Here is a 131,023-nt window from a genome sequence, read left to right on the forward strand (position 1 = left end):
TTCTGCACAACACAACTGATGGTCCCAACCCCATTTATAAGGCAAGAAATCCCACTTATTAAACCTGACAGGGCACACCTGTGAAGTGAAAACCATTTCAGGTGACTACCTCTTGAAGCTCATCAAGAGAATGCCAAGAGTGTGCAAAGCAGTCATCAAAGCAAAAGGTGGCTACTTTGAAGAACCTAGAATATAAGACATATTTTCAGTTGTTTCACACTTTTTTGTTAAGTGTATAATTCCACATGTGTTAATTCATAGTTTTGATGCCTTCAGTGTGAATGTACAATTTTCAAAGTCATGAAAATACAGAAAAATCCTTAAATGAGAAGGTGTGTCCAAACTTTTGGTCTGTACTGTATATATATATATATATATATATATATATATATATATATATATATATATATATATATATATATACACAAATGCTATAATTTTCCCATCTGGCCACATTTGCTGAGACTGTTAGCAGTACAAAGACATCCGGCTCCTGCGCATAGCTTCACTTATTAAGTAAGCAGGGCTTAATTCAGGCTCCTCTGTCATAATTACTACATTCTGCCATTCACCAGTCTGGTTAGATTTTTTTATTGTGTCCACTACACTAAGAGCGTAAAGACAATCATCAAAGGTAGCAGCCATTGTCAGTGGCCTGCCGTCCCACGTCCTCCTGTCTTCCTGATCGTGAAATGCATGTCGCACCGCCTGTATCATTTTAATAGTCCCTATCAGGTATGGGGAGGGAATGTCGCTAAAAGCCTTTTCCGGCAAGAGGGAGTTGCTGACAGGTGTGGAGTCTTTTAAGAGCAATTCTCGCTCATCGCTATTGTTTTGCTGTCCAAACAGATCTGTCCCCTTTACAATTAGTCTTCCAAATGATCCAACCACTATGACGTCTTGTTTAAACTCCCCAGGGACATTAAAGTTGAGAGTAACCGTACAGCACACTTCACCTTCAAGAACCATCTGAAATGTGCAGAAGTCGTCGCTGGTTATCTGTCGGATTCCTTTTATGTGGTCTGTCTGCTTTACAAAGGTTTTCAGAAGTCCATGGACCTTCACCGCTTTCTGGTTGGTTAGGAAAGTCAAGAGGTCGATTATGTAGCTACCAACTGAATGTAGCCCACCACCACCCATGAGGTCATCACAGCTCCAGTTGTATTTCTTTCCCAGTAGACTTCCACTGTGGACCTGGACCTCACACACTTGAAGTTCTCCCACATATCCTTCTTGAATCAGTTGCTTCATCTTCCCAAAAGCAGGCAGAAATCGTAAGACATTTCCCATGATGCTCATAAGCTTGGGATAATAGTGAGCAGCTGACATCATTCTAAAAGCGTCAAGGGGTGTTGCTGTCCTGTCACAGATGACGTTCTTACCGATGCCTGCAGGACAATTAGAAAATCATTAGACATATTCATTAGTATATCATGTCTTACAGACAAAAGTACAAAATAATTGGTATATCTGTGGCAAATAAATACTTAGAGTAAGTGCACTCTGCGTCTGTGCACTACATTTAACGTATACAATTGAAAAACTCCATGCATGTATACTTTAACCGTTCCACAGGCGATGGTACCCCATCCAACCCCTACCAATATTTGCAGTCTATGGTATGAGACTATGCTTTACAGTTGGATGTAGTCAACAACGTGTCCCTAGGAGACGTCATTAACTGCATCACTACGTAGAGACCGACAGAGGACCAGGGAGGGTCAGAATGGAAAGGACTGCGGATTGGTGAGGTGAATATGGTTGCTTTTTTTTGGCACATTCAAAACTTTTGTAAAAAAAAAACAAACATTACTCCACAGACAACCCTTTAAGACAAATTTCACCTTTTATTTACCTAATATAAAGTATTTTATCCATTGCACTTTTACTATCCTTTCTGAATGTGGATAAATTACCAGTATAGAGAGTTCACTAATATATATTCATAGTTTTCCCCACACGTTTATGAACTGGAGAAAATATTATAATAGCTTTGTTGCTATAATATATACTGTGCACGGGACAGCTTTGTAATCGGAGCCAATTACGTGTGTTAGATCGAGAAGTCCAACAGAAAACAGTTTTTACACATTCAAAGCCATCTCTCTTAGAAATATCCTTAGGATAGGAAATAAAAACCAAATTGTTGGGGTCCGACGCTTAGCAACTGTTTTTTGGCTTTGGGTGCTAGGTGTCGGAATCCCAATGATTTGATAATGATGAACAATGCCAAGGAAAAGGGATAACCCTTGTAATTATATATTTTCCACTGCATTTGGCTCTGTCCCAATTTTACTATGTAGTAAATTTGATTTTGTTATGGTATCTGTGTAGTTAATTTGGTTCTGTTACCCTATCTATGTAAAAAGTTTTATAATGTTGCCGTGTCTTTTTAATAAACTTAGTTCTGTTACCGTATACGAGTGTAATACGCTCTGTTCTGTTACTGCATCTGTAAGTAACAGGAAATCAATTAGAACACCGGCACCAGTGCATACCATATATATCCTCCGTTAAACAGGACTAAGCACCTATCCTCTAAGACTGGGTGCTAAACTTCTATGTAAAAATACAAGTGTCCATATAGTGCAAAAAATTAGAAGGCACTCACTGGTCTGAATAAAAGTTGCTTCTTTGTTTCATGAATAAAAACACAAGCTGGGAGGTATACGTGTTACACCTGTATTGACGACGGTATACGGTCATTACACCTGTATTGACTATATGGGCATCTGTACGTAAGCTTGAGGCTGTTACCGTATCTGTGTAGTAAGTTTGGTTCCATTACTGTATCTATGTAGTAAGTTTGATTCATTACTGTAGCTGTGCAATAAGTTTGGTTCCTTTACCGTATCTATTTAGTAAGCCTGCTTCTTTTACCAAATCTATGTAGTAAGTTTGCTTCTGTTGTCTATGTAAGAAGCTTGGTTTGCGTTATCTATGTTGTAATCTTAGTTCTGTTATCTATGTAGTAAGCTTCGTTCTGACACCATATCTATGCAGTAAGCTGGGTTCTGTTCCCGCATCTTTGTAGTAAACTTAGTTTTGTTCCCATATTTATGTAGCACGATTGGTTTTGCTCCCATATCTATGCAGTACAATTGGTTCTGTTACCGTATCTATGTAGTAAGCTCAATACAATTTGCCAGCCCCTGCTTGGATTTTATATGGAAATTTTCTTTGTCAGATTCAGTACAAAGCTGTCAGAATAAGAAATGCCCCATATTATTTAAGACACTGTATGAATGACACATCACACAAAAATAAAGTCATATGTGCAAGGTAATACTGGAGACAACAGCAACTTGTCACTAATTTCTGAGAATATTTCTGAAAGAAAAGTCTCCCACACAAGCTGCCATGTCTGAGAATGCATCTGGAGGTAGTAGGCCTGTACTCATAGAGAAAGGTGTGTCTCCATGATGTGTAGACATGTAGTAGTTATTCCAGGTGTGTATACACAGTCTGTCATAAAGATCAAAGAAGTGTCATAAAAATGCCAATCCATAATGGGTTATGACTATACCGACTCATATGATTACTATTAGTCCAAGACACAGACATTGCAGGGGTCAGAAACCTGCTGCACTCCAGTTCAGATAGCTGTTAGTGCATGTTGGGGGATGTACCTTCATATCCACTGGAGTGCTGCAGGATGCTGACTACTGTTAACTAAGAATCAGTGAATACATTTGCAGAATCCTGGACTAGCGGCCACGTCAGAATTACAGAGCTGCAAGACGGAAGTCCTTCAGACCACCTCCTACCTGCTGGAATCCCAGGCACCTCTTCTGATTTACATGGCCGTCTTGATATCATCATTGGCAATGCCGAATGCATATGCCATCACACAGGGCCTAACAATCAGAAGAGGAGTTCCAGTATGTATGAGGAGTACGCATGGCTTCCGTCCAGTACCCAAAGAATACTGATGTAAATGCTGGACCAGGGTCCTCCGAATCAATTCGCTCATCTTTACTGTTAACTAATGAATTACCATTCACAAACATTCAGTGTCCAACTGCAGCAGCGATATGGGCCTGGAGACATTATTGTAACCCAGCAAGCCATTTTTGCACTGCTCCCTATTGCTATAACTACTTCCAATACAAGTTTGCAAAAATGTAATATATATAGGAAGACACTAAGCATTGTTAATGACACATGATCCATAGTAGCCCCGTTATAGATGTTTAATAAGGGTTTTAGGTTACGCCTGTGATTGATAATTGTGCAGTCACAGACATTCACAGTGACTTACTAGTTCATTTTTTGTACATTTTAGGGAGCGTTTAAAATAAGGGGAAAAGGTGAAGCGTGGGAATCCTGGGTTACGTGCGACGACATTTATTAGAAGACAATATAAACTATTAATACAAACAGACCGAGGGCTGGCAGGGAATCAGATCATGTGAATACAGTTTAATCTTTCTCAGAGAGGACGCAAAGTGCTTCTCTATCACTGTCGCTAACTGGAATCCCACGTATAGGCCTTTCAAAGATACCAAATTGTTTACTCATTGCCTCCTTCTATCCTGGGAAATTGAATGGCTGCACTGAAATGGTTTTTATAGCCGTGGGAATGGTATAAGTTTATTAAAAGGAATTAATAGGAAGAGGAAAAATATTTTCTTGTTTGTTCACATTATTTTTAAATCAAATTTTATTATTATTTTGAACGTTATTTTTCCATGGTGATTTTAGCAAAATTGTAATTTTTTTTTTTTTTTTTAAATAATTTTCTCATCCATATTAGGAAAATTTAAGAAAAACCTACTGAAATCTACATAGAAAACATTCTTTTTTTTTTTTTCAAAAATGCCACTGAACAAAAAGAGGAGGTAATCGCCACAAAGGAAATCTACTTGACCAGACCTTTAGATTCTCACAGACTAGGAGTCTAGTAAAGTAGACTTAGTGTATGGTAATTACCTCTCTCATTGTTTAGTGGCATTTTGTGGCCACAGCATTATAGCCTGTGGCTGTGTACACATGCAGAATTCGTGCTGCGGTGTTTAACCCCAGCAGTCCGCTGCTGCTGAGTTCTCTTTTTACTGTGTTGCAGAGAAACAGCTATTTCACATGCAAGATTAAAGAAGGCCCCTCATTTCATCCAAAAAATGTAATTAAATACTTTGTAAAAATCCCCGAGCTCCCCTGATTCTGACGCTCTTTTCCGTTTTGCACTGTGTCACTTCATTGATGAGATATTCACATTTGTTTCTTCTGGAGCACACAATGAGAAATCTCTTCTTGAAGATCAACTGGGCGTTTCTCCAGATTTTCTCTGGGGTTGAACATTTTTACCCCACCTTCCCTGATGCTGTAAATCAAAGCTCAGCAGCTGATCTAGCAGTCTCAGACAGTGCTGATCTTTGATAGCATCTGGGAGGAAGAGGTGAAAGCGCACACACCCAAAAAGAAACTCCCAGCTGGTCTACAAGCAGAGATTTCACATTGTGCGCTCAAGAAGAAACAAATGTGAATAATCACTGCAATGGAGTGACGCAGCCTAAAACACAAAGAGCGACAATATCAGTGGAGTTTTTTTTTTAAGATTTATATTATTCCTACACCCACAGATTGCCTCATTTTTTCAAGGTACAGTTCTAGTTGCCTTAAAGTAACATGGTCTGTCCCAGTGTTGGATTCTCCTTACCACAGCATACATAGTCATCTTACATAGTAATCTATACACATTAAAACTTTTCTTCACGGAATGCAGATCTGAATCTAGAAAAAAAATGTCCAGGAAAGATCCATATAAACATTCACATAGCGTTATTTTCCAGCTTTTGCTCTTCGTGTACATTTTCTTAACATGGTTCTGACATCCAAATAATGGAATGAAGCTAAAGTGCTATCCAAACAGAGCTGCAGAGCAGACATCAGTCTTGCTTCCATCACCAGTTATACAGGCTCGTTTCTCCGATGATTTACTCTGCAATCCTTCTCAGCAGACTCCTATCATGAAATCATCTCACTACCTGTATGTCTAAATATACACTGTACATTTTTAAATAACTATCCCATACATTCCAGGCACTATATTGTATTTCCTGTAACAAACTAAAAAATAAAAAATCTATTAAAGCAGTGGTCACATATTGCGGCCATGTTGCATTTGTTTGTTATTTTTGAAAATTGCAGCTGATCGTGACATGTGAACACAGTCTTAATCTCGATCATAAAATTCCATTGGCTAGTAATCATGTTAATGACAGCTAGAAGAAATACACCTAATACCACTGTAACAAATGACCCCATTGCCCGGGCAGGAATAGGCATCTGATAAGTCCTTAAAAGAGAAGTGAATGGTGCTGGCAAGCAGACTTCAGCCTGTCTACATGTTCTGTAGAAATGGATCAAGAAGACTCACGTGGTTTTTTTTTATTTTATACAAGTTACATTTGGGCATCTCTGGCTCCTTAGCCTAAAAGTTTAGGAGGAAAATAATACTGTTTAGTCATGTTTGTAACCATACTAGCCGTCCTGAATTATAACCAATCCAGACGGTAAATTGGAGACAATTACATTTTCCATTCATGTCATTGCCAACTCATTCAATCAGTACAGCAGAGAAAAAATGAATCCTGGTTTAATAGATGGTCATTCAAAGAGGATTTGTCACCTGATTTCACAGCACAAACTGCATGCCTTATTCATTATATCAATTTCACCTGACAAGACCAGTGTACTTACTTTGAAAATCCATGTCAAAATTGCTGTATTATTCTATAGGAAAATTTTAACTTAATCTCTGCCCACCAAACTTGATTGACAAGCTCCTTGGTGTCCCACTTTGCTGTTGCTGAATCTCCACACACCTAGCCTGCCTGAAAGCAGCTGTGTCCCCTTTGCCTACTGGTGTTGAATCTTCCCTCACTTATCTGATTGACTGCACCCCAATGTCCCTCTTTCCTGCTGCAGTAGAATCTTCACCCAACTAGCCTGATTGACAAACTACTCAGTGTCCCTGCTCCCTGCAGCTCAGTACAAGCTGCACCTTTTCATCAATCTAAGTAGGCAAGGATTGAAAATAATGGGACTAATGAGTTCTCTATATCATTAGCTAAACTTATAAAATTCTCATGTTAATATCAGGGTTATACAGACCTTCTGATATGGATTTTAAAAGTAGGTATATCGACCTTATTGGGTATATGTGATCGATTTAATAATGTACGCAGTTAGTGTGATGCTGGTAACTACTTACGGATAAGCTGTGAGGCTGGGTAGTCAAGAGGTCCGAGGTCAAAAGCTAAGAGAGTATGTCATAGACAGAGGGCTGAGACAAAGGCGTAGTCAGGAAACAGTCCGAGGTCAATATTCCAAGGAGGTAGCGGATCATGACAAAAGCGCTAGACAAACGAATGGTCAAGACAAATCCTAGGTCGAGCAGCAAAGATCAGACTACCAGACAAGGAACACAGAGCACACACCTCATGAGCAAAGCTACCATTGGCAGCAATCAGAGGCAGTTAGCTGGTTAAGTAGCCAGGTAATTACTCTGGACAAGAGACACATGGATGAAGCCCCGGCACACCCTGGTCCTGAATGGACAGCTAGACTGTCACTCCAGACACTAACAGCTCAGCACGCCCCAGCATTCGATTGGACGGCTGAGCTGTCCATCACCATACTGACAGCTCACCACGCCCCATTTCTAGATTGGACGGCAGAACTGTCATTTGCTGCATCCACTCAAAAGGAATCTTGACAGTATTGTAAAACCTGCTGACAGATCCGCTGTAAAGTGTGTACTTAAACATTAATCAGGACACAAATCTCTTATACTATAAATGGTTACCTAATAAACTGCTAGGTACGGACCTCCTGGAAAAGAGAAAACAGCAGCCACAAATTCTTCTGCATTCAATTAGTTTGATTGATTTGCAAAGTTGATGCAGCAATCAATGCACTGGATATTGGTGTTTCAAGAGATATTCAGAACCATTAGCCGTCCACACTGTCTACTGATGCTCACTACATATCAAAAGGTGTTTGCCATTACTATAATATTGATAACCTATCCTTGGGATAGGTTATCAGTTTCAGATGAGTGGGAGTCTGACACCCACCACCGATCAGCTATTTACACCCATCTGCTGGAGCTGCTAACAGCTGATCTGGAGAGGGCTGGGTGTCAGACCTCCTCTGATCTGATATTGGTGACCTAAAGTTAGGTCATCAATATCAAACTAGTGGAAAACCCTTTTAATATGATATCTTATACCTTGTATTTCTATCCTGTTACTACCAATTCATCAGTCTAATTACAGAGATGAGGATTCAGTACTTGTTTCTGTTCATTTTTTAGATGAATTCATTTTCCTTACTTATTAGTACAAATACTCTAAATCAATACATGGTGATTGCTGTATATGATAGATATGTACGGAAATAGTCATTACCCCGCACTACAGGAATAATTACTCCACACCTCAATGAATCAGCTTGTAGTTCATTAGTTTGAGAATACTGGACCATTACGTGGACTAAAAAACAACTTGGTTTAGTAATTGTTCTGTGTCCTAAAAATTTATTATTTTTTAAGCATTATGCCATTTTTTAGGCGGTGTAAAAATATCTTCTTAAAGGGATTTTCTAGGAATAGGAGAAATAAGGGATAGGTGCTTGTAAGCCAGTGCAGTAGGAAGATCTGTCCCTTACCAGTGGACATTCTGATCTAGTACTGGCGATACCAGGGATGCTGAGGTATGAAGAGGCTGCTCACACTGCTGTCCACCATGTCTTTCTGATGTAATAGTGGAAATACTAGGAGAACTCAGGTAAGAAGATGCCACTCAAACTGCTGTCCACCCTGTCTTTCTGATCTAATATTAGAGATACTAGGCATGCTCAGATAATAAAAAGTCACTCACACTGCTGTCCACTCTGTCTTTGTGATCTAATATTAGAGATACTAGGCATGCTGAGATAATAAAAAGTCACTCACACTGCTGTCCACCCTGTCTTTGTGATCTAACACTGGAAATATAGTACCAGGAGTACTGAGGTAAGAGGCCACTCATACTGCTATACACCCTGTCTATCTGATCTAATGCAATGCTAGAGAAACCAGGAGTGAAGAGGTAAGATGAGGCTGCTTACACTGCTAATACTGGAGATACCAGGAGTGTTGAGGCAATACATGGCCAGTCGCGCTGCTGTCCACCCTGTCTTTCTGAATGCTCAGCTTGTGACCTGTAGATAAATTACCAATACATAGTATAAGTTAACTCCATGTCACAGCATTGGAACTTGCCATGTACTTGCAACTGTACTGTTAGGCTGCGTGCCCACTATGCGTTTTTCAAGCGTTTTTGCCGCGGAATTTCTGCAGCGAAAAGCGCTTGGTAATACGTGCCCCATGGTCCCCAATGATAATCCACATGTGCTATGCACATGCTGCGGAAATTTCCGCTGCGGATTATCATTGCGGAAAAATACGCAGCATGTCCATTAATTTTACAGACACGCAGTGTAATCGCCGCCATTGACTGGCATTGGACCGCGTGACATCCGCATCACTACATCTGCACATGCAGATATCACACGGTTCAATGTGCGGATGGTACCCAGGCCTGGAGAAGAAGAGACTCTCATCCAGTACCGGGTACCATGGTACCTGTAAAAAAAGAATTTAAAATAAAAAATAAAGATTATACTTACCTTCCGACGTCCTCCCGGTGTTTTCTCCGCTGCGTCCGGTCTGTTGTATGGGTCGCGGTGTTGTGAAGGACCTGCCATGACGTCATTGAGTCATGTGACCTGACACATGACTCAATTACGTCACCGCAGGTCCTTCACAACACCGCGAGCCGCCCAAGACACCGGACGGAGCGGAGAAAACACCGGGAGGACATCGGAAGGTAAGTATAATCTTTATTTTTACCATTCTTACTCTTTTTTTTTTAACTACCCTGGTCACACTATATAAATCCATACCGGTTGCATGGATTTATATAGTGTGAACTAGTTGTCAAGCACTTTTCCAACTGATGCTAAAATCGCTTGGAAAAGCGCTTGATAACCCGCATGCAGAAATGCATGCAAAAAAGCTTGACAAACGCTTCTACCCGGCAGGAAAAATGCATGTAAAATCTGCATGCGTTTTTCCTGCCAGGGAGAAGCGGAAAAAATATGCAGCATTTCTGCATCGTGGGCACATAGCTTTAAAGGGGTTGTCCGGTCTTAGGCTTCAAGTCTGCAGTCACTCTATGTGACTGCAGATTCGTGAATCCTCATATCACATGAACTGTGCACTGTGAGTATTCTCCGCTGATGGCGCTTTGAGCGTGCAGTCATTTGACTGCAAATATGCAATATCCAGTGAGGAAAATAAATATTTAATACACTGCCTATTTTGCAAGTTTTCCCACCTACAAAGAATGCTGAGGTCTGAATTTTTTTATCGTAGGTACACTTCAACTGTGGGAGACAGAATCTTAAAATAAAAAACAGAAAATCACATTGTATGATTTTTAAATAATTAAATTGCATTTTATTGCATGAAATAAGTATTTGATCACCTACCAACCAGCAAGAATTCTGACTTTCACAGACCTGGCATTTCTTTGAGAAGCCCTCCTACTCTGCACTCATTACCTGAGTCAATCACACTCCAACCTCTCCACCCTGGCCAAGACCAAAGAGCTGTCTTAGGACACCAGGGACAAACTTGTAGACCTGCACAAGGCTGGGATAGGTTACAGGACATTAGGCAAGCAGCTTGATGAGAAGGCAACAACTGTTGGCACAATTATAAGAAAATGGAAGAAACATAATATGACTGTCAATCTTCCTCGGTCTGGGGCTTCAAGCAAGATCTCGGCTCGAGGGGTAAGGATGATTCTAAGAAAGGTCATGAATCAGCCCAGAACTACATGGGAGGACCTGGTCAATGACTAGACTAGACCTGGGACCAGTAACACACTATGCCGTCATGGATTAAAATCCAACAGGGCACACAAGGTTCACCTGCTCACACCAGCACATGTCCAGGCCCATTTGAAGCTCACCAATGACAATCTCGAAGATGAAGGAGAGGCATGGGAGAAGGTCATGTGGTCAGATGAGACCAAAATAGAACTTTTTGGTATCAACTCCACTCGACCTGAAGATGGGTCATCCAGCATGACAATGACGCAAAACACAAAGCCAGGGCAACTAAGGAGTGGCTCCTTAAAAAGCATTTCAAGGTCCTTGAGTGGCCTAGCCAGTCTCCAGACCTGAACCTAATAGAAAATCTTTGGCACTGAAACTCAGTGTTGCCCAGCGACAGCCCCTAAACCTGAAAGATCTGGAGAAGATCTGTATGGAGGAGTGGGTCAAAATCCCTGCAGCAGTTTGTGCAAACTTGGTAAAAAAAAATACAGGAAATGTCTGCAGGTGGAGTGTACCTATGATATAAATTACTGACCTCTTCATTCTTTGTAGTTGGGAAAACTTGCAAAATCGGCAGTGTATCAAATACTTATTTTCCCCACTGTACACACTTCTTGCCACAATCTGACTAAACATGTCAGACCTCACTCAATACACTTGCATTAAGCAAAGTCGTGCGGGTCTAGTCGGCATGTGACCGCATGTATGCAAATCACATACTAGCAGTCACATGCCCGCCGCACCTGGTGCCGGCACCAGAGAATCCTCACTGTGGGCGCGATGTGAGGATTCATAAGCCTGCAGTCACGAAGAGTGAATGCAGACTTGTAGCTTAAGGTCACACAACTCCTTTAACAGTACAGGTGTAAGTGCACCCCTTTAAGTGAATTTCATTTATAAATAACTTATCTACTTTTTTCTATTCCTTGAGACCCCTTTTTAAAGGGATATTATAAACATGGACATTTATGACATAGTCACATAATCCACCATAATATCTGATAGATGTAGGTAGGTCTAGCCTTTGGGACTCACACCTATGTGGAGGATGAGGGTCCTCTGACCCACCTGGTGAGGAAGTAGATGGCAACTGTAACCAGGCGGAAAAGTGATGAACTGTTTCCAAAACTCTAATAGGAGTGTGCTGAAATAATTACACGTGTGCGGCCAAATCTACCTTCTTTCTTTGCTAATTTTAATGCTCTTCATAAGGGGGCATGGCTCATTGGATTCTCTGGGGGCGTGTCTTTAGGCTGCAGTGCATAATTAACCAGTGAGCCACACCCACTTGTAAAGAAAGTAAAAACTAGTGCTACATAAGAAGGTGAATCTCTGGAACTGTATGGCGGATTCATAAAAAAACATAAAACCGAATCATCACGGGAGAATGGGAAATAAAATAAGAGCAAAAACTTTGACCTAGTGATAGGTCCTTTAAAGTACCTCAAGTATTACCATGTATAACAAGCTGATCTGCCAAAGCCATATCCTTCTGATAGCATTTGTTTCAATCATAAACAGTCATGTAGAAAACCATTATTTTTTAGTAACAAAGAGCACTCCACATTCTTCCGGCCTTGATTATTCTCAGGATGTGGCTTTGTTCACAACCTAACAAACCATTTCCACTTTCTCTGCAGGCTACTTTACAACAATTTGTCCTTATTAGTAAGGAAAATATACTTTCTCTCATGTGTTGTGGAAAAGCAGATACTCCTGTCTAGAAGAATGAAATCTGCAAACTCTAGGCAGGAGAAATGGAAGAAATCTGTCGCTCCATCAATTTATATGATCCTCCAGACCTACTACTACTATATAGGTCACAGGACAAAGTCAGAGATGAGCACTATAAATTCCCATAGCAGGAAAAGGCAGCATAAATGGAATAGTAACGGCATTAGCTCATTAAAAGGACATTTACATGAATGCGCTTTATGAAACAATTAGTTAACAAGATGCAGGACTTATTTACAACACAAGAACAAGGGCCTCCGACTCCAAGCATGCTACACATGCAAACACCCTTAAAGAAGAGCTCCCATCATTAATATATTGCAGTCATCACATTATATAGCACTGTGTACTTACAATTGCTCATTTTGCCCTTCTACCCAGCTAATTCTTCTCTTTTCTTTGTAGAAACAGGAAGTCTCTTGCCCCTGTAGAAATTATTCCCCTCTTCAACTCCTGACTCAGCTGTTCCCCCTCCCCATTGCCATTGACTTTTGCAGTGACTTATGACTCATACAGGGATAATTGACCTCCTGTTTCTACATAGAGCTTAGAAGGATTCAGCTAGTCAGTTTTTAATCATGTGATGTCATAGACCTAATGGAAAAGGGAATAATTAATTGGGTGGAAAGGCAAAATGAGCAATTGTAAGTACACAGTGCTATATAATATGATGACTGCAATATATTAAGAGGAAAAAAAATGTTGGTGCAGTGCTTCTTTAACCTATCATGTTATTAAAAGACAAAATACAAGGGTTTTGCCTGATCAGTTTAGGCTGTTTTCTTGCTGCAACAAAAAATTCCCATATTGATCTGTCTTGTTCAGTTGACAGCAGTCTCTGCCAACTCCCCTTCACCCATACAGATGCACGCTCAGCTTGGTTGAGCATGCAAAAGTTTTTGGTAGGGAGAGGGAACAAAAACATTGGCAGACACATCTGGGGACAGCCTATCCCCAGGAAGAACTAAAGGATTAGTGTTGAAACTTAACCATCATTTGACAGGAGGGAGTTTGGAGACCATCAAATGCATTAAATCATCTTCTGGTCCCTCAAAAATTGGTGAGTTGGGGCAATTTTTTTAAAGGGATCTTAACACCTGATTAATTAAACATCATCTTCAACCCTCTTAACTTTGTTACATTAGTTCTTTGCTAAGTAACACCCTTTTATAATTATTGTACTCATTTATTTATATATTTATTTACTTTATTTTACTCACTTATATAGCGCCATTAATTCCACAACGCTTTACAGACATTACCGGCACTGTCCCCATTGGGGCTCACAATCTAAATTCCCTATCTGTATGTCATTGGAGTGTGGAAGGAAACTAGAGAACCCAAAGGAAACCCACGCAAACACAGGGAGAACATACAAATTCCTTGCAGATATATATATATATACAGTATATATATATATATATATATATATATATATATATATATATATATATATACTAGCTATTGAACCAGTTCTACGCCCGGGTGGCGAGCATTCTTATTGGTATATGGTCTCCCATGCTGGTATGTGCTGCCCCCCTCCTGGTATTTGTGCTGCCCCCACCATCCTATACTGGTATGCATAGCACCCCTCATCCTCATCCTGGTATGCATGGCACCCCTCACCCCCAATCCTGGTATGCATGGCACCCCTCATCCCCCAATCCTGGTATGCATGGCACCCCTCAACCCCAATCTTGGCATGCATGGTACCCCTCACCGCAATCCTGGTATGCGTGGCACCCCTCACTCCAATCCTGGTATGCGTGGTACCTTGCAGATATATATATATATATATATATACTAGCTATTGAACCCGTTCTACACCCGGGTGGCGAGCATTTTTATTGGTATATGGTCTCCCATGCTGGTATGTGCTGCCCCCCTCCTGGTATTTGTGCTGCCCCCACCATCCTATACTGGTATGCATAGCACCCCTCATCCTCATCCTGGTATGCATGGCACCCCTCACCCCCAATCCTGGTATGCATGGCACCCCTCATCCTCATCCTGGTATGCATGGCACCCCTCACCCCCAATCCTGGTATGTGTGGCACTGATCACCCCCAATTCTGGTATGCGTGGCACCCCTCATCCCCCCAATCCTGGTATGCGTGGCACCCCTCACCCCCAATTCTGGTATGCTTGGCACCCCTCACCCCCAATCCTGGTATGCATGGCACCCCTCATCCCTATCCTGGTATGAATGGCTCCCTCACCCCCAATCCTGGTATGCATGGCACCCCTCACCCCCAATCCCGGTATGCATGGCATCCCTCATCCCCAATCCTGGTATGCATGGCACCCCTCACCCCCAATCCTGGTATGCATGGCACCCCTCACCCCTAATCCTGGTATGCATGGCACTCCTCACCCCCAATCCTGGTATGCATGGCACCCCTCACCCCCCAATCCTGGTATGCATGGCACCCCTCACCCCCCAATCCTGGTATGCATGGCACCCCTCAACCCCAATCTTGATATGCATGGTACCCCTCACCCCAATCCTGGTATGCGTGGTACCCCTCGCCCCAATCCTGGTATGCGTGGTACCCCTCACCCCAATCCTGGTATGTGTGGTGCCCCTCACCCCAATCCTGGTATGTGTGGTACCCCTCACCCCAATCCTGGTATGTGTGGTACCCCTCACCCCAATCCTGGCATGTGTGGTACCCCTCACCCCAATCCTGGTATGCGTGGTACCCCTCACCCCAAACCTGGTATGCGTGGTACCCCTCACCCCAAACCTGGTATGCATGGTACCCCATCCCTATCCTGGTATGTATGGTATTCCTCATCCTGGTATGCATGGCCCCCCTCATCCGAATCCCAGTGTGCGTGGCACCCCTCATCCCCCCAATCCCGGTATGCGTGGCACCCCTCATCCCCCCAATCCCGGTATGCGTGGCAATCCTCATCCCCCCAATCCCGGTATGCGTGGCACCCCTCATCCCCCCAATCCCATTATGCGTGGCACCCCTCATCCCCCCAATCCTGGTATGCGTGGCACCGCTCATCCCCCCAATATCGGTATGCGTGGCACCCCTCATCCCCCCAATCCCGGTATACGTGGCACCTCTCATCCCCCCAATTCCGGTATGCGTGGCACCCCTCATCCCCCCAATCCCGGTATGAGTGGCACCCGTCATCCCCCCAATCCTGTTATGTGTGGGACCCCTCACCCCAATCCTGGTATGTGTGGTACCCCTCACCCCAATCCTGGTATGTGTAGCCCCCGCATCCCTTTCACGCTGTACACACATCTAAAAAAAATAAACACTTAGGCTGTGTACCCACGAAGCGTTTTTAATGCGTTTCCGCAGCGTTTTTGCAGCTGCGGAAACGCATTAAAAACGCATGGTAGAAGGGCAGCAATGTTCCCAAATGATAATCCGCATGTGCTGTGCCCATGCTGCGCTCAAAAATCCGCAGCATGTCCATTAATTTTGCGGAAACGCGGCGTTTTCGCCGCCATTGACTTGCATCAGAACGCGCCAATTCCGCAAGACTGCATTTGTACTTGCGTAATTAGCGCGTTTTAATGTGCGGATGGTACCCAGGTCTAGAGGAGAGGAGACTCTCCTCCGGACCCAGGTACCATTAAAAAATCTGTAAAAAAAGAATAAAATAAAAAATAAACGTATATTTACCTTCTGGCGGCCCGCGCTGCGCTCCTCCTTGCTTCCCGGCACTTCGCGGTGGATTGAAGGACCTGCGCTGACGTCAGAGTCATGTGACGGGTCACGCGACGCTGACGTCGGCAGGTCTTTCAATCAACCGCTGTCGGCAAGGGAGAACGGAGTGAGCAGGACACCGGGGGCCATCGGAGGGTAAGTATACATTTATTTTTTTATTTTTAACCACTCTCTCGGGTCACACTATATAAATCCATGCCGTTTGCATGGATTTATATAGTGTGACCTAGTTGTCACAAGCACTTTCCAAGTGATGCTAATCACTTGGAAAGAGCTTGTCAATCCACATGCGGATATGTCAGTGAATAACGCTTCACATCCGCATGTGCCTGGCAGGAAAACGCATGTACAATCCACATGTACAATCCGCATGTACAATCCGCATGTACAATCCGCATGCGTTTTTTCTGCCAGGGAGATGCAGAAACGCTCAGGAAAAAATCCTGAGCATTTCTGCATCGTGGGCACATAGCCTTACTCTTACCTTTCTTCTCTGTGCTCCAGCGCTGCTGCGTCCTGTTCTGCCGGAGGCCGGGGAGGAGCGCTGCGCCAGAGCACCACGCTGTCCGGCGCCATTTTGCTGAAGACACTGAAAATGTGTCTTCAGTAAAATGGCGCCGGATAGCGCTATGCGCATGCGCCGATCCGACGCCTCACTCCTGCCTTGGTCTCCGGCGAAGAGAGAGGCGCCGCGGCAACGCTCCTCCCGGTCAGGTAAGTATTGTAAGCATGGCGCCGGAGATCGCAGTATGCGTTCAGTGCCTACGCATACCGCGATCTCCGGCGCCATACACTCCTCTTACCATGCGTTCTTCTGTCTAGAGCCAGACTGCGTGTCACGCATGTGCAGTCTATAAAGGCTTCAGACAGAGGGATGCATCCCCGGTTATATTATAGATATATATATACAGTGTTTAAGAGCATGTTGCAAAAATGAGTACACCCCAATGAAAGTATTGGAAGGAAAGCTAAAGTATGGATTACAAACAGAGTTTTTAGATTTAGCAATGTAGCAGAGTTGAGAAAGCTAACCTGCCCACACCAGGCTCGCTATATACAATGTCTATAAACAGTGAGGTGCTTATCACAGAAGTGGGCGTGTCAGACTACCAGCACTGCTGTGTCCCAGCAATAATAAGCTCCTGGTGCTAAAACAATCATTGCAAATAAACAGCAGATTGATAAGAGAAGCATTGCTCAAATCTGTGTTTTAACCCCTACAGCATGCTGTCTCCAGATTACATAGCGGAAACCTGCTGACAGATTCCATTTAACAAAGAAAACCCCTTCCTATTTCATGCTGTCAGCAATAGCACCACATGGAAGAGAAATGTCATACGACCCGAGAAAGAAAATAAATTATTTACACAAGAAAGGTGAAGGCCGCAAAAAGATCAGCAAAGCTTTACCCAAGGCTATGTACACACGTTTTGTTTTTCAGCATTTTTTGCTGCAGATGTTTATGCAAATTTTCAGCTGCGTTTTGCAGTACCAGAATTCTCTGTTCACACATCATGGATTTCTTTGTTACATTGTGTGCCTTGGTTGTTTTTTTGGAAAACAGAGCATGTCACTTCTTTCAGCGTTTTTTCACCCATAGGAAGTAATGGGTGGTGAAAAAAACACATAAAAAACGCACCAAAATTTGCATCAGCGTTTTTGATGGCAAAATAGAATGGGGTTCTTTTTTTTCACAGAACTTTATGTACATGCATAAATAGAGACAGAAGAACAGTGAAAAAAACACTGAAAAAACGCACAAAAAACGCATAAAAAAATGCAGCAAAAACCTGCGTTTTTGACGCAGCTGATTTTCTGCCAGAGATCAGTTTTGCTGCAGATTTGTGACGTAAAAAAAAACATGTTTGAACATAGTCTTACAGTCAAAATACTGTAGCATAAATTATACAAAAAATTAACAAAAATGGAACTGCAATCATCTCACAGGGATTTCCAGGCAGACCATGTATCATTTCCTTTATACGTCACATATACTTGCTACTTTGAGTCGGTATATCACGTAAAATCCCAGTAAAATACATTTCAGTTTGTGGGTGTAATGTGAAAATATGTGGAAAAGCTCAAGAGTTACTGTATGAATACTTTTCATGGCACTGTTTATATATGTAGCTGGGCAGTAGAAGCAGGATTTGGCTATTTAAAAAATGTCTATTAAGAAAAATTCTTGCCACATCAGTGTTAATTTGCATTGCCACTTGGACAAACAATATTCTTTATAATATAGTGTGTAAGGTTGCAGTCGGACCTCCAGGATGAGAGGTATGTGTCACCAAGGTAGCTAGCCTCGGTGATGAAGGCCCCGGAGAAGCAGGCTCAAACACGGATAGTGCTCAGAGTTTTTTTTTAATACATCCAAATTTTGGGTCTGGGTTTTAGGAATGGCCAGAAGGGCTGGGTGGGACTGGCCGTTCCCACACCTACAGTTCTAGGCCTTGGAGCAGCCTATTTTAGGCAGTTCAGCTGCCTCATTCACGGTCTGTGTGTGGAAGGAGGGAAAGGCCTGTGTGATACTGGCAGTCTGTTTTTAGAGACTGACCAGAAAGTACTGGACTTAAAACGGGTGAGTCTGTAATCCAGAAACTGTGCCTGTTTCTTTTTAATTTTATGCCAAGGAAAAGCTGTTTTCTTTTCTGTGGAGATTTATAGACTTTAAAGAAATCTACCAGTTTTGCATCAAGCTACTTCGTGCCTGTACCTACCTCAACCGCAGCCACAGTGAGCGGTCCCTACAAATGTTTTTGAAAACTTTCTATAGAAATTTTGCCTGTTATATTTGCTTGTACACTAATCCATGTTGTGATATGCAAATTTGCAAAATGTTGCTCTTCCACATTGAGAAAAAATATCTATAAACTTGCAAATATAAGATTAGTAGAGCAATTACTCCATGTAAAAGAACATTGCTGACAGAGTCACTGTATAGGGACTAGTGTTGAGCGATACCTTCCGATATCAGGAAATATCGTATCGGATTGGATCGGGCCGATACCCAAAAAGTATCGGATATCGCCGATTCCGATACCGGAAACCAATGCAAGTCAATGGGACACAAATATCGGAATGAAAATAAACCCTTTCTTTCCTTGTAGGTTAATTCTACATGAAGTAAAACAACTAAGAATAATGTAGAATGACATGAAAAGCCGGCAATTCATCAGCGGCATACACCGGTACCCGACAATTTACAACAGAAAGAATAGAGCTTCACACATAGATTAGATAGATAGAAACATGTCAGTCACATATATATGAAGTACAGTGACAGTGTTGCTTACTGTACTTGTCATTTAGTGTAAAGGATTTATTAAAAAAAATATTAGTGTTTTCGTGCACCGTCTCTTTAAAAAAGCCGGCCGGCAATTCAGCAGCGGTACCCGACAATTTATAACAGACAGAATTGAGCTTCACACATAGATTAGATAGATAGAAACATGTCAGCCACATATATAAGAAGTACAGTGACAGTGTTGCTTACTGTACTTGTCATTTAGTGTAAAGGATTTATTTAAAAAAATAATAGTGTTTTCATGCACCGTCTCTTTAAGAAAGCCGGCCGGCAATTCAGCATCTGTACCCGACAATTTAGAATAGAAAGAATAGAGAATCACACATAGATTAGATAGATAGAAACATGTCAGTCACATATATATGAAGTACAGTGACAGTGTTGCTTACTCTACTTGTCATTTAGTGTTAAAATAAAGGATTTATTTAAAAAAAAATTGGCGTGGGGTTCCCCTTAATTTTAGGCTCTAGCGGAGGTTAAGCAGACAGCTGGGGCAAATGTTTGAAGCCTGGGAAGGGGGTAATACCCACGGAGCTTCCAAGGCTACTAATATCAGCCCCCAGCTGAATACCTAGCCTTTACTAGCTATTAAAATGGGGGAACCCCCCCAAAAAAATGACGTGGGGTCCCCTCTAATTTAATAGCTAGCAAAGGCTAGGCAGACAGCTGGGGGCTGATATTAATAGCCCAGGAAGGGAGCCATGAATATTGGCCCCCTCCCAGGCTAGAAACACCAGCCGTCAGCCGCCCCAGAAATGGCGCATCCATAGGATGCGCCAATTCTGGCACTTAGCCTCGCTCTTCCACGCTGCCCTGGTGCGGTGGCAGGGGGTAATAGGGTTGGGGTTGATGTCAGCTTATAATGCCAGCTGACATCAAGCCCAGGTTAGTAATGGAGAGGCGTCTATAAGACACCCCCATTACTAACCCCATAGTCAAAGTTAAAAGAAAACACAAACACCCAGAATAAAGTCCTTTAATTGAAATAAAGACACAATTCTTTATTGTTCTAAATTAAACCATACTTACCATCACGCCCATTCCAGCTGAAGCCAACGATCTCCTGCAATAAAAGTAAAATAATAAAGCAACCTCATCCTTACCTTTCCATGGTTCCCAGGACAGCTTCAGCTCTGCTACATCGAGATGACAGGCTGGACCGCAGCAGAACGCTGCCATCCAGCCTGTCATCCCGCAGACACTGAGAAGCGCAGGCATGCTTGCGCTCCTCAGTGTCTCTCTGTGACGTCATCCAGATGAGCCGAGTTCATGTCCAATGAACTCAGCTCACCTCATGCACGTCACTGACAGCGTGGGAAAATTCTCCTGCACTCAGCGCTTCAGCGTGAGAATTCTCCCACGCTGTTAGTGACATACATGAGGTGAGGTCATGTCCAATGAACTCAGCTCACCTCATGCACGTCACTGACAGCGTGGGAAAATTCTCACGCTGAAGTGCTGAGTGCAGGAGAATTTTCCCACGCTGTCAGTGACGTACATGAGGTGAGCTGAGTTCATTGGACATGACCTCGGCTCATCTGGATGACGTCACAGCCAGACACTGAGGAGTGGAAGCATGCCTGCGCTTCTCAGTGTCTGCGGGATGACAGGCTGGATGGCAGCGTTCTGCTGCGGTCCAGCCTGTCATCTCGATGTAGCAGAGCTGAAGCTGTCGTGGGAGCCATGGAAAGGTAAGGATGATGTTGCTTTATTATTTTACTTTTATTGCAGGAGATCGTTGGCTTCAGCTGGAATGGGCGTGATGGTAAGTATGGTTTAATTTAGAACAATAAAGAATTGTGTCTTTATTTCAATTAAAGGACTTTTTTCTGGGTGTTGTGTTTTTTTAAATACTTTACTAGAAATTCATGGTGGTCATGTCTAATATTGGCGTGACCCCATGAATTTCGGGCTTAGGGCCAGCTGATAATGCCAAGCTGGCCTTAACCCCTTTATTACCCAGTGAGCCACCGCACCAGGGCCCTGGATGAGTTGGGTACAGCGCCAGAAGATGGCGCTTCTATGAACGCGCCATTTTCTGGGGCGGCTGCGGACTGCAATTTGCAGCGGGGGTGGCCCAGAAAGCTTGGGTCTCCCTGCGCTGCGGATTCCAGCCCCCAGTTGCCTAGTTGTATCTGGCTGGGTACAAAAATAGGGCGAAGCCCCACGCATTTTTTTTTTTAATTATTTCATGAAATTCATGGAATAATTAAGAAAAAAAGGGCTTCCCTATATTGTTGTGTCCAACCAGGTACAAATAGGCAGCTGGTGGTTGGGGGCAGCCCATTCCTGCCTGCTGTACCTGGCTGGACACAAATATAGTGCGAAGCCCCACGTCAATTTTTTTTTAATTATTTCATGAAATAATTTTTTTAAAAAAGGGCTTCCCTATATTGTTGTGTCCGGCCAGGTACAAATAGGCAGCTGGTGGTTGGGGGCAGCCTGTTCCTGCCTGCTGTACCTGGCTGGACACAAATATAGGGCGAAGCCCCACATCAATTTTTTTTTAAATAAATCCTTTATTTTAACACTAAATGACATTTGAGGAGTTAATAAAGATGCAGTCCCTAAATCATTATTTATTTTTTAATTAATTTTTCCCAAAACTTTTGACGTGGGCTTCGCCATATTTTTGTATGCCAGCCAGGTACAGCATCCAGCTTCTATGAACGCGCCATTTTCCGGGGTGGCTGCGGACTGCAATTTTCAGCGGGGGGGGGGGGGGGCAGAAAGCTTGGGCCTCCCTGCGCTGCAGATTCCATCCCCCAGCTGCCTAGTTGTACCTGGCTGGACACAAAAATAGGGAGAAGCTTCACGTATTTTTTTTTTTTAATTATTTCATGAAATAATAAAAAAAAATTGATGTGGGGCTTCGCCCTATATTTGTGTCCAGTCAGGTACAGCAGGCAGGAACGGGCTGCCCCCAACCACCAGCTGCCTATTTGTACCTAGCCGGACACAACAATATAGGGAAGCCCTTTTTTTCTTAATTATTCCATGAATTTCATGAATTTTAAAAAAAAAAACGTGGAGCTTCGCCCTATTTTTGTGTCCAGCCAGGTACAACTAGGCAGCTGGGGGCTGGAATCTGCAGCGCAGGGAGGCCCAAGCTTTCTGGGCCCCACCCGCTGCAAATTGCAGTCCGCAGCCGCCCCGGAAAATGGCGCGTTCATAGAAGCGCCATCTTCTGGCGCTGTACCCAACTCATCCAGGGCCCTGGTGCGGTGGCTCACTGGGTAATAAAGGGGTTAAGGCCAGCTTGGCATTATCAGCTGGCCCTAAGCCCGAAATTCATGGGGTCACGCCAATATTAGACATGACCACCATGAATTTCTAGTAAAGTATTTAAAAAAAACACAAACACCCAGAAAAAAGTGCTTTAATTGAAATAAACACACAATTCTTTATTGTTCTAAATTAAACCATACTTACCATCACGCCCATTCCAGCTGAAGCCAACGATCTCCTGCAATAAAAGAAAAATAATAAAGCAACCTCATCCTTACCTTTCCATGGCTCCCACGACGGCTCCAGCTCTGCTACATCGAGATGACAGGCTGGACCGCAGCAGAACGCTGCCATCCAGCCTGTCATCCCGCAGACACTGAGAAGCGCAGGCATACTTCCACTCCTCAGTGTCTGGCTGTGACGGCATCCAGATGAGCCGACAATGAACTCGGCTCACCTCATGTACGTCACTGACAGCGTGGGAGAATTCTCCTGCACTCAGCGCTTCAGCGTGAGAATTTTCCCACGCTGTCAGTGACGTGCATGAGGTGAGGTCATGTCCAATGAACTCGGCGCACCTCATGCACGTCACTGACAGCGTGGGAAAATTCTCACGCTGAAGCGCTGAGTGCAGGAGAATTTTCCCACGCTGTCAGTGACGTGCATGAGGTGAGCTGAGTTCATTGGACATGACCTCGGCTCATCTGGATGCCGTCACAGCGAGACACTGAGGAGCGCAAGCATGCCTGCGCTTCTCAGTGTCTGCGGGATGACAGGCTGGATGGCAGCGTTCTGCTGCGGTCCAGCCTGTCATCTCGATGTAGCAGAGCTGAAGCTGTCCTGGGAACCATGGAAAGGTAAGGATGAGGTTGCTTTATTATTTTACTTTTATTGCAGGAGATCGTTGGCTTCAGCTGGAATGGGCGTGACGGTAAGTATGGTTTAATTTAGAACAATAAAGAATTGTGTCTTTATTTCAATTAAAGGACTTTTTTCTGGGTGTTTGTGTTTTTTTTAAATACTTTACTAGAAATTCATGGTGGTCATGTCTAATATTGGCGTGACCCCATGAATTTCGGGCTTAGGGCCAGCTGATAATGCCAAGCTGGCCTTAACCCCTTTATTACCCAGTGAGCCACCGCACCAGGGCCCTGGATGAGTTGGGTACAGCGCCAGAAGATGGCGCTTCTATGAACGCGCCATTTTCCGGGGCGGCTGCGGACTGCAATTTGCAGCGGGTGGGGCCCAGAAAGCTTGGGCCTCCCTGCGCTGCGGATTCCAGCCCCCAGCTGCCTATTTGTACCTGGTTGGACACAACAATATAGGGAAGCCCTTTTTTTCTTAATTATTCCATGAATTTCATGAAATAATTAAAAAAAAAAAAACGTGGAGCTTCTCCCTATTTTTGTGTCCAGCCAGGTACAACTAGGCAGCTGGGGGATGGAATCTGCAGCGCAGGGAGGCCCAAGCTTTCTGCCCCCCGCTGAAAATTGCAGTCCGCAACCGCCCCGGAAAATGGCGCGTTCATAGAAGCTGGATGCTGCACCTGGCTGGCATACAAAAATATGGCGAAGCCCACGTCAAAAGTTTTGGGAAAAATTAATTAAAAAATAAATAATAATTTAGGGACTGCATCTTTATTAACTCCTCAAATGTCATTTAGTGTTAAAATAATGGATTTATTTTAAAAAAAAATTGCGTGGGATCCCCCATAATTTTAGTCTCTAGCGGAGGTTAAGCAGACGGCTGGGGCAGATGTTTGAAGCCTGGGAAGGGGGTAAAACCCACGGAGCTTCCCAGGCTACTAATATCAGCCCCCAGCTGAATACCTAGCCTTTACTAGCTATTAAAATGGGGGACCCCCCCAAAAAAAATGACGTGGGGTCCCCCCTATTTTAATAGCTAGCAAAGGCTAGGCAGACAGCTGGGGGCTGATATTAATAGCCCAGGAAGGGTGCCATGAATATTGGCCCCCTCCCAGGCTAGAAACACCAGTCGTCAGCCGCCCCAGAAATGGCGCATCCATAGGATGCGCCAACTCTGGCACTTAGCCTCGCTCTTCCACGCTGCCCTGGTGCGGTGGCAGGGGGTAATAGTGGTGGGGTTCATGTCAGCGCCAGCTGCCATGAAGCCCAGGTTAGTAATGATGGGCGTCTATAAGACACCCCCATTACTAACCTACAAAGTGTTAAAAAGAAAAAACACACTACACCCAGAAAAAAATAATTTATTTGAAATAAAACACACAATTTTATTTAATTCTTAGTTTACTAAAAATAATAGTTACCTGTCCACGTTCCTGCGCTGATCTCCCATGCACAGCTGTCACATCTGGAGATGGTGACAGCTGTGCATGGCTGCTGTAAGCTCACGCTGCCGGGAACACGTCCGCTCCCGGCAGCGGGAGCCACTGACTGAGGTCACCGGAGTGCATTCAGGCAGCGCAGCTCCTGAGACCTCCTTTACGGCACTGCTGTACCGTGGGAATTTCTCACGATACAGCAGGGCCGTAAAGGAGCTAACCGGAGCAGCGCTGCCTGAACTCCGGTGAACCCTTACGGCCCCGTCATTCTAGCGGCGGCAGCGGTTCAGAGCGGTCACATTCTATGTGGCTGCTCTGAACTGGAGATCTTCGTGGGACACTCGTGGACTGCTACGGAGGGGTAAGGATAAGGTTGTGGTTTATTATTTTATATTTTATTACAGGAGATCGATGGCTTCGGGGAATTAGGTGTCTTGGTGAGTATAGGTGTAGTTTTTTATTTTTTACTTTATTTTAGGTGGCGATCGGCGGGGACAGGTAATGTATGAACTAATTTATTGTAGGTAACCACTGGCCACCAATGACATGTATTTAACATTTATTGGGGACACAGTAGGGCAATTTAAATAGCAGGATCAGGCTGATGGGAACTACTGCTCCCATCGAGCTGATCCTGCTGGCAGGAGTGGACGGGGGACAGACATAGGCCGATGGGAGTAGTAGTGTCACATCGGCCTATGTCTGCCTGCACGCACACACACCGCACACATCGCACAGACACCGCGCACACCCGCACAAACATCGCGCACACACCCCGCACACACACCCCGCACACACACTAATCATGACAGGCTGATGGTCTGGGAGGTGAGGCTGACCTGTGCGGCCGTGGGAAAGTTCATGTGAGTTCATGCAGTCAAGCATGAACTCACATGAACCCTCTGAGGGCAACGCGGCGACTTCAAATGAACAGCTGATCGGCATCAGCTGATACCTCAGCTGTTCATTTGAAATAACCGGCGGGAAAGCGCAGCACAGAACGGGAAAGCCGGCGGTGAAGTCTTTTCACTGCCGGCTTCCCCGCCCGGGTCCTTCGCTCCCCGCTCCTTGGAGCTGCGCTCCCCGCCCGGTCCTAACTTACGATCGGGATGGGAGGTGGCGAGGGGAGCGGAGGATCGGGGTGGGAGGCTGCGGGGAAGCAGTATGGGGCTGTGTGATTGTTTAAAAGCCGGCGGCTTTTTACCGCCCGCCGGCTTTTAAACAATCAGGAGAATTCTCCCCCGCTGGGATGGCATTCTGATGACAGGCTGGATCGCGCTGCCATCCAACTTGTCATCCTTCACAGACACTGCAGAGCGCAGGCATTATGGGAACTTCCGATTCCGGTATCTGATATTGTAAAAGTATCTGAATTAAGTATCGGAATTCCGATACCGCGAATATCGGCCGATACCCGATATTACAGTATCGGAATGCTCAACACTAATAGGGACCCATGTTTTTAAAAGATGGTATAACACCCAGTTGTCAATAAAATTTCTAGGAAGGATAATAGAGGAACTATTCAGCAAAGAGCTCTAAGAAAAGACTCTACAGAATTTTTAAAACACAGAAGTTCTGAGAGCTAACTGGTCCTGTAGGTTTACGAAATAGGCTTAGATTCTACCACATTAGCACAACTTGTAGAAATACCTCCTGCCGCCAACCGCTATCCCTTCAGCCATATGCTCGCTACAGGTCTATGTGTCTGTAATCCACCGCCTATTTATACTTTGACATACGACCCTTTTAATTTGTTTAGCCCTAATCTCCTGGATATAAATAGAGGTAGATAAATTAGGAATGGCAACGGAGATCCATCCCTGGGACCAACAGATCTGCCTATCACTGACAATATGCTTTATAACGGATCCTTCGGCATTGCTACTGCAGCTTATCTTTTCCTCAATAACTTGCAGATATAAACCTTCAAAAAGGCTTTAGATATGAGAATTTTTAATGATGCCTTTGGGGTTTTGTAAAGGTTGCGATCCCGCTGGGATATTTCCCGCTGATTGCTCTACCTGGTGAATGGCACTTTCATGTTACAGTAGTCTTGCTTTTGACCTTGGCTGTGAGTTAAGGACACATTACACTGATTAAACTATTTGGAGAACGCCGAATGTCTGTCCTGGCAAGCACACAAGTAATTCCAATTATTTCCTTTGTGTAAACGATGGGCTAAAAAGTAAATGCTCAGTGCGTTACGTGTGTTGGATGGCACAGCACAATATTCCTTTGTGTTCCCAACGTTCTGCTAATCAATTTTACATGCGCTTTAAATAGATCCTTGGTACCTGGTACCATAGTCACCACGCTTCAGCTGCAATTACTAAGGTTGAACAAAGGCCAAGGTCATGACATTTTCCGTTACAACTGAGATACCCAACCTTTTCTGATCCAAGGGTCACATGTTCAGATTTAGCTAATCCCAAGAACTGAAATAAACTTGAAGGGGTATTACCATCTGAGAACTTACAAAATATTGAGTATAAGTCATAAATATTTGATAGGTCCAATTGTAGGACTTCCACTTATCTAGAAAATGGAGGTCACCGTTTCCCCCTTTTTCGCACACCAAAAAAGAAGAGACCGTGCATGAGGAACTCTCCATAGCAGTTTATGAATTGCTGAAACAGTTGAGGGTGTCACTGCTCCCATTAACCAATGTGAAGATGGCCATGCACAAGTGTGGCTACCTCATCTTCTTCTTCCTGGAGTGCCACCTAGTGGTCAGGAGCACCCCATTCTGTCAATATATAGGGGTCTTAAGAGTTAGCCACTCAGGGCACCATTAGTATTTACCTAGAAAAAATAGAAAGGTCCTCCAGCAATGGCAAAGAATTAAAAAATTGTGTCATTATTATATAAAGATTAAAATATTGATGCACTGGTCACCATGGGACATCCAAAAAACACACAAAGACAGACACGTTTTTGCTAAAGGCCTTAATTATGGTATGGTCTTTGTGTTTTTTGGATGTCCCATGGTGACCAGTGCATCAATATTTTAATCTTTATATAATAAAGACAATTTTTTTAATTCTTTGCCATCGCTGGAGGACCTTTCTATTTTTTCTACATATCTTCAAGTCCAAGACTAGGATGGCTCCGTGCGAGGCTCTACCTGTGATTCTGGTGATCTCCAAATTGGTGAGCTGACATTTCCTTGCCCATTCCCCTATGTTAAGTATTAGTATTTAACCGTCCCGGGTCCCTCATTATGCATTATTCCTTCTCTCTCTAATATAGAAAATACATGTGAGCTGCCAATGACAAGTATTGTTTAATACCAGATGGCGGAGGGCTGCACAGAATGGTATAACAGGCCGTGTCACCTGACCGCAGGTTGTGCACCACTTCTTTAAGGCATAGCTATAAAGGTTTTTTATCTGAATGCTAAAAGTGTTCATTTGAGAGCAGCAGGGGATTTTACAGGCATGCTTTTTGTTATGCATATGTCCCAGGTATCCCGGGCTCTGCTTCCTTCCTCTGGGTCCACTGCCCTGTGCTGTGCTCCACATCAGGTTTTGCAAGTTGCCCGGAGTTCCTCAATGATATAATATCCCTAGTCCTATTTAAGGCCCACTGAGACACACATGCAAGTGTTGTGCATTTTTTTTAACATGTAAAAAAAGCTTGGAAACTGATAGTACAAATAGACACACAGACCAAAAATGGATGAAAATCGGATTAGCACTCTGATACAAAATGGCATACTTTTTTTTCGCATGCAAAACAATATGAATGTCTGAATGAGTCCTAAAGCTTGCCATTAAAGATGCCTCTAGACGTAGTGAAATTTACACCGATTTACTGGCAAATCCACAGCTAATCTGCGGAAAACTCAGCATGCTACGAAAAGCGATTTATGCTTTGAAGGTCCCATTGTGCTAATGCATTCCTCAATTGACGGCATAATTTAATAGTTTCCCAGGAGATAGCACCAAAGGCTGAATTAACACTTCAATTTTTTTTCGTCCGCAAAAAACCCCCCAGATCATCCGGTTTTGTTCCGTGTGTCTGTTTCTACCATCCATGTGTCATCAGCCAGAGAGAAAATGCTTCATTTATACATTCAGTCACTACATTTGACTAAAGAGTTTAATCTATCGGCCTGTGCTGCAAATCCACAAAGCAGGAGGCCACTGCTGATAGCTTGCAATGAATATTCATGCAAGTCATCGCCTTCGCTCTATGTGAGCACTGATGACGCAAGTACTGATGGCTGATCTGGAGGCTTTTCCTTTCAAGATGACAGCATTGCACAGAAAGGTTCAATATTGAGACAGACAATTATGAGGATAGCATGTGAGGCTCTGATATAAAGCCCCTATGTGTACATACAATTTGGATTATTTTACTATATTTTAGAAATAAGTGCAAAAACCTACACGCTGGTCACACACAAAAATCTCTATTCTGCATACTCACAAAGTACAGCACAAAATATATGGGAGTGATACACGGAGAGATGTAGTAAGGAGAAGATTGCTCATGTTGTGTCTGACTATATGGGAACCTTCACAAACAATGATGAAACCCTCAGTGTCATCATAACCACAGAATAACATTCTGTTCAATCAATATTACAGGAAGATATCACTACATGCTGCAACATAGAGATAAAAGCAGAAGCAGCTAGTGCACGAGTGTTACAAAGAAACAAAAACGAAGTCTCTGTCACCCCCAAAATGCAAATTAAATTAAATAAACATTTATATAGGGGACTGAACCCTTATACAAATCATACCAGATGTATACGTTTTAGTGGCAAAGAAATTGACTTTTATTTCACATGCAAATAAGGACACTTTGGTGCACCCTTGACATGACCAAAGGCACAGTGCAATGATATGCTCTCCAATTTGTGTATTAAGAACTTTCCCTGATCTTGATTAATCGTGCTCGCTTTCCCAGAGCAACACTGCCTGAACTCTACCACTGGAGCTACTGTAACCCCCAACTTCCACATTACCCTGTAGACTGTACGTCTGCAAGGTGTCGTCTCCCCTCTGTACCAGCCTGTCACTGTTAGTTTATTCATAGCAATGTATATATGTATTTTGTATGTAAAATCTTTTCACATGTACAGCACCATGAAATGAATTGTACTGTAAAAATAATTAATAACTCAATCTGCGATCCTACACACGCGCACTGATACTGGGGGAGCCTAGCAATGCACTGTGTGATGAGTGGCGCGCTCTGATCCCTGCAATTGCCACAGCACCAGGGCAATCGGGAAGAGCGAAGGTGAAGTGCCTGAAATGGCGCATCTCATGTAATGCTCCACTTCTGGGGCGGCTGCGGGCTGCTATTTTTAGGCTGAGAAGGGCCCAATAACCATTGACTTTCCCAGTGTGATAATATAAGCCCACAGCTGTCGGCTTTACCTTTGCTGGATTCATTAAATAGGGTGAACCCCATGTGTTTTTTTCCATTTATTTATTAGGTTAAACAAAGCTAAAAAACTGTAGAATAAACTCCACATGAAAGGCACTACAGGGTGCAAGTTTATAATATATAGAGGGGGTTGTGAAATTATATCTACAGAATATCTAGCTATTCTATGTATTATCTATCTATTCTGAGAGTTCAGCCTGTTAACTTCGTGTGCTCGGCTGATGAAATTTCGTGGTTCCTTTGGTCCGTGTCTCGTCCGATTTTTTTCTCGCACCCATTGACTTGCATTGGCCAATATACGCGGCCATATGTAGCATACTGCAATTTTTTCCTGAGCACAATTCCAGCTGAGGAAAATCTCGCAGAATAACACTGAATAACACTGGTGCGAGTGCAATGCGATTTTTTTTTCTCACATTGCATGCACCGATTTTATACGCAGATGAGAGCGAACCTTTATTCTGTATATACACTGCACAGTACCACTTCTCCTGTCCTGTATACTGGGTGTAATCCTCAGTATCTTTATTATTCTTTATACAGTGCAGATAAAAGTTTGGACACACCTTCTCATTTAAAGATTTTTCTGTATTTTCATGACTATGAAAATTGTACATTCACACTGAAGGCATCAAAACTATGAATTAACACATGTGGAATTATATACTTAACAAAAAAGTGTGAAACAACTGAAAATATGTCTTATATTCTAGGTTCTTCAAAGTAGCCACCTTTTGCTTTGATGACTGCTTTGCACACTCTTGGCATTCTCTTGATGAGCTTCAAGAGGTAGTCACCAGAAATGGTTTTCACTTCACAAGTGTGCCCTGTCAGGTTTAATAAGTGGGATTTCTTGCCTTATAAATGGGGTTGGGACCATCAGTTGTTTTGTGCAGAAGTCTGGTGGATACACAGCTGATAGTCCTACTGAATAGACTGTTAGAATTTGTATTATGGCAAGAAAAAAGCAGCTAAGTAAAGAAAAACGAGTGGCCATCATTACTTTAAGAAATGAAGGTCAGTCAGTCCGAAAAATTGGGCAAACTTTGAAAGTATCCCCGAGTGAAGTTGCAAAAACCATTAAGCGCTACAAAGAAACTGGCTCACATGAGGACCGCCCCAGGAAAGGAAGACCAAGAGTCATCTCTGCTTCTGAGGATAAGTTTATCTGAGTCACCAGCCTCAGAAATCGCAGGTTAACGGCAGCTCAGATTAAAGAGCAGGTCAATGCCACAAAGAGTTCTAGCAGCAGACACATCTCTACAACAACTGTTCAGAGGAGACTTTGTGCAGCAGGCCTTCATGGTAAAATAGCTGCTTGGAAACCACTGCTAAGGACAGGCAACAAGCAGAAGAGACTTGTTTGGGCTAAAGAACACAAGGAATGGACATTAGACCAGTGGAAATCTGTGCTTTGGTCTGATGAGTCCAAATTTGAGATCTTTGTTTCCAACCACCGAGTCTTTGTGCGACTCAGAAAAGGTGAACGGATGGACTCTACATGCCTGGTTCCTACCGTGAAGCATGGAGGAGGAGGTGTGATGGTGTGGGGGTGCTTTTCTGGTGACACTGTTGGGGATTTATTCAAAATTGAAGGCATACTGAACCAGCATGGCTACCACAGCATCTTGCAGCGGCATGCTATTCCATCCGGTTTGAGTTTAGTTGGATCATCATTTATTTTTCAACAGGACAATGACCCCAAACACACCTCCAGGCTGTGTAAGGGCTATTTGACCAAGAAGGAGAGTGATGGGGTGCTACACCAGATGACCTGGCCTCCACAGTCACCAGACCTGAACCCAATCGAGATGGTTTGGGGTGAGCTGGACCGCAGAGTGAAGGCAAAAGGGCCAACAAGTGCTAAGCATCTCTGGGAACTCCTTCAAGATTGTTGGAAGACCATTTCCGGTGACTACCTCTTGAAGCTCATCAAGAGAATGCCAAGAGTGTGCAAAGCAGTCATCAAAGCAAAAGGTGGCTACTTTGAAGAACCTAGAATATAAGACATATTTTCAGTTGTTTCACACTTTTTTGCTAAGTATATAATTCCACATGTGTTAATTCATAGTTTTGATGCCTTCAGTGTGAATGTACAATTTTCATAGTCATGAAAATACAGAAAAATCTTAAAATGAGAAGGTGTGTCCAAACTTTTGGTCTGTACTGTATATACTGCACAATAACACTTCTCTCCTGTATACTGGGTGTAATTCTCAGTATCTGTATTATTCTGTATATATACTGCACAGTACCACTTCTCTCCTGTATACTGGGTGTAATTCTCAGTATCTGTATTATTCTGTGTATATACTGCTCAATAACACTTCTCTCCTGTATACTGCGTGTAATTCTCAGTATCTGTATTATTCTCTATATATATATACTGCACAATAACACTTCTCATGTCCTGTATACTGGGTGTAATTCTCAGTATCTGTATTATTCTGTATATATATACTGCACAGTACCACTTCTCTCCTGTATACTGGATGTAATTCTCAGTATCTGTATTATTCTGTATATACACTGCACAGTACCACTTCTCTTGTCCTGTATACTGGGTGCAATTCTCAGTATCTGTATTATTCTGTATATATGCACTGCAGAGTACCACTTCTCCTGTCCTGTATATTGGGTGTAATTCTCAGCATCTCTATTATTCTCTATATATACTGCACAGTACCACTTCTCATGTCCTGTGTATTGGGTGTAATTCTCAGCATCTCTATTATTCTCTATATATACTGCACAGTACCACTTCTCCTGTCCTGTACACTGGGTGTAATCCTCAGTATCTGTATATATACAATGGACAATACCACTTCTCATGTCCTGTATGTCACGGGGATACCTCAACAAAGAGGGGCCAGAAAACTGAGGTGTCTGGTTTCACAAACTCATGCACTGGTTAGAAGTACTTCATCATCGTATTAAACAGTGAAGGGTTTTTTCCTTGCTAGCAATGCAAGCGTAAATCTGTTCAGTTGAAGCTCCTGGAGCTTTCCTACCTGGATTGTCGCAGCTGTTCAGTGTTGACCACTCCTCTCTGCTATATATGCTCGCCTATCGCACTTAGGGATTGCCCGGTTCTGGAGTTGGAGGTGTAGTTCGTGGTTGGATTTGGCGTTTGGAGATTGTTCAGGAGATTGTTGTTTGGAGTTTTGTCTGTGTGCACACCCTCATCCACTCCTATTTGGTTTCTCCTTCCTTAAACTCCCCCTCCCACTCTGTTGTATGGTGTGTGAATTTTGTATGGTTGGTATTTTCATTCATCCCTGTCCGTCTTCCCTTGTCAGGTGTTCCTATACACTTCAGCTTTCCACTAACCTGGGTGGGGGAAGGGATCGATAATGGGTCACATAGGAGCATAACAAGACACGTGAACCCGGCGTCTCCACCCTGAGGAGTACCACTACTTCTATCCTTTATGCTGAGTGTAATACTCTGCAAGTTCTCTTACTATTATTATTACTATTTTGGACATCTCAAGGGCGTGGTTTTATCAAGGGGCCTGGGTTTTATAAAGGGGTGTGGCAAAAGTCCAGAAATAATTTGGACTGTCCATGAATTTTGGTCCAGGAAAAATTGAATAGCAGGTTGGTAACCCTGGTGCTGGTGTCAGCGCACAAGTGCAGTATTGTGGATTTAGTGGTCAGTCAAGATTAGGGAAAGTACTCAAATTGCAAATTGTAGAGCCCAATAGTCCAAGTGGCCACATTTACATGTGAAATAAAAGTCAATTTTCTGCCACTAGAACATTAATATGTATAGAGCTGGTATGATTTTTTTTATAGGGGCCAAGTTCCCTATATACAATTTTAACTAGTTTCATTTTCATTTTAGGGGTGATAGACTCCCTCAAATTCTTCCAAGGTTCCCTGCAGTCCCTCAACAGGCCATCTACATCGTCTGATCTCTCATGGTAGCTGCCCCCTATAGCAGATAATCGCTCTAAGGGCAATACCAAGATTTATATGCAATTTCCTAATTAGTTTAAAGGGGCTTTCACAACTTTTAAAAATTATTGTCCAGAGTGGAGTGAAAATTTTTTTTTCTTATGCTGACGTCCCAGACAAGCAGTGCTCCTCTGTACTCACTACTGTGTCACCCGCTGGTCTTGGGGCATCTAAATGGGGTGTCACATGACCACTCCAGCGGCTTCTTCCGTCATGACAGAGTGTCAAAGCTGCAGACGATATGCTGGCATTGTCATTTTTAAGAACAATTTAGGACGGCAAAACGAGAAGAACACTTTGTCTTATGTGGATTACTGACCCCGACAGTAGGAAGACAGTCATCCTTAAAGGGCATCATAACGTTAGCAAAAATGATCTGCGGTTTCTTTGATAACTACACTACAGTATTAGCGGCATTCAAGCGACCACAGCCCCCTCACCGTCTAGTAGCATCTACTATAGCAGCCTGCATCCTGGCCAACACTTTATGATGGATTTGGTGAATCTTGCGAGATACGGTAGAAACTTTTGTTTAACTTTACTCCACATATTGGTTGCCTTTATTTATAAAAAAAATGGCTCACAGAGTGGTGTCACATTTAAGCCATGTTTCACCAAGGCACACCAATATTCATCTACACCCAATCCCTTGTTGGATGAGGCGCAAAACATATTTAAACGCATAATGTGTTAAAAGGCATGCACGCCAGGTTTTATTGGTGAAAATTAAGCCACAATTGTGAAGCATTTATCCCAAGCTCCCCGACATTCCATCAGCCAATGCTACAACCAAAGTTTCCAAATAGTAGACTATAATGTATTAATCAAACTGATGATCAAACTGACTGCAAGTCATGCGGTAGTAGGGAGGAAGCTCCTAAGCTTTAAAGAAGTAATGGCAACATCAGTTTTAACATGTAAATGCCTGCCACAACTGATGCAATGTATAACACACCCTTCTGGGTCTCTGTGGTTATTACGCTATCACAGAAATGGGGAAAGAAATCAGATGACATCTAATATGGGTGTTCATAGCGCTAATACTGCATATTGTTATTTTAAGACAAAATACACACCCTATGACATGGGTAAGGCTAAGTTCACACTCTTGTTTGGAGCGCCAGCAGGATACAGACTTGTCCAACAAGGGCCGCAATGGTACCAGGTAGGTTTCCAGTTGGGTGTTCGTCATTTTAACAGAAAAAAACAGCACAGCATTTCTTCTGGTTGAAATAATAGAACCCCAATAGAGGCTCCAACACAAGTGTAATGCTAGCCTGAAAATGTAGCATCTTTCTCCATGTTTTACCCTTAGGCTGTGGTCAGACGGCCATATATTCTCTCATGCGAGAGAATCGGGCTGATAATAATAATGACACTCGGATCAAACTCTGTCAGAGTCTGATCCAAGTGTCATCTGCGTGTGATCCGATTCTCTTGGATGAAAGAATTGGAGCACTGGTGTGGAGAAGACGGAGAATGTAATTTGTCCATCTTCTCGATTCTCTGTGTCCACGGATGTTGGACTGCACTCGGAACATCGGCATGAGAAAAAAGCGCTAGTCGGCACTGACCCATAGAATAACACTGGTCTGAGTGCTATACAATAAAACATTAGATAGCACTCGGCCGTGTTATGCGATCGTGTGAGCAAGCCCTTATAGTGAATCAAAAGTTATGCAGGCTTGTAAAATGTAGATATAGAAAAATATTAGGGCAATAAAATCTATCTATGTGATATGGAAAATATCCTTTTATCTGAGAATACTGTGGTCTATCCAGGGCTGTTTTAACCATAGGGTACATGGTGGACCTGCAGTGGGACCCTGGCAGCTTTCATCTGTGTTTACATCCCCTTAAAAATGCCCAACGCCGGTTTCATCCATCCACGTCTCGCTGCCCGCGCATACGAGGATGTCAAGTTTAGGTCCGTGCATCGCGCTCTGTAATTGGGCAGCAAAACATGGATGTGTGAAACTAGCCTGGGTCAGAAATTATTTCAGATTTCATAGAAAAAAAAGAAAAGATTCCTACAGCATTACAATGTACAGGCACATCAACAGAAGGACCCTATAGGATCTATTGAGTACCACTGCGATCCATTGTAAGATGCATCTTTACTATAGCTTGTTTTATTAGTTTTTGGGGTAGTTAATGTAGCTGTATATCCATACTGCAGACTATCCATCAGGCAGACATCCAGCCTCATCCAGGATATTCCATATTTCAGTTTTCTTTCATTGTTTCCTTACTTTTGGAATTATTTACCCATGTAAGCCCAAAGAGAACATACAGACTCCATGCAGATAGAGATATAAAAACTGTAACCAAAAATGTTTAAAAAATATTTTTAGAAAAAAAGGGGGGACAACAAGCACAAATAAGGTCTTATCCGGTAGAAAAGTGAAAGGTGAAAGAACAGATAACTGCTCCCCTTTTGGGCTTGTACAAGCCACAACTGAGGAATCAAGGCAAGGACAGCTACTACAGCAGCCTCAGGACAGGAAACCTGCCGTGTATAGCAAGTGCTTGGAGGATAGGAGTGGTGATCTGCGCTGCCGATGAGGTATTCCCAATAATGAGCCACAGGACGTGGTATAAAAACGGCAATGCGGTTTATTCTCAATGCGTTTTGAAGTTGGATTAACTTCTTGATCAGGAAAATCACAATAATAATACAGATCTTGACAGACAAAACTTAAATAGTTAAAAAAGAGTGCTTTTTTTAAAAATCTTCAACTATTTAATTTTTGTTTAACATAAAAAAACTGAATAAAACAGTAGGTCATTTTCTGATGGCATTCCCTTTAAGTCCTTCAGGCTGGTGCTTACACATCAGTATCATTCCTTACTCCCTCCACTAGCTCTCCCTGGACACTTATCGCTGTGAAACAAATCATCTCCACCCTTCCCTCCCATCTCAGGAGACATGCTTAATATAAACTAATCCTGTAGATCTGAACTGTGTTCTGGTATCGCTACATATACAGACGACTAAACATTTGCATCACTCTTTTGAAATCTGTGACCTTCCCATGGCTGGGAACTACTAGTCCTAGCATACGGTGAAAGCATTTCCTAACATGTCCTTGACACCTCACTCAAATAAGGTCACTTTTGTTCCACAGCTTCAAAAAACATCCAGTCCCATTGATGGGCCATAAAATGGCCGTACTTTGTAGAATAGTCACCAGAAACGGTAGCATATTTGTTTCAGCTTTCAGCAGAATCATCAGCGCTCAGATCCTGTGGGACGTACAGGGCTCCTCAGGCGCGGAATGAATGATCTGCAATAGATCGTTCAGTGGGAATAAGCCACCATTGCTCTTGTGCAGCATAAAAGATCATTTCACCAGACGTACGAGTGTTTTGCTTGTTTGCTGGGTGATTGGCAGCCTGTTTACACTCCAAAATTATTATGAAAAGTATGTTCCTAGGAAAGCTTGTTAACGAAAATCTTGCAGTGTAAAAATGTCCTTTGAGAGATATATTTAAAGGAGTTGTTCAGGACTATTTGATTTTTTTTTACTATGGGCCTAAGAATTAACAGGCAGGTAGTTCCTAAATACTTGTTTGTTCTGCCCAGCGCAGATTTCTGAGATCACATAGTGGTCACAGACCGATCACGCCGGCAATTCTGCTGCTTCACGTCAACAGAGCAGCTCTTCCTCTTCCAGGCTGCTCTGTGGATGGTGCGTTACTGCTGACGTCATGCTATTTAACAGTCAGCTCCCTGCAGTTAGGCAGCAGGGAGCAAGCTGTCAATCAGCATGACATCGGTGGTAACGCCATGTCAAAAGAGCAGAGCGGAAGAGGAGCCGCTGCTCTGTCGACATGACGTCAGGGGAAGCCACAGTTAGTTAGTTCTTAGGCCCATAGAAGAAAAATCACATAGTCTCGGACAGCTCCTTTAACATCCTTGGTATTGTCATATCTGATAACAAATGCTTTTTAAACGGCTTGTACCACAGCCAGGGGAAACCCGGAATTACATGTTCTATTGTTCTCTAGGAACAGACATCATACTCAAGTGTGACCGTTTTGTTTCAGACAACTATCAAGTAAGTTTCCACTTTCATACTCAATGACCATGTTCATTAAGCTGGGTTAAATTAACATTTTTTTTATAGTGCGATCTTGTTATCATACAACATTATCACAACAAGCATTAAAACCAAGTGACATCAAAACTCAAAGTTAAAAAACCTTCCCGATACAGATTCATAATTCAGGGTTGGACGTGCCATGTGTGCAACCTGTGCAAGTACACAGGTTCCCAGAAGGTAGATATGCCCACTGCCACCTCAAAATCAGCTGCCTCTAGTCTGTTAGATTACATGCAATAATGAGTTCTTAGCTCACAATCACTAGAGGGCTTGAACAGACAATTTATGCTGACAGATTCCCTTTAACAATATAGAGATGAAGTAGAAGAAGCTATTGGTGCTATAGTATCATTTTTGGTTATTACCACACAGTAATTTTTACTTTTGTTGGAAATCTGTGTGTTACTCACCTGTCCCGGCTCAGGAGCTGGGCTTTGTTTCCTTCCCATATGGCCAGTTTCCTTTGTACTAGTCCTTGCTGAGTTACAGTGATAATCCGGCAAACACTTCTGACATCATCACCCAAGGTCTTTAAAGGCTGGTCTAGGTAGCCATGAGCTGTCTGAGTATTGAGATACCATTGCTCTCAGCAACCATGTGCTGGTTAGGAATTGCTTCACCTTTCACTTGGCTCAAGCTCCAGCCAGGTACATGATTACCTCCTGCATCCTCTGACTTAAATTCAACTGCCAGCATTTATTTCCAAACTCTGTCCAGCTTACCTAGGTGCAGTCTATAATTATCTCTATAATCAGATTTAAAGATTACCAACTTCTAGTAATTGTTCTCAGTGCTGTTCACACCTGAGTCTTTGCAATCAAAGTAACTCATCACTGCAAGCAAGTAACTGTTTTGTTCATTCATCAAGGGTGTCCTGTAGTTAACCATCTGTCAGCTGCAAGCATATACCTCTGCTATTAATCATCTGTTTGCTGCAAGCATATGTCTGCACCATTAACTATGTGTCTGCTTCAAGTGTACAACTCTGCCATTAACTATCTATCTGCTACATGTTCCTGTTGTATATGACCCTGCTTTGATCTGCACACCTGGCTCTTTTTCATCTGGTGTTTCCTACTCCACTTCTTTGTCTTCGCTCCTGCATATTCTGGTGTCCTGGTCCTTGCAGATCTACGTGCTGACTATCTGGACCTGCATTGCTCCATTATCGCCCCCTGTCCATGCTGACACCCTGGCCTATTGCTTAGAGAATCCCCCTCACCATGTGGACCTATAACACTTTCTCATGTACATATTATGTAAACAGGTTACTAAAGGTAAATGTGTCACTTCTCATGGTTTGTATTCCTATGTTGTGTTTTCAAGCTTCTTAAAACAGATGTGCACCACACTCCTTTGGGCATTTGCCTTGTGTTTTTACTTTAAGGTGAATTTCACAAAAGTATATTGCAGCATCTTTGGGAAAGACTTTCCTAATTTCAGTAAGTTGAATAATAATGGTGACCTCATTAAGATGTCTGCTTCTTATCTCATTTGCACTTTAGACGTTTTGCCTCAGGAGGTGTTACAGAAAACATACAGAAAGCTAGAAATCCTTTGGGCTTTGCTCCTTGAAGGTTTTAATGGCATGGCAGCTCTATTTTTCTCTATTACCTACTCTGAAGTTCAGCTCTCTCCATTGTCCTTGAGGTTATCTACATTAGGAAAATAGCGAGTAGACTTAGAAATGGCAGTAATAATTCATGAAAATCCACCTTGCGGCAAATCATTTTATTCTATAAGACAATTGCCTTCCATTCATAAGGTTGGCAATATGTAGATCAACTTATTGAATAACTTATTTGTTTGCATTGGCACTGACTCCATGCTCAGCACATATTGCTGAATGATGTTTCTATTAGTCGTTAACATAAAGTATGTTATTACAATACACATGTGCTGGAGGATCCCGGGAGACCCCAATTTGTAAGCCCGTGAGTATAACATGTACCTGACAGCTACCATAGTAACATTACAACTAACAGGTAAAAAATATTGCAGTTTCTTTAATGCAAATTGCTTAAAGGGTGTATCCAGGACTATTTTTTGTACTTATTTTTTATCTACCACGGGTCCCAAAAACTAACAGGCGGTGGCACAGTGTGGTAATCGACCGTTCCTGACAGTGATCCAGCTGCTCCTCGTCAACAGAGCATCTCTTCCTCTTCTGGGCTGCTCTGTTGACGTGGTATGACTGCCGATGTCATGCCGATTGACACTTAGGAACCCGCTGAATCGCCGCCAGGAGCAGACTGTGACCGCTCTGTACCGGCGGAGATCGACGCCGGGCACAACAGGCACGTAGTTAGCAATTACCTCCCTATTAGTTCTTAGGCCCATAGTAAAAAAAAAAATAGTCGTGGATAACCCCTTTAAGGAAATTTATGAATAATATCTAGCTATATTATGCACTACATGCAGATATATCAAACAACTTACATTAGGGCTGAGCAAATCCTACGTGTCGGATACCAATGCACCTAACTTTTCAGGTTGTTTGCTACTGACTGCTGTGCCCCCGAGGTCAAAAACGCTCCAGGACTGCTCATAAAAGCCAATAATATGTTATCTACTTCTGGTTGGTAATCATAAAAAGATAACACTGTACGTTCTGCACTCTGTGAGCATTACCAGCTGTCATACAAAAAAATCGGATTCATTTTTGAGCTTATACATGGCTTGATGCTTTGGAGGGGCCTCTGTAAAACATAATGCAGTGATGATTTTGCTTCTGAATAATCACAGGTGAAGCTGATGATCCACTGGGAGTATATGGATAGTGCGGATCACTGCCGGATCCCCACTGATCCCTAGAATAGAGCGCTGGAGTGCCTAGTTTGCATGGAGCTCAGCTCCCGCATGTGCACAACCGCTCCATTCATTGTCTATTGGACTAACCGGTGATATCCGAGCGCTGCACTTCAGGGCTCCATTCTTGGGATCAGCGATTACCAAGTTATTACGTAATCTGTGGATAGATGATACTCTGAATATATGGTACAAGCCATTTACAGTTAATGTGTTACTTGCTTGTAGCAGCCTAGTTAGAAGATATAGAAACCACATCTGGACAATTCCGAGTGCACTGATTGATTTCACTATACGTTCTTATCTTAAACATAACCAAGCAGAAATTGGAAAGTTACACTCAAAAAGTATATTAGGGAAAGCAGGAAATACTCATGTAACCTTGACTTTTATCCAATGTCTTTCTCCTAAATTGTTTTATGAATCCAGCAGGAGGTAAATTCATAAAATGCTCATCGCAATATCAGGATTCTGATGTGGATCTTCAAACTAAGTACACCAGCCTCATCAGGTCTAAGCGATCTATTTAATAAATGTATGCCATTTGTATTGTTAAAGAAGACCTGTCAGCATGATTTTGGATTGTAAAGTAAAGGATACCATTTAAGATATCCTTGTTCTTGTTCTTCAATAATCACTGTTGAAGTAGGGCTGGAAGTTGGACTTGGTCTTCTCCTGCCAGTGTGGGTATTCGCCAGTCCCTATGCCTACCTTTTGGTCTTTGACTGAGTGGTCAATTCTTTTTCAGTGACCTGCATCTTCTGGCCAAAATCTCACATCATTGTAACGGGTGGTGAATGAGCAGATCAATTTCTCAGCTCAATGACGTCGTGTGGAAGTTTCTGCTCTTGTGTCCTCACTGGTGGTGACAGCAGCTGGGTGAGATTTCTTCAAAAAAGGTATCAATTTAATGTGCATTAAATCGTCATTATAGCCAAGTCTTTACAATCCAAAATTCTGCTGACAGCTCCTCTTCAAATCTGGTGACAGATTCATTTTTTGAAGACAGTCAAATACTAGAACTGCTACAGAGTGATTGCTGCTCGAAGAACATGATTTGTACGCTCCTTCATAGCAAACAACATTATTGACTATACATCATCGCAGATCCCGGTTCGTTAATGGATACTGAAGGGCGCACAGAGCAATATATGGCCACTTATTGAAGACTTGCCTTTTCTGCAGTGTCACACCACAGCCAATTATACTGACATAAAAACATGGCCTGTGAGCCAAAAACAGATGCTGCTGGAATTAGATTAGATAAATGATGGTCTCGCAGTTACAACCATGCAAAGCAGAAACTCTTCCTGAATCTAAGAATATTTTTTCTATTGCTCCACACTGGATTATCAACGCAGAGAAGTAGGAGAAAACCAGAACAAGAGGTCCGTGCCTCAAGCGATACGTTTATAGATCTAAGAAAAGATAAGAGAGGAAGGGAGTCCCACAAAGGGGAGGCTCACATACTCATCTCAAAAAAAAACCTAGAACCCAACCAGGGGTAACAACAATTGAGGTAGACTGCTGAGCCAGGGGTTCTGGTATAGACTAATCTTTGGACTGGTCGACAGTAGAACTAGAAGGGTATATACTCTACTGAGCATGTGCCGGTTGTCAATTCTGATGTATGCTCAGTAGGCTCTTCCTGCTCACTGTGCAGATTTAGTGCGCTCTAACGAGAAGAGACAAGCCGGCAAGGGAGAGCACTGTCAGTGCACATTGTAAAGGAGACAACACGGCAAGCTGGGAAAGCAGTGACAAGTGCCAAAAACAGACTGGAGGGCAAGACCGGTCTCTGCTCTCCCTGCTCGCCAAATTCTCACTTTTTAAATTCGCACTTACAGTACGTTCCTGATGAAAAGTGACGAGCAGGCAAGAGAGCGCACTGTCAAGGAGAGAAAAAAGAGAGCAGATACCAGGCCCGCCTCAAAAACAGACTGTGGAATGGGGCTGGTCTCAGATCTTCATGATCGTTGTGTTCACTCTTTTACAATGTGTATTGATAGCACGCTCTCTGGCTCGTTTGTCACTTCTTATTAGAGCCAGCAAGGGAGTGCATTGTCACTGAGCACTGAAAAGAAATACTGCACAGTGAGCAGAGAGCATAGGTCAGAATTGACAACTGACACATGTCCAGTAGAGCAGGTACTAGCCCAGCTGCCAGAGTGACCGCAGCATGCACTGGGGATTCTCAAATGTCATCATGCCGGAAGTTGATAAAAGCCCCAACACAGTTAGATAGGGAAAAGAGGGAATGGTTGGGAATTTTTAATTAGAGTACATTAGCAAAGCTATTTGATTATTACATTAAATAGTAATTTACGATTAAAGTCAACATTAGTTTCGGACCACCCCTTTAAGGATGCTGTCACCTCTTCATAAGGAAGACATGAAACTGGACATCTCTCATTGAGCTTAAAGAGTTTTTTATTTAATAAAAGTAAAAATCTATACATAGCTTATGTGTTTTTGGGTCACGGTAACCCTTATAAGAAGATGACTGCACTCTTAAAGGAGTTGTCTGGTGAAAACAAGTTATCATCTATCAACTGGATAGAATGATAACTTATTGGTGGAGGTCCACCAGTTGGCACCCGCACCGATCGGTAGAATATGGCACTTTTATCCGCATTAAAATGGAGCAGCAGTGCATATGCTCAACCGCCGCTCCATTGCTTCCCTATAGGGGCAGCTCAGTGCTGTGCTTGATCCCTGACAGGGATGAAAGTTTGTCATTTTGTCAATCTTCGTGGGTCCCAGCACTCGGCCTGCCACTAATTAATTATCACAGTAAGTCAAAGTAAATTATCACAACTTGTTTTTTACCGAACAACCCCTTTAAAGTTTTTTTTAGTATATATCATTATCAAAAACCTGAATATTTTTCAATTTACCCAATTTGCTAAAATGATACACGCGACAATGTGACCTCCGAGTAATGATCCTGGAGACTAGATTCATAGGATTTACTTGTTTATTATGATTTGGTTTTATATTATGGTATTTATTTCTGATCTATTTTGCATGCGTTTTTTGCAATGTACTTTTTATTTTTCTCAGCATATGCCTCTGATATTATGGTAAAAGTGGTAACAATTACAACAGTCATTCCGGAGGAAAGTACTGGTTCTCCTTAACAATAATCATTTTATTTCTATAGCGCCAACATATTCTGCAGCACTTTACATTTTAGATTTCCTTAAAGAGATCAGCTGGTCAGCAAAGCTCCATGGGAGAAAAGTATGCAAATCAACTCTCTCTGCAGATATAAATGAACTATATTGCAATTATAAAGATGGTCGCTGTACGGTAGTTTCACTAATTAGCATAACATTCCTTCTCAATGCTTTTTGATTCTTTGGGATGTTGAAGAATGGCGTACATCTCAGAAGGAACTTTTTGGCCACCAATATTATCCAGGAGACACAACTTGGCACCAAGTATTTCATTGTTCTGTATGTGCAGTATAGAAAGAAGCTGCTCATGTAATGACACAACATGCACATGGTTTCAACACTAAAACACGTCATATGAAGTTATGCCAATAAACCAATTTTCTTTCCACCAAAGATTGTGCTGTGGCCAAATATCGGACAATAAGAGGGTTGTACTTGGAAAATGAGGCTCTGTCCAATAGAACCCACTATAAGCCTGCCATGCAGCTGCAGAAGTAGGGCACGCACGCAGCAATCAGCACAGTCTGGCACACATTTATTTGGACTTGTGCCCATTTTGAAAGGCACAGCATTGTTCTCCGATACCATGCAGTTAAAAAATTAGGAATCCTCTTGCTGTTCTCATTCGTATAGCTTATACTGCCTATGATTCGGACGTAGATGATGACCCAACCCTCCCTAGTGACATGTACAAGATCAAAGAAAGGTAAATAGGGCACAAAAGATATGATTGGCTTTAAATAATGTCATCAAGCTAAAATGACTCAGAAACATATTCTATAGGTAGCTAAAAAATTCCAGTACACCCCCCGCCAGATACGGCCAATGAGTGTTAGTCCACCTAGTTTAGTTACAGCGCACTCCACACTTGGTCAGAAAACTCAGTATATCAGTTTACATTTGAAACAAATGAACATATATATATATATATATATATATATATATATATATATATATATAAAAAAATAAGCTCAGTAGCAAATTTTAATTTCCAACATAAATCACTAATCTTAGTTAAGAAGCCCATTGCTCGAAAAGACCACCGTCAATTTAATTTTGGATGGTTGTAACCAAAAGGTTTTGCTGTACTGTACAGTAAAGTCTACAAACGTGAATTTTCTATTTCATAAATAGATATGGAGTTACAAAATGGATCCATTTTTCTACTTCAAAGGGGAATTTAACGTGGTTGCCTTTTCTTTCTTCCAACCAGGCTTGGACTGGCCCACAGGGGAACAGGAGAATCCTCCGGTAGGCCCCTGTGAAGAAGTGCTAATGAGTACTGCTATTACACTTGATTCACAATTTGCAGAAAAAGGTATAATCTAATCATTCATTAAAAAAGCTAGCCAAATTAATATTACATAGAAGTAATTTTGTGTACTAGGGACAGGTTATTTTTTCATGTAGCTGAATAGTGGGCCCAAAGAATCAATGTTACTGGTAGGCCTTTGTCAACCCAGTCCGACACTCCTTCCAACCCATACATTTATCCAAACATGCATACTATAGTCATGGCCGAAAGTGTTGGCACGCTTGAAATTGTCCCAGAAAATGAAGAATTTCTTCCAGAAAATTATTGCAATTACACATGTTTTGTTATACACGTTTATTTCCTTTGTGTGTATTGCAACAACACAAAAAAAAACCAGAGGAGGAAAAAAAGTAAATTGGGCATAATTTCACACAAAAAAAAAATGGGCCGGACAAAATTGTTGGCACCTTTCCAAAATTGTGGGTAAACAATTTTGTTTCAAGCATGTGATGCTCACTTAAACTCACCTGTGGCAAGTAACAGGTGTGGGCAATATGAAACTCACACCTGAAACCAGATTAAAAGGGGAGAAGTTGACTCAATATTTGATTGTGTGTCTGTGTCTGCCACACTAAGCATTGAGAACAGAAAGAGGAGAAGAAAACTGTCTGAGAACTTGAGAACCAAAATTGTTGAAAAATATCAACAAGGTTACAAGTCCATCTATAGAGATCTTGATGTTCCTTTGTTCACGGTGCGCAACATAATCAAGAAGTTTACAACCCATGGCACTGTAGCTAATCTCCCTGGATGTGGACGGCAGAGAAAAATTGATGAAGGTCTGCAACGCACGATAGTCCCGATAGTGGATAAGCAGCCCCAATCAAGTTCCAAAGAAATTCAAGCTGTCCTGCAGGATCAGGGTGCATCAGTGTCAGTGCAAACTATCCATCGACATTTGAAACTCTATGGCAGGAGACCAAGAGAACCCCACTGCTAACACAGAGACATAAAAAACCTAGACTGCAGTTTTCCAAAATGTATGTGAGCCAAAATCCTTCTGGGAAAGAGTCTTGTGGACAAATGAGACCAAGATTGAACTGTTTGTAAGGCAATGGAAGGAGGCCAACAAAGAAAAGAACACAGTATCTACAGTCAAATATGGTGGTGGTTCAAATATGTTTTGGGATTGTTTTGCTGTCTCTGGCACTGGGGACCTTTACTATGTGCAAGGCATCATGAAATCTGAAGATTATCAAAGGATTTTGGGTCGCAATGTAGTGACCAGTGTCAGAAAGCTGGGTTTGCGTTCTAGGTCATGGCTCTTCCAGCAGGACAATGACCCCAAACATCCTTCAAAAAGCACCCAGAAATGGATGGAAACAAAGTGCTGGAGAGTTCTGAAGTCGCCAGCAATGAGTCCGGATCTAAATCCCATTGAACCCCTGTGGAGAGATCTTAAAATTGCTGTTGGGAGAAGGCACCTTCAAATATGAGAAATCTGGAGCACTTTGCAAATGAAGAGTGGTCCAAAATTCCAGCTGAGAGCTGTAAGAAGCTTGCTGATGGTTATAGAAAGTGATTGATTGCAGTTATTTATCCCAAAGGGTGTGCAACCAAGTATTAAGTTGAGGGTGCCAACAATTATGTCCATAACACCAAATTACCCAGAGGGTAAATAGAACCCATCATAAGGGATGTTAAAAAATGACTTTTATTGATTTTAAATTCAAAAGTGTTCAGTACAGTATTAGTTACAATTATTGCTAGAATGATCCTGTATTACATTGTCTCCAACTCCCTAAATAGATTCAATTTTCAAAGCAACAGCTCTTCCTACTAATCCAACCTATACGTCATGGCTGATTCAAGATTAGATATCTGTGTTGTTGCTATATATCAGAATCATTCAGCAGCTAAAAAACATTCATAGCCTCCCCAATAAGTTTCACCTTAACAGGCTTCCTCAGGGGGACTGCAGCGGTGACGTATAGGTTGGAATAATAAGAAGAGCTGTTGCTTTGAAAATTTAATCTATTTAGAGAGTTGGAGACAATATAATACAGGATCATTCTAGCAATAATTTTAACTAACACTACACTGACCACTTTTAAATGTAAAATCAATAAAAGTCACATTTTAACATCCCTTATGATGGGATCTATTTACCCTCTGGGTAATTTGGTGCTATGCATTTCCATCCTTACAGGAGTGTATGCACTTTTTTGTTGCTCAACAATTATGTCCAGCCCATTTTTGGGGTTTTATGATAAATTTGTCCAATTTGCCTTTTTTACTCTGTTTTTTTCTGTTGTTCCAATACACACGAAGAAAATAAACATGTGTATAACAAAACGTGTCATAGCAATAATTTTCTGGGAGAAATACTTCATTTTCTGTAACAAATTCAAGGGTGCCAACACTTTTGGCCATGACTGTATATAAATGTACATCCATAAATTTATTCAAATTAAACATTTTTCATCAGCCTATAGGAATCTTAAAGAGGTTGTCCACTACTTTTACACTGATGGCCTATCTTTAGGATAGGACATCAATGTCTGATGTTTGAGGTCTGATCGCAGGATACTGCACAACCACCTCCTATTAAAATCATTAGGAGACGGATGTGTAGTACCTTGCTGCAGCCACTACAAGTAGACGGAGCAGCTCGGCAAGCAAGTACTTTCGGAGCAGCCGCAGACATCTATAACAGCTGATCGGTGGGGGTGCTGGGTGTCGGACCCTGGCCGATCAGACATTGATGACCTATCCTAAGGGTAGGCCATCAATGTAAAAGTAGTGGACAACCTCTTTAAGCAAATGCTGAGGGCCTTAGAATTACCATGTATAATAATATATATATATATATATATATATATATATACCGTATGTACTCGAGTACAAACCAACTTTTTCAGACCATTTTTTAGGCTGAAAAAGCCCCCCTCGGCTGGTATATACTTTATTGTATATACATTCCGGTGGTGGATAGTGGTGTGGGGGAAGTTGCGGCGGCTGAGGAGCGGGCACAAGCAGTAGCCACTGCTGCAGCTACCATGAGTGCCCGCTGCTAAAGGAAAATGAATATTCACCCTTCTCCACGCCCATGAGAGTGGAGTGAATATTCATTTCTTTAATAGAGTGCGCACAGTGTCAGAAGCGCCGCAACTACCGCTGCAGCTCAGTGATCCTCTGTGCCCGCTGTTAAAGAGGGCGTGGAGAAGGGTGAATATGCATTCTCTTTAGTAGCGGGCACGGAGGATAGCTGAGCCACAGCGGGAGCTGCGGTGCTGCTGACACTGTGCGCACACTATTAAAGAACAGGGCTATTCACTTCTCTCCACGCACATAGTCCTAGCGTGGAGAGGAATGAATACCCCGGCAGCTCACCTTGGGGTCTGAGGGCACATGGAGTGATGTCATGTGCTACTAAGATGCGGAGGTGAGCTGCTGGCAGAACAGGACGCAGTGCTGGAGCAGAGGTGAGGCAGGTGAGTAGAAGTATTTATTTTCTTTAATGCGTGCAGTGATGGGGGCCATGCATAACAGGATAGCGGGGCCATGCATACCAGGATTGGGATGAGGGGTGCCATGCATACAAGGATTAGGATGAGGGTGCCATGCATACCAGGATTAGGATGAGGGGGCCATGCATATCAGGATTGGGGATGGTGGTGCCATGCATACCAGGATTGGGGATGAGGGGGGCCATGCATACCAAGATTGGGGAAGAGGTGGCCATGCATACAATGACTGGGGATGAGGGGTGCCATGCATACCTGGATTAGGATGAGGGGGCCATGCATACCAGAATTGGGGATGAGGGGTGCCATGCATACCAGGATTGGGGATGAGGGGGGCCATGCATACCAAGATTGGGGAAGAGGTGGCCATGCATACCAGGATTGGGGATGAGGTGTCCATAAATACCACGATTGGGGATGAAGGGGCCAGGCATAACAGGATTGGGGATGAGGGGGCCATGCATACTAGTATTGGGGATGAGGGGTGCCATGCATAACAGGATTGGTGATGAGGGGGCCATGCATTCCAGGATTGGTGATGAGGGGGCAATACTTACCAGGATGGGGAAATTTACCATCAGCTGCTGAATTTCCCACCCTAGGCTTATACTCAAGTCAATAAGTTTTCCCAGTTTCCAGTTTTTGTGGTAAAATTAGGTGCCTCGGCTTATATTTGGGTCGGCTTATACTCGAGTATATACGGTGTACGTATATGTGTATATATATATATATATATATATATATATATATATATATATATATATATTTTTTTTTTTATTTTTTTTTTTGCTGTATTTAGAATATGCGACAAATAATAAGAAAAGAGAAATAAGTCGAGTTCAGACATATTTAGCATGCTTTAGATACAAAGATCTGTGACATCTCTTCCAATCTATTGCCACCTAATCTGAGAGAAGCATAATGTAGAGACATAGACCCTGATTTCAGCGATGTGTCACTTTCTGCTTGGAGTAGATCTGATAAAATCACGATTTTATCAGCAGATTATCACTAGAGGACTAGTAAACCTGCTGCCAGTCCTCCATATTCATGAGCTTTGCACAACTGCGCCGCCACCACTTATTGGCAACTTTCTGCCTAAGCACAGTGTACACAGAAAGCTGCCAATCAGTGGTGTGGAAGGGGTTATAAAGAGCTCAGTATTCTGGTAGATCTGCACCAGATACATCAAAACTGTAGCAAGCACCCCACTAAGTGATACATTGCTGGAGCCTGGGTCAGATGGGGTGGCAAAAACCTGGTGACAGATTCCCTTTAAAGCAATAGAGCAGAACCAGTGCCAACACGCGATCCTGAAGGTGGTAAGTAATAATTAGAAGCCTCCTGTTGCTATATGTCTTATAAAATAATTTGGCTAGAAATCATCCATCAGTTCTGCTAACAAGGGGAAGAACTCAGGAGCTCGTTGCATCACCCCTTTACTTGCATCATCATTTCATTTACAGGAATCAATAAGACAAACTGAACTATGCACAGCATATATTTTTACATGTTTTCATTGAACTAGGGCCTAATCCTGGGTCCTTGGAGACAAGGTAAATGTAGTGTTTTATGTCATAAGTTAATTTTTAAAAGGGATCTGTCACCAAATTTCACAATACAAACTGCATACATGATTAGACAGATATCTTAGACCAGATGAAGCTAATGTAATTACTTTGAAAATCCATATCAGAATGGCTGCCTAATCCTTTTTGAAAGTTTTTCTAGCTTATATTAAAATGAACCTTGGCTGAACTCATAAAATACTAATTTTAATAAGATGTAATAAGGTTTATCCTGTCTTTTTAATAACGGATTTTCAATGTAATTACACCAGTTTTACCAGGTCTAAAAGATTTATTCAGTAGTGTATGAAATTTGTATTGTGAAATCTGGTAACATCCCCTTTGCTGTAAGTATGAGAGATAGTCTCATGGAGGGGCGGACATATCATTGGTGCAACCTGTGCAGCTGCACAGGGGCCCAAGAGGTAAGGGGGCCCGTTGCCACCTCCAAAGCAGGTGGAATTGTGCATTATGATGAGCTACTGGGCTGCAAAGGGCCCATATATTGTTCTTGCATGGGGATCCTCTTCTGTCTGTGTCCATTTATGGTCTCAGGTATATCTTCTATTTTTCTGGGCCCATGCCATGCTATACAATCCCATTCTGAACTGGCAAAGTAAGCGTTTGCCAGTCTGTCACATAGTGTCTCAGATGAGGAATAGTGATGAGCGAGCGTGCTCGTTTTAACCCTTTCGTTGAGCACGCTCGGGTGCTTTCCGAGTATCATCGGCGTGATCGTATATTAAGTTCGAGTCCCTGTGTCTGCATGATTTATGGCTGTTACACAGCCTCAACACCTGCAGAGATTGCCTGTTTGTTAGGGAATCCTCACATGTGTTGAGGCTGTCTAACAGTCATAAATCATGCAGACGCAGGGACTCGAACTTAATATACGATCACGCTGAAGATACTCGGAAAGCACCCGAGCATGCTCGGCGAAAGGGTTAAAACGAGCACGCTCGCACATCACTAATGAGGAATAAATATGAGACCACGAAAACAAGAAGCCAAATGTTCACTACATTATACCTTTCCTAGGTTCAAGCCTGATCATATTCAGCCATTTAGCAATGCCCCCAAAAAAATCACAGGAGACCATGCACCCCTCACCCATTATCAACAATGGCCTATTGACTGACAAGCCCAGAGATGAAGCAGCATATCAGGCCCACCCAACATCTCCTCTTTTGCTTCTGAATGGGGGGTATGTAGGACCATCACTAACCGTGCGAGCTGCTCTGTCCACTTACACTATACAGGTGTCAGCACAGTATTGGAGACTCCGGCATGTTTCATTTTGGTACTGGTAGTCACCAAAATAAAGCTGGTGTTGTAGAATCGCCTAAATCCATGACACTGATCCCAATGAGGTGTCTGTCACACCAAACTGTTACTTTAATCGGGACCTGTCAGCTGATATATGCGCCTGATCCATAGGCAGTATGTATCAGGCGCTGGCTGTATGATCACATAAATATATTTCACTCTCAATCACTGCAGTGTTAGGCTAAGTGCCCACGATGCAGAAATGCTCCGGATTTTTTCTGCATCTCCCTGGCAGGAAAAACGCATGCGGATTTTACATGCGTTTTTCCCGCCAGGTAGAAGAGTTTGTCAAGCGTTTTTGCATGCATTTCTGCATGCGGGTTATCAAGTGCTTTTCCAATCGATTTTAGCATCACTTGGAAAAGTGCTTGACAACTTGGTCACACTATATAAATCCATGCAACCGGCATGGATTTATAAAGTGTGACCAAGTTAATAGTTAAAAAAAGAATAAAAATGGTAAAAAAAAATAAAAAAAACAACATTATACTTACCTTCCGATGGCCCCCGGTCTTCTCAGCGATGCGCCCTGGCTCCCCGGCGGTTCGCGATGGTGCAAAAGGACATTCCATGACGTCATTTAGTCATGTGACAGGTCACGCGACGGCTGACGTCGGCGGTCGGGTGACCTGTCACATGACTAAATGACATCATGGAAGGTCCTTTTACACCACCACGAGCCGCCGGGGAACCAGGACACACAGGAGATCGGGGGCCATCAGAAGGTTAGTATAATGTTGTTTTTTATTTTAATTCTTTTTTAACTACAGGTACTATGGAAATTTCCACAGCATGTGCACAGCACATGTGGATTATCATTGGGGACCATGGGGCATGTATTACCAAGCGTTTTTTAAGCGTTTTCGCTGCTGAAAACGCTTGAAAAACGCATAGTAGGCATGCAGTCTTTCAGAGAAAAACACACTTTACAACCACCGGACAGAGCTGCACAGGAGACTAGTCGGACAGATGGGGTCCTGGCGAATTTGAAAGCATGTTTTTCTCTGAAACGTCGCAGCATTTCAGAGACCAGCACACCGGGCTAGGATCACACAGCCAGTGCCTGATACATGCTGCCCGTGGATTCTGCAGCATGTATCAGCTGTTTAACTATGGGAAAACTGCCCAAAATCAGAGAATGAACTGTAAAGAGCTTATTAAGTATATTATGAGATTTACAACTTTCCATTACTTTGTCCATCCATGTTTCACAGTTTTCCACATCTCTGCATATAAGCATAAAAATGAGACACCTTCATGATTTATTACCACAGGATGCAAACTGCCTCTTCAGAGAGGAAGAGGACTAGAACTCTATAGCGCCACCTATTGGAAGCAGCAATCCTATAAGACACTATCAACCCTTTAACGAGTCTTGCAATATGAGGATAATAGCCAAATCAGAATCCCAATTTGCAGACAAGATGTTTCGGGCTATTGCACCTCATCAGTGCAAAGTATGAGAACTAATTTGACTAGGTGAGAGTCTCTCGACTGAGGTCTAAGGGGTAACGTTTCTCCTTGTGGAGAGTGACATATCGGCTCTGGCATGCCAGTGTAAGGAGGCTTATTCGGCGTGCCATGCTCCTCTGGGAAATTAAATATGCAAATTGCCTCTTCAGACAGGAAGAGGACTAGAACTCTATAATGCCACCTATTAGAAGCAGTGATCCTATAAGTCACTATTGACCCTTTAACAAGTCTTGCAATATGACTTGGGATAAAAGCCAAATCAGAGTCCCAATTTGCAGAAATGGTGATTCGGGCTATTGCCCCTCGTCAGTGCAAAGTATGAGATCTGATTTGGCTTGGTGAGAGGCTCTGGACTGAGGTCTAAAGGGGAACATTACTTCCAGGGGATGAAAATCCGTCCTGGTGATGTGCCGCTCACATAGATGCAGACTGGTCACAAGATCCCCACGTCAGCAGGGCAGAAATCTTATCCTCCAGAAACGCTGTAAACAGCAAGGCTTCTCGATCCAGTGCCAAGAAGGTGAAATCTTGGCAACAGAAAAGAATTCACACACAAAGTATATCAGAAAGCCGCGTCATTTTACATTACTAAGTAAATGAGTATTTTGTGTTGAAATTAGAATAACCCATGAACAAGTTAAATCTATGTAAGTTTTATGTATTCGCACTAAAAAAAAACAACACAATTTCATGCAATTTCACATTAAAAACACTACAGCCATGTCCCATTTCTATGCATTGTACCACTGAGGATCTGAACAAATCTACGTGGTGAAATTAGACTGGGGACAATACTTCATACTTTTCTCCCAAACATCATCAGATGATACTGATGATGAAGAACGTCAATAAGTCATCTGACGGGTCCTTTAGTCATACTGCAAACATCCATGGCTGGAAGCAGAGCTGACAAATCTTGTGATTTGGTTACAGGCACTGAACAGAACATAAGTACAAGCTTTACTCTCAGTTTCACGAGAATTTCGTCAATGAAAATGGAATTACCACAAGGTCACCCCAGGGTTATCATACATGAACTAGGCAGACAGGGAGGAATGGCCTGTACTAGAAATACACATCGATGGACAATTCACATCTTTGTATGGTTTATTGAACGGAGCTACTTTCTTAAGAAGGTGAACCATGCTGGAAGAAGACTGATTAATGCAGCATGATCCAGAACCAAACCAATGGCGGCCAATATGGAGCAATAATCGACAAGTTGCATTCTGTGGGGGACCCTAAAAGTAATGGTTCAATTGGCAAATGGTAATAGAAAGAGAGGTAGAAAGCTAAACCTACATACAATACATCACACAAACATATTAAAAACACAGCCACGTTCCAATAGAAATTGTTTGTAAAGGTGACATAATATTAAAGAGGTTGTGCGGTGTAGAATGACAAGTCTGCAGTCACTCTGTGTGACTGCAGACTTGTGAATCCTTCCAGCGCTCGCATTGTACATTGTAAGGATTTGCTGGGAACAGTGGTCAAGTACCCGATATGCAAACTCCCGGCCAGAACCCAACTAGGGCGAGCGCTGGGAGGATTCACAAGTCTGCAGTCACAAAGAATGACTGCAGACTTGTCATTCTAAACCCGACAAACCCCTTTAATTATTGATTTCTTATGGAATGCAGTAAGGATCACTCCAGAGAGAGTGATGTGGAATGAAGAAGAAGGAACAGCACAGGTTCAAGAATGTCCATAGATATCTACCAGCAACACAGAGGGAACAGAATAAGACTATGGTCACACACAGTTTACTATGCAGATATTCCACACCACCTGCAAGAAATCTCCCATGGTTTTATATCAATGCTGCTGCTCATATGGCCGTGAATTATTCTGGTATTGATTTAAAAACACCTTCAATAAGAGACATATCATTTGTTGAGGTCTGGTTGGGACAAAAGCGCACAATAGGGCAATACTGCAACTATGTGGGGTAGTTGGGTACTGATGCTTTTTTCAAGGTAAAAAAACCCCAAATATTTGAAAAAGGTGCCGAAACGCGTTGGTGTATTAAAATCTTTATATTACACCATCGAGGATTCTTCATTCCCGCAAGCGCAGCCCAGGGTACTGCGATATCGCCAGTAAAGTGTATTGCTATGTAGAAGAACTTGTCCTCCAGTCATGTGGATTGTAAGGTTCTTCTAGGTGTTGTTTCTCTACACAATTACACAGTACCCTCAGCGTAGTCATTCTTTATTTTTTTTTTTAGCAAACAGACTAAAATATTTGAGGGGGTTTTCAAAAGTTATTCCATAAAAATGAAATAAAATTACTTGCATAATATTTATAGGGTCTTAATAGCTGAGTGTCTGATCTCCGCTCTACCTAGATATCTATATACACAGATATGCCCGTATCTGGCCTGTTCTGGACGCTCCATACACAATGCTTCCTTTTAAGGCTTTATTGCTATGACTCACTTCAATGTGAAAGTATTTTATAACTGCAATTTCTACAACAAATTTTCAGCCCTGGGTGTTACACGTCTCTACTATTCGGCTTAGCTGCTTCCCCTTTTACAATGTATATAGGAGAACCATATGACATAGAGCCAGATGAGCCCTCCTGATAAATAGATGGTTTACATCCCCACAGTACTTTCTACATCACAGATCATTGTAGTGTAAAAGTTTCTTTCCGCTTTGTAAAACTTATATTCAAAAAATGTGTTTTAGAAAACAGTAGTAACATTCACCATTAGGTCAATTTTACAGGAAACTTTCAAAAGTTCTTATAGGAAGATCTACCTCCAAAAAGAAAGAATTTCCTCTGTATCAAACTTCCTGCTTTTCCTCTCAGAATAAGAAAAAAAAACACAAGTGGATACAAATCTTTGGGGAAACCATCACCCGTCTTTTTCATATGAACCTGCAAATGCTTCATATCGTTATCGATTGCCTGACCAAAGACAAATAACCTGAAAAAAGTACCCGACAAAAGTAAACAGTTCTTTCACCTACAGACTAACCGAGCAAGGTCACAAGTCACCATCACCTCTAAGCAATGTGGAAAAGCTGGAATTTCTGGTGGCTGAAGACTAGATCTCACACAATCCCGCTACCTGCCATGTGTATGGCCACAAGCCAAGGATTAGGCTATGTGCCCACGATGCAGAAATACTCCGGATTTTTCCTGAGCGTTTCTGCATCTCCCTGGCAGAAAAAAAGCATGTGGATTGTACATGCGGATTGTATATGTGGATTGTACATGCGTTTTTCCTGCCAGGGACATGTGGATGTGAAGCGTTCTTCACATGCATTTCCGCATGCGGGTTGACAAGCGCTTTCCAAGAGATTTTAGCATCACTTGGAAAGTGCTTGTCAACTTGGTCACACGATATAAATCCATGCAAACGGCATATATAGTGTGACCAAGAGAATGTTTAAAGATAAAAAAATAAATCTATACTTACCTTCCGATGGCCCCCGGAGTCTTGCTTCGCTCCGTCATGGATTTATATAGTGACCGTAAAGAATGGTAAAAAATAAAAAATAAATATATACTTACCTTCTGATGACCCCCGGTGTGCTTGTGTCTGCTTGCCGGCAGCTCGCGGTACACTGAAAGGACCTGCCGACATCAGCGGTCGCATGACCCGTCACATGACTAAATGACGTCAGCGCAGGTCCTTCAGTCCACCGCGATCTGCTGGCAAGCGAAGACAAGCACACCGGGGGCCAACAGGAGGTAAGTATAATGTATATTTTATTCTTTTTTTTACAGGTACTATGGTACCCGGGTCCGGAGGAGAGTTTCTTCTCCTCGAGACCCGAGTACCATCAGCACATTGAAACGCATGGAATCCGCATGTACAGATGCAGTGATGCGTAATCCATGCGTTCCAATGCAAGTCAATGGCGGAGAAAACGCAGCGCCTCTGCAAAATAATTGGTAGTGCTGCGTTTTTTTCCGCAATGATAATCCGCAGCGGAAATTTCCGCAGCATGTGCACAACACGTGGATTATCATTGGGGGACACGGCAGACCTTCTACCAAGCGTTTGCCGCTGCGGAAACGCTTAAAAAATGCATCGTGGGCACACAGCCTAAATCCTGGGTTCTCCACATCTATGAAAATAATTATACATGGGGTAATAAAGGTGAGCAGAACAAGGACGGATTTCACAGTGTACACACAACTAACACGTATCACTAAGAGAAAATGGTGCATAATATACAATATGGTCTCACTGTATGGGATCACTAATATATTAGAGCAGGGCTGCTGAGTCGGTAAGCCAAACCACCGACTCAGACTCCTCAATTTCCCTTACTTCCGACTCCAACTCCACGACTTGGACTCCACAGCACTGCTTCACTACTGAGCGTGTACATAAAGTGCTGCACAGATTCATCTCACTGCCTCACTACTGAGCGTGTACATAAAGTGCTGCACAGATTCATCTCACTACTGAGCGTGTACATAAAGTGCAGCACAGATTCATCTCACTGCCTCACTACTGAGCATGTACATAAAGTGCAGCACAGATTCATCTCACTGCCTCACTACTGAGAATGTACATAAAGTGCAGCACAGATTCATCTCACTGCCTCACTACTGAGCGTGTACATAAAGTGCAGCACAGATTCATCTCACTGCCTCACTACTGAGCATGTACATAAAGTGCAGCACAGATTCATCTCACTGCCTCACTACTGAGCGTGTACATAAAGTGCAGCACAGATTCATCTCACTGCCTCACTACTGAGCATGTACATAAAGTGCAGCACAGATTCATCTCACTGCCTCACTACTGAGCATGTACATAAAGTGGAGCAGATTCATCTCACTGCCTCACTACTGAGCGTGTACATAAAGTGCAGCACAGATTCATCTCACTGCCTGAATACTGAGCGTGTACATAAAGTGCAGCACAGATTCATCTCACTGCCTTACTACTGAGCATGTACATAAAGTGGAGCAGATTCATCTCACTGCCTCACTACTGAGCGTGTACATAAAGTGCAGCACAGATTCATCTCACTGCCTCACTACTGAGCATGTACATAAAGTGCAGCACAGATTCATCTCACTACTGAGCATGTACATAAAGTGGAGCAGATTCATCTCACTGCCTCACTACTGAGCGTGTACATAAAGTGCAGCACAGATTCATCTCACTGCCTCACTACTGAGCGTGTACATAAAGTGCAGCACAGATTCATCTCAATGCCTCACTTCTGAGCATGTACATAAAGTGCAGCACAGATTCATCTCACTGCCTCACTACTGAGCATGTACATAAAGTGCAGCACAGATTCATCTCACTGCCTCACTGCTGAGCATGTACATAAAGTGCAGCACAGATTCATCTCACTGCCTCACTACTGAGCGTGTACATAAAGTGCAGCACAGATTCATCTCACTGCCTCACTACTGAGCATGTACATAAAGTGCAGCACAGATTCATCTCACTGCCTCACTACTGAGCATGTACATAAAGTGGAGCAGATTCATCTCACTGCCTCACTACTGAGCGTGTACATAAAGTGCAGCACAGATTCATCTCACTGCCTGAATACTGAGCGTGTACATAAAGTGCAGCACAGATTCATCTCACTGCCTTACTACTGAGCATGTACATAAAGTGGAGCAGATTCATCTCACTGCCTCACTACTGAGCGTGTACATAAAGTGCAGCACAGATTCATCTCACTGCCTCACTACTGAGCATGTACATAAAGTGCAGCACAGATTCATCTCACTACTGAGCATGTACATAAAGTGGAGCAGATTCATCTCACTGCCTCACTACTGAGCGTGTACATAAAGTGCAGCACAGATTCATCTCACTGCCTCACTACTGAGCGTGTACATAAAGTGCAGCACAGATTCATCTCAATGCCTCACTTCTGAGCATGTACATAAAGTGCAGCACAGATTCATCTCACTGCCTCACTACTGAGCATGTACATAAAGTGCAGCACAGATTCATCTCACTGCCTCACTGCTGAGCATGTACATAAAGTGCAGCACAGATTCATCTCACTGCCTCACTACTGAGCGTGTACATAAAGTGCAGCACAGATTCATCTCACTGCCTCACTACTGAGCATGTACATAAAGTGCAGCACAGATTCATCTCACTGCCTCACTACTGAGCGTGTACATAAAGTGCAGCACAGATTCATCTCACTGCCTCACTACTGAGCATGTACATAAAGTGCAGCACAGATTCATCTCACTACTGAGCATGTACATAAAGAGCAGCACAGATTCATCTCACTGCCTCTCTACTGAGCATGTACATAAAGTGCAGCACAGATTCATCTCACTGCCTCACTACTAAGCATGTACATAAAGTGCAGCACAGATTCATCTCACTGCCTCACTACTGAGCGTGTACATAAAGTGCAGCACAGATTCATCTCACTGCCTCGCTACTGAGCATGTACATAAAGTGCTGCACAGATTCATCTCACTGCCTCACTACTGAGCATTTACATAAAGTGTAGCACAGATTCATCTCACTGCCTCACTACTGAGCATGTACATAAAGTGGAGCACAGATTCATCTCACTGCCTCACTACTGAGCATGTACATAAAGTGGAGCACAGATTCATCTCACTGCCTCACTACTGAGCATGTACATAAAGTGGAGCACAGATTCATCTCACTGCCTCACTACTGAGAATGTACATAAAGTGCAGCACAGATTCATCTCACTGCCTCACTACTGAGCATGTAAATAGAGTGCAGCACAGATTCATCTCACTGCCTCACTACTGAGCATGTACATAAAGTGTAGCACAGATTCATCTCACTGCCTCACTACTGAGCATGTACATAAAGTGCAGCACAGATTCATCTCACTGCCTCACTATTGAGCATGTACATAAAGTGCAGCACAGATTCATCTCACTGCCTCACTACTGAGCATGTACATAAAGTGCAGCACAGATTCATCTCACTGCCTTACTACTGAGTATGTACATAAAGTGCAGCACAGATTCATCTCACTGCCTCACTACTGAGCATGTACATAAAGTGGAGCACAGATTTATCTCACTGCCTCACTACTGAGCATGTACATAAAGTGCAGCACAGATTCATCTCACTGCCTCACTACTGAGCGTGTACATAAAGTGCAGCACAGATTCATCTCACTGCCTCACTACTGAGCGTGTACATAAAGTGGATAACAGATTCATCTCACTGCCTCACTACTGAGCGTGTACATAAAGTGCAGCACAGATTCATCTCATTGCCTCACTACTGAGTATGTACATAAAGTGCAGCACAGATTCATCTCATTGCCTCACTACTAAGAGTGTACATAAAGTGCAGCACAGATTCATCTCACTGCCTCACTACTGAGTATGTACATAAAGTGCAGCACAGATTCATCTCACTGCCTCACTATTGAGCATGTACATAAAGTGGAGCATAGATTCATCTCACTGCCTCACTACTGAGCATGTACATAAAGTGCAGCACAGATTCATCTCACTGCCTCACTACTGAGCATGTACATAAAGTGCTTCATCTCACTGCCTCACTACTAAGCGTGTACATAAAGTGCAGCACAGATTCATCTCACTGCCTCACTACTGAGAATGTACATAAAGTGCAGCACAGATTCATCTCACTGCCTCACTACTGAGCATGTACATAAATGCAGCACAGATTCATCTCACTGCCTCACTACTGAGCATGTACATAAAGTGCAGCACAGATTCATCTCACTGCCTCACTACTGAGCATGTACATAAAGTGCAGCACAGATTCATCTCACTGCCTTACTACTGAGCATGTACATAAAGTGCAGCACAGATTCATCTCACTGCCTCACTACTAAGCGTGTACATAAAGAGCAGCACAGATTCATCTCACTGCCTCACTACTGAGCGTGTACATAAAGTGCAGCAGATTCATCTCACTGCCTCACTACTGAGCATGTACATAAAGTGCAGCACAGATTCATCTCACTGCCTCACTACTGAGCATGTACATAAAGTGGAGCATAGATTCATCTCACTGCCTCACTACTGAGCATGTACATAAAGTGCAGCACAGATTCATCTCACTGCCTCACTACTAAGCGTGTACATAAAGTGCTTCATCTCACTGCCTCACTACTAAGCGTGTACATAAAGTGCAGCACAGATTCATCTCACTGCCTCACTACTGAGAATGTACATAAAGTGCAGTACAGATTCATCTCACTGCCTCACTACTGAGCATGTACATAAAGTGCAGCACAGATTCATCTCACTGCCTCACTACTGAGCGTGTACATAAAGTGCAGCACAGATTCATCTCACTACTGAGCATGTACATAAAGTGTAGCACAGATTCATCTCACTGCCTCACTACTGAGCATGTACATAAAGTGCAGCACAGATTCATCTCACTGGCTCACTACTGAGCATGTACATAAAGTGCAGCACAGATTCATCTCACTGCCTCACTACTGAGCATGTACATAAAGTGCAGCACAGATTCATCTCACTGCCTCACTACTGAGCATGTACATAAAGTGCAGCACAGATTCATCTCACTGCCTCACTACTGAGAATGAACATAAAGTGCAGCACAGATTCATCTCACTGCCTCACTACTGAGCATGTACATAAAGTGGAGCACAGATTCATCTCACTGCCTCACAACTGAGCATGTACATAAAGTGGATCACAGATTCATCTCACTGCCTCACTACTGAGCGTGTACATAAAGTGCAGTACAGATTCATCTCATTGCCTCACTACTGAGTATGTACATAAAGTGCAGCACAGATTCATCTCACTGCCTCACTACTGAGCGTGTACATAAAGTGCAGCACAGATTCATCTCAATGCCTCACTACTAAGCATGTACATAAAGTGCAACACAGATTCATCTCACTGCCTCACTACTGAGTATGTACATAAAGTGCAGCACAGATTCATCTCACTGCCTCACTACTGAGCATGTACATAAAGTGGAGCATAGATTCATCTCACTGCCTCACTACTGAGCATGTACATAAAGTGCAGCACAGATTCATCTCACTGCCTCACTACTAAGCGTGTACATAAAGTGCTTCATCTCACTGCCTCACTACTAAGAGTGTACATAAAGTGCAGCACAGATTCATCTCATTGCCTCACTACTGAGAATGTACATAAAGTGCAGCACAGATTCATCTCACTGCCTCACTACTGAGCATGTACATAAAGTGCAGCACAGATTCATCTCACTGCCTTACTACTGAGCATGTACATAAAGTGCAGCACAGATTCATCTCACTGCCTCACTACTAAGCGTGTGCATAAAGAGCAGCACAGATTCATCTCACTGCCTCACTACTGAGCGTGTACATAAAGTGCAGCACAGATTCATCTCACTGCTTCACTACTGAGCATTTACATAAAGTGCAGCACAGATTCATCTCACTGCCTCACTATTGAGCATGTACATAAAGTGCAGCACAGATTCATCTCACTGCCTCACTACTGAGCATGTACATAAAGTGCAGCACAGATTCATCTCACTGCCTCACTACTGAGCATGTACATAAAGTGCAGCACAGATTCATCTCACTGCCTCACTACTGAGCATGTACATAAAGTGCAGCACAGATTCATCTCACTGCCTCACTACTGAGCATGTACATAAAGTGCAGCACAGATTCATCTCACTGCCTCACTACTGAGCATGTACATAAAGTGGAGCACAGATTCATCTCACTGCCTCACTACTGAGCATGTACATAAAGTGCAGCACAGATTCATCTCACTGCCTCACTACTGAGCATGTACATAAAGTGCAGCACAGATTTATCTCACTGCCTCATTACTGCCGACTCCACAGCCCTGTATTAGAGTATCATATAAGCTGCAACGATTATATATGCTGTATTTTGAATAGAGTAAGGAATATTCCCATTTCAACGCCTAAAGATTCAGCAAATTCAAGTATCATTAACCTACAAATCCATCAGCAGAATACAGCAATTCATTGTCTGGACACATTAGGCTAATTTCATTTGCATAAAACACTTGGAATTACTATGCACTTACATTTGTATTACACATAATAGTGTTTCGCTATTAGGTACAGTATTTATTAATTTTTTCATATGATGGCAAATTAAAGTTTTGTTTTTCCTTCCTATTCTGGTCACTCAGATTTAATTCATCCTCATCTCTCATAGTATAGCTGCATGTGGGATGTTCTGTGACTCCTTCGGTTCTATGGTATCTGGTGTATGTATATAAACGAAAGTAAGTCCAGCTCCTCCCCTCGGGAAAGTACCAGGGTGACTCCTAAGCAGGACGCTTGCATTTCAAGACCAGCGGCCGGGTCTGCTGGGCAACGCATCCCAGTGGTGATATGATGGCGCGCTCCCTTTTGACGCTTCGTTGCATCTCTGGACGCTGAGCCTGAATCTTCCAGGGCCGCGGGATTGCGGCGCTAGCGGTTTAGGTGCATATTAAGGTATCTGGGTTTTTATTGGATGAGCAAATGTGGCGCTCCTGAGGGTTCAGTCACCACAGGGGTACTGCACCTCAGCTCGAGGTGTGGTATCTCCTCTTCCAGGTAAGGATGGAGCACTTCTCAGGACCCTACTTCACCATTCAACACTACACCACTCCTGTCCTGTAGGGGGCCTAAATGCACCAGGGTGCTGCCCCAGCCCGGGATATAGGAGATGGGGGGGAACCAAAGATAGGGGGAACCATGTAGTGGGTGGAGGACACACTTACAGGAAGCACTTATAGCAACATATAAAACCAACAGCCATCTTAAGTTCAAGGTCTTTGATTGTGATCTTCATCAGTGATAGTGGTCTCCATCTCTGATTGTGGGCACCCACCAGAGTTCACCTACAGGCCTCATCCGACTGAAGATACACGGTCCTCGTTCTCTGGCCTTGAGACGAGGAGCGGGTCAGAGTTAATCACTGCCTCTACCCGGTCAAGGTCCCTACCTAAGAAGGCCTGGAGGGGAGTAGAGGAGACAAGCTCCACAGGCAAAAGGATCCCAGGGGGATACGGACGGAGCGGCACACGCCACCTGTATTTCTTACTCTGGCCTAGCAGGGGGATTCCTGCTGCAATAGGGGTGACCGGCCCTCGATATCTGACTCTGTTACTTCACGTCTCTGTCAGAAAAGCCCGGAGGCTTAGTGGATCCCAGGAGGGATACGGACGGAGCGGCATACGCCACCTGTACCTCTCTACCTGCGTTCATCCAGTGGGACCCGGCCTTATACCTAGTTCTAACCACGCAAACAGTCAAGTGGAGACTTAGTGGGAGAACTCACCTAGGAGAGGAACACACACACCAGAAGGGTCTCGACAGGTGCTCCTGATCTATCTGGAAAGTGCTGGACCCCCTTCCTGGTGGCCGCAGTACACAGCGAGGAGCAGAGGGAAGCTTTGCGGCTAAAGTTCATCTGAATGTTAGTAAAAACCCTGGATGACTTCACACCCCGCTTCAGCCTGTTATTTACTGCGTGGCACTGCACCCACCATCCTTCCTCACACTGCCCTGAGGCCTGCGGGGAGCCGTCCCATCTTAGCTGTCCGTAACACCGGCCTCAGTGGACTGAGACAGCGCTGGTGTCCATCACCGGAAACCGTAGGTGGCGTAGTCGGAAAATTACCACTCAACCCTGAAAGCCCATTAAATCTTTTATGTGACCGCCCTGGGCACGGACCGGGTCCGGGCCACGACTGCAACCCCCCCCCAACATCTGACCCGGCTCTGAGTAACCCCACTTCCCAGGGTGAGGGCTGTGAGCGTCACACAAACGCCTTCTGATGAAGCAGGATGCGAAACGTGTCAAGGGGCCTATGGTGACACATGAGTATTATTTGCATTAGGTGACAAGTTCACTGGTCCGATATTCTTTGAAGAGACATAACAGACTGGGAATCTTGTATGGGTATTTTTGGAGTATGATATAAACCTTATGCATTGGGCACTTAACTTTATATTTTCTATAAGGGATTTATAATATCCGGTGATGTCTTTCGGATTATTTGAAGATAAATTCCTTTATTAATATTGAAACATTCATAGAGCACATAATCAGTGTCTAGGTCAGGAACAAGAGTACAGCGTCCCCCCTAAATGAATATATCGCAAAGACTAAACATACACAGAAGGTGGAGCACTCCAAACAATCTCTACTACAAAAATGACCAACAGAGTAGCCATAACCACCAATAGAGTTGAAATATAGTTTATTGAACAAATATACAGTACAGACCAAAAGTTTGGACACACCTTCTCATTTAAAGATTTTTCTGTATTTTGATGACTATGAAAATTGTACATTCACACTGAAGGCATCAAAACTATGAATTAACACATGTGGAATTATATACTTAACAAAAAAGTGTGAAACAACTGAAAATATGTCTTATATTCTAGGTTCTTCAAAGTAGCCACCTTTTGCTTTGATGACTCATTTGCACACTCTTGGCATTCTCTTGATGAGCTTCAAGAGGTAGTCACCGGAAATGGTCTTCCAACAATCTTTAAGGAGTTCCCAGAGATGCTTAGCACTTGTTGGCCCTTTTGCCTTTACTCTGCGGTCCAGCTCACCCCAAACCATCTCGATTGGGTTCAGGTCTGGTGACTGGAGGCCAGGTCATCTGGCGTAGCACCCCATCACTCTCCTTCTTGGTCAAATAGCCCTTACACAGCCTGGAAGTGTGTTTGGGGTCATTGTCCTGTTGAAAAATAAATGATGGTCCAACTAAACGCAAACCGGATTGAATAGCATGCTGCTGCAAGATGCTGTGGTAGCCATGCTGGGTCAGTATGCCTTCAATTTTGAATAAATCCCTAACAGTGTCACCAGCAAAGGACCCCCACACCATCACACCTCCTCCTCCATGCTTCACGGTGGGAACCAGGCATGTAGAGTCCATCCGTTCACCTTTTCTGCGTCGCACAAAGACACGATGGTTGGAACCAAAGATCTCAAATTTGGACTCATCAGACCAAAGCACAGATTTCCACTGGTCTAATGTCCATTCCTTGTGTTCTTTAACCCAAACAAGTCTCTTCTGCTTGTTGCCTGTCCTTAGCACTGGTTTCCTAGCAGCTATTTTACCATGAAGGCCTGCTGCACAAAGTCTCTTCTTAACAGTTGCTGTAGAGATGTGTCTGCTGCTAGAACTCTGTGTGGCATTGACATGGTCTCTAATCTGAGCTGATGTTAACCTGCGACTTCTGAGGCTGGTGACTCGGATAAACTTATCCTCAGAAGCAGAGGTGACTCTTGGTCTTCCTTTCCTGGGGCGGTCCTCATGTGAGCCAGTTTCTTTGTAGCGCTTGATGATTTTTGCAACTGCACTTGGGGACACTTTCAAAGTTTGCCCAATTTTTCAGACTGACTGACCTTCATTTCTTAAAGTAATGATGGCCACTCGTTTTTCTTTACTTAGCTGCTTTTTTCTTGCCATAATACAAATTCTAACTGTCTATTCAGTAGGACTATCAGCTGTGTATCCACCAGACTTCTGCACAACACAACTGATGGTCCCAACCCCATTTATAAGTCAAGAAATCCCACTTATTAAACCTGACAGGGCACACCTGTGAAGTGAAAACCATTTCAGGTGACTACCTCTTGAAGCTCATCAAGAGAATGCCAAGAGTGTGCAAAGCAGTCATCAAAGCAAAAGGTGGCTACTTTGAAGAACCTAGAATATAAGACATATTTTCAGTTGTTTCACACTTTTTTGTTAAGTATATAATTCCACATGTGTTAATTCATAGTTTTGATGCCTTCAGTGTGAATGTACAATTTTCAAAGTCATAAAAATACAGAAAAATGTTTAAATGAGAAGGTGTGTCCAAACTTTTGGTCTGTACTGTATATGTATTATAAAAATTACCATTATATACGTATGAGTCTATCAAGGAGGAAAAAAATGGGGAGCATCAAAATCCAAAATACTATGCAATACTCAGCAAAACAACACCCATTGAAACAGTATAAGCCAACCATGTAGCATTACAGAACCCAAATAGGTCAAGTGGAGTAAAGTGATTAAAGATAGTGTTGCTTACCCATGATGAGGGAAGATAAAATGAGCCCACCACGCTGTCCCGACGCACGTTTCGCGTATAAGCTTTCTGAAGGGGAGGTGGCATGAATGTGTATTCATTACTACGTCTAACGCATGAGGAACTATAGATTTTTTCCCTTATGAGCATGTGTCATGATACAAGGTTTATTATAACAGAAATAAAGTCGCCATGAGACTTCCACACCAACAATACAAATTCCTATACAATGTCTAATTTTAAAGATCATCATTATGACATGTTTCTTGAAATAAGAGCAGTCAATGGCGTCAGTCAGTTTTGGCAGGGCTGTGGAGTCGGTAAGCTAAACCTCCGACTCCTCAATTTCCATGACTCTGACTCCACGACTCCCTCATACATGGCTCATGGTTAAGTGATAAATTTACTGTAGCACAGATTCATCTCAGCTAAAAGTCTAGACCCTTAGATCAGGAATAGGACAGACATTTATAGGACATTTCATAACTTTCCCAAATTCTTATGAAAAAATATTCCCCACAAACTGCATTGAACTATTGTACCCAATGTATTATATATTTTAGGAGTTGGAGTCTGTCCATTTTATACCGACTCCACCAAAATAGACACCGTCTCCAACTCCACAGCCCTGAGTTTTGGATCTGTAATAAGATGAATTCAGCACAGCGACAAGACTTATGTTATCAATTCACCTTGACACATATAACCGAGATTAACAGATATTTCAGAAAAAAAAGTTAATTATGTAAAGAGCCTTGAAAAAGATCTCACTGGGCAAGATATGGGACCAATGGAAACATTCAAAGCATCCTTACTGCATGCCTGGGCTTCCCAAATTACACCTGCATGGCACCACATTGGTGAAGAATATAGGACTGAATAATAAGAGTGATTTTATGACTCATGAAAACAACCTTTTCTACCACTACCACCACTAATACTACCAACACTACTACTACCACTACTACTACCACTAATACCACCACAACTACTACTATCACTACTACTATTATCACTACTACCACTAATACCGCTAATACTACCATTAATACCAATACTACAACCACTACTCCTATTATTATCACTACTACTACCACTACTACCCCCACTACTACTACCACCACTAGTACTACTACTATTACCACTACTACTATTACCATTACTACTACCACTAATACCACTAGTTCTACCACCACTACTACTACTAGCATTACTACTACCACTACTACTACTAGCATTACTATTACTACTAATACCACTAGTACTACCACCACTACTACTACTAGCATTACTACTACCACTAGTACTATTACTACCACTACTATTACCACTACTACTACCACCACTAGTACTACCACCACTACTACTACCACTAGTACTACTATTTCTACTACAAGAGAAGATTTATTTGGGATGGTTTTCATTAAATCTTTTGCCATGGAGAATAGTGGGCTGCACAACACAAGTGTTACATGTAACATAGAAATGACAATTAAGATGCTTAACAAATGTCAGGTCATTGCTACAATGCTAACTCTCCTCAGAATAGATTACAAAGTGTAACGTGTGGTAATGTATGAGCTGCTGATACGTGGCGTATTTACATTACTGACATTCATAAAGAGATTCTTCCACTACTTGAATAACGAGATTCTTACATGTAGTGCTCAGACAGCGCAGAAAGGGCCATATTTGGTCAAACTACTGAAATACCCAGACATGTACATCTGGCCTAAATGATAGCCATACACATTATTAAGCTAGGACTCTTTCACATAGCATTTTTTCCAACGTTCAGTGGCCTCATTAGGGCTTACATCCGAACCCCTCCCCCTGCAAAACGTGAGTCAAGCATATGCGCCGATGGGGCCATTGACTATAATGATGCCGTATACGCCTATTGGAAGTAGACAGCTAAACGTAGACTACTATGTCTTAATGTCCACCTCCAATAATCCAATATAATGCATCATTACAGTCAATGGCCCCATGGGCGCATACGCCCGAATTTGCAAGGGGCTCGGACATAAGCCCAATGGGGCCACTGAACATAGGAAAAAAAGCTATGTGAAAGAGCCCTACCCTGAACATGCAGAATCGACAGACCACCTCATTTGTTTGACCAACATTTCTTTGGCAGATTATGTTGGTAAGAAGGACTGAAAGAGTCTGGCAGCGGCATGTCCTCCTCCCCCATGGGAATCACATGCACGCTCGGCCAAATACATAAATGTCTACAGGGGAGATGGAAGGAGAAGCTGATGGACAAACAAACATTCAGCCGACAACTATTGAAGGTGTATCGCCATCTTAAAGTATACATCTATTTTCATAAGGAGAGCGATAATAGGGCAGGATTTTGCATTATAATTGTGTTTAAACTATTGAATTCAGGAATTTTGATGTCAGTGGGGCTGTCGGGGACATTGATATTGGTGGCCTATTATTACCATAGGTCATCAGTATTAGATCGGTGGGAGTCCAACACCCAACGCCACCACTGCTCAGCTGTCTGGAGCTCCAGCACAGTGTAGAGCGGGCACACCACACCTCCATACTCTGTGCAGCGGCTCTTCTCTGCTGCAGCTCAATTCCCATTGACTTTAATGGGAGCTAAGCGCCACTACCCAAGACTAATCACTAGAGCTGTGCTCTTCAAACTCGGTAGATTTCCAGACACTGAAGAAGAGGCTAACAGATGAGTTTTGGGGGTGGCAGGTAGCGAACACCCACCGATCTGATATTGAAGACTTATCTAAGTATAGGCCATAAATTGCAAAGTCCTGGTAAAGTCTTTTCCTGCAGCCCGGACTGGCAGAGGTCTATGCTGTGTGACGCCTATGACTAGGCTACATCCTGCAGACAGAGAGGGACGTTATTTAATGAAGTACAATTCGCAGCACAGACTCGGACTGGTATATGCTGCATATTGCCTAATACAGTGATTTTAAAAAATGATTATACTACAAAGTCTTTTCCATTGTCTTGTGAATCTGAAGGTATGCGGAAAGCATTTTCTTACTGTGTTCCTCATCAGTGACCACTGGATTGAAAACCAAGATCTATGGGCAATGGTATACTGTAAAAGTGCAGATGTTTTTTATTTCACTAAAATTGGGGATTCTTATGATGGTTCGTATCACAGGTGTGAATGGGGGTCATTTGCTTCACTTCATCTTACAAGATGTCCCTCATACACATATAGGCTCATGGGACCCAAAATTCCAGATATGACGTCCATTCTATTCTGCATATCGGACCCCATGCATGTGTGAACAGCTGTCATGCAAATAGTTTCCTATGTAAAAACATGAGCTGTATGATGAGGTGACGAGAGCCCCACACATGTATTGATCATCTCTTATTTACAAAGAATAAACCACAAAACACAATGGTTATATACACATCCATCCAAAGCAGTATTGTGTCTAGTCTGAGGATACAAGCTCCTTACACTGCGGACTATGCTCGCTGCTGTCATTGCCTGCCATGTGACAAGTGTCATCCCTACACGTGCCAGGAACTGTTCCAGACCCTGAATCTTATAGCTGCAGAGGTCTGGCAGATACTTTGATGGCTTTACCTTAACTCTTCCCATAAACCACTCAAACATACAGAGGACCAAAATGAAAAACTTGGACAAAGTAGTCGGCCAACCAGTAAACAGTATAATGGCCCCACATAGTCCTCCATACAGAATAATGGGCCCCACATAGTCCTCCATACAGAATAATAGGCCCCACATAGTCCTCCATACAGAATAATGGGCCCCAGAAAGTCCTCCATACAGAATAATGGGCCCCAAATAGTCCTACATACAGAATAATGGTCCCCAGAGAGTCCTCCATACAGAATAATGGGCCCCACATTGTCCTACATACAGAATAATGGGTCCCATAGTCCTCCATACAGAATAATGGGCCCCACATAGTCCTCCATACAGAATAATGGGCCCCACATAGTCCTCCATACAGAATAATGGGCCCCACATAGTCCTCCATACAGAATAATGGGCCCCACATAGTCCTACATACAGAATAATGGGTCCCATAGTCCTCCATACAGAATAATGGGCCCCACATAGTCCTCCATACAGAATAATGGGCCCCACATAGTCCTCCATACAGAATAATGGGCCCCACATAGTCCTCCATACAGAATAATGGGCCCCAGAAAGTCCTTCATACAGAATAATGGGCCCCACATAGTCCTACATACAGAATAATGGGCCCCACATAGTCCTCCATACAGAATAATGGGCCCCACATAGTCCTCCATACAGAATAATGGGCCCCAGAAAGTCCTTCATACAGAATAATGGGCCCCACATAGTCCTACATACAGAATAATGGGTCCCACATAGTCCTCCATACAGTATAATGGGCCCCACATAGTCCTCCATACAGAATAATGAGCCCCACATAGTGTTCCATACAGCATAATGGGCCCCACATAGTCCTCCATACAGAATAATGGGCCCCACATAGTCCTCCATACAGAATAATGGGCCCCACATAGTCCTCCATTACAGAATAATGGCCCCACATAGACCTCCATACAGAATAATGGGCCCCACATAGTCCTCCATACAGAATAATGGGCCCCACATAGTCCTCCATACAGAATAATGGGCCCCACATAGTCCTCCATACAGAATAATGGGCCCCACATAGTCCTCCATACAGAATAATGGCCCCACATAGTCCTCCATACAGAATAATGGGCCCCACATAGTCCTCCATACAGAATAATAGGCCCCACATAGTCCTCCATACAGAATAATGAGCCCCACATAGTCCTCCATACAGAATAATGGGCCCCACATAGGGTTTGCAGTTCTGGTGTCGAGGGCCAAATAAAACCACCCTACAGGCCAGATTTAGCCCACGGGCCAGAGTTTGCCGCATATGCCATAAATGAACCCAACACTGATGCAAGTCTAAAGAAGATACAAATCTCCCCTAAATGATTCCCAGTGCCATTTACATAATACTAAGGCCAATCTAATGGCAGGTAAATGCTGGGCATGTTTATGGCAGGCCCACATGCCTAGCAGGATGCCCATCAGGTTCCAGGCTGCAGGCACCACTGCTGTGGGCACATCCTGCCCTGTGGGCACAGGCAGACTCGTTGATGGGCATTATGTGGCACTCACCTAAGGTCTTGACCGCGATCTGCTTAGTGAGGGGAGGAGGCAGGTTGATGCACACCAGGTCCACGTCTTGGTGCAGTAAGACGTCGTCGATGCGGTTGGTATAGAAGGGCACACTCATCTCCTTGGCGAGCTCCTCGGCCTCCTCCTGCGTCCTGCCCCATAAAGCCTTCACCGAAAACCCCTCGTCTTTTAGTAAAGGGATGATCACCCTGGACGTCAGGCTGGTGCCGAACACCCCGACCCCGGGCAGCATGGTGGTCACACAATGGCAAGGGGCAGCAGGAAGCAGCAGAGGTTACAGGCGCAGGATGCCCAGTCCTGGAGGAGCAGGGATGCCTACTGGGTGCCCTCCTCACCTCGCAGGCTGCAGGGGCCAAGCTCTCTCCCCCATGTCCTGCTCATGCCGGTATCCTGCACACAGCCGGCCTGCCTCGCCTCTTCTCACCCAGGGACAGCGGAGAGGGCAGAGAGCAGCCTGCGGGCAGTGCCAGCGCCTCAGCTTGTGACACACAGCATGCCGGGCTGCCTCCTGCCATGATCGCAGGCTTCTCCTCTTCATTGCTGTGCGGCAGGGAGAGGGCGGAGACAGCTGCTGTCACCTACGGCCTGGGCTCGCCTGCAACGCCCTCTCCCGGGCGACACCCGCCAGTGGCTGAGGGCTCCTAGGGACCTCACTGCAGCCCATACATGAAAGGGTATGGCCAGTATGGAGGGGCTGTCAGGGGACCCCACTGTAGCCCATATATGTAAGGGCATGGCCAATATGGGGGGGCTGTCAGGGGACCTCACTGCAACCAATACATGTAAGGGTATGACCAGTATAGAGGGGCTCCCAGGGACCTCACTGCAACCAATACATGTAAGGGTATGACCAGTATAGAGGGGCTTCCAGGGACCTCACTGCAACCAATACATGTAAGGGCATGGCCAGTATGGAGGGGCTCCCAGGGAACCCCACTGCAGCCCATACATGTAAGGGTATGGCCAGTATGGAGGGGCTCCCAGGGTATCTCACTGCAGCCCATACATGTAAAGGCATGGCCAGTATGGAGGGGCTCCCAGGGGACCCCACTGCAACCAATACATGTAAGGGCATGGCCAGTATGGAGGGGCTCCCAGGGGACCTCACTGCAACCCACACATGTAAGGACATGGCCAGTAGGGAGGGGCTCACAGGAGACCTCACTGCAACCAATACATGTAAGGGCATGGCCAGTATGGAGGGGACCCCACTGCAACCAATACATGTAAGGGCATGGCCAGTATGGAGGAGCTCCCAGAGGACCTCACTGCAACCCACACATGTAAGGGCATGGCCAGTATGGAGGGGCTCCCAGGGGACCCCACTGCAACCAATACATGTAAGGGCATGGCCAGTATGGAGGAGCTCCCAGGGGACCTCACTGCAACCCACACATGTAAGGGCATGGCCAGTATGGAGGGGCTCCCATGAGACCTCACTGCAACCAATACATGTAAGGGCATGGCCAGTATGGAGGGGCTCACAGGGGACCTCACTGCAGCCCATACATGTAAGGATATGGCCAGTATGGAGGGGCTCCCAGGGACCTCGCTGGAGCCCATACATGTAAGGGCATGGCCAGTATGGAGGGGCTCCCAGGGACCTCACTGCAGCCCATACATGAAAGGGTATGGCCAGTATGGAGGGGCTGTCAGGGGACCCCACTGCAGCCCATATATGTAAGAGCATGGCCAATATGGAGGGGCTGTCAGGGGACCTCACTGCAACCAATACATGTAAGGGTATGGCCAGTATGGAGGGGCTCCCAGGGAACCCCACTGCAGCCCATACATGTAAGGGTATGGCCAGTATGGAAGGGCTCCCAGGGACCTCACTGCAGCCCATACATGTAAGGGCATAGCCAGTATGGAAGGGCTCCCAGGGATCTCACTGCAGCCCATACATGTAAGGATATGGCCAGTATGGAGGGGCTCCCATGGGACCTCACTGCAGCCCCTACATGTAAAGGCATGGCCAGTATGGAGGGGCTCCCATTAAGTGCACATGGCAGCACAAACCTTTTAGTCAGTAACATGCATTGAACAAGAATGTTTGATACTAACAGAATAATAATTATATATATAATGCCTATATAATGCCTGCTGCTTGTAACCCTTTATTGACTTGAGCTTCATTCACACATCCACTTTTCATGTTCGTGTATCTATGTTTTTCAAAGACCCATTCACATGTCTGTGTTTTTTTTTTCTTTAGAGGAATAACTGGTCCTTGAAAAAAAAAATCAGAGACATCCATCTTTGATCTGCGTTATGGATGAAAATCATTCATATACTGTAAGTCTATGGGTCCATGAAAAATTAATGAGAGGTCATATTGTCACCAGTGTGCTGTCCGTCATTTATATTGTTATGATTAGGAGAAACTTTGTAATTTATTTATATTTCAAATGTGAAAATCCCTGAAGAAACTCTGATGGTAAAAACTTACACTGACTAAACACTGATGAAACTAAGATCCAAAACACTGAAGAAAATTAGATCGTTTTTTTGTGTAGCAGAAATATCACTTACGTCTGAATGAGACCTTAGGGCTCGTGCAGACGTCCGTGGATCTCAGTGTTCACAGACTGGCTGCGAGAAATCCGACCGGGGCATGACAACTTCATATATATTTACTAGTTATTGAACCATTTCTAACCCCGGGTGAAGAGCATTTTTATTGGTGTATGATCCCCCATCCTGATATATGCTTCCCCATCCTGATATATGCTCCCCAATCCTGGTCCCCCATCCTGGTATATGCTCCCCCATCCTGGTATATGATCCCCTATCCTGGTATATGCTCTCCCATCCTGGTATATGCTCCCAAATCCTGGTCCCTCGTCCTGATATATGCTCTTCCATCCTGGTATATGCTCTCCCATCCTGGTCCCCTATCCTGGTATATGTGCCCCAATCCTGGTCCCCCATCCGGGCATATGCTCCCCCATCCTGGTATCTGCTCCCCCATCCTGGTATATGCTCCCCCATCCTGGTCCCCTATCCTGGTATATGCTCCCCCATCCTGGTATATGCTCCCCCATCTTTGTCCCCTATCCTGGTATATGCTCTCCCATCCTGGTATATGCTCCCCCATCCTGGTCCTCCATCCTGGTATATGCTACCCCATCCTGGTATATGCTACCAAATCCTGGTCCCACATACTGGTATATGCTCCCCCATCCTGGTCCCCTATCCTGGTATATGCTCCCCCATCCTGGTCCTCCATCCTGGTATATGCTCCCCCATCCTGGCATATGCTCCCCCATCCTGGTATATGCTCCCCCATCCTGGTATATGCTCCCCAATGCTGGTACCCTATCCTAGTATATGTTTTCCATCCTGGTCCCCTGTCCTGGCATATGCTCCCCCATCCTGGCATATGCTCTCCCATTCTGGTATATGCTCCCCCATCCTGGTTTATGCTCCCCCATCTTGGTCTCCTATCCTGGTATACGCTTCCCAATCCTGGTTCCCCATCCTGGTATATGCTTCTCCATCCTGGTATATGCTCCCCCATCCTAGTCCCTTATCCTGTTATGTGCTCCCCCATCCTGGTATATGCTTCCCCATCCTGTTATATGCTCCCCCATCCTGGTATATGCTGCCCCATCTTGGTATATGCTCTCCCATCCTGGTATTTTCACCCCCATCCTGGTATATGCTCCCCCATCCTGATCCCCTATCCTGGTATATGCTCCCCCATCCTGGTATATGATCCCTCATCCTGGTATATGCCCCCCCCATTCTGGTCCCTTATCCTGGTATATGCTCCTCCATCCTGGTATGTGCTCTCCCATGCTGGTATATGCTCCCCAATCCTAGTCCCCCATCCAGGTATATGCTCCCCCATCCTGGTATATGCTCCCCCATCCTGGTATATGCTCCTCAATCCTGGTATATGCTACCCAATCCTGGTCCCCTATCCTGGTATGTGCTCCCCCATCCTGGTATATGCTCCCCCATCCTGTTGTGCTCCCCCATCCTGGTATATGCTCCCCCATCCTTTTCCCTTATCCTGTTATGTGCTCCCCCATCCTGGTATATGCTCCCCCATCCTATTCCCTTATCCTGTTATGTGCTCCCCCATCCTGGTATATGCTCCCCCATCCTGGTCCCCTATCCTGGTATATGCTCCCCCCTCTTGGTATATGCTCCCTCATCCTGGTATATGCTCCCTCAACCGGGTATATTCTCCCCAATCCTGGTCCTCCATCCTAGTATATGCTCCCCCATCCTATTATATGCTCCCCCATCCTGGTATATGCTCCCATATCCTGGTCCCCTATCCTGGTATATACTCCCCAATCCTGGTCCCCTATACTGGTATATGCTCCCCCATCCTGGTCCCCTATCCTGGTATATGCTCCCCTATCCTGGTCCCCCATCCTGGTATATGCTCCCCCATCCTGATCCCCTATCCTGGTATATGCTCCCCAATCCTGCCCCCCCATCGTAATATTTGCTCCCCTATCCTGGTATCTGGTCCCCTCTCCTGGTATATGCTTCCCAATCCTGGTCCCCTATCCTGGTATATGCTCCCCCATCCTGGTATATGCTCCTCAATCCTGGTCCCCCATCCTGGTATATGCTCCCCCATCCGGGTATCTGGTCCCCTATCATGGTATATGCTCCCCAATCCTGGTATATTCTCCCCCATCCTGGTATATGCTCCCCTATCCTGGTCCCCCATCATGGTATATGCTACCCCATTGTGGTCCCCAAATCCTGTTATGTGCTCCCCTATCCTGGTATAAGTTCCCCCATCTTGGTATTTGTGCCCCCATCCTGGTATATGCTCCCTCAACCGGGTATATGCTCCACAATCCTGGTCCCCCATCCTGGTACATGCTCGCCCATCCTATTGTATGGTCCCCCATCCTGGTATATGCTCCCACATCCTGGTCCCCTATCATGGTATATACTCCCCAATCCTGGTCCCCTATACTGGTATATGCTCCCCCATCCTGGTCCCCTATCCTGGTATATGCTCCCCAATCCTGGTCCCCCATCCTGGTATATGCTCCCCCCATCCTGGTCCCCTATCCTGGTATATGCTCCCCAATCCTGGTGCCCCCATCGGGGTATATACTCCCCCATCCTGGTATCTCGTCCCCTCTCCTGGTATATGCTCCCCAAGCCTGGTCCCCCATCCTGGTATATGCTCCCCAATTCTGGTCCCCTATCCTGGTATATGCTCCTCAATCCTGGTCCCCCATCCTGGTATATGCTCCCCAAACCTGGTATCTGGTCCCCCATCCTGGTATATGCTCCCCCATCCTGGTATATGCTCCCCTATCCTGGTCCCACAACATGGTATATGCTACCCCATTGTGGTCCCCTATCCTGTTATGTGCTCTCCTATCCTGGTATATGCTACCCCATCTTGGTATTTGTGCCCCCATACTGATATTTGTGCTCCCATCCTGGTTTATGCTCCCCCATCCTGGTGTATGCTTCCCCCCATCCTTGTATATGCTCCCCCATCATGGTATTTGTGCCCCCATCCTGCTGTATGCTTCCCCATCCTGGTATATGCTCCCCCATGCTGGTATTTGTGTCCCCATCCTGCTATATGCTCCCCCCTCCTGTTATGTGCTCCCCCATCCTGGTATTTGCGCCCGCATCCTGGTCCCCCATCCTGTTATGTGCTCCCCCATCCTGGTATTTGCGCCTCCATCCTGGTATATGCTCCCCCATCCTTCTCCCCCCACCTGGTATATGCTCCTCCATCCATCCATAAATTAAATAAAAAAAACACTCCTACTCAGCTTTCCATCCCTCCCCTGCAGTGCGTCGCAGGAATCAGCGCCTGCATTGTGCGATATCCGGCGCCATTTTATTGAAGACAAATTTGCAGAGTGTCTTAAACACAATGGTGCTGGAGTATGCGCATACGCATTCTGCGATGTCCGGCGCCATTTTGCTGAAGACACACTGCAAATGTGTCTTCACTAAAATGGGGCCAGATATCACGCTATGCGCAGGCGTCGATTCCAACGTCACACTCCTCCCCCAGCCCGAACAGAGGCACGTCACACTCCTCCCCGGCAGGTATATGCTTATCTCGTCGGAGATCGCAATATGCATTCAGTGCCTACACATACCGCGATATCCGGTGCCACACTCCTCATCCCTGTCTGGGATGTGGATGTGGTCTTCTGTCTGGGGCCAGACTGCACAGGCGCATTGCAGTCTATAGAGGCTTTGACAGACGGAAACATCTCTGCCTATATTATAGATGAGGCTGTCACGCTCAGGTTGGTAGAGCCGCGACCAGTCTGTATATTACAATCTGTGCTTGGACCGAGATCCACGGACGTCCGCATGAGGCCTAAGGTCGGGGTCACACGAGCGATGCTTCTCTCATGTGAGAATCTTGGCTGATTATGCTAATGCCACTCTGATCACACTCTGTCAGAGATTGAGCTGAGTGTCATCTTGGTGTGATCCGATTCTCTCACATGTGAGAATCATATGTGATAAAGCGACTTACTTTGCTGTATGTGGAGGTAGACAAGTAACACTGTCTCTTTAAATTTCCAGTTGGTTTATTAAGCGGCATAAACCAATGCAGAGTTCATGAAAAATAAACATAGCCCATCTGGCATAACAGCAAAACAAACTAAGAAAATGTCCAGCAAAGTCCTTGCACCGGCCGCTCAGGATCAGCAAAAAACCTACCCGGTTCAGCTTAGCACAAAACAACACAAACTGCCCTCTCTGGAGCTGGCCTCCAGATACTGACCAATACCTGAGTGTCAGGGCTGGCTATTAGTCGCGAACGATCCGACACAAAGAGTTGGCTCGCTAATGGGAGCCGGCACCCCAGTGAGAGCCACTAACTTCTCTAAATGGCTCTCACTGGGCGTAAAATCGCGATGTTCGGCGGTTGAAACTCCGCTCACCCAAACCAAACTCCGCCCACTCTTCTATTTAATTGACTAATCGTGAGTGGGCGGAGTTTCAGCCGTGGATGGGCGGAGTTTCACCTATGGTGAACCCATATTTAATAGGGATCCATTTAGGATCCAAAAGAGCTCTTTTTGGTGAGCAGAGGCAGAAGAGCCAGATCGCCAAAAAGAGCTGGACTGCCCATCACTACTGGCTATTTAAAGCCCAGACACTCCCCTGATTGGAAGGATGGTGGATAACGTCCCTCCCTGCACTTCGTTATCCACTGAAAACATTTCCTTGTAACTGTGGTTCTATTAACTCTCTCTGCACCAAGTGTGCAGGAGAACTCACATGTTTTCACATCACTGAGGCTAAGAGTCTCAGCGACACATACCTCCCTTCCGAAACACTACCAGTGACTTTGTCACACGTATCACAGGTGCAGAGGAGACGGAGAACTTAATTTCTCCATTGTCTGAGTCCTCGGATATTGGACTGAACTCAGATAACATCCAATTGTAGTCCAATGTTTCACACGCACCCATAGACTTGTAAGAGTGCACGTGATCCTAATTCCCGAGCCACTCGCAGCGTGCAACTCCACATGAGAAAAAAATTGCAGATCTGCACTGCCCCCTAGAATACCATTGGGCCAAGTGCTATGTGATAAAACATTGGATAGCAGTTGACGTATTATACTCTAGTGTGAGCGAGCCCTTATACTGAGGACCTATCCTTAGGGTAGATTATCAATATCAGATCAGTGGGTTCCGACACACGGCACCATCTTCGCCAGGGGACAGATTTACATAGTGTCCTAAATTGAAGATCTCCCCTCCGTGACACTGGTGGCTGCTGCTGGTACTGCAGGCCAGATCCTATTGTTTGAATAGGAGTAGATCTGCAGTGCTGTTCCTTCCATACCCTGTTTACATCCGGTACCAGCTGAGTGGTAAGGGGGCTGTCTGTCAGACCCCCACTGATCCCAGTGTTCTTTATGGAGATGAAGATCATTAACCTCATAATGTCACAATTTTCCATATCTTCATTTAAAATGACGTAACTTCTTAATTTTTCCATCAACATACACTATATGGACGAAATTATTGGGACACCTACACATTACACATATAGGAGCTTTTATGATCTTCCATTTTAAATCCACAGCCATTAATACTGAGTTTATCCCCACCATACAGCTAGAACAGCTTCCACTCTTCTGGGAAGACTTTCTAGATTTTGGAGGTGTCTGTGGGAATTTTTGTGGATTCCTCCAGACTCTGATGCGGATGGGTGAGCCTGGATTTACCTTTGATTGGGATTATCCATTAAAAAAGCTTTATTTTACTCATTCGGAACAGCTTTTATTTCTATTTTCTAGTGTGAAGATCTATAGTTTCCCTTTAGGTTGTTCACCCAATACTGGAGGAATACGAGAGTTTCTCTTTAGGTATACTGGATCATGTAGGAATATCTAGATTTTCCCTTTAAGTACAACAGGTATTGTAGGAAAGTCTAACGTTTCCCTTGAAATATACCGGACACTGGAGGCGGATCTAGAGAACACCGGTTTAGGAGGAGGATCGTGCTGTGACTGTTCCTGTTGCTGAGGCTTATTTGGCTGCGCTGCTCTTGCTCGGCACTAGGTGGCGCTGTGGACTGCGTGTCACAGTTCGGTATTGAAGTTGCTGCAGGCCTGGCTGCACGGCAGGTAACAGTCACCGTGTAGGTCGGGGCTTCCAGTATCCGGGGAGGGCTCCCGGTACTGGCTGCAGAATACGGCTGCCTCCCCCATTGCAGCCACTCCTCTCCCGCTATGGGCCGGGATAGCAGACACGTGTCCTCTGAGCGTCCTGTCCTGCACCGTGTGATGGTGTCCCTGCTGTAGGGTCGTGCTGTAGACTACGTAGTGTAGGGCAGGTGTGGTGGGCACTGCATACTGCGTCCTGTGTCTGCCCACCTCTGTATGTAGGGTGGCATTGCTTCCGTATAGGCAGCCATAAGGGAATGCTGCACTAATGGGACCCTTCTGTTAACCCCTAATGAAAGCTCTGCACTGCCTCACTCACAGAGGCGATTGTCTAGGCACTAAAGTGTTAAACTACCAACATGAGTGCTGATCACAGGGGTAGTGGTGTTAGTGGAGGACACGGGTACCACCAGTGTAACCGGCCATAGAGGCTGCTGTGAGCACTCAGTAGGCTCCAGCTTCCTAACAAGTCCCACATGGTGGCCGTTCACCCCAGCTTCTCCTGCCCATGTCACTATCTAGGTGGCTTCCTGGGCACATTTATATGTTCCTATAAATGCTAAGCATTTTGATCTAATTGCAGCTACACGGAGACCTTCTGCTGATTGATAGCAGCGGTCCACAATATTACCCCCAGCAGAGTGGGGTTGGCCACCTGAACGGAAACCAAACGGCCCCTATTCTAGTTAATGAGGTTAATTGGTGCTGCTTGTGGAGTTTTCCTATTCTAGCAGAACAGAACTCCAGCCCCTGGTGTGATCCGGCCCTAAGTAACCCTGAGTAATATAGACAGGATGTACGTCACTCTGTATAAAGATACGGTGACCGGGTAGGATACCACTCCATATACCCAGTGAAGAAAGAATCTGGCACTCATCGAGTTGCAAAAAAATGTCAGATTTATTAGCAAAGCAATGCAAAAAAGAGTGACGTTTCGATCGAAAGGGCCTTCTTCAGACAGAATGCATATGGTACACTGCATGTAACAGTGCTGTGGGGAATAGGGGTTCAATGCACATAGAATCTGTGCAAATCCTATGGGCATTAAACCCTATTCCCCCACAGCGCTCTTACATGCAGTGTACCATATGCATTCTGTCTGAAGAAGGTCCTTTCGACCGAAACGTTACTTTTTAGATTGCTTTGCTAATAAATCTGACATTTTTATGCAACTCGATTGGTGCCGGTTTCTTTCTTCACTAAACCAGAATAATGGGTACACAGTGTCACTGTAGACAGTCTTAAGAACCAAATGTGTCACAGTGGCTCGTGCTGGATGATAAATCTGGTGTATAGACTAGGATTATACCGCCTTCCCTATTGGTTCACTTTTTTGGCTGTGTTCACATGTTGGTTTTTTTTTTTTTTTTTTTTTGTTCCCACAAGTGCTTTGTGCTGTTACTTAAAGGGGTTGTCTGATCTAAAACTACTGTATGTGACTGCAGACTTGTAATGCACACACCATATGCACTGCACGCTTTGAGGATTCTCCGGTGTCAGTGACGGGAACAACGGTCAGGTAACCTCAACATGCATACTCATGGGCATGGCTGCGCTCAATGCAATTGTATTGAGCATGCCGGGAACAGTCTAGTCGGATTCTTGCTGGTGGTATGGATATCGCATACTTGCAGTCTCCTTACCGGCGCTGACACCAGAGAATCCTCAGTGCGCATCTCTACAGGGAAGAAAAATCCAGTGCAAATCCATGGAGAATCCACAGTAAAATTCAGAATAACATCCCATTTTTAAGTGCAAATTCATTTGAGTATACTTTTTGGTCCAATTGATGTCCGTGAAAAACCTGACCTGCCGCAGACTGCATCGGACTAGTGTTATTTAATTGCGCCGTTCAGATGAGTTTTTTTTCACATGGATGTAATTTCCCTGTGGGAAAAAATAAATCGCAGCATGAACTAGTGTATTTTGGATGAGCCTCGTCTACTCAAGTCTTTGGGTGCGCATCGGAAACTGTGATCTTGTAAATTTTATTTACTGCTGATAGCATAAAGATGAAAAATCCTTTTTTTTTTTTTTTTAATTTCTTTTAATACACTTGTGTGAATGTCGCCTTACAGTCATATTTAGTTTAGGATACACCACAGATTTCATCACTTTACAATGAAAGAGGTAATATGTGCCGTGAAGGCTGCAACAGAAATTAGTAGGGAACGTTCCCAAAGGCTGTGTGCGGAAAATTCACTACTTATTAGCATTGCAGCATTATGGCTGACACGTCTTAATCTCATCCCCAAACTGCGGAGCATAAACTACCCTGCTCTGTGGATGTGAATTACACCCTTTAGGGTGCGTTCACACGGTCAGAATTTGACGCGGTTTTGATGCTACGTGTTTATGCAGCGTCACACCCGCAGCGTCCAGATGTTACAGCATAGTGAATGGGATTTCTAGAAATCCCATGTCCACCATGTGTCTCTGTGCACCTGTGGATCACCTGCAGAAACTGACATGCGGCTCTTCTTTCACACCCGCAGGATGTCAATTTCTCTTGCGGGTCCGCTAGTGGACTTTTCCCATAGATTAACACCTATGAGGAATGTCCACATGTGTTTAAAGAAAAAAAAAAAATTGCGTCGCTCATTTGCGTAATGAGGGCTGAAGCCGCGCGGCTATTCCGGAGCATCGGGGCCGCAGGTGGCTACGGTTTGTGGGCACATACTCTTAGACAATGCATTTATTGTGCAGTGAAAATACGCAGCATCAGAAACTCATTGTGAGGTTAATGCATAGGTCGAAATGTGCAGAACCACGGCTTCATTTCTATATCTACAGCAATTTTTGCCACTGAAAAGTTTTCACAGCAGCAGGTCTGCAGAAGAAAAGTCCATTGCATACGACCCTTTTGTGTTAAAGACTTGTATATTTTTGTGTGTTTTTTTTTCCTGTTGGAGGGAGCGTGTTTGTTTAGGATACATATGTGCCATTTCCTAGCCTCAGTTCTTCTATGTGGCCCAGTGTTTTTCCATTCTGATCTGCTACAGGTGGTGGAATAAATCTGCTGGAATTACTGAATTTAGGCTTTGCAGATTAATATGGCGTTGCGTTACCAGAGAAGACGTCTCTACTAGAAACCTTTCTTCTGGCTTAATCTTTCCAGCCCACTAATGGCCAATAATCAAAAACAGGTTATGAGCCCCACTGTCAGTAAAATTCAGAATGGCATTGTCTGTGCGCACGTAGCACTTTATAGAGAGCTATGGCTGGAGTAGCATGTCTCCTGCCCCTGACTCACAACGCACAGCCCATTCTCCCACATTTCTAAAGGCTCACGTATCTGCTGATAGAGTAAGATGCCAAGTCTATCTCCACCATATATCCTTGATACTAAATTGTGAGATTAAGTGCTAAACTAAGACTCGATCCTCCCACCAAATGCTGCTTCTGCATTAGCCCTTCCCTGTAGAAATAGAGCCATTTTATAACCTATAATTTGTGCTGCTGTATCTTCCATCAGTAACCCTTTCACTGACACATTATTATGCTTTGCATTTCAGCTGCCCTAGCTGCTCCTAATGACTTTTCTTCCATTGCACGCCCGAAGACTGGTAACCCAGGTCTATTGCGGCCTGAAACCTTTACCCCGTCTGACGAGTGTAAATGTGAATATGGCATGTCCGAGTTCTAGTAAGTATCTAATGGTGCAACGTAAGACAATGGTGCTATTTCTTTTAAATATCTTCTTGTGTACTAATATATGTTGGTTTATTCTGTTGACTCTTTGGATAGTTTAGATTTCGCTGTAGACTCATTGTACCTTCATGTCCACTTTGTGTCCTGTAATATTTCCTATGTTTTATTATAGTTGTTTAAACCCTTGTAACTTCTATATTGGATCTGATTTGGTTAAATGAGTTTTCCCACAAACAAAGTTGATTTTAATCAATACATCTTGGGAATTATTATTCCAAGATCTATTGATTAAAATGAACTTTGTTCTTGGGGAAAACCCCTTTAAGAAATCTTACCCCGCCAGTCATAACCACATTCCCTACAGTAAAATAAAACCTTTCCTATGTGTGTAAGGCTAGTTTCACACATCTAAGATTCATCTGGTCCGGCCGAGGGTATCCCGACCTGATCTTAACCTCATATGCGTTTTCGGATTAGTTTCTGATTTGTCGTGAATTTGTTTCGCACACTTTACAAACATCTCAGACCTGCAGCTCTTGTCAGTTTATGCTCTGGATATTTTTCACATTTGCATGAGTCTTAAAAATCTCATCACTGTATAATGTATAGGATTTTCTACGAGCGAATAATCCGTGGTAAATCTGCTGCATTTTCTGTCCAATACAGGTCAGATTACTTTTGGATTTTGTGGTGTGAAATGCAGTACCAGGTCTATAAATGTGAATTTGTATCATCTACACACTGCAGACTACTCCGGCAAGGAAATTGACTTTTAAATCTGCAGTGTCAATTCTTACTACAGATTTGCATCATGGATTTTACCCACTTCAGAAGGGCTAAAATCCACAGCAAGCCTGCAGCAAAATCGACGTGTTGCATGTGCGGATTTTGCTGCCTATTTCGCCCAGGAATTCTACTATGTGCACTTGGCTGTAATGTGAATCTGAAACATAAATGGGCTATGTAAAATTGTAACTCAGAAGAAAGGCTACATCCGTATATAAGTTTTAGCTTGGCTAATAATATGTAATAATTTGGATAGAGTTTTTGAATAGTATGTCGGGCTGACAGCTCTATCACGGCCATTAGTGATTGGTAGGTGCTCTTTAGTTAACATAACAAAGGTTATATATAGGTTTATGATTTGGCACATGATTATTCCTTTTTTTGTGAATACTCTCTGCAGCTAAAAGTTCCAATGTGTCAAATGTTATTGTGAATACAGGAGAATCTGATAGTGTTACTTACAGCAACCCAGTGGTGGGGTCTGCTTGTATCCCAGCTACCACCCCGACTACGCTGTTTCGCCACGCTTCTTCCAGGCAAATCATTTGACACAATTGGAACTTTAAGCTGCAGAGAGTATTCTTTGAAACTATATTAGCACTTGCACCTTACTGATACCATTTCTGATATTCCTGCACTCATGTATCCTATATGCATCATTTATTTATTAGCTTATTTTGGTGGTCTTATTAGCTTTTTTTTTTTTTAGTGAATTCTGAGTTGCAGACAGTATTCTTTAGTCTATTAGCACTTGCACCTTATTGATATTATTTCTGATATGCCTGCACCCATATACCTTGTATGCATTACTTATTTAACTTACTTGGGTGGTCTTGTTACCTTTTTTTTACTACGCATTTATTTGCCATTAGTTGACATTACTAATATATACCATGTAGCGTGTGGATAACAATCAGACAAAGTCTATAACTAGGTGATGCCTGCTTATTTTATATTGTTTTTCTAAATAAAGAATTGATATTTTATCTACCCGCATACTTTCCTTAACTTTGAAACCTGCTATTTCAGGCTGTGCTTATTGAATTTGATCAGAAGGCTCGTGCCTAATATGTGTATATGACTAGTGTGTTTAGTAATGTATAAAGGCATGTAAATGAACAGCATTATTTTTCCTGTTTATCAGATTTAGCAGAATTTCGAGAAGCTTTTGCTAAGGCGAAGCACATAGCAGTGATTACGGGGGCAGGTGTCAGCGCTGAGAGTGGAGTCCCCACTTTTAGAGGCGCTGGAGGATACTGGAGAAAGTGGCAAGCGCAGGTATGACCTTCCTAATCTGTATTCTTCAGCAATTGTACTGTAGTGTCCATTCTTAAAGGGGTGGTCTGGTATCTATAATGCCTTTTTATAAATATCTATCTTTAAGCTCTAACCACTTTTGTAATTTCTTTATTCTGAAATCCCCTACCATTCTCCCTATACAGCTAAACCCTACATTTGTTTTTGTTTTTTTTTAGCTGTCATAAGGGGTGGTCATAGAAGCAAGGTGAGCAACAGCAGCACCACCCCACATCTTCTATCACTGCCTTGAAAATAATTATCATCTGGGGGTAGCGCTGCTGTCTCACACCCTACCTATATTACCTCCCCTGATGATCTAATTTCAGGGAAAGAGACAGCAGTGTCCGAAGCGGAGTGACTGACAGCAGCGCCTCCCCACAGCATCTATAACTGTCCTCAAACTGATTATTGGGATTGATGGCTGCAGCGAAGTGACTTCAGGGCCATCCATCTGTGACATTCTGTTTGAGACTGCCTTCAACTGAAATGTCACGTAACCTAAAGTAAAAATGCTGATATAGGGAGAATGGTAAGGGATTTTATAATGAAGCAAATTACATAAGTGGTTGGGGCTTAAAGATGGGTATTTATAAAGGGCAAGTTGAAAGAAGACTTGTGTCTCGTCAATGTAATTGTTTTATATGCTCTAAACCCTGCTCTTCCCCTGATATGGCATTCTTGTTTAGTTTTTTCTTGAATTACTTAGCAAATCTAAAGGCATCTCGAACCTGTGGTGGAAATAATTTTCTGACTCAATGAGGTATTCGCATCTTAAAGAAGCACTCCCATCAAAGTTTTTTTGTTTTTTTTAATCTTCTTAATATATTGCAGTCATCACATTATATAGCACTGTGTACTTTAAAATTGCTCATTTTACCCTTCTACCCAGCTAATTCTTCTTATCTCTGCTCTATGTAGAAACAGGAAGTCTCTTGTTCCTGCAGAAATTATTCCTGCTCTTCAACTCCTGACCCAGCTGCTCCCCCTCCCCCTGCCATTGACTTTCACAGTGACTGATGAGTCATACAGGAAAAATTGACCTCCTGTTTCTACATAGAGCTTGGAAGGATTCAGCTAGTCAGTTTTTACTCACGTGATGTCATAGATCCAACGGAAAGCAGTCAAATTAGCTTGGTAGAAAGGCAAAATGAGCAATTGTAAGTACACAGTGCTATATAATATGATGACTGCAATATATTAAGAGGACACAAATTTGATAGGAGTGCTTCTTTAAGTAAATTGAAAACCGCATAAAATGCTGGTAGGTGCTGGTCCCTCTAGGACCCTGACATACTTGGAGATCAGGGGTATTGTAGTGATGGTGCTCTCCATTTAAGTTTTCCTGGAGAGCACGAAGAGTGGCCATCTCACTGTAAAAATGGAGACTACAGCAGCTGGGAGTCCACCATCAGGGATCTTGGTTTCCTTGCTTTACCAATAGTTGCTGGTCTTTCCGCATGGACACTATCAGGTATTGATGGCAATGGACAGTGTGAAAAGTATAGTTAACGTTACTTCCATGGTGGAAACAGTGAATGAATACTAGTTACTAGTCTTAAGTTGTGTTTTTTTAATTTTTTTTTTTATTTCTAGGAAACTGCAAGAGAACTAAACTAAAACTCAAACCACTTATACAGGGGACTTCGCCGCTATAAGATATCATATCTGTGGTGTAGACTTCTCTAATTTCATTTTACATGAAAAAATATCTTTATCAAATATGTAAATACTGGGATCTCCGTGCTCTCTTGGTGAGGCCAAGGGCACATTGCACTGTTTTTCTCACTCCATTACAATCCTACATGCCTCTCCTGATTGACAGCGCTCGCTTTGAAGCACTGTCTGAACTGAATCCTCAGCCCTGCACGTACTGACACTACAGGAGCAGAGGGCACACAGTGTCGGTGTGTGTGCAGGTTTGTTCTCATTCCTACTGTCTGCTCTCTGAACACAGGATCATACAGTAGTGAGCCGCAAATGCTGACGGGGATGAGAGCATGCATGCACTCACACTTCAGGAGCGCACACAGTGTTAATGCAGACGAGTTCTTATGTCGGCATCAGACTCCCACTATTGTGTGATCCTGTGTGCAACGATCGGCCACAGCAGACATGAGGCATGAGGGCACGTCCTCGCTGACAGTGTGCGCTCTCGGGTCTTGCGTTGTCAGTGCGTGTCTGTGGATGCAATACAAAGCGAGCTCTGTCAATCATCATAAGATGAGGTGTGGGTTATTGTAACTGAGCAGTGCACTGAGCCTTTTCCCACGACAAGGTCTCCTCACTTACACATTTAATAAAACTTTTTATATGTAAAAAGGAAAACTACAGGTATAAACTTAAAGCATTTTCTTCATTTCTTTAAGAAATATTAGAAAAATCAATTGCAATATATTTGGAATAAAGTCATTCTTTAAATTGGCTCAGAGGAGAGAGAGAGAAAAAAAGTCCTACCAACATGTCACTCATTGAAGAGAAGATGCATGAAAAGAATGATTGGAACAGAATATGCAAGTGGCGTGTTTTTTTACTACATGGTGCTATATAATTATTGTAGGTGACAACTTTTGATCTAAGAGTCCGGCGATCCAGTGTTGTCAACAAAGGACTGCATTATTCTTCCCAGATATATTAATGTTACTGCTTAAGAATAAGCTCAACTGTAAAATACATAATTATAATGGGCAGCTTGTTCTTCAGTTTTCATTCAAGCATAAATGAGGGGTAAGATTTGTGGCAAACTTTTTTTTTTTTTCCTCTAAAACCACTTTGTTCTTTATTATAATAGCACCTGGCGACCCCTGAAGCTTTTGCCAGGAATCCATCTCGTGTATGGGAGTTTTATCACTATCGTAGGGAAGTGATGCTTACAAAAAGCCCAAACCCAGCACACCTGGCCATCGCAGAATGTGAATCTCGACTCAGCAAACAGGGAAGGAAAGTAGTGGTGATAACGCAGAATATTGACGAGTTGCATCGCAAGGCAGGAACGCGCAAACTGTATGAAATTCATGGTAGGATGGCTCTTTAGTTCATAAACACTCATACCCCCCCTTCCTGTTTGTTTTGGACATAAGGTCCAATATTCTTTGCAATGAGAAAATCTGAATATGAAAAGACACCACTTTCCCAGTATATTATGGCTCTGCAAATAAAATGGCATGCTGGGACTTGCTGTCAGTCTGCACACCACTGCCCTAAAGTGTTTCTGATAATACACTCCTCAACATTGAAATTACAACATCAATAAGAAAAAGTCCTGGAATTAAGAAAATCACAGGATGGTTAGACATGTTAATGATCTGCAAATGATGGAAACAAAATTTTCAGAGTTTCTCTATTTAGTGTAACATACAGCTCTGGCAAAAATTAAGAGACCACTGCACAGTTTTCTAAAAATCCCCATCTCTACATGTCTGACAGCCATTCCATTCCAGTGTCAGTTGAATTCCAACCACAGTCCACCTCATTCTACTTAATGTGCTTCTGATTAGGTGATCACCTGAACCAAATCTTATGTAACGAGGGAAAGTATAAAAAACACTGCTGTGGTCTTCACAATACTCTTGCAATAGGACAAGCTGGATGGCAAAACAAGTGCTAGGAATAGCCTAAAGGTAATTTGAATGAAAAAATAACTTTTAACCATGCCAAAGGAGTTGAAAAGATAAGTCTTGAGTGAGGAAAATGGCTCAATTCTGGCTTTACTAGCGGAGGGATACAGTGAGCGTCATGTTGCCTCAATTCTTAAAATTTCGAAGATGGCAGTCCATTACAAAAGGTCAAGCAGCAGACATTGGGGACAACAAAGCTACTGACCGGGATGACTGTCATTTTATTCGAATGTCACTCAGCAACCGCAGGATGACATCAAGTGACCTACAAAAGGAATGGCAGCTGGGGTGAAGCGGAAAGAACAGTTCGTAACAGGCTCCTAGAGGCAGGCCTCAAGTCATGTAAAGCTAGAAAAAAGCCTTTCATCAATGAGAAGCGAAGGAGTGCCAGGCTGAAGTTTGCCAAAGACCATAAGGATTGGACCATAGAGGACTGGAGTAAGGTAATCTTCTCTGAGTCTAATTTTCAGCTTTGCCCAACACCTGGTCGTCTAATGGTTAGACGGAGACCTGGAGAAGCATACAAGCCACAGTGTCTTGCACCCACTGTGAAATTTGGTGGAGGATCGGTGATGATCTGGGGATGCTTCAGCAAGGTTGGAATTGGGCAGGTTAATTATTGCGAAGTACGTATGAATCAAGCTGCATACAAGGTTATCCTTGAAAAACCCTTGCTTCCTTCTGCTCAGGCAATGTTCCCCAACTCTGAGGACTGTTTTTTCCAGCAGGACAATGCCCCATGCCACATAGCTAGATCAATCAATGTGTGGATGAAGGAGCACCACATCAAGACCCTGTCATGGCCAGCCCAATCTCCAGACCTGAACCCCATTGAAAACCTCTGGAATGTAATCAAGAGGAAGATGGATAGTCATAAGTCATCAAACAAAGAAGAACTGCTTAAATTTTTGTGCCTGGAGTGGCATAAGGTCATCCAAAAGCAGTGTGAAAGACTGGTGGAAAGCATGCCAAGACGCATGAAAGCTGTGATTAAAAATCATGGTTATTCCACCAAATATTGATTTCTGAACTCTTCCTGAGTTAAAACATGAGTATTGTTTCTAAATGAATAAGAACTTGTTTTCTTTGCATTAATTGAGGTCTGAAAGCACTTTCTTTTTTTATTATTTTGACGATTTCTCATTTGCTACAAATAAATACAAAAGTTTTAGCTTTGAATTTCGGAGACATGTTGTCAGTAGTTTATAGAATAAAACAATGTACATTTTACTCAAAAATATACCTATAAAGAGAAAAATCAAAGAAAGTGAAAATTTTGCAGTGGTCTCTTAAATTTTTGCCAGAGCTGTAAGTGGCACGTGCAGAAATACAGGCACTAACTCACCTTGGCATGCTATCAATGAGGTTAGTAGTGATTGGGAATGTTCCGCCATGTTTAATGCAATTGGACATGCAAATCTTCAAGTTTCTTTGCAATTGCTGACCAATTATGTCCCAGATGTGCTCAACGCCACTCTTTTGCGTTAGACACTGATTGCTGGAGATTGGTCTGGAAACTACGTGGACAAGACCACAAAGTGGCCTTCACGAGGGAACGTCACACCGATCCTACTCCCTGGGTTATGGTGTGTGTGTGTGTGTGTGTGTGTGTGGGGGGGGGGGGGGGGGGTTTATGTACGGTAGCCAGACCGCTCTAGTCTTCATTCCAGGTATGCTAACAGCTTGACGCTACATTGATTTGGTTGTGGAGGTATGGCAATTTCTCAAGTGTCAAAGGAGCTATTTTTCAACACAATGCCAGGCCACATGGTGCTTGTACTACTATGAGCAGCCTGTGTGGCCTAAATGTGCTACCATGGTCTGCAGTGTCTCTGGACTTGTCACACATCACACATCTGATGTCATTGGTTGGCAATTATAAAGGGGAACTGCCAACAAGTGATTTGTATGCTTGCGTGTATTCAGCATGGCAGAACATTTCAGACAACTATTAATACCCACAAGAAGCAAAATGAACAAACCCTGCTGTAAATAAAAAGCAAAAGTGCATTTAAATAAAATGGGGTTCTTCGTAACATTGTTTTTGATCAAAAATAGCATGAAAGTAGGGTTGAGCGAGTATGCTCGGGCCGAGCGCCGAGTATTTACCGCTGCTCGGTGATATGGTTGAATTGCTCTCGTGTGCATGATTTGCGACTGTTTGACAGCTTTATTACATGTGAGGAATGTCTATTTCTTACACATTCCTCACATGTAATAAAGCTGTCAAACAGTTGCAAATCATGCACACGGGAGCGATTCAACCATATGACCGAGCAGCTATAAATACTCAGAGCTCGGCCCAAGCATACTCGCCGAAAGGAACATACTCGCTCAACACTACATGAAAGCTATCCCACCACGGCTAGGTGAACCCATGCAGGATAGTCTTACTGTCTAAGGCCACGGCCCCACTATCAGTATTTGATCAGTATTCGGTCAGTGTTTTTTCTCAGCCGTGAGAGCCAAAACCAAGAGTGGGTCAAAAATGCAGAAGTGGTGCACTTTGTTATACCTTTTCTCTGATTGTTCCTCACCTGCTTTTGTCTCCCACTCCTGAGATAAAGTACTGACCAAATAGTGCTAGTGGGGCCGTGGCCATATATTAAAAACCTTACTATTTGTCAAAGTTGACCTCACTGTGTGATTAAGGGCAGACAAAAGATCGGGTCCGAACTGTGGACACCAGCCAAGGGAAGATTTTAAAATGTATTATTCAGCTGTAGGAAGGGAGGCCACACCCTGGTTTGCACAGAATGCAAAAAATACAAAGCTAAAACACAAAATTTGAACTTGGTTTAAGTTGGTATACATGCAGCACATAAATGCATGTTCACAATGGCTATAAATCAGAAAAAACCTACAAGACGCAGAATGAACATAACACATGCTGTAAATAAATAAAAAGCAAAAGTGCATTTACATAAAATAGGGTTCTTAGTAACACTGTTTTTGCTCAAAAATAGCATAAAAGCTATGGCGTGTAAGTGCGGGGATTGTGCCGCCCTGGCAGAATACGCCATACTGAATAAAATGGGGTGTTTCGAAAATTTTGCTTCTTTTTTTCAACATATTCATATACTTAATTTATATTGGTCCTTTTTAATTTCCTTTAATTTTGAGGACTTTTCCTTCTTGGTGTTACAATTTCAATGTTGATTGTAATTAAAGGGGGTGTCTCTTCTTAGTAAATCGTTAAAATGGTAAATTGCTTACAAAAACAATCAACCTTATTTCGTATTATAGTCCTCGCCTTTCTAAAGAACGAAGGGATTTTTAATTCTATAGCTTCTGCCTTGATGCTTTATAAAAAATATAATCCTCAGCGCTTTAGAATTGATAAGATGGGAACAAGTAAATTTGACAAATGCTTTCTTCCTAAAATAATGTGACACTTCTCCTGGGGACAGCTACAATACCAGACATAACCCATGAGCAGATTTGACACTGTTCTTAGAAGATAGCCATGTCTAATCCTGTACATTGCTTAAAGGGGTTGTCCTTTTAAAAAAAAAAAAAAAAACTCCACTGCTCCCTGGAGTTCTTTGTCAGCGCTGCAGCAGTAATGTCATTGTTGTAACACACGACCATTGCAGCCAATCACCGGCCTCAGCCAGCTATGATGCCCATAGAAGCCCTAAGGCTGGGGATTGGCTGTTGCATTCATGTGTTGTAGGCAGGATGTCACCGCTTAAGCCCTATGAACAACTTTGGGATGTGGCAGAGATGTGGCACTGGTCCATCAGGGGATTCAATTAGAAAATAATGTCTGTTTTAATGTTTTTAAGCATTTAACCTCCCATATGTAAGGAAAGTCCTGAAGAAAAGGGGCCTACCCATGAGCCTGTTGGTGCCGGTGCGTACAGCATTAACATCTTTAGTGAAAAACGACTATACACTTGCTGATATTTCAGCGGAGGTATCTAGCTAGCCATAATGTGCCCTAGAAAATTGGTTGTTTCCTGTGGTAGTTGGAAGCAGGACTTCATGTGAAATGGCTTGTCTGCAATTGGATAACCCCTTAAGGCTGCGTGCCCACTATGCGTTTTTACCGTGGAATTTCCGTAGCGAAAACGCTTGGTAATACGTGCCCCATGGTCCCCAGTGATGCTCCGCATGTGCACATGCGGAAATTTCCACTGCGGATTATCATTGCGGAAAAATACGCAGCATGTCCATTAATTTTGCAGACACGCAGCATAATCGCTACCATTGACTTGCATTGGACCGCGTGACATCCGCATCACTACATCTGCACAAGCGGATATCACACGGTTCAATGTGCGGATGGTACCCAGGTCTGGAGAAGAGGAGACTCTCATCCAGACCTGGGTACCATAGAAACTGTAAAAAAAAAAAAAATTAAAATAAAAAATAAAGATTATACTTGCCTTCCGATGTCCTCCCGGTGTTTTCTCCCCTCCGTCTGGTCTGCTGTATGGGTCGCGGTGTTGTGAAGGACCTGCCATGACGTCATTGAGTCATGTGACCTGTCACCGTAGATCCTTCACACGACCGCGAGCCGCCCAAGACATCGGACGCAGCAGAGAAAACACCGGGAGGACATTGGAAGGTAAATATAATCTTTATTTTTTACCATTCTTATTCTTTTTTTTTTTTTTTTTTTTAATAGCTTGGTCACACTATATAAATCCATGCCGGTTGCATGGATTTATATAGTGTGAACAAGTTGTCAAGCACTTTTCCAAGTGATGCTAAAATCACTTGGAAAAGCGCTTGATAACCCGCATGCAGAAATGCATGAAAAAACACTGGACAAACGCTTCTACCTGGCAGGAAAAACGCATGTAAAATCCGCATGCGTTTTTTCTGCCAGGGAGAAGCGGAAAAAATATGCAGCATCTCTGCATCGTGGGCGCATAGCCTTAAGGGACACATGGCTGGTATGTCACAGCTTCTCTGCAAATTTGGGAGTACAGAATTTTTGCATTGATGGATTTCTCATATTCACGATATATACAATAATACAATATTGTAACGACTTGATACAGCCTAAATTAAGCTTGATGTGATTGCGAGCAATTCTTATTAAAGTTATGTGATTTCTTTCAGGTAGCTTGTTTAAGACCCGATGTAACACTTGTGGCAGTGTGAAGGAAAACTACAAGAGTCCTGTCTGTTCCTCCCTTGAAGGAAAAGGGTAACTTTTGGCTATTTCTGTATTCGTTGTTGTCTTGGGGTGATTTATTATTGTGCAGTATGTTGATCACCTGCTTGGTATGGATGCCTGTGGTCTCCAGTATAAAAGCATTGACAATCTAGATTGTTCTGTCTTTGGCCATTGTTAATGATCACACTTACTATTTTTTTTGCACTTTAATTAGCGCTCCTGATCCTGAGGTAGAAGATGCTGCTATTCCAGTAGAGGATCTACCACGGTGAGGACTTCTGTGAAGTAATGTTTCTGCATTCTTTGGTCATATGCAGTTTTTTGGCATTTCCTCCAACTATATGAACCACTTTATCAGTAAAAATAAACTTCCTTATGTTAGGAAATACAAATGATCATTTGGAGCTGAAAACAACTTTGGTTTGATCTTTTAAAAGCTTTGAATACATTTGCAACCTTTTTATAATTGCCAAACTAAATGCTCTACATAGTCTTCGTGAAAGACTTGCTTCCATTTTGCTGCTGTAGTGTCTGCGCAACTGCTTCATATAGCTGGTTTTGCTGCTGTTTGACATGGATCTGATGACGTTTTCTCCTGGAGATATAAGTAGGGAAGTAAACCCTACCTCCCCCTGCAGACTGTGTATTGAGGGAAGATGACACCCAAAGTCTGCAGGGGGAGGTAGGGCTCACACTCGCAATACCATCAGTGTAGAGAGGACAGAATCTGTAGGTGGGTGAGATCACACAGTGTTGGCACAGATAATAAGTGGTAACTGTCCAAGGCTGCAGCATAGGAATAAAGCCTTGCAATGGTAGCTGCACCTGATTTCACAGACTTAATGCCAAGTATGTATTACTGGGATGGATATGGCCACAAGAGCCAAAACTAGAAGCAAGCTACAGTCTGCATATCTGGGTCTAAAAAAGTAACTGAACTCACAGCCTGACAATTAGTGCAATTTAACCACTTGCATATGTAAAAATATATATATTTTTTACATTTTAAAGGTGTCCACAGCCTTGCAAAGTACTACATGTACAATCTTACCACAAATGAATATTTACATTGGATAGTATTTGTGAAATGTATGGTGTCTATTTAGTCTGTAATATATTATGTACTGTAAATTAATACCCCCCCCCCTTTTTTTTTTTTTTTGGTCACTTTCAAAAAGTTAGTTGCATGCTTGATTAGCTGGAGTTAACCTGATATTCAGACACTTGCTGGATCCATCTGGATACCATATTGTAATTTTTAATGATTATGCCTTTCTTGGAAGAAAAAAGACATATAAAGCAAATGTATGCGGGAAAATTTCAGGATTTAAAAAATGATTCCTAATTGATAGAACAGGTGTGAAATAACAAAATCAGATAGTACTTGCTCTCACCAGGTCCTTCTCTGCATTGGTGACATCATGTTGACAGCTCACATCACTGCTGCCGAGCTCAGTGGCTCATCCCATCTATCTTGGTCAAGCTGCTGAGCTCAGTGATTTACTGCAGCTTGATGTGAGCTGATGTCACCGCTGCAGCCAAAACACCAAGATCAGAGCAGCTGCGGAGATCTGCTGCTAGATCCGGAGTGGGTGAGTACTATATGATTGTTATTTTATGACAAATGTTTGGAATCTACCTCTTTTACTGCCTGAAACTTCCATTTGTGTTTTACATTTTCTGCATTGTATCTTCCAGAGAGAATAGTGGAGGTAAACGTGCTATAATCTAATGAAATTTTTCATCTGTGTGCAGTTGTGAAGAAAAGGACTGCAGTGGCCTCTTACGACCAAATGTGGTGTGGTTTGGGGAGACCTTGGACTCAAATCTCCTAGGAGAGGTGGAAAAAGAGTTGGAAATTTGTGACTTGTGCTTGGTGGTAAGTAGGGAAATCCAAGACCTGGTAAATACAGCACCATAATAAAAACATGTTGCAATGTACATATACTGGATAGGTAACGAACATATGGAATGACTCTCTCCATATACATCAATTATTTTTATGTGTTCATTAAATGTGATACTGTTATTGCAATTGAAAAAGTTACCAAATACCTCAATCAAATGTCTTCTATCTGGCTGTTCCAGATGAATACATCTACCACATATTTGATAAATCGTCGTCAAAATATGGCTCTGACATACTGTCCTCCTGTGCAGGTTGGAACGTCTTCTGTCGTCTATCCTGCTGCCATGTTTGCACCACAAGTGGCTGCAAGAGGGGTACCTGTAGCTGAGTTCAACATGGAAAGCACCCCAGCGACACTGGGCTTCACGTAAGTAATATTTGCATTGAATTTCAAAAAGAAGGTTCTGAGCTTTGCATGCTATATATGGGGCAGGGAAAGAATGGTTGGTTCGTGAAGTTACTGTGTTAAAACAGAGGAAAATGGGGAAACTCGAGGATCTAGGCAATTTTGACAGTCAGTTTGTGATGGTTAGATGACTGGGTTAGAGCATCTCCAAAAAAAAGCAAGTCTTATGGTGTTGTTCCTGGTATGCAGTGGTTGGTAGATACTAAGAGTGGTCCAAAGTACCGCCAATGAACCTGTGATGGGGTCATGAGCAACCAAGGCTTTTTTTTATGTCATTGGGAGTGAAGGTTGGTCCAATCCCAGAGAAGAGCTCTTATTGCTGTTAATAAAAAAAAATGCTGGGTGTAATAGAAAGTTGCCGGAATATGCAGTGCATCACAGCGTGCTGTGTACAGAACTGCGTATATGCAGACTGGTCAAAGTGTCCATGTTGATTCCTGTCCATTGCCAAAAGCACCTACAGTGGGCATGTGAGCATCACTACTGGACCATGGAGCAATGGAAGAATGTGGCCTGTCTTGATGAATCATACACTTTCAGATCATGTGGACGGCGTGGCATTTATGAAGATGTTACTTTGACATGTAGCTCATATATAAACATAATACAAAATATACCCCATAATAGCAGCAAAATTTCCTAATGGCAATAACCTTTTTCAGAAGGATAATGTACACATGCATACTGCAAACCGTTTTCATTAATGGTATTAGGTACGTACTAATTGTCCCATATTTGGGGGGGGGGAATCCTTCCTGACTCCTCATACGACATTCGGACTAGCTCCCAGAATCAACGTTACATTGTTGTATCTCACTGTTACAGTGGCTTTTGAAAGTATTCACACCTACCTTTACCTATTTTGTCACATTACAACCTGTGTTTTACATATCTTTGTCATCCGATTTGTGTGTGATGCGTCAGCACTAAGTAGTCTAAGTTGGTGAAGTGAGAAAAACATTGGCTTAAATTTGAAATCAAATAACTAAAAATTGGCATGTGCATATTCACCCCTTTTGTGATGAAGTCCCTAAAAATTTCTGGTGCAAGCAGTTCCCTTCAGAAGTCACATCCTTTGTGAAAGGAAGTCCACCTGTGTACAATCTGTGTCACATGGTCTGTCGGTATATACACATCTTTTCTGATAGGCCACAGAGGCTGCTATGGCATTAAGCAAGAGGCACCACTAACCAAACACCATGAAGGCCAAGGAGATCTCCAAACAAATCAGGGACAAAGTTGGGGTTGAGTTTTATATATTAAAATAATATCTCAATCTCTGATAATCCCCCGGAGCATCATCAAATCCATTATCCTCAAATGGAAAGAACATTGGTACCACAACAAACCTGCCAAAAGGGCTGCGCACCAAAACACTGCTCACCAAAATGCCCTCCTTGCCTGGGCAAGGAGGGCATTAGTTAATCACTTCAACAGCAGGATGTGGGATGTTTTTTTCAATTCAGGTACAGGGAAAATGGTCCCAGTTGAGGGGAAGATGGATGGTGCGAAATACAGGGATATTCTTGAGCAAAACCGGTTTGTCTGTCAGTGATTTTACTGGGAAGGTGGTTCACCTTCCAACAAGACAATGACACAAAGCATACTGCTAAGAGCAACACTTTGAGTGGTTTAAGGGGAAACGTCTATATGTTTGGAGTGGCCTAGTCAAAGCCCAGACATGAATCCAATTGATAATCTGTGGTCAGACTTGAAGATTACTGTTCACCAGAGGAAACCATCTAACTTGAAGGAGCTGGCGCAGTTTTCCTTGAGGAAAGGGCAAAAACACCAGTGGCAAGATGTGGAAAGCTGAGACTTTTCCAAAGTGACTTGCAGCTGTAATTGCCGCAAAAGGAGGCTCTACAAAGTACTGACTTCTGGGGGTGAATAGTTATGCACACTGAAGTTTTCAGTAATTTTGTCCAATAAAAAAAAACAAAAAACAAATGTTCAGTTGTAGGCATGTTCTTTACATGAACTGATGCAAACCCTCAAAAAAAAAAGTGAAATCCAGGTTGTGAGGCAGCAAAACACGGTATGTTCTACTAGGAAATAGAGGGCCATTATCACTGAGCCATTTTTTTTCCACTAGTCTCAACATTCTAATTTTATGTGGCCCCATATCAAACTTTATTTAATATATTTAGAAATCCTCTATGATGCAGTCAGATTTCCACAAACTCGCACAATGAAAAAGTTTGAGAAATTTTGTTCTCCATCTTCTCCTCAGTGTGCACCTGTTCTCTTTTCCGAGAGAATCTGTTCACCCTATGCTGACACTCTGATCACATTTTCATCATTGTCATTTGCATAATTCACCCTATTCTCTCGAATGAGAGAATCTACGACTGTCCGACCGTAACCTAAAGGGGAATCTGTCGACACAAAATGACTGTTCAAACCAGATCACAGCCGCTTGTCTTCCATCTACTGTTTGGTTTGAACAGTCATTTTGTGCTGTCAGATTGCCCTTAATCTGTCCATGCACTTTAGATGGCTCATGCACATTAATTAAAATGGCGAGAGGGGAATAAGCTGCTACTAAACCCTTCTGGAACAAATGATTTGACTTTGCCTGCCATATACACATTCTATATAATGGTGCGTTATACATTTTGATTTGCCCAAAACAGTGATTTCTTTTTTTTTTTTTGCTTAGGTTTCATTTCCAGGGACCCTGTGGAACAACTTTGCCTCCAGCACTTGCTCGCCATGAGACAGAGTTCATCTCTTGAATGAGCTACACGGCAGAGAGGGTTAATTTGGTGTGTGAGCACATGAGGACTGCAAAGGGGAGATTAACTTGCCTATTGGGCTGGTCCTGTCCACAATTCCTGGGTATTGTCCATTACTATGAACATTATAATGCACCAAAAATGTATCTCATGATCGAGAGCAGAAAACTAGAATCCAAATCATGTTGATCATGGGTAATCCAGCTTGCAGCTTTCAGTTGTTCAGGTCTACATGTTATATGCTGGATCTTTATTAATAAAATAAAAAAATAAAAATTGCCCATTGACGCATTTACATTCTATCATGTTTTCTGTAAAAGCCTTGTATTTTCGCATGTTACAGAGGTAGTGGTGAATGTTCACACTTTCTTTACAGGTTCTGGGGGCCCATCACTGCGACAGTTGTGTGTATATTCCTATTTGTTTCTGCTGTAGTATCCTTTCAGAACCAAGACATTAAACTGTTAAAATGAAAATAATTACACTTCGGATCTGATTTGTGTGAGAACGGTTGCTTTATCTTATTACTATTACAATACCATTTCTGAAGCTAATAAACCTTGATGAGTAAGTCTTCAAAGTGAACATACCATTTTTTTATTAAGATGATGATCATCTTGCTATATCAGTTTACTTCTATTGAGTTTTTACATAATTTTGTTCAGGCCTGTTTGCTCATCCTTAAATGTGTCTTGCGTCCAGCATTGTAGCTCAGCCCCATTCACTTTTTTGCTGCAGAGAATGCCGCAGCACTTTTACTATGCTGATGAGTGGTGGTCCTGGGGGTTTATCTGCACACATTAATATCGCCTATCCTAACCCACTTACTAAGGCTCATTTGCCTCTATATGGGTGATAGTTGTGTGAATCTCCTGAAAATTGGGTACACAGATCTTGTCTGACGTTTCGACTAAGGCTGCGGTCACACTATTAGTATTTGATCACTATTCCACATCAGTATTTGTAAGCCAAAACCAGGAGTGGACAAAAAATACATAAGTGGTGACGTGTTTCTATTACCCCTTTCCTCTGATTCTGGCTTACAAATACTCATGTAAAATACTGATGTGTGACCGTAGTCCAATACAGATGTTCTTGAAAGACCTTCTGTATGTAAACCAGTTGAAATACAGATGTCCTTGAAAAATGTGTGTGTCAAAATGACGGATAAGATCTGTCTATCCTATTGCCGGATCATGTAAAATGTACAAATTTAAGCATTATTGATTATCTTCCTTCTCTTCTGATTTAGTAGACGTGACGTCATGGATGCGTCTGGCCTATTGATAGAAGGAGGCGCTAGGGATTCTAGCAGGTAGGATGACGTTCACAGTAGTCTGGTGACCACAGATTACTGGCCCACGCTCCTTTTTTTGAATCTTTTTGCTCATCTCTAAAATTTGTAGCTAAATTGATTTAATTTAGAATCAGGTTGCACAAATAATTCTCATAGTAACTTTGTCACTTTATGGTTTACTTGTTAGTGGTTTTAGTCTGTGCCCCTCTCGTAAGAGAAATCTGTTTCCCATGCCCTGAATGAGGTTTATATAGCTCAGCGACTCAGGAGGCCGAGCAGCAGATGGCACCAATGATCGGGCAGGCGGTCTCTCAGACTGCCTTAGGTCTCCTGTAGGCACGATAGTTGTAGACACTAGTGATGAGCGAGTATGTTCTGTTAACCCTTTCGCCGAGTATGCTCGGGCCGAGCACCGAGTAGTTACAGCTGCTCGATGTTATGTTTAAATTGCTCCCGTATGCATGATTTGCGACTGTTTGACAGCTTTAATGCATGTGAGGAATGTCTGCTTCTTGCACATTCCTCACATGCATTAAAGGTGTCAAACAGTCGCAAATCATGCACACAGGAGCGATTTAAACATAACACCGAGCAGCAGTAACTACTTGGTGCTCGGCCCGAGCATACTCGGCGAAAGGGTTAACAGAACATACTCGCTCATCACTAGTAGACACAGATCACAGCTCTCCCTTTTTAATATAGCAAAACTAAAAACCATGCACTTAGGAAAAGAAATAATGAATAAAGTGCTGTTATCCTGAAATTGAAGGAACCTTGGTGGTCAGAGTGCCAATTTTGACTCTTTGACCCCCCCCCCCCCCCCCAAAAAAAAAAAAAGTACCTACAGAGGGCACGTGATCGTAACCAGACAGCAGAGCAGTGGGAGAAGGAGGCTTGGTCTAATGCATCACATTATCTTTTACATCATGTGGATTCCCAATCAGATGGCAGCAGTGTGATGCTATAGACTAGTGTTTCCAAACTCCAGTCCTCATGGCCCTCAACGGGTCATATTTCTGGATTTCCTTAGTATTGCACAGGTGATAGAACCTGTGTCAACTTCTGATACCTTGATGGTAAATCCATCACATGTGCAATACTATGGAAATTCTAAAAACATTACCTGTGGGGGCCGTGAGGACTGGAGTTTGGGAAACGCTGCTATAGACAATGTTCTGCTAGAGAACTGGCATTTATGTGGTTGCCATTGTCACGTACCGCCTGCCCAAATATTGTTGCAGGCTAAGTACACGCCCTCATGCCAACAGTATTCTCGAATGGTAGTGGTATCTTGCTGCAGGATAATGCCCCACTCATAATATTGATCGGGATTGGTTTGAGGAACGTGGCAAAGTTAAAGGTATTGCCTTGGCCTCCAAAATTCCCACAACTCAATAAGATTGAGCACCATGGAGGAACTGAAAGCCTCTGCTGCCCTCATATTCGTCAGTGCTGTCCTGGTGCCATGAGTCGGACATGTTACATGGAGGCACACAGGTTTTTTCCCAGACATTCCAGGAGAGTTCACAAGGTAAAAAAAAAAAAAGTGGCATCTTCCATTTCATGTCATGTTACACATCTCTATATTGTAGACTAATACGTTCTTGATTTTGCAATGCTGATGCAAAACCTAGAATAGGGCCTACTCCTGGTCCTGAGTATTATGCCACTCAATGTTTGCATCTCCTTCCACCATCCATAGTAATTCCTAAATGCCCCTGACCTTTAAAGGGGTGTTCTCAAGTTTAGACGTTATCCCCCATCTACTCAATAAGCGATAATTTCCTGATCGCTGGGTGTCTGACCGCTGGGACCCATCCACTGATCCCAAGAATCGGGGCTCTGAAGACCACTGTGTGACTGGAGCAGTCGATTATCCGCACTGCCGCTCAATTCATTCATAAAGGGGTTGGCTGACTTCGGGGTACAAGTCTGCAATCACTCTGTGAGGATTCATAAGTCTGCAGTCACACTGTCCTTACTCCGCACTATGTTCTGTGAGGATCCTCTGATGCGGGCGTGTGACTGCAAGTATATGATTTGCATACACAGTCACGTGCCGACTAGACGTGCACGGCCTCGTTCAATGCAAGTGTATTCAGCAGGGCCGGACGTGTCTAGTCAGAATGTGGCTGGAAGTAGGAAAATGGAATACTTGCAGTCATATGATTACTCCTAGCCTGGCACTGGAGCATTCTCACAGTGCATATAGAGTGACTGCAGACTTGTACCCCAAGGCCCGACAGCCCCTTTTATCTTCAGCAGTCTCATTAAACGAGAGCACCCTTTTAGATTGTGTACTTTTGAAAAACCAAGCTTGCAATAAATTGGCTTTGCAATGCTAGTGTATTACAGCTCTGTGCATGAGTGGAAAATACTCTTTGGACAAAAGTATCTGGGACACACCTCTTAATGATTCTATTACTGCTTTTCAATTGCCCCAGGTGTATAAAATCCATCCCCTAGGCATGCAGTCTGCCTTTACTAATATTTGTGAAAAAGAATGGCTCACTGAATTTTCGTGGAACTATGATGGGAAGGCACTATTGTGACCTGTCATTATATAAAATTTCTTCCTTCTTTAATATTCCGCAATGAACTGAATAATATGAAGTAGAAGTGTTTAGGAACACAACCTGGCCACGAAATTACAGATTGGTGTCGCCGAGCGCAGAGAAGTATAGTGCATAAAAGTCACCACTGCTCTTCAAGCTCAGTAACTGCACAGTTCCTATCCTCTTCTGCTATTAACATCAGCACAAAACTTCATGGTTGATGCGAAGGGTCTCTATTGCCGAGCTGCTGCATGCAAGCCTTACATCACCAAGCACAATGTCAAGCTGGTGGAAAGCTCATCACCACAAAACTCTGGAGCTGTGGAAACAAACATGTTCAGAGGAGTGATGAATTTGCTTCTTTATCGGGCAGTCTGATGGACAAGTCTGGGTTTGGTGAATGCCAGGAGAATGTTACATGCATCACAACATTATGCCAACTATAAAGTTTGGTGCAGAAGAGATAAACCTATGTTTTGTATTTTTTTTTTGCTGTGTTTTTTTTTTTTTTTTTTTTTTTTTACAGAGGTAGGCAAAGGCCCTTAGTTCCAGTGAAGGGAAATCTTAAAGGGGTTGTTCACTAGTCTGACAACCCCTTCTTAATCCCTATGTTTCACACCAGTAAAATAACACCGATGTTTATGGCTGGTGTTTCAACGGTGTCTGCACTGGCTCTCCTGGGACTTTGGCCACAGGGATCACATGACACATCAGCGCAGGCATCACTCTCCCTGACTTCGGACATAACTGACATCTGGAGGAACTGAGAGATGCATCCTCCAGATGTCTGACTTGTCTGAGGGAGTGAAGCTGGCTCTGACTGGCTGCAGGGATCGCATGACATAATGTCACGCAAGGCCTAGGAAGGCTAGTGCTGACACCACTGGAATGGTGCTGGCGACAGAGGTGAACATAGGTGCTATTATATTCTAGGGGGTTGGGGGGGAAACAGGGATTGAGAAGGTGTCAGAGTTGTGAACAGCCCCTTTAACTCTTCAGACATTTTGTACCAATGCTGCTTCCACCTTGTGGGAACAGTTTGGAGAAGGCGCCCCAGTGCACAAAGCAATGTCCATAATGCCATTGATGGGGGAGTTTGGTGTGGAAGAACTTTACCGGCCGCAGAGAGCACTGACATTCGAACTCTTTTGGTATGAATGCTAGCAGAGATTACTAACCCGGCCCTGTCATCCAATATCAGTGTCTGACCCCACAAATGCTCTCCTGGATGAAGGGACAAAAATTGCCATAGACTCCTCCAAAATCTTGTAGAAAAGCTTCCTAGAAGATGGAAGGTGTTATAGGTATAAAGAGAAGGGGGGCAAACGGGACTCCATGTTAATGACTGTAGATTTAGAATGGCATGTCCTAAAAGCCCCTGTAGATGTAATGTGCAGGTGTCACAACATTTGTTTCCATATAGTGTGTGCATATACAGGTGCATCTCACTAAATTAGAATATAATCAAAAAGTTAATTTATTTCAGTTCTTCAATACAAAAAGTGAAACTCATATAGAGTCATTACAAACAGAGTGATCTATTTCAAGTGTTTAATTCAGTTAATGTTGATGATTATGGCTTACAGCCAATGAAAATGACTTTTGTGTTATCTCAGTAAATTAGAATAATTAACAAAAAACACCTGCAAAGGCTTCCTAAGCATTTAAAAAGGTCCCTTAGTCTGTTTCAGTAGGCTCCACAATCATGGGGAACACTGCTGACTTGACAGATGTCCAGAAGGCAGTCATTGACGCACTCCACAAGGTCCCAGAGTTCCAATTTTCATTTGGAAATCAAGGTCCCAGAGTCTGGAGGAAGAGTGGAGAGGCCACAATCCAAGCTGCTTGAGGTCTAGTGTGAAGTTTCCACAATCGGTGATGGTTTGGGGAGCCATGTCATCTGCTGGTGTAGGTCCACTGTGTTTTATCAAGACCAAAGTCAGCACAGCCATCTGCCAGGAAATTTTAGAGCACTTCATGCTTCCCTCTGCGGACAAGCTTTTTGGAGATGGAAATTTCATTCTCCAGCAGGACTTGGCACCTGTCCACACTGCCTAAAGTACCAATACCTGGTTTACACACAACAGTATCACTGTGCTTGATTGGCCAGCAAACTCGTCTGACCTTAACCCCATAGAGAATCTATGGGGTATTTTCAAGAGGAAAATGAGACACCAGATCCAACAAGGCAGATGACCTGAAGGCTGCTATCAAAGCAACCTGGGCTTCCATAACACCTCAGCAGTGCCACAGGCTGATCGCCTCCATGCCACGCCGCATTGATGCAGTAATTGATGCAAAAGGAGCCCCGACCAAGTATTGAAGGCATTTACTGAACATACATTTCAGTAGGCCAACATTTCAGATTTTAAAATAATTTTTCAAGCTGTTGCTATAAAGTATTCTAATTTACTGAGATAATGACTTTTGTGTTTTCATTGGCTGTAAACCATAATCATCAACATTAACAGAAATAAACACTTGAAATAGATCACTCTGTTTGTAATGATTCTATATAATATATCAGTTTCACTTTTTGTATTGAAGAACTGAAATAAATAAACTTTTTGATGATATTCTAATTTAGTGAGATGCACCGGTATGTATGAACATAGTCCATTCAGTTGGTCAGGGCCTCTATGGACTAGTCAGAAAATGATCACCTTTTAACATCAATTATTCTGATTGGGGAACAATAATGAATAAATATACATTTATGAGCAAGCTTTCAGGATGTGTCAGTGTACATGATATCAAACCACTTGAATAGTTTTGCAGTTTGAATTTTCATTCAGTCAAGAATTAAATCACCAAATCTATATGATTTACTGTAGCTGCACAAGGAAGACAGCTCCGCAATGATGTTGGTGCTCTTGCATATTCTTTGCACTGCAGCGCTCCTCCCCTGCAGCAGAGTGCGCACCTTCATTGTGGTTTTCCGTACACAGCAGCGCTCCTCCCCTGCAGCAGAGGGCGAACCTTCATTGTGGTTTTCCGTACACTGCAGCGCTCCTCCGGTGCAGCAGAGGGCGCTCCTGCATTGTGGTTTTCCGTACACTGCAGCGCTCCTCCCCTGCAGCAGAGTGCGCACCTTCATTGTGGTTTTCCGTACACAGCAGCGCTCCTCCCCTGCAGCAGAGGGCGCACCTTCATTGTGGTTTTCCGTACACTGCAGCGTTCCTCCCGTGCAGCAGAGGGCGCACCTTCATTGTGGTTTTCCGTACACTGCAGCATTCCTCCCGTGCAGCAGAGGGCGCTCCTGCATTGTGGTTTTCCGTACACTGCAGCGTTCCTCCCGTGCAGCAGAGGGCGCACCTTCATTGTGGTTTTCCGTACACTGCAGCGTTCCTCCCGTGCAGCAGAGGGCGCACCTTCATTGTGGTTTTCCGTACACAGCAGCGCTCCTCCCCTGCAGCAGAGGGCGCTCCTGCATTGTGGTTTTCCGTACACTGCAGCGCTTCTACCCTGCAGCAGAGGGCGCTCCTGCATTGTGGTTTTCCGTACACTGCAGCGCTTCTACCCTGCAGCAGAGGGCGCTCCTGCATTGTGGTTTTCCGTACACTGCAGCGTTCCTCCAGTGCAGCAGAGGGCGCACCTGCATTGTGGTTTTCCGTACACTGCAGCGTTCCTCCAGTGCAGCAGAGGGCGCTCCTGCATTGTGGTTTTCCGTACACTGCAGCGCTCCTCCCCTGCAGCAGAGGGCGCACCTTCATTGTGGTTTTCCGTACACAGCAGCGTTCTTCCAGTGCAGCAGAGGGCGCTCCTGCATTGTGGTTTTCCGTACACTGCAGCGTTCCTCCAGTGCAGCAGAGGGCGCTCCTGCATTGTGGTTTTCCGTACACTGCAGCGTTCCTCCGGTGCAGCAGAGGGCGCTCCTGCATTGTGGTTTTCCGTACACTGCAGCGTTCCTCCGGTGCAGCAGAGGGCGCTCCTGCATTGTGGTTTTCCGTACATTGCAGCGGTCCTCCCAGCAGCAGAGGGCGCACCTGCATTGTAACTGTCCTTACACAGCAGCGTTCCTCCACTGCAGCAGAGGGCGCTCCTGCATTGTGGTTTTCCGTACACTGCAGCGTTCCTCCAGTGCAGCAGAGGGCGCTCCTGCATTGTAGTTTTCCGTACACTGCAGCGTTCCTCCAGTGCAGCAGAGGGCGCTCCTGCATTGTGGTTTTCCGTACACTGCAGCGTTCCTCCAGTGCAGCAGAGGGCGCTCCTGCATTGTGGTTTTCCGTACACTGCAGCGTTCCTCCGGTGCAGCAGAGGGCGCTCCTGCATTGTGGTTTTCCGTACACTGCAGCGTTCCTCCAGTGCAACAGAGGACGCTCCTGCATTGTAGTTTTCCGTACACTGCAGCGTTCCTCCGGTGCAGCAGAGGGCGCTCCTGCATTGTGGTTTTCCGTACATTGCAGCGGTCCTCCCTGCAGCAGAGGGCGCACCTGCATTGTAACTGTCCTTACACAGCAGCGTTCCTCCAGTGCAGCAGGGGGCGCACCTGCATTGTGGGTTTCCGTACACTGCAGCGTTCCTCCAGTGCAGCAGAGGGCGCTCCTGCATTGTGGTTTTCCGTACACTGCAGCGGTCCTCCCTGCAGCAGAGGGCGCTCCTGCATTGTAACTTTCCGTACACTGCAGCGGTCCTCCCTGCAGCAGAGGGCGCTCCTGCATTGTAACTTTCCGTACACTGCAGCGGTCCTCCCTGCAGCAGAGGGCGCTCCTGCATTGTGGTTTTCCGTACACTGCAGCGCTCCTCCCCTGCAGCAGAGGGCGCTGCTGCATTGTAACTTTCCGTACACTGCAGCACTCCTCACATGTAGCAGAGGGCGCTCCTGCAGTGTAGCGTTAGAAGACTTGCAGCGCTCCTCCCGTGCAGCAGAGGGCGCTCTACGTTCACTATCACGTCGATCACACTGGTGCAGGTTGTTGGTTTCTGGTCTTCCTCTTCCGGTGGTCAGCTGACGTTTGCGGAGAAGCATGACTCCTGAGCACGAACTGGAGAGTGAGGAGGATGAAGCGCCGGAGGAGGTGACCTTCCACAGCGCTAAGAGCCGGGCGGAGGAGAGTGCGCGGGTCAGACGGGAGGCGGCCAGCAGGTAAGAGGGCACATATCACCGAGCTTTCCGGTGGTTGCAGACGCGTGTATTTTCTAGTGATCGGCTGACCAACGGGTCGTATGCTCTAGGTAAGTGTGATGTGTGGTCCCTCAGCAGCACTCATCTATGTAACATGTCATCCTGAGTGACCGGCAGGGGGAGCCGCGTGTGTAATGTATCACATCCCGAGAGTAACCGGCAGGGGGAGCCACGTGTGTAATGTATCACATCCCGAGAGTGACCGGCAGGGGGAGCCACGTGTGTAATGTATCACATCCCGAGAGTGACTGGCAGGGGGAGCTGCGTGTGTAATGTATCACATCCCGAGAGTGACCGGCAGGGGGCGCTACGTGTGTAATGTATCACATCCCGAGAGTAACCGGCAGGGGGAGCCACGTGTGTAATGTATCACATCCCGAGAGTGACCGGCAGGGGGAGCCACGTGTGTAATGTATCACATCCTGAGAGTGACCGGCAGGGGGCGCTACGTGTGTAATGTATCACATCCCGAGAGTGACTGGCAGGGGGCGCTGCGTGTGTAATGTATCACATCCCGAGAGCGACCGGCAGGGGGAGCTGCGTGTGTAATGTATCACATCCCGAGAGTGACCAGCAGGGGGAGCTGCGTGTGTAATGTATCACATCCTGAGAGTGACCGGCAGGGGGAGCTGCGTGTGTAATGTATCACATCCTGAGAGTGACCGGCAGGGGGAGCTGCGTGTGTAATGTATCACATCCCGAGAGTGACCGGCAGGGGGAGCTGTGTGTGTAATGTATCACATCCCGAGAGTGACCGGCAGGGGGAGCCGCGTGTGTAATGTATCACATCCCGAGAGTGACCGGCAGGGGGCGCTACGTGTGTAATGTATCACATCCCGAGAGTAACCGGCAGGGGGAGCCACGTGTGTAATGTATCACATCCCGAGAGTGACCGGCAGGGGGCGCTGCGTGTGTAATGTATCACATCCCGAGAGTGACCGGCAGGGGGAGCCGCGTGTGTAATGTATCACATCCCGAGAGTGACCGGCAGGGGGAGCTGCGTGTGTAATGTATCGCATCCTGAGAGTGACCGGCAGGGGGCGCTGCGTGTGTAATGTATCGCATCCCGAGAGTGACCGGCAGGGGGCGCTGCGTGTGTAATGTATCGCATCCTGAGAGTGACCGGCAGGGGGCGCTGCGTGTGTAATGTATCGCATCCCGAGAGTGACCGGCAGGGGGAGCCGCGTGTGTAATGTATCGCATCCCGAGAGTGACCGGCAGGGGGAGCCGCGTGTGTAATGTATCGCATCCCGAGAGTGACCGGCAGGGGGAGCCACGTGTGTAATGTATCACATCCCGAGAGTGACTGGCAGGGGGAGCCGCGTGTGTAATGTATCACATCCCGAGAGTGACCGGCAGGGGGCGCTGCGTGTGTAATGTATCACATCCCGAGAGTGACCGGCAGGGGGAGCCGCGTGTGTAATGTATCACATCCCGAGAGTGACCGGCAGGGGGAGCTGTGTGTGTAATGTATCACATCCCGAGAGTGACCGGCAGGGGGAGCCGCGTGTGTAATGTATCACATCCCGAGAGTGACCGGCAGGGGGAGCCGCGTGTGTAATGTATCGCATCCTGAGAGTGACCGGCAGGGGGAGCTGCGTGTGTAATGTATCGCATCCTGAGAGTGACCGGCAGGGGGCGCTGCGTGTGTAATGTATCGCATCCCGAGAGTGACCGGCAGGGGGAGCTGCGTGTGTAATGTATCACATCCCGAGAGTGACCGGCAGGGGGAGCCGCGTGTGTAATGTATCACATCCCGAGAGTGACCGGCAGGGGGAGCCGCGTGTGTAATGTATCACATCCCGAGAGTGACCGGCAGGGGGAGCCGCGTGTGTAATGTATCACATCCCGAGAGTGACCGGCAGGGGGAGCCGCGTGTGTAATGTATCACATCCCGAGAGTGACCGGCAGGGGGAGCCGCGTGTGTAATGTATCACATCCCGAGAGTGACCGGCAGGGGGCGCTGCGTGTGTAATGTATCACATCCCGAGAGTGACCGGCAGGGGGAGCCGCGTGTGTAATGTATCACATCCCGAGAGTGACCGGCAGGGGGAGCTGTGTGTGTAATGTATCACATCCCGAGAGTGACCGGCAGGGGGAGCCACGTGTGTAATGTATCACATCCCGAGAGTGACCGGCAGGGGGAGCCGCGTGTGTAATGTATCACATCCCGAGAGTGACTGGCAGGGGGAGCTGCGTGTGTAATGTATCACATCCCGAGAGTGACCGGCAGGGGGCGCTGCGTGTGTAATGTATCACATCCCGAGAGTGACCGGCAGGGGGAGCCGCGTGTGTAATGTATCACATCCCGAGAGTGACCAGCAGGGGGAGCTGTGTGTGTAATGTATCACATCCCGAGAGTGACCGGCAGGGGGAGCTGCGTGTGTAATGTATCACATCCCGAGAGTGACCAGCAGGGGGAGCTGCGTGTGTAATGTATCACATCCCGAGAGTGACCAGCAGGGGGAGCTGTGTGTGTAATGTATCACATCCCGAGAGTGACCAGCAGGGGGAGCCGCGTGTGTAATGTATCACATCCCGAGAGTGACTGGCAGGGGGCGCTGTGTGTGTAATGTATTTCATCCTCAGGGAGAGCTGTGTGTGTAATGTATCACATCCCGAGAGTGACCGGCAGGGGGAGCTGTGTGTGTAATGTATCACATCCCGAGAGTGACCGGCAGGGGGAGCTGTGTGTGTAATGTATCACATCCCGAGAGTGACCGGCAGGGGGAGCTGTGTGTGTAATGTATCACATCCCGAGAGTGACCGGCAGGGGGAGCTGTGTGTGTAATGTATCACATCCCGAGAGTGACCGGCAGGGGGAGCCACGTGTGTAATGTATCACATCCTGAGAGTGACCAGCAGGGGGAGCTGTGTGTGTAATGTATCACATCCCGAGAGTGACCGGCAGGGGGAGCTGCGTGTGTAATGTATCACATCCCGAGAGTGACCAGCAGGGGGAGCTGTGTGTGTAATGTATCACATCCCGAGAGTGACCAGCAGGGGGAGCCGCGTGTGTAATGTATCACATCCCGAGAGTGACTGGCAGGGGGCGCTGTGTGTGTAATGTATTTCATCCTCAGGGAGAGCTGTGTGTGTAATGTATCACATCCCGAGAGTGACCGGCAGGGGGAGCTGTGTGTGTAATGTATCACATCCCGAGAGTGACCGGCAGGGGGAGCTGCGTGTGTAATGTATCACATCCCGAGAGTGACCGGCAGGGGGAGCTGCGTGTGTAATGTATCACATCCCGAGAGTGACCAGCAGGGGGAGCTGTGTGTGTAATGTATCACATCCCGAGAGTGACCAGCAGGGGGAGCCGCGTGTGTAATGTATCACATCCCGAGAGTGACTGGCAGGGGGCGCTGTGTGTGTAATGTATTTCATCCTCAGGGAGAGCTGTGTGTGTAATGTATCACATCCCGAGAGTGACCGGCAGGGGGAGCTGTGTGTGTAATGTATCACATCCCGAGAGTGACCGGCAGGGGGAGCCGCGTGTGTAATGTATCACATCCCGAGAGTGACCGGCAGGGGGAGCCACGTGTGTAATGTATCACATCCTGAGAGTGACCGGCAGGGGGCGCTACGTGTGTAATGTATCACATCCCGAGAGTGACTGGCAGGGGGCGCTGCGTGTGTAATGTATCACATCCCGAGAGCGACCGGCAGGGGGAGCTGCGTGTGTAATGTATCACATCCCGAGAGTGACCAGCAGGGGGAGCTGCGTGTGTAATGTATCACATCCTGAGAGTGACCGGCAGGGGGAGCTGCGTGTGTAATGTATCACATCCTGAGAGTGACCGGCAGGGGGAGCTGCGTGTGTAATGTATCACATCCCGAGAGTGACCGGCAGGGGGCGCTGCGTGTGTAATGTATCACATCCCGAGAGTGACCAGCAGGGGGAGCCACGTGTGTAATGTATCACATCCCGAGAGTGACCGGCAGGGGGAGCCACGTGTGTAATGTATCACATCCTGAGAGTGACCGGCAGGGGGAGCTGCGTGTGTAATGTATCACATCCCGAGAGTGACCGGCAGGGGGAGCCACGTGTGTAATGTATCACATCCTGAGAGTGACCGGCAGGGGGCGCTACGTGTGTAATGTATCACATCCCGAGAGTGACTGGCAGGGGGCGCTGCGTGTGTAATGTATCACATCCCGAGAGCGACCGGCAGGGGGAGCTGCGTGTGTAATGTATCACATCCCGAGAGTGACCAGCAGGGGGAGCTGCGTGTGTAATGTATCACATCCTGAGAGTGACCGGCAGGGGGAGCTGCGTGTGTAATGTATCACATCCTGAGAGTGACCGGCAGGGGGAGCTGCGTGTGTAATGTATCACATCCCGAGAGTGACCGGCAGGGGGCGCTGCGTGTGTAATGTATCACATCCCGAGAGTGACCAGCAGGGGGAGCTGTGTGTGTAATGTATCACATCCCGAGAGTGACCGGCAGGGGGAGCTGCGTGTGTAATGTATCACATCCCGAGAGTGACCAGCAGGGGGAGCTGTGTGTGTAATGTATCACATCCCGAGAGTGACCAGCAGGGGGAGCCGCGTGTGTAATGTATCACATCCCGAGAGTGACTGGCAGGGGGCGCTGTGTGTGTAATGTATTTCATCCTCAGGGAGAGCTGTGTGTGTAATGTATCACATCCCGAGAGTGACCGGCAGGGGGAGCTGTGTGTGTAATGTATCACATCCCGAGAGTGACCGGCAGGGGGAGCTGCGTGTGTAATGTATCACATCCCGAGAGTGACTGGCAGGGGGCGCTGTGTGTGTAATGTATTTCATCCTCAGGGAGAGCTGTGTGTGTAATGTATCACATCCCGAGAGTGACCGGCAGGGGGAGCTGCGTGTGTAATGTATCACATCCTGAGAGTGACCGGCAGGGGGAGCTGCGTGTGTAATGTATCACATCCCGAGAGTGACCGGCAGGGGGCGCTGCGTGTGTAATGTATCACATCCCGAGAGTGACCAGCAGGGGGAGCTGTGTGTGTAATGTATCACATCCCGAGAGTGACCGGCAGGGGGAGCTGCGTGTGTAATGTATCACATCCCGAGAGTGACCAGCAGGGGGAGCTGTGTGTGTAATGTATCACATCCCGAGAGTGACCAGCAGGGGGAGCCGCGTGTGTAATGTATCACATCCCGAGAGTGACTGGCAGGGGGCGCTGTGTGTGTAATGTATTTCATCCTCAGGGAGAGCTGTGTGTGTAATGTATCACATCCCGAGAGTGACCGGCAGGGGGAGCTGCGTGTGTAATGTATCACATCCCGAGAGTGACCAGCAGGGGGAGCTGTGTGTGTAATGTATCACATCCCGAGAGTGACCAGCAGGGGGAGCCGCGTGTGTAATGTATCACATCCCGAGAGTGACTGGCAGGGGGCGCTGTGTGTGTAATGTATTTCATCCTCAGGGAGAGCTGTGTGTGTAATGTATCACATCCTGAGAGTGACCGGCAGGGGGAGCTGCGTGTGTAATGTATCACATCCCGAGAGTGACCGGCAGGGGGCGCTGCGTGTGTAATGTATCACATCCCGAGAGTGACCAGCAGGGGGAGCTGTGTGTGTAATGTATCACATCCCGAGAGTGACCGGCAGGGGGAGCTGCGTGTGTAATGTATCACATCCTGAGAGTGACCGGCAGGGGGAGCTGCGTGTGTAATGTATCACATCCTGAGAGTGACCGGCAGGGGGAGCTGCGTGTGTAATGTATCACATCCCGAGAGTGACCGGCAGGGGGCGCTGCGTGTGTAATGTATCACATCCCGAGAGTGACCAGCAGGGGGAGCTGTGTGTGTAATGTATCACATCCCGAGAGTGACCGGCAGGGGGAGCTGCGTGTGTAATGTATCACATCCCGAGAGTGACCAGCAGGGGGAGCTGTGTGTGTAATGTATCACATCCCGAGAGTGACCAGCAGGGGGAGCCGCGTGTGTAATGTATCACATCCCGAGAGTGACTGGCAGGGGGCGCTGTGTGTGTAATGTATTTCATCCTCAGGGAGAGCTGTGTGTGTAATGTATCACATCCCGAGAGTGACCGGCAGGGGGAGCTGTGTGTGTAATGTATCACATCCCAAGAGTGACCAGCAGGGGGCGCTTTGTGTGTAATGTATTTCATCCTCAGGGGGAGCGGAGGATGCAGCATTTACATTTTCGGCCTCTTCAGTAAACACTTTTATGCTCATAGACAGTTATTCCAGGCCAAGCTGCAGAAACGCTTAAAAAACGCATGGTAGAAGGCCTGCCATGTTCCCCAATGATAATCCGCATGTGCTGTGTACATGCTGCGGAAATTTCCGCTGCAGGTTATCATTGCGGGAAAAAAACGCAGCACTACCAATTATTTTGCGGGAGCGCTGCGTTTTCGCCGCCATTGACTTGCATTGGAACGCATGGATTCCGCAAGACTGCCTCTGTACATGCGGAATCCAAGCGTTTCAATGTGCGGATGGTACCCGGGTGTGGAGGAGAGGAGACTCTCCTCTGGACCAGGGTACCATAGAACCTGTAAAAAAAAAAAAATGGCCCCCGCTGCGCTTGTATTTCCTTGCCGGCAGCTCACGGACTGAAGGACCTTCGCTGACGTCATAGTCATGTGACGGCAGGTCCTTCAGTGTAGTCTACCGCGATCTGCCGGCAAGGAAGGACGGAGCGAAGCAAGACTGCGGGGGCCATCGGAAGGTAAGTATATATTTATTTTTTACCATTCTTTCGGTCACAGTATATAAATCCATGCCGGTTGCATGGATTTATATCGTGTGACCAAGTTGACAAGCACTTTCCAAGTGATGCTAAAATCGCTTGGAAAGCGCTTGTCAACCTGCATGAGGAAATGCAAGTGAAGAACGCTTCACATCCGCATGTCCCTGGCAGGAAAACGCATGTACAATCCGCATGTACAATCCGCATGCGTTTTTTCTGCCAGGGAGATGCAGAAACGCTCAGGAAAAAATCCGGAGCATTTCTACATCGTGGGCACATAGCCTAAGAAACAGACTGTAGTAAGAGTTTATCTATCTGCAATGAACTATTTTACAGACTGGCTCACCAGTACTTAACCCCTTCATAACTGGGCTTTTTTTCATGTTTACACTCTTGTTTTTCCTGCCATTCTTCTAAGAGCTATAACTTTATCTAGTCGTATGAGATCTTGTTTTTTTTGTGAGACGAGATGTAGTTGTGAATGACACCATTTATTTTATGATGTGACACCCTCTAACCAGTCCAGCAAAATCTGAACTCCAATATGGCGCTTCTTCCCTTCTGAGCTTTGCACTGTGCCTCAAAAGTCGTTTTTGACCACATGTGGGGTATCGGTGTGTTCAGGAGAAATTGCACAACAAATTTTGGGGGCCATTTTCTCCTGCTATCCTTGTGAAATGGAAATATTGCGGGTTAAGGCTATGTGCCCACGTAACAGATTTGATGCAGAGCGTTTTTGCCTCTCTGGCAGAAAAAAACGCATGCAGATTTACATGCGTTTTTTCTGCCAGGTAGAAGCGTTTTTTCAAGCACATTTCCAAGCGATTTTGAGCATCACTTGGAAAAGTGCTTGACAAGTTGATCACACAATATAAATCCATGCAACCAGCATGGATTTATAATGTGTGAACAACTTAGATGCTTTAAATGCAGCATCTATAGTAAAAAAAAAAAAGAATTAAAACGTTAAAAATAAACAAAACCTGTTTATTCACCCCTCCGACGGCCCCCGGTCTGCTCTCCAGTCTCCTCCGGTCTGCTCCCGGCCGTGTCTTCTCTCTTCAGCGTCTCGCAGTGTACTGTCAGGACCTGCGGTGACGTCATGTAGTCAGCTGATGGTCACGCGACCATCATCTGACTAAATGACGTCACCGCAGGTCCTGACAGTACACTGCGGGACGCTGAAGAGAGAAGACGCGGCCGGGAGCAGACCGGGGGCCGCCGGAGAGGTGAATATACAGGTTTTGTTTATTTTTAACTTTTTTATTTCTTTTTTTCACCGCATGGTAGCCGGGATGAAGAGGAGTTGTAGTCTCGTCTTCATCCCAGGTACCCCACACACCGCGATTACGCTGCAGCGTAATCGCGGTAGAAATGGTCATGCTGCGTTTTGCAAAGCAATGCGAATTCGTCGCGCAAATTAGCGCATCATGTGCACAGCACATCCGAATTCACATTAGTTTGCATGGCAGACGGTTTTACAAGCATTTTCGCGGCGGTAAAAACTCCACAAAAACCACTACGTGGGCACATAGCCTAAAACAACATTTTTGTGAAAAAAAAATATATTTTTTCATTTTCACAGATCAACGTAAAATTCTGTGAAGCACCTGTGGGTTCAAGGTGCTCACCACATGTGTAGATAAATTCCTCAAAGTCACTTCAAATGTGATGTAGTCCCTAAAGAAATGGTATTGTGAATTTTGTTGGAAAAATGAGAATTTTTTTTTTAACCCTTCTAACTTCCTAACAAAAAAATAGTTTAAAAAATGGTGCAGATGTAAAGTAGACATGTGGGAAATGTTATTTATTAACTATATTGTGTGACACATCTCTCTGATTTAAGGGCTTAAGAATGAAAAGTTTGAAAAATGCAATATTTTCGCCAAACGTTTTGATATTTTCACAAATAAACGCAAGTCATATTGAACAAATTTTTCTCCGAATCGCTGGGATATGTTGAAGCTTTCCAGAGTTATTACCACATAAAGTGACACTGGTCAGAATTGTAAAATTTGGCCCGGTCATGAAGGTGAAAACAGGCTCGGGGGTGAAGTGGTTAAGTGAAATTCAGCATGGAAGGCAAGTTCATGTCTGCTGTTAACCGAATTCTCTGCCTTTAAACATACAGTGAATTACAGATAGAAGTTTGTACTGCTTGTAGCAAAAGCGACACAAAAATATTGTGTTGTAGCTACTAGCCGCAATGTAAGAAAGCCTAGGACTCAGTGTAAGCTGGTGTATTTCTGAGAGGAAAGCTCTGCTTGCATTAAGGGCGGTGATTTATAGCCTGCTGTGTATACATGTATAAAGACTGGTTATTTGTATATACAGTTGTGGCCAAACGTTTTGAGATTGACACGAATTTTGGTTTTCACAAATTTTGCTCCTTCAGGTTCTATAGCGGCAATTTGCATTAAAGGGGTATTCCCATCTCCAAGATACTATCCCAATATGTAGTAGGTGTAATAATAATATTAGCAAATACCTCCAATTAGAAATGTAGTATAGATTTTCTGATTCGCTATGTTGATTTGTTCGTTCACCCATCACAGCACCATGAGAGAGGGGATTCGCCCACCAAGGACAGGAAACCTACAGGCTTAAAAGGGCGGCAACTCTCTTCCACCTCAGTTTGGTTTCCTGTCCTTGATGGGGGAACCTGTCAGGAAGGGCATTATTTAAGAGAAAAGGGTTTTCATCCAACCTAATAGAAACCCTTTTGTGTAGTAGGAAGCCGGTTACCACAAGGATATATGCTAGAACCTGGCAAAAATTTTTATCTTTCTCAGATGCCAAAGTAGAAGAAGGGGCACCTATAGGAAATATTTTAGAATTCCTTCAAAAAGGCCTGGAATTGGGATTGGCTACTAGTACACTGAAGGTTCAGGTCTTAGCATTAGATACCTTGTTTTCCTGTGATCTGGCAGGAAACTACTCGATCTCCCGATTTATTAAGGCATCATTTAGATCCAGGCCTGTTGTAAAATTTAAACTGGCTCCTTGGGACTTGAAGTTGGTCCTAAATGCACTGACCAACCCACCTTTTGAATATTTAGAGTCAGCATCCCTAAATATTGTCTCCCTTAAAACATCACTTCTTATCGCATTAACCTCAGCCAGAAGGGTAGGCAATATCCAAGCACTATCCACGCCCCCCTTCACTGAAATATTAGATAAAATAATCTTCAAACCAGACCCAGCCTATCTCCCTAAAGGGTCAACTCGTTTTCACAGAACCCAAGAGATAGTTTTACCCTTCTTCTGTACAAACCCTAAAAAACAGAAGGAAGAAAAATTACACACATTTGATGTTAGGAGATGCGTTATCAAATATCTTGCAATCTCGGAGTGTTACAGAAAAGATAGGTCCCTTTTCTTATGTTACCAGGGGGTTAGGAAAGGGTATTGGGCCTCAAAATCCACTATTGCCAGGTGGATAAGGGACGCCATCGCTCTTGCCTATTCGTCAACCGGTAAGGAAGTACCAGAAGGCCTGAAAGCCCATTCTACTCAGGCAGTGGCGACCTCATGGGCAGAGAAGACGGACGTCTCCATAGAGGAAATATGTAAGGCTGCTACCTGTCCTCTCCCACTACTTTTTACAAGCACTATAGGTTAGATATGGATGTCTCTACCGATCTCCCCTTTGGGATAAGGGTGCTCCAGGCTGTGGTCCCTCCCTAGAATTTTCCTCTCTGTAATTCTCTTGTGTTGCTGTCATGGGTGAACGAATAAAGTCTTAGTTACTTACCGGTAACGGGATTTTTCGGAACCCATGACAGCACCCTTATATTCCCTCCCTTCACGTTTGTGGGAGCACTCCTTTAGGTATATCCTATCTCACGCTTATAAGGTGATAAAAAATTAAAAGATATGGAAAAATTTTATGGATATGCACATTGTTGTGAATTTAATTGTTGTGCTAACCTTGGTGGTCCTCATGCTCTGTAAACTAAACTGAGGCGAGAGAGAGGTGCTGCCCTTTTAAGCCTGTAACTCTCCTGTCCTTGGTGGGCGGATCCCCTCTCGTGGTGCTGTCATGGGTTCCGAAAAATCCCGTTACCGGTAAGTAACTACAACTTTCCCCATTTAGGGCAATGCAGGACCTTAGGTATCCATGGTTATGATCAATGATATAGTGACAGTTAGCGAGTTGCTTGTAGACGTAACCATGGATACCTAAGGTCTTGCAATGCCTGCACATGAGGAAAAAGACATAGCGAATCAGAAAAACTATACTACATTTGTAATTGGAGGTATTTGCTAATATTATTAATATTACACCTACTACATATTGGCATAGGATCTTGGAGATGGGAATACCCCTTTAACTCTAGATTGTTATGAAGAGTGATCAGATGAATTACAAAGTCCTTCCTTGCCATGAAAAGTAACATAATCAATAAAACCCCTTTCACTGATTTTCAGCCCTGCATTGAAGCCTGTAGAGGCAAATTTCCATGTGGCTTGCAATCTGCAACTAAATCTTACAGGGTCGCAACTCCATTGAAATCTGTAGGTGCGATGTCGCAGTGCCTCATCACCATGTACTGCGTGTATACAATGATCTGTACAATTTTAATGTCTCTATGTAACTTGTTATTCCTCTCTGATATTTTGTGACTAGAGAAAAGGCTTTACTGAAGGAGAAGAGGAAGCGCAAAGAGGAGCTATTCAAAGAACAAAAGGTATAAAATCTGTAGAATCCACGTAATAGATATTATTCTGCTGATCTGGTTAGTGGCATAGACTCTGTAAGGCTAGGCTTACACCTTTACAGAACTCTATGCCAAGCACTATTTCGGGGTTTCTGTCCGAGCCCCCGAAATCGATATTCTGATAGAAACCCTTTTATGTGTATGTCTGACAAAGATGAATTCTGGCAAGATGGAGGCCAGACAGTGTCTATGGTGACTGTTTGAGATCCTGAAAGAAACCCCAACATAGTGCTTGACATAGAGCACTGTATGTGTGTGAGCCTGGCCTAAGGTTGGTGTCCGTCAATCCTCATTTAGATGACAGTGTTGTTAACATACGCAAAAAAATATTACCAGTGTCATCTGTGTTTTGTTTCGGTGTCCGGGCCGCGGGGCCGCTCTTACCCCCGGTGTCCGGGCCGCGGGGCCGCTCTTACCCCCGGTGTCCGGGCCGCTCTTACCCCCGGTGTCCGGGCCGCTCTTACCCCCGGTGTCCGGGCCGCTCTTACCCCCGGTGTCCGGGCCGCTCTTACCCCCGGTGTCCGGGCCGCTCTTACCCCCGGTGTCCGGGCCGCTCTTACCCCCGGTGTCCGGGCCGCGGGGCCGCTCTTACCCCCGGTGTCCGGGCCGCTCTTATCCCCGGTGGACCCATAGACTTGTATTGGCCCTTGCTGCCAGAAAAAAACAGACCTATCTCCGTGATTTTTGCATGAACATACGGTCAGTGAAAAAACTTGGACTTGTGAACAGCAGCATAGATTATAATAATGGGTACGTGCTCTTTCCATGAGAAAAAAAAGGAAACTACACGTACATGCAACATGGAAATGTTAATGAAGCCTTCCACATTAGTGTATTTGATAGTAAGAATAGTCTGAATGTGGGCTTTATAAAGTAGGGAATATATGAATGTGATCAGAGAGCAGGTCGTTCTTTGTTATATTCCTTATACTGTTGTCTCATTTACACATCCGTTTCCTTGTTTTAGAAAAAGAAATTACTTCCAGACGACGTCCTGCAAAGCATCAGCTCTGCTTCAGAGAAACGGTACATTGATTTATTATGCAACCATTGTCAAACATGTGTCAGCAAGGAGGAAAGGGACCATTTTCATTATGGGTATAGGACCTTCTGCTGGGAATGCTGTGGATGGGGGTGAACAGTAAGTAAGCGGCAGATTCTAGGTGACTAATAGGGTATTATCAGGCCGGTGCAAACGTTGCCACTCGTTCTTTGGCTTTATAAATGTTTCATCATTATTTCCGAAGTAATCATTCTTTCTTCTTTTTCAAGGGAGGAACCAAGTAAACAGCTAGAAGGCCAGAATAAAACAGGTACCATTACATAGTGCCCCTTTCCTGCACGCAGACTCTGTACATTTACAGATTGATGGCTCCTCAGCAATGCTGGACAGGGAGGAGCGGGGATCTGATATCTGCCTGTTTTGATGCCCCAGCATTTACTTAGAGATGGAAAAAAAAAGGGATACTTGAGTGATATAACCCTGATCCAACTTGGGAAAATAACATTCCCTGCTCAGATTTTTACTTTGAAATTATTGTTAAGAGAAGAGTTTTGGGTATGTAATTGAAACCTTAATATAATTTTCATACTGACAGGGAATGAAGGGCGTGTGAAGAAGAAACGCACAACGGAGTTGCTACCTCGAAAAAGGTACCAGTTGTGTAATTTTGATCCTAAGACCAGAAATTATGATCTTAGGTTTTACTTTTTAGGGCACATAACTGGCGAATGCCCTGACTTCAGTCTGTGTATGTATTTTATGTTATTTGTATATGCCTTGGCATAGTGATGTGTCCTTTTTGTACAAGTTATCACTCCTCCATAGAAGGTGGTATTGTACAATGAAAATCCACTGTAACTGCAGTGGCTGCAGATGGCCCCCACCACTCCTTAGATGCCATGTGCAGTGGTCAGATGCGACCTTGGCATCCAAGCGTGGCCCCCTCTGTCACTCCTTTGTCTTGTCACATAATTGTGTGATGCTGATGGATTTGCATTACAATTGGGGCTCTATTAAATGCCCCTATGTCTGCCATCTTTTTGTGCTGTCATGAAGTGCTGCCTCATCCTGGGAGATAAAATTGCAATACAGATGTATTTAAGTATATTCTACAAGCGACTAAGTGATTGCATGTTCAAGTCCCCTAGGGGGAGTAAAAAAAATAAATTAACACATGGTTAAAAAACTAAATAAATATAAACAAATATAAAAAAAAACTCCTTTTCCCATTCCACAAATTATAAAATATATAACAATATATTGCATATTTATAAATATTTGTTCTTGCTACATTTTGAGATCAGAAATGTTAAAATATCATATCATTTATCCCACACATGGAAGGCCATAGAAAACAATGCCAGAATTAATATATTTTGGTCACCTCACGTCTAAAAGTTGAATAAAAAGCAATCAAAAAGTCTTATGTACTTCAAAAGTTTGCCATAAAAGAAAACTAAGTTTTGGGTCTCAGAGTTTAGCAACACAAAAAAATAATTTAAAATTTGATTTCATTTTTTTAAGCCGTAAAATGTAAGAAAACGCTTAAATTTAGATTTTTTTATCATATGAATAAAACATAAATTTACAAGGTAATTTTTACTGCTCAGATAATACCAGGAAAAAAAAGACACCCGAGCAACAATAGGAATTGCATTTTTTGTTTCTCAAATTTCCCAGTCCAAGATTTATTTATTTTATTGTCTTTCATTATATTATATAGTAAATTAAATGGCGGCATTTAAACTATAAGTCCTCATACGACTCTGTCTATGGAAGGCGGGGATGAAAAAAAATAGTCCGCAATGGGAAGTGTTTATTAACTCGCTAACAGAAGATAGTTTAGTTTTGTCCTGAGGTTTCATCATGACTTCTGGAATTGTATCTTGTACTGAGCATAGTAACCAGAACATTGTGTCACTGAGCTGCAAAATGTCCTCATGTTTCACAGGAAGCGTGCAAGTGTTTAGTCTGACAGCGGGGCTGTTATGCTGCAGTGTCTACTATTCTAATAATAGTATGGCGCTGTCCTCGTAGGGCGCTGATTATCTTTCTTTTGGCTTAGATTGCAGGATAACTACAAGGTAGTCCAGTTGGAAGAGTACAGTGAAAGAGATCTACTGCAGCAAAGAGCAAAATCCTTCATCCAGGAAAGGTTGTATGGGGAGACCATGAATCGGACGACAGGTGAGTATTGTGTAGACCTGTATGACTTTTATCTCCATATTTGTCTGCATGGACCTCTTCTTAATGTGTGTGAGGGTTAGTTGATGCTTTGTCTATTTGCACATGGCCTGGCGTCACGAGCCAGAGGGGCCTTACTTTAGGATCATATCCTCCTGAGTTGTCCACTGGAAGAATTGGCAGTGTTTGTCAGCTGCAGGTGTGCCGGTACCCCTTAGCCAGTTAAAGGGGTTGTCCAGTACATTTTTATATTATATACAGTGGGTACGGAAAGTATTCAGACCCCTTTAAATTTTTCACACTTTGTTTCATTGCAGCCATTTGGTAAATTCTAAAAAGTTCATTTTTTTCTCATTAAAGTACACTCTGCACCCCATCTTGACTGAAAAAAAAACAAATGCTGAAAATTTTGCACATTTATTAAAAAAGAAAAACTGAAATATCACATGGTCAGAAGTATTCAGACCCTTTGCTCAGACAGTCACATGCTCTCCATTTCCTTGTGATCCTCCTTGAGATGGTTCTACTCCTTCATTGGAGTCCAGCTGTGTTTAAACTGATAGGACTTGATTTGGAAAGGCACACACCTGTCTATATAAGACCTCAGCTCACAGTACATGTGAGACCAAATGAGAATCGTGAGCTCAAAGGAACTGCCCAAGGAGCTCAGAGACAGAATTGTGGCAAGGCACAGATCTGGCCAAGGTTATAAAAGAATTTCTGCATTACTCAAGGTTCCTAAGAGCACAGTGGCCTCCATAATCCTTAAATGGAGGAAGTTTGCAACCGCCAGAAGTCTTCCTAGACCTGGTCGTCCAGCCAAACTGAGCAATCGTGGGAGAAGAGCCTTGGTGAGAGAGGTAAAGAAGAACCCCAAGATCACTGTGGCTGAGCTCCAGAGATGCAGTAGGGAGATGGGAGAAAGTTCCACAAAGTCAACTATCACTGCAGCCCTCCACCAGAGTGGCCCGATGGAAGCCTCTCAGTGCAAGACATATGAAAGCCCACATAGAGTTTGCTCAAAAACACATGAAGGACTCCCAGACTATGAGAAATCAGATTCTCTGATCTGATGAGACGGAGATAGAACTTTTTGGCAGGGCTGTGGAGTCGGAGCCCATTTTGGTGGAGTCGGTATAAAATGGACCGACTCCGAAAATATATAATAAATTGGGTACAGTAGTTCAATGCAGTTTGTGGGGAATATTTTTTCATAAGAATTTGGGAAAGTTATGACATGTCCTATAAATGTCTGTCCTATTCCTGATCTAAGGGTCTAGACTTTTAGCTGAGATGAATCTGTGCTACAGTAAATTTATCACCTAAACATGAGCCATGTATGCGGGAGTCATGGAGTTGGTGGCATGGAAATTGAGGAGTCGGAAGTTTGGCTTACTGACTCCACAGCCCTGCTTTTTGGTGATAATTCTAAGCGGTATGTGTGGAGAAAACCAGGCACTGCTCATCACCTGCCCAATACAATCCTAACAGTGAAACGTGGTGGCAGCATCATGCTATGGGGGTGTTTTTCAGCTGCAGGGACAGGGCGACTGATTGCAATTGAAGGACCATGAATGCGGCCAAGTACAGAGATATCCTGGATGAAAACCTCTTCCAGAGTGCTCTGGACCTCAGACTTGGCTGAAGGTTCACCTTCCAACAACACAATGACCCTAAGCACACAGCTAAAATAACAAAGGAGTGGCTTCACAACAACTCTGTGACCATTCTTGACTGGCCCAGCCAGAGCCCTGACCTAAACCCAATTGAGCATCTCTGGAGAGACCTGAAAATGGCTGTCCACCAACGTTCACCATCCAGCCTGATGGAACTGGAGAGGATCTGCAAGGAAGAATGGCAGAGGATCCCCAAATCCAGGTGTGTAAACTTGTAAAATCATTCCCAAGAAGACTCATGGCTGTACTAGCTCAAGAGGGTGATTCTACTCAATACTGAGCAAAGAATCTGAATACTTATGACCATGTGACATTTTAGTTTTTTCTTTTTTAATTTGCAAAAATTTCTACATTTCTGTTTTTTTCAGTCAAGATGAGGTGCAGAGTGTTCATTAATGAGAAAAAAATATGAACTTTTTAGAATTTACCAAATGGCTGCAATAAAACAGAGTGAAAAATTTAAAGGGGTCTGAATACTTTCCGTACCCACTATATTTCACATTGGTGGGGGAGCTACACTTGGCATCCCTGTTGATCAGCTGTTCCTGGTGCCAGGCAGATGTAATCAGTTGCGGAGCTGCACAGTGGCCACGGCTGGGTACTGCACCCCTGTTCCTGTTTGAATGGATAGGGGAGGAGCTGCAGTTCCTGGTGTGGGTACTATACAGTTGATGGATCAGTGCTGTTCCGGTCAGACACTGATTCCTTCTGGACGCCATCGGTGCCTGGAACAGCTTATCAGGATTGTCAGGTGTTGCACCCCCACTCTCCTGATATTGATGACCTATTCTAAGTATAGGCTATCAGAAGTACTGGACAATCCCTCTTAATTGGGCATGTTACTCATTTTTTTAACAGTTGTATTCCCAAAACCTAAGGGTTTTATCCAGGATTAGAAAAACAAGGCTTTTTTTTCTTACAGAAACAGCGCCACCACTTGACTGCAGGTTGCTTGTAGTATTGCAGTTCATCCATTGACTTCAAGGGCACCAGACATTGTGTGGTGCTGCTTCTAGTATAAAGCAGCCATGTTTTCTCATACTGGACAAGCTGTTGAACACACAATTTTTTTTATTCAGCAATGGAAAATCTTTTAGTTGCTGTGTTTAGATGCTCGTTATCCTGTTGTCCTCGTGCCCTGTGTGAATTTACCCTAATTGCGTATATGTTTTTCTTTTTACAGCTAATGAATTTCTCTCCATTTCGAGGAAAAGGGATGTCATTAAAAGGCCAGCAGTTAAATTCGCTGACAACAATTGGGGTGCGTTTGGTATAGATATCTACTTTCTGTAGGTTCATTAGTGTATATGCCATCAGCTATTCTGATTCAGAAGACATTTGATGCCCATAGTCTATTTTTGTTTTTATCATGCTTTCTATAGCTTTTTTTCACACCATGTTTTTTTCTGTACGCTTTTTGAAAACCCTTTCTCCAAAATGTTTGTACTAATGTTTTTGTTAAAGGGTTATACAGCTCAAAATAATTTTTATTCAAAGTAACAATGTAACATACTTCTTATACTTCAGATAAGAAAATTCCCCCAATGTTGTGTGTGACAGAAGCTGCCTGTCTCAGTTCTGTAGCTAAGCCAGGCCCATTCTCTGCTTATACATAGACCATGACTTAGTAGAGGTGGCTGGCTTAGCTATGGAAATGAGTCAACCAGCCCCTTTCACACAGAGCACTGGTCACTTATTGGCACAGGAAACCAGGTGAAATTGGAGCTGCCAAGACCTGTGACGGGCGCAGATTCCTCGAGATGAGAGCAACTTTCTTAATAGATGCATAGTTTTCGATTTTAAACACATTTTTTTAACTTGCTTACTCCTATAAGTGTGTCTATGGCATGACATCTTACTGACAAGAGACCCATACTGGAGAAACACCCCATAACTTCCATGTGCCCCCAAATTAATAATAATCTTTTTATTTATATAGAGCCAACATATTCAGCAGCGCTTTACAATTCAGACAATTTACAGACCTCATCATCACTTTCCCCATTGGGGCTCATAATCCACATTCCCTATCATTGTGTCTTTGGAGTGTGGGAGGAAACCCACACAAACTCCTTGCAAATTCTGCAAGATGGTACCTAGCCATCAATCACATTGCTTTATCAAGGACGATGTCTCTTCTTACACACAAGAAATAAGTGTGTGCCATGTGCTGTAACTTTTGGTACTCTTTAGGCCAAGTGCACATTGCATTTTTGGCTACTGTCTGGTGTATATACACCTGGTATCTGTCCAAGCCCAGACACATTGCGGGAAAAATAGCATGGTATAAGTTATCTTCTTTTTGCACTGGCCCTGTGTATAGGAACGTGCAAGTCTAGTTTCTTGTACATTATGGCAGATGCACGCTGGACAGACCGACGTTAACAAGCCGCAATCCTGCCAGATATAGAGCAGTTCTGTTAGATAATTGCCATTGTGAAATCCAGTTAATACAGCCTTTTGCTTTTTTATAGATAGATCGTTGTAGCCTACTTTCATGTGTCTTTATTTCTACAGGTGAAGAGGAGAAACAGCGAGCAGCAATGTTTAATCTAAAATGGGTGGACAGAAAGAAGCTTTGACCCTTTCAGGAACAAGAACTTTTGGTTTTGAAGCTTGAATATTGCCTCTTGTCTGTGGCGTGGTGTAATGTGATGTGTACCTGGGAGTTACGCTCTTCAGACTTCTGTTGCACACATGCAGCTTCCTTTGATGCCCTATTCAGTAACCCGAGGGAGGTTTTACAAAGGGCTCCTGGTCCATCTGACGCTTCGCCTCCGCTACGTGGACTGTTTAATTTGTGGGAAATAAACTTGTGAAATGGTCACCTGCTTTTATATAAAAGGAAAACTATATTTGGTTGATTTTTTTCTTGTATAAAGCGTCCAATCGTCTGTATGTTTATGTTCCCAGAGTAAAGATTTTTGGGGAGCTCCACCAGCTGCCATGGTGAGTGGTCCACAGTAACCTGTGCAAACGGAATAGAATTGCTGTCTCCTGCTGACCTCTCGGAAGACGCTAGAGATAAGCGGTTAAGCACATCATAGCAGATGGAGAACTGATGGCAGCTCACATAATTGTGTATTTTTTTTCTTGCTCGAACTACAGGCAAAGGATTTTGTTTGGGCTGTCAGCCAGATTTGCTGTAAGCAGCTTGAATTGTGTCTTGCGGCAGTAATAATTCTGCCTCGCAGTATGTGTTCTGTACAAAACACAACTCTGAAAATGACAACTGAACAAGTCATTATTTACAGAAAATGTGGGAACCAGGGCAATCTACGCCTGTTGAAAGGATTTGTTATCATTGCCGGCTTCACCAGTAGACCCCACCCATTGACTGGCCTAGAGTAGGTGGACTTTACTATAATATATAGGGAAGAAACTGTGAATGATTAACACTAGTACTTTCACATTAGGATTTTCTCTTATGGGACCTTTCTGGTGAAAAGTAGTTATGCAGTGGGGGAGAACAATGACCCCTGAGAATGACCTGAGGGCTTTCTATGACCCCTAAGCATTTTATTGGGTGATCATCTGTGTCCATTGTGAACAGGCCAGGACTCATTTATTTTTGGCTGCAATGAGGATCACAGCTGCCAAACTTCCACCACAAGCTGCTTGTTGTAATAAAAGGTGTTTTATGAATAAACCATTAGTATGCAAATAAAGAGTTGTGTGGTTGGAGACATAGGCTAACTCTATGTATGAAATTGGGCCTAGTAGACTTTTATGGGTGCAATATTATAGCTCTGTACAATGAAGAAGACGACCAGCAACCCAATGGCTTGATACAATCAAGATAACAGCAGAGAAGACCCTGGTGGACCTATCTAGGCTTGTACAAGATTGATCTTCCTACAGAGCGTTCATCCATCAAGTCGCCATGGCTCAAGATCGAGCTGAAGGCCGTTCATAGTGTAAGGCGGCATACTACGAATATGGCTGTGTACATGAGTACGAAGGTTATTTTTACATGCCAGCATTTAGCATTTTTTAAAAGCCCTAAATCTTTCCATTATGCTTTGAGGTACTAGTTTTGGCTTCCACATACTGCCCATTCTATGAGCATGTGAAAATGGTCTATCAGTTACTCTGGATCAGTCCTTGTGGCCACTAGACAATCTCCTACCTGCTGTCATCTGCTTCTCTTATTAGCTGCCCGGCCAGCTAATCAAAAGAGGAGCCAGGGATGCCGGCAGCTAGGAGGACCGGAGTCCTGCAACTTTATTATCTGCTCTACATAATATATGGAAGAAAATAACAATTGAAACTTTGTCAGTGTACATCTTCCAGTTATTTCTATTTCACTCTCCTTTCATTGCACACTGCTTGGTTTAACTGGCAGGTCTGTGTGTGTAGTAATGTCACTTACTTCTAGGTTTACTGTAATAGAGGCATACTGATACCTGAGTATCCTGGATTTGGAAGGTCAAGTAAGTGTTTTATGGATCATATCTCTGAGTATGTAGAGTTGACTACATCTCAATTCTTCCTTCATTATATATTAAAGAAGATCTGTCACCTCCCCCCACTTTGTGTAAAAGTGTCCAGAATATAGTTCGTAGTAATAACGGAGGTGTTCACTTGCTCCCTCCCAGTAGAACG

General features: G+C 44.1%; 3 protein-coding genes across 4 annotated transcripts; 2 read left to right on the forward strand and 1 right to left on the reverse strand.

Moving 5' to 3' along the window:
- Positions 1 to 374: 374 nt before the first annotated feature.
- On the reverse strand, positions 375 to 73,552 carry GFOD1 (Gfo/Idh/MocA-like oxidoreductase domain containing 1). The gene is made up of 2 exons (XM_073678787.1): positions 72,951 to 73,552; positions 375 to 1,388 (listed from the first exon to the last, which is right to left on the reverse strand). The coding sequence occupies exons 1-2, from the start codon at positions 73,201 to 73,203 to the stop codon at positions 469 to 471; spliced, it is 1,173 nt and encodes a 390-aa protein (XP_073534888.1). The 5' UTR covers positions 73,204 to 73,552; the 3' UTR covers positions 375 to 468.
- Positions 73,553 to 75,247: 1,695 nt separating this feature from the next.
- On the forward strand, positions 75,248 to 101,725 carry SIRT5 (sirtuin 5). Of its 2 annotated transcripts, none has more exons than XM_073678789.1 (9): positions 75,248 to 75,266; positions 85,134 to 85,263; positions 87,200 to 87,333; positions 90,143 to 90,368; positions 96,042 to 96,129; positions 96,314 to 96,367; positions 97,855 to 97,978; positions 98,260 to 98,375; positions 101,077 to 101,725. In XM_073678789.1, the coding sequence occupies exons 2-9, from the start codon at positions 85,152 to 85,154 to the stop codon at positions 101,150 to 101,152; spliced, it is 930 nt and encodes a 309-aa protein (XP_073534890.1). In that variant the 5' UTR covers positions 75,248 to 75,266; positions 85,134 to 85,151; the 3' UTR covers positions 101,153 to 101,725. The 2 variants fall into 2 exon arrangements, with proteins under 2 accessions (XP_073534890.1, XP_073534889.1); XM_073678788.1 differs by lacking the exon at positions 75,248 to 75,266 and adding an exon at positions 81,433 to 81,579.
- Positions 101,726 to 109,777: 8,052 nt separating this feature from the next.
- Positions 109,778 to 129,273, forward strand: NOL7 (nucleolar protein 7). Its single transcript, XM_073678790.1, has 8 exons — positions 109,778 to 110,090; positions 121,465 to 121,525; positions 122,523 to 122,581; positions 122,828 to 122,868; positions 123,154 to 123,208; positions 124,624 to 124,745; positions 127,602 to 127,679; positions 128,936 to 129,273. Exons 1-8 carry the CDS (start codon positions 109,972 to 109,974, stop codon positions 128,998 to 129,000), a joined length of 600 nt encoding a protein of 199 aa, XP_073534891.1. The 5' UTR covers positions 109,778 to 109,971; the 3' UTR covers positions 129,001 to 129,273.
- The last annotated feature ends 1,750 nt before the right edge of the window (positions 129,274 to 131,023 follow it).

This window comes from Phyllobates terribilis, unplaced genomic scaffold (genome assembly GCF_046119375.1).
Source record: "Phyllobates terribilis strain yellow unplaced genomic scaffold, ASM4611937v1 Scaffold_4__5_contigs__length_816908805, whole genome shotgun sequence".
Lineage (NCBI taxonomy): Eukaryota > Metazoa > Chordata > Amphibia > Anura > Dendrobatidae > Phyllobates > Phyllobates terribilis.

Coding starts and splice junctions, on each gene's coding strand:
- GFOD1 (XM_073678787.1), bottom strand. CDS start 73,203: ATGCTGCCCGGGGTCGGGGTGTTCGGCACCAGCCTGACGTCCAGGGTG. Junction 1,389..72,950: donor GATCGCGGTCAAGACCTTAG/GTGAGTGCCACA, acceptor ATTGTCCTGCAG/GCATCGGTAAGAACGTCATC.
- SIRT5 (XM_073678789.1), top strand. CDS start 85,152: ATGACTTTTCTTCCATTGCACGCCCGAAGACTGGTAACCCAGGTCTAT. Junction 96,130..96,313: donor TCCTCCCTTGAAGGAAAAGG/GTAACTTTTGGC, acceptor CACTTTAATTAG/CGCTCCTGATCCTGAGGTAG. Junction 96,368..97,854: donor CCAGTAGAGGATCTACCACG/GTGAGGACTTCT, acceptor ATCTGTGTGCAG/TTGTGAAGAAAAGGACTGCA.
- NOL7 (XM_073678790.1), top strand. CDS start 109,972: ATGACTCCTGAGCACGAACTGGAGAGTGAGGAGGATGAAGCGCCGGAG. Junction 122,582..122,827: donor AGCTCTGCTTCAGAGAAACG/GTACATTGATTT, acceptor TTCTTTTTCAAG/GGAGGAACCAAGTAAACAGC. Junction 122,869..123,153: donor AGAAGGCCAGAATAAAACAG/GTACCATTACAT, acceptor TCATACTGACAG/GGAATGAAGGGCGTGTGAAG.